Source organism: Melozone crissalis, unplaced genomic scaffold, assembly GCF_028551555.1.
Source record: "Melozone crissalis strain CALT ecotype California unplaced genomic scaffold, PUWL_Pcris_2 ptg000004l_1, whole genome shotgun sequence".
Taxonomy (NCBI): domain Eukaryota; kingdom Metazoa; phylum Chordata; class Aves; order Passeriformes; family Passerellidae; genus Melozone; species Melozone crissalis.
In genome coordinates, this window is record NW_026535782.1 from 42177064 (window position 1) to 42313452 (window position 136389).

Sequence of the window (136389 nt, forward strand, 5' to 3'; positions counted from 1 at the left end):
TAATTATCTTGTCTGAAAAGAAAAAATGATGATCTCCCAGCTTTTATCTGTCTCTTGACAATTTTAGCTCTGTTGCAAGAGGCCCAAAAGAGGAAGGAGAAGGAATTAGCCCAGGAGGCAGGAATGGTAGGAGAACAAGTGACACAAGAGGCAGTGCTTCATTTTTGTCACCACCAGCAGTGACAGAAAAGGAAAATATAAATGATCACTGCAGCTTTGTCTTCCCAAGCCCAAAGGCAGCTTCCCTGCCCCCAGCACTGCTCTGTCAGGCAAAGGACAGCCAGGAGGTCGGATTCACTGCTGAACCTGGAAGAGATTAACACGGTGCTGTTCTCCCCTGATCTCAGGGCAGAGCTTGGTGCTACAGGCAGGGAAGAGGACTCCTGAGCTGGCAGGGGCAGGAGAGTGCCCAGATTCCTCCCCCACTCTTTTCCTTCTCAAGCAGCTGGAAAGCAAATTCTCCTTTCAGCAGGCAGCGAGAAGCAAGAACGTTTCAAGCACACACCAGCCACAAGCACCACATGAAAAATCAGACTCATGAGCCACTCTGCAAGACAAGGATGGCCACTGATGGAAAACCAGGCATCACACCCAGCAGCTGGGGCTTTGCACAGGAGAAGTTCTTTCCCTTGGTATTATCCTGGAGCTTGCTGCTTCTCCATCCTTGTTAATTTCAGACGAATGCAGCCCTAGAGCTCCCTGAAAACTCTTTAAGCCCTGGTTTAGAGGCAACCCATGTTTCGCTAGCAGGGTGCAGAGACAACAGAGGTTTTGTAGCAAGCCCAGAGCCAAGAAAAACCTCAAAACAAACAGACATTATACAAGCATAAAGCTATGGAGGGCGGGAGGGAGGTGATTTTCTCCGTGGGGGATGGAGGCTGGTGCTACAGGAGCTGTTTGCAAACTCATGATTCATCCCCCACGGCATCACTTTCTCCTTCTTTACACTCCTGTTGACATGCAAACATGAGCTGTTGCCACTCCCACACAATGAGAACTGTGTCCAGCTCTGGAACCCCCAGCTCAGGAAGGACTTTGAGGTGCTGGGGCATGGCCAGAGGAGGGCAAGGGAGCTGCTGGATGGTGTGGAGCACAAATCCCATGAGGAGCAGCTGAGAGAGCTGGGGTTGCTCAGCCTGGAGAGGAGGAGGCTCAGGCACCTGATCACTCCCCAGCTCCCTGAAGGAGGCTGTGGCCAAATGGGGTCAGCCTCTTCTCCAAGCAACCAGACAGGACAAGAGGACACAGTCACAAGCTGCACCAGGGAGGTTCAGGCTGGACATTGGCAGGAGTTTTTTCACAGAAAGTGATTAGACATGGGAATGGGCTGCCCAGGGAGGGGGTGGAGCCTCCTCCGTCCCTGGCGGTGTTTAAGGAAAGGCTGGAGGGGGCACTCAGTGCCATGGTGTGGCTGTCATGGCAGCGTTCCGTCACAGGCTGGACTCCATGATCTCAGAGGGCTTCCTAACCTGATTCTGTCGTTAAAAACAAAAAACAAAAAACCCAAAATTGCCCCAAATCGTTCCTTGTTCTTATATTTATCCTAGTTTTTTAAAAGAAAAAATACCTAGAACTAGGTGCCTCAGGGATTTTAAGCCAGAAAAGCACGAAGCTGCCACACGCCAGCGGGGGCCCGGGGGCGCGGCACAGCACAGGCGCTCCGCGGCCACCCCACCGCCGCCAGCGCCCCAAGGCCCCGCGCGGCGGCCGCCAGGGGGACAGCCAATCAGGCGCGCCGAGCGGCACAGCCCGTCCAATGGAGGCCGAGGGGGCGGGACTTCCCGCGCCGGTTGCTATGACAAGCGCGGCCCTTCCTTAGCAACGGCGCTGGGCCGCGGCGGCCGCGCAGGTGAGGCCGCGCCCGCAGCTCCGCGGGCCCGCTCGGGGCCGCTGGCCCAGCTCTGCCTCCGCGGGGACGAGGGCGGCTGGGCCGCTTCGGACCTGCGGTCTGCTCGGGCCGCGTTCCGCTGCCTCGCACCCTCGGACTGTGGCCGCGGGCACGCCCCGGGCTGGGGGTGGGTATTGAGGGGCTCCCGGGGGTGGTGCCGGCCGGGCGGGCGGGGGGAGTCTGTCCGGCGGAGTTCGGGGTTTGGGTGCCACGGTGTTGGTCTGACTCGGTGCTTTAGCCAACAGCTCTGTGTACGCGGCATACATGATTGGTGTGTCGCCTGGCACCGTGCTGGTTTCGTTTTCCTTTAATATCAGCTCACCTTTGCTCCCCTGGGTAGGAGAGGAAGATGCTTTGTTGTGGGGGAAAGAGCCAGAGGGGGGACGGCGGTGAAAGGCTCTGAGTCTGTCGGTCAGTGCTGTGCCTCTGCGTTGCCCGGGGGGAGGCAGGCTGGTAATGAGGCCCTGAGGCACGTCCGGAGTTTTCCCATATGGCCCTCCCCAGCTGACACATGCTCCGCGATCTGAGGAGCAAGTGCACAAACGAGACCGAGATGTTCCTGTTAAACATTTCCGTCCAGACGAGTGCGCAGATTCTGTCCCTAAAATACTCCTACCCTCCTCTTGTCGTGTGCAGTTTGAAACTACTGCAGATAATAGTGTCCTGGGAAACCCTTTTGGAATTAATCAAGAGTGGTAGCAGCTGATACGTTGTTCTCTTGTCCTCTCCTGAAAGCTGTATCTTGGCTCGTCTCTTCCCTCAAGCTCCACTGGTGCTTCTGGGAAGTGCTGTGCTCCTCACTTATGGAAAAAGATACAGTTTAATAATTTGTTTGCATTAATAGTCTATGAGCCAAGACTCTCAGGGGGGTGTGAAGGTGCTGTTGAGGAAATGGCAAGTGAGTGAGATAGCATGATGTTCTCGTAACAGTTTCATTTGCCTTGTGTTTTAATTGAAAGCCATCTGTCTCTTGCCCGTGTTTGTTTTTATTGAACCAGTGTCCTCTAGGCCAAGAAGCGACTCCTCCTGCTGAAGAGAGGAACACAGAGCCCTGTTCCTCTCAGCTGGCTGTACCACAGCACTTTGCTGAACTCCAGGTAGCCCCTCTGCCCCTTCCTGGAGTCTCTGTGGAAGGACCATGGAAGAAGCTGAGGAGGAAAAAAAGGACGAGGCTGATTATAAAAGGCTTCACACTTTTCCTCTGATTAGGGTATGGAGGGGGATGGATTGCACATTTACCAGTGTCAGAGATGTGAAAATCTGTCTTCATTCTAACTGTCCTTCTCCTGCTGCGTAGCTGCTGTGAGAACATGTAGTGCTGGTCCTGTGGAGAGATCCTGGTTGTCACTGCTGCTTTCTCCATGTCCTTGATCTCTCCTGGGCAAATCTAATAGCTCCAGTGTTCCCCATGACAGCCAGAGGAAGCCTGGGGCAAAGTGATCCATCAAACAGATTGAGAGCACACTGCCTTTAGAGCCCTCTCTTGTCTTTTGGATGCAGCTTGCTTTTTGTCCTGGAGAAGCTGGAGCAAAAGATCTTGCTAGCCAGCCAGATAGCAGCAGCAGAAGAAGAAAAGGCTGTATAATTTAGATTTCTTTGTTACTCATATAGCAATAATTAAGGACTGTGGTGGAAACCGTGTTAGTGTGCTTTCCTTTTATCTTATAGCAGAAAAACTGGCAAATGTCTTGATTTCCTTCTTTAAGCTGTGCTTACACAGTGCTAATTTTCATGTAGGTCGAGAAGAATTCCTCACTGGCTGGAGGAATGATTCACTTACAGTGCAATAAACCTTTTCAGGTTTACTCCACCTAAGCCCCTGATAGAGCCCGTGCAGAAGTTAGAGCAGTTACTGCTGTGGTGTGTGCAGCTCTGATTGTTGTGCTCAGCTGTCTGTCTGTCTGTCTGATTGCCCCTGGCAGCACTCGGACATGCCGGAGGAGATGCGCGTGGAGACCATGGAGCTGTGTGTCACAGCCTGTGAGAAGCATGCCACCAACAACGAGGTACCAGCCACCCCAGAATGGGCACCCTGCTGGTGCTGCAGGAGCAGGGATGGGGGTGTAGGGCAGAGCAGAGTCAGGTCCTGGCATCCTGTTACTCTCGGCACTGAGCTGGGGTAGAAGGAGGCAAAGAGCTTGGCTAGATCTCAGATTCAGTTCCCTTGCTCTGCAAGATCTAGAATAGCACTTTGCAGAGATTGGTAGTGGTGCTGGCTCCCAGACCTTGCCTCCTTGCTTATCCTGCCTTCCTGGGACATGCTTCCACTCATTCATAAAATGCCCTGTGTCCTGGGGGCTTGGTTCAGAGCTGCTTGGAGTCTCTTGTTTTGGGGATGAGTACATGGAAGTCTGTTAAGTATTCCCTCTTGGCTTTAGGACCAACAATCAAGGGAATACATACCTTGCTTCATGGGCAGGGCACCTCCTGTCACTGAAAAATTTTCCTCTTGCCTTTTTTAGGATCAAGCAGGGTGTGATCTGGGAGAAGCAAGCCTTTTAAAAGCCAGCCTACTTTCAGTGTTTTGGTAATTAGCTGGAGAAAAAAAAATGGACTCCTGTAAAAATAGCTGCAGCTCAGTGACCTGAATCTGCTCTCATGGTCACCGCAACCAGTATAACTCCAGCAGCATCTGAAGCAGAGCTCTTGCTTCAGACTGTGTGAGCTACAGAAGTGATGCAGGTCTAGCTGCTGGGCTGGAGGCTGCTGAGAGCAGTTCTACCCCTGGGTTTACCTCTGGGGAGCTCCCAAGTCCTGCAGTGCAGCTGCTATACCTGTTGCCCATGGCATGAGTAGTCTTAAAGGGAGGAGAAGATTAGGGGGATGTTTGCATAAAACCTCTCTGGTTGCTTTGTCTCACCCTATGCTGTCTTCCTTAACATTCTCCAGAGCGCTGCCAAGATGATCAAAGAGACCATGGACAAGAAATTTGGGTCCTCCTGGCATGTGGTGATTGGGGAAGGTTTTGGCTTTGAGATCACTCACGAGGTGAAGAACCTGCTGTACATGTTCTTTGGTGGCAGCCTGGCCGTGTGCGTCTGGAAGTGCTCCTGACCCCTGGCCAGGTCCCAGACTTGCTTGAATACAAGAGATTTCTTCCTGCTTTTGACAAGTTTTGTATGATCTGGAGGTGGGGCTTTATTTTTAATACTTAAATGTCAAGATTTCTTTTTTTCATACTGACGTAACAGTTCTGTGGGATACATGAAGTTGGTGCGTGTGTGTGTGTATAATCTTGCTAAACTATCCTGTCTTTGCTTGTGGGATTTCTCATCTGTCTGGCTCTTTCCTTGGTGTTTGAGCTGGAGCAGGAGGGAAGTGAGGAATAGGTAATCTCACAACACACTGCACAGCAGCACTAGCAGGGGAAAGCAAAAGCAAGGAGGTGCCATCTAGCCCTATGTTTTTTTAAACTCCCCTTTATTCCACATAGTTTTCCTCTCTGCTTTCTCAACTACCATGCAGTATGGCTCTGACCAGCACCTGTCTTTCCCCTCTCTGGATGCTGCTTGTACATTCTTCCTTTCTTCTGAGATGTCTGCTCAGACCTGACAGCACCCAGGGCCTCCCTTCAGGCTGTCTGTGGAGGTGTGAGCCACAGGGAAGCAGTCCCAGCTTGCCCTTCCCTGCTGTTTTGGGAGGGTACAACAGCTGAGCTGCCTGGGTGTAGGAGGTTGCTATGCAAACTGCCCCCTCCTTTCTCACCCACAGCAACTGAGACAGCATGAAAACACAGGCGGCTGACGATGCCTGGGGAGTGGGTGAGAGCTCTTTTTAAGGCTCAGATGCCTCCCTGTCAGTTCCTGGGGGCGTTGCAAGTGCTGTGTACTTTCAGCATCTTGTTTGGAGGCTGACAGAGAAAGGAGGCTCCATGTGAAATATAACTTGGTCATCAGAAGCCTAATGTCTTTCTGGACTTGCATTCTTTTAGCCTGTTTCATTTTTGGAAGCTGTTGGTGTTGGAGGATCGAATGAGCGTAACTATGTTACATGTGTGGCGTATTTATAAAACCTGGGGAACTGTGTTTTTACAATAAAAGTTTAGTAAAATGTCTTTGCGTGCGTTTCTGTAGGCAAAGTAGTTCAAGTAACGTGGAAATGAGTAAGCCATGGTGTGGCACAGGCAGAGGCCAGCGACAGAGTTCCATCCTGCTGGTTTCCTGCGTGACTCTCATCCTCCCTGTTCAGTTCCTTTTAGCAGTGCAAGCCACCATGGTGAGGAGGGTTGCCAGCCCCGTGGTGCTGCTGGCCGTGTCCCTCTGTCCTGTTTGACAGGCAGCTGTCTAAGCAGTGGCGGCAAGGGAATGTAACTGTGTCTGCTGCCTCAACTCTGACCTGTGGAGTCTCATATTTGTAGCTTCCTTAATTTTCAGATTTCCCCTCGGAATGTTGCCAGCTGACATCTCTAGTCCATAGTTAAGTCTGAAGGATCTTTCTGCATTAATGCTGTGGTCGATCAACCTGGTCTTAAAATTCCTTTTGTTCTTTTTTCTGAACCTCAAGTGTTATGCTAGAGATGTCCTTTCTCAATTTCATTGTGTCAGGGAGTTAGGAACTGGAGTAATATGAAGACAACTAAGAATTATTTCAAATTTGGACCATCTGGACCTGGCTGGGCCAGGGTAGGTTGGTACCATGATTCCTGCCCCATGATCAGGATTGCTGTGCTGTGTGAGAGCCCAAATCCTCTCAGCTGTCTCATCGTGCAGTTGCTCTGTGTCTCTCCAGCTGGCTGCTTTTATGTGAAGATAGTGCTATTGACAACACTTCCTACAGCTGGCAGGTGGAAAAGGTTATTTCCTCTTCTGCAACTTTCTGTCTCTTCTAAATCCAGATCAACAGGTAAAGTCTTTGAAATGCCCCATGCTGGAGTGGGATGATCCCTTCAGCCATACCACGGTCACTTTAATTGTGCCTCTTTCACGCTAATGAATAATTAACTGCTCTGTGCATATGCACAGGCACACTGGTCATGGGCATCTCTGCAGGGTCGTGGTGACCTGCAGATGACCACAGGGAGCTGCTGACATCAGCACACAGTCTCTTGGACTTGCTGCCTGTTTATCTTCTTGGCCACCAGCTGATCAAAGCTGATGTCTCCGTGACCTGCATTGGCAACAAGGGAGGGGTGAGTGCTCCCCAGCCTTCTCAAAGCCTGAGTGTGCAAACAGATTGAAGTGAGCTAGGTGTGAATGTACAGCAAGTCAGCTCCCACACTGCCATTCTCACCAGGTAAGTGCAAGGTGGCTCACAGCAGAGCGGCAGGCTATTTTTATTCATAAAGGTAACAGCTTTCCTACAGGAAGTCACCTTGAGGCAAACCCTTGTTAGCTGATTTGCATTCTTGTCATTGGCATTGTACCTGAAAGCACAAGCCTCAGCCTCCCAAAATGTGGCTGTGTGTCAGAGCCCCAGCCCTGAGGCAAGTGTTCAATCAGATCCATTGTCCTGCCTGTTGCACATTGAACCATGCTTTGCTGGCCCTAGGTAAAAAATGTGTGTTAGAAAAAAGACTTTCGCCCTCTTTTTGTTGTGGAGCTGGAACATCTTTGGGCATACCTGTAATTTTCATGGGAGTAAGGTTTATGGATCAGAGATGGAATCTTGTCCTGTGTTTTCCCACAAGAGCCCCCTCTGTGGCTGATGAACCTGCTGGATCCAGTCCAAAGGAGGCCACAAAGATGATCAGGGGGCTGAAGAACCTTTGTGATGAAGACAGGCTGAGAGGGTTGGAGTTGTTCAGCCTGGAGAAGGCTCTGGAGAGCCCTTATACCAGGACCTAAAGGATGTCAACAGGAAAGCTGGAGAGGGACTTTTTGGCAGGGCCTGTTGTGATAGGACAAGGTTTAGAGGTTGTAAACTAAAAGAAGTTTGTTCTGGATTGGATATAGGGAAGGGAAGAAGTCTTTTAGAATGGGGGTGATGAAACACTGGAACAGGTTGCCTAGAGAGGTGATGGGTGCCCAGCCCCTGGAAGCTTTCAGGTTGGATGAGGCTCTGAGCAATACAATCTAGTTCAAGGTGCCCCTGGTCATTGTAAGGACTTTGGACTGGGTGACCTCTAAAGGTCCCTTCCAACCCAAACTATGATTCTATGAGGCTTTGGAGCCTCTAAGGCCTCTCTACTTTTTACTATAAAACTGCTCTCAGTTGCTGGAGGATTTTTTCCTTATGGATTTTCAGTGGAAAGCTGGGAAAGTTGGCAACAGTTTGCTTGCTATTGTTTCCCTCTCGTTTCTTGCCCCCCTGCATATTGCTGCCATTTCCTGTCAAAGCATCAGGCTGAGTCAGATGTGGAAAATGAGATGGAAAACGCAGGGTGATGGATGGGTGGCAGCCAAAATGACTCTTTCTATCCAGCCGTCCCCTAAAGCTGTGATAGCGGCTCAGAGGCTGTGCCTCATGACTTCATCCCTCCCTGCTGAGGGGAGATGGGAACATCATTATCAGCTGCCGATGAGTCCCGATTTGGAGCCAGCAGTGAAAATGTCCTCGCATGTAGGGCTCCTCCTCTGCCCCAAGGGTGACTTGAACCTGCTGGGAAGATGGAGGAAGAGCTGGAGGGGGGAGATGAGAAGAGGTGCAAATTCAGCCCTGTCTCTATGATGATGTCATGGCAACAAGTCAGGTGATCAGGGCAGACTTTGAAGGTCTCCAGCCCTTCTCCGTTGCTGCATGCTCACGTCTGACTCGCTGAAAAATCTTTCGGTTAATATTTAATGCCAGCATTCAAGTGCGAAGGGTGGCAAATGCTTCACCTAAGCCCCCTGCCTTTGCTTTGCAATGGGATGCTAAATCAGGGTGAGGAGGCAGGATTGCAAGTTTCATTATCTGGGAATGGGACTAACAGTCAGTAGGGTGGCTTCAGCCCACAGGATCCCTAGGCTCATCTGACTCCAGGACATGAGAAGGACGTTTCTGTCCCCTCCAGCCCCGTTTGGAGCTGGTTTGGGGCACTGGAATGAGGAGCGCCCTTCTCTTCAGGGCTGGCTCTGGATTAATGAAACCTGTGGCCCTGCTCCGGGAGCCGAGCCCAGCTCCTTTGATGCGATCAGTTAGTACAGGGAGTTGGTGTTTTGGTTGGTTGGTTGCTGTTTTTCTGAGCCATGACCTAATGATCCCATGTTCCAGCTACAGCCCCTCCTAGGGGCCTTCTGTCTGAAACGTATGTCCGGACTGAATCCAGCAAACTTCCCGGAGCAGGACGCTGTGTTCCTCCACGCAGGGAAGCCATCTGCTCCCCTCCACCAGCTCCTTCTGCGGGGCTTCGAGCTCGCCAGCCGGGCTGGAAGGCTCTCCTCCTCCTCGCTTGCCCCGGCTCTCCCCGGCCATGCTGCCAGCAGAAGGCAGGGGAGCGCGGGGCTGGCTGAATCTGGGGCGGCGATGGTGTCAGCCGGAGGCGGTTTCCAGGCAACTGTCGCGCCGTGGGACACGCGAGCCGGGAACACCGGGGACAGCGCGTTCCCGGCGCGCCGCCTGGGAGCGGGCCGGCACGGCACCGTGCGGAGAGGGCAGCGCAGGCAGCGCAGCAGAGCAGGGGGTCTCCAGAATAGCCCCCTGATCATCGTACCCTCCCTGGCTGGGAGCGAGCATTTCCAAGCTGGCTGCTGGTGCATCTCGCGACAAGGAAGATTTACATGATGTACGGGATTTCACATGCCTTCTGCATCTTTTGCAAGAGCAAAGAGAAAATAAACATTGTGCCAGACTGCACCACAGCCCCCAGACTTATTGCAGGTGGTCCCGTGCTTGTCTGTCCCTTATCAAAGTCATGAACCATTTTTGTGCACCAGCTCTGTGTCCCTGGGTGTCTCTGCAAAAGTGAATTTCTCGTAAAAAGAAATGCTCTTCCCTTCCACGAGCTGCCAGTCCTCCCCAACACTTGGTGGGTCCCACTGCCCCTCTGTGCCAACGCCCAAAGCAGTATCCTCACTCCTACTTGTCTGCCTCCCCTGCCTGCTTTAGAGGCCCTGGGAACATCCTTGCCTCTGAAACTCACCTGGCAGCCCTTCCTTACACTGCCAGCCCAGCATTTCCCCTTGCAGCAATGTTGATACTCACATCCCCTCCATTTCATCCAGTTTGAGTGAGTTTTGAAAGGGGGCTTGAGTACAACTGATTTTCAAAGGATGAGGGAGGGTGATAAAATTGATATGGCCAAGCAATGGGAAAAAAATTCTGTATTCTGAGAGTGCAGTTGTGATGAACATAGAGAATGGGACTACATAGTGCTTGGCAGGGTGTGTGCTGCAGAGGGACAGAACCGTTTTAATGCCCTGTATTCAAAGAAATGTTCTGCAGCCCTGTACAGGTGACAGCACAGAAAGACAGGACAGTGGGGAGTCATCTGCAGCCATTGCTGTCCCTGAGCCAGCATTGCAGCTATTGATTTGGAACTTGCCCCATTCACTCTAACCTTGGCAGTGCCAGCTCGACCCTTATCAGCACTGATAAACTCTGCCACAACCTCCTGTCCCATCCTGGTGGTGTCACACTGTGAGGTGCCGTGGTGACAGACCTTTCCTGCCACTCTGCCCATGCACCAGTTGGTCTTTTGTTGGGATGCTCTGAATCCAAGAAACCTCTCTCCTATTTTTGCACAGAGGCTGCAGCCACACCAACATTTTTAACCTTGTGTTTGTGTCCATCCTTGCTGAGTGTTTTGTGTGAGGAAGGATGCGGTGGCGGCTGCAAATGTTTCTCCAGAGGAAACTTAAAATCAGCTTTCTCTTTCTTCTGTTCTCGGCCCTTCTCGTGCACCTGCTGGTGGATTTTGCTCTCCCCACAACCCACAGGTCCTGTGGCTGCAATACTAAAGCATCAAAAGCTGTGGGTGTCCCGTCAGGCAGCCCCATGCCGGCGGGCCTCAAAAAGCTGAGCCTGCGGATCCTTCAGGATTTCAGCGGAAGCAACGGCTCCTTGGAGAAAAGTTCCCAGCCAGAGAGAGCGGGGCTGCACGCAAGGGCTGGAGAGCCAGGGGTCCAGCAGCATGGAGAGGCGAATGCAGGGTGGTCCAAGGGATCAAAGCTGGCAGCACTCTTCGAGCATCCTCTTTACAACATCCCAGTCCCAGAGGTGACAGAGAAGGACAAGCTGTTTGTCGTCAACCCCATGGAGAGGTTCAGCCTGCACAGCAGTGGGAGTGACGAATGGTGAGGAGCAAACTCAGCCCTAGCTTGCATTTGGGGGATATGTGGGTTTCAGGGAACAAGCAGCAGGGACCAAACTACCAAAGTAGTTCCCTTCTGTAGATCAACTTACTTCCTACCCTAGAGAGGCCCCCCTTACTGTGCATGCTCTTCTCATATCTCAAATCCTCTCCTAGCCCTGATTTTTTGGGCTACTACCCATAAGCTTGTAGCACACAGCAAAGCTGAAGGAGACTCTTGAATTATTCATTGCATTACGGATATCTCTTAGGTAATCTCTCAGCTCCTTCCCTTCCCCAATGCAGACTAGTCCTTAGTATCTCTCTTTGTATACGAGGAAGGCCCCACTCCAGATTTCTAACAAGTTTTATCCTCCTCTCTTGGGATATTGGAGATGCAAAGCTTGCAATTTAGATTATCTCCAACCATGAGACCATTCCTGTCCTGCATTTTGCAGGATATTACCTGACCTTGTTAGGCTCGGCCATATGGTGAGCTCACTGCCGACAGCTGTCTATTTTTATCTTTGGACTACTAACCTCTAATTAGAAGGGAAGATATTAAAAGCTTTAGCATAGTAACACATAGCTTCCTTACAGAAAGCACACCTTCCAAAAGTGGTGCCTGCTAGAACTGGGAGAGAATAAAAGCTGGCTTAAGAGCTGGTTTCCAGAAATGGGCATTTGCCTTATCTCCGAGGACCGCCTTGGGTCTGGTTTGATGAAATCAGTGCACAGTCTGTGTTTCCCTAGAGAGAAACATGGATTTGGGTTATAGATACCTTGGGCTAGCTGTCCCATTGAGTGCCAGTGTGTGCTAGCACAGAGATGGGGCAGACACCCCCCGGGGCTCCCTTGAATGCCAGCAAACTGCAAATTTCCAGGATGCACAGAGGCAGGGATAGTGCTAACCCAAACGTATCCCCCTGGGGAAACCCACCAAAGGGGAATGGGCTGTTGAGGATGGGAGTTCGGGTCAGTGCTGGGGATGGCTGGGAAGCCCATGCTTCTCCACCCCTGTTCAGCGTACACACATGTGTCCCCAGGAAGCACATGAAGGAATGTAGCAGACTGTACTCCTGGGAGCCAATCCCTTAGGGAAAAACAATGAGATGATCTGTCCCACTAGGGAAATAAATGCATGGATGAAGGAAACAGGATCAACCCAGGGATTTTCCATGGGGGATGGAGGGAAGACACTGTGTCCAATCCAGCCATGCTGGTGGTTCTTGCTGGCCACCAACTTTGGGTGGGATCTACCAGATGCCAAGTGCCCCATGAAGGCCATATGGGGCAGGAGGTTCTGCCACCATGAAACCTGGAACCAATCCAGGGCTTGCTCTGGCCTTTCTCCCCACCTCACTCTCCCTGTACTGGCTCCCAGGAAGGGCCCGGGGACATGGGAGCCATCCTGTCCCAACTAAAACTGTCATTGTTGTTGGGCTGGTGGTGGCTGTCGGGCTGCAGGGTCAGCAGCAGTAAAGCCGAGGCGCTCCTCCCGACAGGGAAGACAGCCTACGACACCTACCCCACGTGGCTCAAATTCCACATCGGCATCAACCGCTATGAGCTGTACCCCCGCCGGGACCCCTTGCTGCCCGCTCTGCTCCGGGATCTGGCCACGCAGAGGATCGTCAGCTCAGGTACCACCTCTGCACCTGCACCTGCCCCACCCCTGCCCGCCCCTGCCCCCTGCCTGCTGCCCGCTCCCTCACCCCCGTGTGCCTCCTTCCAGTCCAGAAGTCCGGCGGGACCCAGCTCAAGCTCATCATGACGTTCCCAAACTATGGGCAGGCCCTCTTCAAGCCCATGAAGTGAGTAGAGCCTGGGACAACCCTATACCGCGCCCACACGGTCCTGTTAGGTAGCGAGAAGTGGTCAGAAGGGACCATGGAGGGAGAAATGGAGAAATGCTTCATGTGCTGCCTCGCTTCAGCACCTCCGTCCCAAAACTGAGGCGAGCAGAATGGTCCCGTTTCCCTTGCCTTCCCTGGCGGAGCTTGCTGCAAACTGGATGCAGCTTGTGATGGGGTAGTGACCTCCAGTGGTGGAAAGAAGAAGGTGGTCCATGAGGACCATCCAGGAGCCTCCAGTCTGTGAGGGCTTCCCCACCCCTTGAGTTGGGAGCCTGGATAGGGGGCTTGGAGCCACCCACCCATCAGGAAATGACTGGAGGAGACTGGGTTTGGCTGTGTCTCCAGTGTCACAAGGGAACACAAGGTGGTTTGGAACTAATCCCATGCTTGGAGTGACCCCACCCATGATGATTGCCCCCACTGTCCCCTCTCTTTCCAGGCAGACCCGGGACCAGGAGACCCCCATTGATTTCTTCTACTTCTCAGACTTTGAGCGGCACAATGCAGAGATTGCAGCCTTCCACCTGGACAGGTGAGCATAAGCTTTGCATCCAAGCCTCCAGAGAAACTCCTCCTTCATCCCACCTCTTGATCCTCGGGTGTGAGGGACACCTGTGTCTCCTGTCAGTTTTAGTAACTTGCTGTTATTGAACCAGCTGAGGTCAGTAAGAAATAGTTCCAAGTTCTGTGTTTCAGGATTCTGGATTTCCGGCGAATCCCCCCGGTTTCTGGCCGTTTGGTCAACATAACAAAGGAAATTCAGGATATCACCACAGACAAGAAACTGGCCAAGACTTTCTTCATCTCCCCAGGTGAGCTTTCATGCTCTCTGTCCTCTCCTGTGGCCACCTGGATGGAGCTCACCTGGTGCTGGCTGCTGCTGCCCTGGCTCCCCGGCACTCAGACAAATTATCCTACTGGAGACTGTTCCAGCTCCCACAGGTGCCCTGCCAGAGGCCTTTGCTCCTCACAGCCTCCCTTGCCATTGCTTTGCTGGTGGCACATGGCCAGAGTGCACGGAGCATCCTTCCCTGGCTGTTTGCTGGACCGCTCTGCCCAGGGGTGCCTTCCTCCTCTTTGTCAACCTTTGTTTTGTCCCCTGGCCAGCGGGAAACGTCTGCTTCTACGGGGAGTGCTCCTACTACTGCTCCACGGAGCACGCCCTCTGCGGCAAACCGGACTGGCTGGAGGGCTCCATGGCTGCCCTGCTCCCCGACAAGACCCTAGCCAAGCGCCGCTCCTGGCGCAGCCCCTGGCGCCGCTCCTACCACAAGAGCAAGAAGGCTGAGTGAGATGGGGCATGGGGGGTGTGGGGACGTGGGCCAGCAGAGCCATGGGTGGGACGGGGCTTCTCCACAGCCACTGTCATGGCCCCATTGCCCTCCCTGGCCTCTGCCACCAGGTGGGAGCTGAACCCCAACTACTGCGCTCAGGTGCGAGAGACGCCGCCCTATGACAGGGGCCATCGCCTCCTCGACCTCATCGACATGGCAATCCTCGATTTCCTCATGGGTGAGCCCCTCTGTGCCTCTGCTGAGGGCTCTGGAGGTCCCTCAGGACCTAGAGGCCCAAATGGCTCTGTGTCCCGTGGTACTGTGCCCTGCGAGATTTTTTGGCCAGGCTGCAGTGAGCTGCAGTGTCACTCACAACGAGAGCACAGGGCTGTGCCACTAGGGCATTTCCCAGGCAGAAATTGAAGGTCAAGAGACTCCAGGGAGATTCCAGCTGAATACCCTGGACATGAGAAGCACCTTCCAAGATGCTCTCACATGCAGTCCCTGGAGAGCCAGAGGTGGAGATGATGCTGCCCAAGGCTCTTGCCACTTCTCCTGTCCCTGGGCCGTTTCTTCCTCCCTGTGCTGTCCCCTCACCAGCATCTGACTGGGAGAGTTTCCCATCTCCTCATTCCTGACCACCCAGCCATGCCTTTGCCATTACTTCTGCTCCATTTGCCACTGTTGTCCCTCTGTGGGGCTGCTGGGATGAGAAGGGGAGGCCGTGGGGTCTCTGCTCATCTCCCCTGCACGGCCATGGCCACCAGATGGACAAGTTAGAGGTGCCTCCAACCCTTTTCCCTGGGCTCTGGGTTTCACTCTCACACCAGAGGAGTGTTCCGTGTCTTTGCTCCCATCTTCCAGCACACAACCTGATGCCAAATTTGTTGCCCTGCCACAGGCAACATGGACCGGCACCACTATGAGACCTTTGAGAAATTTGGGAATGACACTTTCCTGCTCCACCTGGACAACGGTCGCGGGTAAAGCTGGGGAGTAGGGGGGAGCAATCACAGCAAAGGGGTGGGGGAGACCTCCAGTCTTGCCAAAATGCCACCCTGACACATCCTTATGGGCTTCTCCCCCCGCCCAGCTTCGGCACACACTCCCGCGATGAACCGTCCATCCTGGCCCCTCTCCAGCAATGCTGCAGGTAAGGGGCTGCCCCCAGCCCGGATCTGCTGCTGGGGAGGGGCTCCTCCTGTTGAGAGCTCTCCCTCCTCATCTCCGGCAGCATCAAGAAGTCGACTTACCTGCGGCTGCAGCTGCTGGCCACCGAGCCCTACCGGCTGAGTGACGTGCTGCGGGAGGCGCTGGCCGCCGACCCGCTGGCCCCCGTCCTGGCTGAGCCCCACCTGCAGGCGCTGGACCGGCGCCTGGGGAAGGTGCTGCTGGCCGTGCGACACTGCCTGGCCAGGGCAGCCCACCAAGAAAAGGTGCTGGTGGATGATGTGGGGTCGTGGATGTGACGGGGGCTGGATACTGTGCTGGATTGGGCTGTTGTGGTGTGCTGCCCAGGGCGATGTGGGGATCGATGTGCAGCTCTGATTCTGTGCAGCCTCAGCTTTTGGTGGTGCTGGAGGTGGTGGCGTGATGAACCAGGAAAGCAGGTTGTAAGGATAGGTGGGACAGGGAGGGAATTTAAATAAAAAGGTTGGCCTAGTGGAGAAGACACGGGCTGTGATCTTCCCCACCGAGGCTGCTTTCCCAGCCCTGGCCTGTCCTTGCATGCCTGGACGTGTCACTTCAGCCCTCCAAAGCCTTTTAGGAAAGAGTAGGGATTTTTGCTGCATTTCCCCAGCAAGAACTGCCAAACTGGAACAGCTGGCCCCACCCCTTCTGCCCCACCCCCAGCACAGTGATGCCCTGGTAACCCCCAAAAAGAGAGCTGACACTCCCCGCTGATGCTGTGGGGAAAATGAGACAGAAGCTCCCAGCTACACACCACTTATCTTTGCCCCAGTCTTCCCACACCCACTCAAAAACTGCCATGGCTCTGACATCACCACCTCCTCCACAAGACCAGGGATGCAGCAAGGACAAACCCCACTCCCCTGAGAAGATCTTCCCAAATCCCCCAGGAACCGCCACCGACTCCCTTCACACCCAAAAAAGTGGCTCCTGAGGAGGGCATGGGTTGACCTGGGGCTGTGCACCCTACTTAGTGCCTGGTGGCTCAGCACCCAGCTTATCCCCTGAGCCTCCTGGGGGGTTAATCCACGCCAGGTTACGTCAGCTGCAGCAGGCGCCGTTGTGACAGCCACTGCCAGCGTTCCCAGGTTGGGACACGGCATTGCCATCTGCATGGCCAGAGATAAAGGTGGCACTGGGGAGGAGAGATGTCCTCTGTCCCAGCCAGACACTTGCAAAGGGATGGGAAGCCACGGGAGAGGGTGAAAAAGGGCAGCTGGCACAGTGGGAGATGGAGCTGGAAAAGCTAGGCAGAGATTTTGGCAGGAACAAAAAATGGGCTCAAAAGGCAGGGGAAAAAAAAGAAAAGGGAGACAAAGAGGATCTGTCTGCGTTACACAACGGGGCCAGGGACTCTGAATCGGGGTTTGTTGCGGTGTGCCCCCCCAGTGCTGACAGCACGTCCTCCTGCCACTGCCCTAGCTGGTGCCCCAAAGCTCAGCACACGGAGGAAAAGGTTTCAGGGTTGTTTTGCAATAGGTTACTTCCCTTCTGCCAGCTTCGTAGTTTTTTAACTCTTTCTATAAATACCTTTATGCTCCATATCCAAGCCCAGGGGGGACCATTCCTGCCCACAGAAATAGTCTGAACATCCGCGTCCACACACAGGTGGCCAGTTGCCCCGACTCTCAGAGCTCCCCAAGGCAAATCTTTTTCCGAGGCGCCGTCAGATTTGAAACGCGAGGTGTCTGGGGAGGGGGGGCTGTTTTTTCCAGCCGGCTGAGTTTGCACAAGGTCCGTTCAAGGTCCCATGGGAGCAGCCCGGTTTGGCTCGCACGCCGCTGACGAGGCTGCCCAGCCGCCCGTGGGGCAGAGCGGCGGCAGCGGGGTGTCTGCGGCCCGGGGAGCAGCAGAGCACGCCCGCCCAGTCGGGGCGGCCGGGGCACACGGGTATCGAGCGGGGCTGCCCATGCCCCAGGGATAGGTTCGGCCGTGTACCGGGACGGGTGGTGCGTGGGGTGCGGGGATTTCTCACCCCACCGGCACCAGCAAAGCAGCCACCCCAGAAAAGCCCAAACGGGGCTGGGGTGCAGCCCTGCACCCGGGAGCTCCCATTTTGGGCTGGCATCACCCACGCCCTTGGCTGGCAGCGTGGGCTGGGCACGGCGGAGGAGACCCAGGGCTGAGGTGTTTGGGGACCAGGTCCCAGTGGGCAGCAGAGTGCGGATGGGCCCTCATCATCGCCCCCCACAAATGATGAAAATAAATGAAATTAAAAGAATATGCCTGTGGCGGTGATAATAATAAATAGCAATAGCGATGATGATAAAGAAGAGGTCCCCAGAGGCCGGGGGAGCGGTGGCTGCTCCCCTCTCGGCGGCGGGCGGGGCGGGGCGGCGGAGGGGGTGTCCGGGGGGAGGGCGGGAGGCGGGTGCCGCCTTCCCCCGCAAAACAAAAGGGAGCGGCGGCGGCGGCGGCGAGAGCGGCCGGGAAGGACGGAGCGGATCGTTCCCCGCTGCGCGGCACTGGCGGTGCGTTTGCGAGGGGAACGCCGGGGCAGAGGCGGGGGCTTGCGGGCGGGCCGGCTCCCGTACTGGGCCTCGGGGGATAATGTGTGGGGCCGGGGGCGCCGAGGGGCCGGGGGCAGCCGCTCCACGCGCGGGAAAGGAGGCGAGGGGGTTTTTCGGCCTGTACGGGGGCGGCTCCATCCCGGGACACCCCACAGCTCGGGACGGCGTTCGGTGTGGGCCGGGTCCCCTGCCTCAGGGGCGGGGTCCCCGCCAGTGGGATCCCGCCGGGTGCGTCCCTCCGGGACCCTGGCACTGACACTTGCCTCTCCCGCCCGCCCTCTCCCCGCCCCCAGGTGAGCCGAGCTCCCCTCCTGCCGCCGCCATGTCCCGCCGCAGCCAGCGCCTTGTCACCAGCCGCTATTATCCCGGGGACGAAGATGCCACGACCAGCGGCAGCAGCACATCTCTGCTGGGTGGGACACAGCTCCCCTTCAAGGAGACCACGGGCAGGTTAGTGGGGGGCACGAGTGGGGGCTTCCCCCTGCCCAGATCTGACACGGGCGGGGCATTCCATCCCACACCAGGGACCGGGCACCTTCCTGCGTGGGCTGTGGGGATGGCTCGCAAAAGGAGCGTGACGGCGAGGCCGGCGCGCTCCGGCATGGCCGCCTCGGCACTGTGGCACTGGCCGTGCCCCTGCCCCGGCCAGAGCCCCGCGCTCCCGGCGCAGGCTCCTCTGCGTTCCCGGGCCCGGCACGGGAGCCCGCCGTGGGTGGCCGGGTGCCAGCCCCAGCTGCAGCTGGATGGCGACAGGGAGGAGGAGGGAGGGAGGAGGGAGGTGCGCTGCGAGTGCCGGCCGGAAAACCGCAGCGGTGCGAGCGGAAGCGATGCCCGGGACGGGCGGGAGGCCTCTGCAAAGCAGAGGTTGCAGCCTCCGAAAGCTGCCGCCATCCGGTGTGGAGGGAAGCGATGCTGGTTGAGGGATTGGGGTGAATTCCCCTTTTCCCCCCATGAGTGCACTGTGAACCCCCCCCACCTTGTAAGCACACCTGTGATGAGCCTGTTCTCGCCTCCCGCAGGACGATCAGGAGGAAATCGAGTAGCACCAAGCGCCTCTCTCCCGGCCCCAGCACCCAAACCTCCTACTATAGCGAGTCCATGATGAGCGAGTCCTACCTGGGGGGCAGCCGGGGCCTTGCTGCCCTGGGCAGCTCCATGCTGGATGATGACCTGGACAGCAGCACGTACTGGGGTGAGCCCTCCCGCTCTCCTAGGGCAGCTCGGGACCTCCCTGGACACTGGAGAGTGTTGGGGCAACTGCCCAGGCTGGCTGGCTGGGTTGCCCCTTGTGGAAGTGATGGTGGGTGATTTCTCAGTGGAACTCTGTGTTTTGGGGCAGGTGGAGAGCTCTCCACCAGGAGGAGAAGAGGCACAGGGGACACCGAGTCCAGTAAGATCAATGGGGTGCTGGAGAGCAAGACGTACGACACCTACACGTCTTCATCTGGGTACTCCTCGGAGGACGACTACGCTGGTAGGGATGCACTAGTCTGTCTGTAGTGGCAGGAATGCAGGGGAGGCATCCCCAGGGGAACCAGCCCAGGGCCTGGCTGTACCCAGTGTGCTGCCAGTCCCCTCTAGATGCCGCCCCCAGTGCAAAGCCTTTGCTGTGGGCAATGCACTGAGATGCTGTCTGCATTGGTGACTTGCTGCTTCCTTTCCAGGTCACTATTACTCAGGCCAGAGTAGCTCCGGGTCAGGTCTGAGAACTGCAGCCTCACGGGTGGGCTCCTTCCTCTGGCAGGTGTTCACCTCCCCAGGTGAGTGGAGGGCTGGCAGGGGCACTTCTAGCAGCAGTGTTCCTGCCAGTCAGCATCTCTACTCTCCAGCTGCTGTGTGTGCCATCCCTTGTTTGGGTGGAGGGGTTTTATCCCCTTGTGGTGCCACCCGTGGGCATGGAGGGGACATCTGTCAGGACTCCTCCTGAGGCTTGTTTTCTCTCCTGGCAGTTTGGTTCATGGGGTGGCTGTTCTCGGGGCTGGCAGGGGCCTGGCGCCGCCTCACCGGCACAGCTTCCCACCTGGACAGCGTCCCCTTCTCCAGGTGAGTGTGCTGGGGGGGACACCAGCATGGGGGAAGCATGGGGAAAACCTGCAGGACCCTGGAAAGGGGAGGCACCTTGGGGGTGGTGGGTGTCTTTGCTTTGCCCCTGGCCCCCATCCAAAGGTGATGGAAGGTGGCTGCAGTCCTAAGGCACCTCTCTTTTCTCCATGCTCCAGGCGCTACCCACGTCTGAAGAGGTCCCTGCTGCTGCTGCTGCTCCTCCTGCTCCTCGCTGCTGCCGCCTACGGTGAGCCACCTCCCTGATGTGCTGCCCTGAGATCTGGGGCAGTGCAGAGCCTCCCACTGCCATGGCCGGGGGATGGGCTGGCCTGGAGCTCAGTGCTCATGGCTTCTGGTAACCTGCTCCATCTGCATCCCCGTGCCAGTGTCTCCTGGTAGTCCCTGGAGATGCTGATGGCTGAGCCTCTGCATGTCCACCCTGTCCACTACTGTGGCCCGTTGCCAGCCTGTGGTTTTGACCATCTCATCCTTCTGTGCTCAGGAGCTTGGTACTTCTACCCGTACGGGCTGTCGACACTCAGCCTGCATTCCTTCCCGTGGTGGGGAGCTGGAAAGCTTTCCTCCTCCTCCTCTGACCTTCCTGGGGCAGGGGACCTGACCACGCTGGACCAGGTAAGCAAAGGCACGATGGTGGCCCAGGTGGGATGAGTGCCTTGCAGGGAGAGCTGGGACAGTATGATCCATGGCTCAACAATTGCTTCCAGGGTGTGAGGAATGGTGGAGAACCGGGCAGATGATGGCTTCACACTGGCTCCCCCAGCTTGTGGCCATCTCACTCTTGGGGTGTCCCTGGGATGGAGCAGGGGGACCATCTGCCTTCTCATGGGAAGCAACAGATTAATAAGATGCCACTGACCCTGGAGAATGGGTGGTCAGGGTCCCCTTTCCCAGGGGTCCTGTGGAGCAGGCACTTTCCTGAGGGGCTGCATCACACCCTGCTTCTGTAACTGCAGGGGGGACACCGACTCCTGGCTCGCTTCCAGGCGCTGGAGAAGCGCTTTGAGGCACTGGAGGCCGAGCTGTCGCGGTGGGAGCTGCGTCGTGGGGCGGCAGCAGTGACAGCAGGGGGAGAGCCCCCCCCGGGGGACATCCTTGCGCTGCTGGAGGGGCTGGTGAGCCGCCGGGACGCGGGGCTGAAGGAGCACCTCCGCTCCGACATGGCCAACCAGCTCCAGGTGGGTGACACGGGCACTGCAGGGAGACGGGCGTGGGCAGGACCTGGCTCTGATATTCCACCCTGTTCCCCATCCTTCAGGGCGAGCTGGATGTGCTCCGGGCCCAGGTGCAGAGGGATTTGGACGGGCGCCTGGGCAAGATGGCACAAGCTTCCCGGGTAAGCGGAGGAGGGTGTGGTGGTACCTGGACAGGACACCCTCAGCAGTGGTGTCACAGGTCTCACCCCTTCCCTTTTCCTGGCAGGAGATGGAGGCACGCTTGCTGGAGCTGAACTCGGAGTGGCAGAGGTAACACTGGCTGTGGGGCAGGCAGGTGGTTGGGTGAATTCCCCTCAGCCAGGCTCAGGAGGGATTTGCAGGCCTGGCTGGGGGCAAAGGAGAGATCAAGAGGCGTAGTCTGGGGGGGAAAGGAAAGGAGGATACGTAAGTGGGTGTCTGTGGGAGCCAGCACTGTGCCCTTCTGGCCAAAATGGCCAGTGGTATCCTAGGGTGCATTAGGAAGGGCACTGTCAGTAGGTTGAGGGAGGTTTATCTTGTCCCTCTATCCAGCCCTGGTGAGGCCATCTCTGCTGTGCTGTGTCCAGTTCTGGGCTCCTCAGTCGTACAAGGGAGCCATGGAGCTCCTGGAGTGGGTCCAGCAGAGAGCCACGGGGATGATGGAGGGACTGGGGAATCTCTCTTAGGGGGAAAGGCTGAAGGAGCTGTTCAACCTTGAGAAGAGACAACTGAGAGGGGACCTCATCAGTGTCAGTGACAGAAGGGAGAGTGACAAGAGGTTGGAGCCAGGCTCTTCTCAGTGTGCCAAGCAGTAGGACAAGAGTCAATGGGCAGAAACTGATGCACAGGAAGTTCCACCTGAATATGAGGAAGAACTTCTTTACTGTGCAGTGACCACACACTGGAGCAGATTACCCAGAGAGGTTGTGGAGTCTCCCTCACTGGAGATAGTCCAGAACTGTCTGGATGCAATCCTGTGCCATGTGCTCTGGGCTGACCCTGCTAGAGCAGGGAGGTTGGACAAATGACCCACTGTGCTCTGTTCCAGCCTGACCCATCCTGCCATTCTGTGGCTGGCAGCAGGGCCCCAAGAGCAATGGCAGCAATGACCTTGTCACTGCCACTCTGCATCACTGCCGGTGTGGTCCCTCAGCTGAGGGGTGAGCTGAGGATGCTTTCCCATGGGATGCAGTAGAAGAGGTCACTGCCACTGGGATTAAAACTGGGTCTGGAGATGGGGTTGAGCATAGGTGGTATGGAATGAACCTCTTCCCCCAGTTTGCAGAGGGGAACTGGGGCTATTGGCACAAGGTTTTGTTACCTTTCTCTTGGCACAGCTCGGTGCAGGAGAGCCTGCGAGGGACCTTCCAGCAGGAGGTGGGCAAGCTGGAGCAGGAGGTGGCAGTGCTGAGGAGGGAGCTGGCAAGCCTCAAGTCAGACCAGGAAGTGATGGGGAAGCACGTGAAGGGGATACTGGAGCAGCTGAAGACCGTGCGGGCAGATGTGAGTCCCCCATCCCCAGCCTGTTTGGCAGAAAGGCAGGCAGGGTCCCTGCTCCAGGCTGAGCTCTCTCTGCACTGTTCCAGGTGGAAGCACAGTTCCCAGTGTGGATCAGTAGGTTCCTGTCACAGTCCCAGCAGGATGGTGCTGCTGCCTTCATCCTCCAGCGGGAAGACTTGCAAGCAGAGCTCCGGGCTCTGGAGCAAAAGATCCTTGCAAAAGTCCTGGAGGACCGGAGACTGTCAGCACGGGATGCTCAGGCTGGCATTGGAGTGGCCCTGCGGCAAGGAGGGGCTGCAGGAGTGACAGAGGAGGTGAGTACTGGCCTGACCCCCAGGGACATGAGGTGACCATGGGGTTGGGGTCTGTGCCCCCTTTGTGTGTGCAGGGGGCTGGCATGTGTGCCTGGCAGATGGCAGAGGCGTTGGGATAGCCCCCACAGCTGGGATATTGATCCTGGGCTCACAGGATGCAAGAGCACCCTTGAAACTCCTTCTCTGCCACTCCCTTCTCAGTTTGCTTGCTTTGTGCTCTGGAAGGGGTCACAGGTGCTGATACCTGCAGCCCTGCAAGGCTCTTACTTGTCGCTGTTCTGTTGAGGATGGGTGAATAAAGGGACACGACTCCTGTGTCTTCTCAGAAGGGAAGAGCCAAGTTCATTAGAAACAACAAATTGTTTTTATAGAGAGTTATGATAAAGGTGGACACCTGATTGGTCCTTAGTTAATATCCCTCACACCCTTGGATAATTAGGAACAGCACCCTTCTTGTAAACATCTTACAATTAGCCAGTTCAAAACACCAACTGCAGGATTGTTTTAATTCTTTCTCTGAACTTTCTCAAAACTTCTCAGAGGAATGTCTGGGAAAGTTTATCTGACTTTCTTCTCTGACCAATTCTCAGCATTCACACTTTCTGTCTTAAAATCCAAGCTTCTGCTCATGCATCCTTCACCCAGAACGTCGGAGAGGTGCCATCAAGGCTTCCATGGGTGGAGCATCTTGCTTATCCCCATTCTTCAGCAGTTCTGCAGAGTTGTTTGCTGCAAAGCATTTCAGCAGAATGACACCAAGGGGAAAAAATGAGCCTGCTTGCTTTGGAAACAGTTGCTGGCAATTCCCTGTGGAGGTAGTGGATGGGAGGGATCAAGCTGGGATTAGCAGTCCCCATAGTCTGTGTGAGCTTTATGCACTCCATAAAGTTTAGACCCAAAGTGGTGCTGCAGGCTCCTAGCTCCTTAGGCTGGCTTTGGCTTCAGATGGATGCTCCAGCCACCTCCTCCTTTTCTGGACAGGGAGAGCTCCCATCAGTGCTGTGGGACAGGGCAGGAGGGACGAGCAGATGATTCTGGGTGGTCTGTCAGGTTGAGGCTGGTGCTACATCTCCTCCCTCTGGGCCAGCCCCTCCTGGGGACAGGCGAGTGCAGCGTGCCTGGGTGCTGCCCCTTCACTGCACAGCTCCTCTCCCCTGGGGTATTTTTAGCAACCTCTAACGAGGCTTCCCAGCCAAATGCACGTTCTCTTATTTTTGCCACGGTGATTCATCCCCTGGCTGTTCTGTCCCGTGGCTGTTTTGCGGGAAGGTCCTCGCACCCTCTGTCCCTGCAGGGGCAGGCGGGTGGGGGGCAGGATGCCTGCCCCAGTTTGTCACCCTCCTGTGCTCTCTGCTCCCACTGCAGCAAGTGCATCTCATCGTGGGCCAGGCCCTGAAGCGCTACAGCGAGGACCGGGTGGGGATGGTTGACTATGCCCTCGAGTCAGCAGGTAGGTGGTCAGGAGGAGCCAGCTGTCCTGGGGAGGTGACCAGAGGGGCTGGCCTGCAGCTCACCTGCTGGCATCCCCTCATTCCAGGGGCCAGTGTCATCAACACTCGCTGCTCGGAGACCTACGAGATGCGGACGGCGCTGCTGAGCTTGTTTGGCATCCCCCTGTGGTACCACTCGCAGTCCCCCCGTGCCATCCTGCAGGTGGGCGCTGACTGGGGGGCTGGGCTGCTGCTCCTGGGGCTTTTATTGGGCTCTGGCTGTTGCTCCAAGCCAGCAGCCAGGCTGGTGGGAGAAGAATGACTCTGATGGTGGTAACATTGCTGGCGTCTCCCTTCCATGCTCGTAGCCAGACGTCAACCCTGGGAACTGCTGGGCGTTTCGTGGCTCCGAGGGCTTTGCTGTCATCCGCCTCTCCGGCGTTATCCGCCCCACGGCCGTGACGCTGGAGCACATCCCGAAAGCCCTCTCGCCGCAGGGAACCATCCCCAGTGCCCCCAAGGACTTTGCTGTCTACGTGAGTGCCCTCACCCACACCTGAGGGGGGCGGGGGGAGCACAGGGGGAGGGTGCTGGAAGGGATGGCTAACAAACCCCATCCCTGGCTGTGGGGTGCTCTGGGGGGTTGGTCTTACCCTGAAGAAGAGGAAGAAGCAATGCTGGTGGGGAGAGGGGCAGCACTGAGTTTCAGAAACAGTTTGGGGGGGACAAAGGGGCTTGAGTAGGTGTAACTTTTGGTCTTCCCCCCTTCATCCTTCCCCACTGGTCCCTGTTCCCATTTGTCTATTTTGACCTGGAAGAGCAGGAGCGGGGGCCGAGCACGCTTGTCTCTCCCTCTCCCTCTTCTGCCCTGGATGTGTGCATCACCTCTGGTCTCCCTCTCTGATGACCCCTGGTTCTCCCTTTCTGCCTCCCTGCCCTTCCATAGGGCTTAAAGGAAGAAAGAGAGGAGGAGGGCCTTCTCCTTGGACAGTTCACCTACAACCACGATGGAGACCCCATCCAAACATTTTACTTGGAGGTAAATGCCTTGCCCCTGGACTGCCTGACCCCTGAGAAGAAAATGGGGCCTCTGGGGTCTCTGAGCCGCAGAGAGCCCTCAAGGTCTCGGGTTTTTCTTTTCCCTCCTCCCCAAGGGTGACTCCATGGGCACATACCAGCTGGTGGAGCTGCGGGTGCTGAGCAACTGGGGCCACCCCGAGTACACGTGCATCTACCGCTTCCGCGTGCACGGGGAGCCGGCGCTCTGACCCCGGCCCGGCTGGATGAGGACGCTGCCGGGCTGGCAGCAGGAGGGGACGTGGCTGCTTCACTGCTTCGCACCTAGAAACCCTGGCACGTGCCAGCAGCCGCCCCAGGAAGCTCTCCCCTGGCGGGAGGAGAAGAGCTGGTGTTGAAGGGGTGAGGCTTTCACTCTTCCAAGGACCGGGGTGGTGAGGCAAGAGCATCCCACGTGGGTCCTAGCGCAGCCTGGCTCGTTTTCAGTGCATATGGGACATTTTAACTTTTTCAGCTAACTTTGTATCGGGTTTGCGCTGCCCCTCTTCCCTGTTGTCCCACTCCTTTCTAGCATGGCCAGGGCTTGGGAAAGGGGTGTGTCATTTTGTGATGTGCTTCATGCGGGCTTGGGTGCAGGAGATGGGAGTGTGGGACCACTCGGTGCCTGACTCGGTGCTGCCACAGTAGGTGGGAGCCACTGATTATGGCCACCAAGTCCCCTCCACACAGGGTCACTTCTCTTGCCTTGGTGTTGGTTTGGGTAAAGATCTCCAGCCCTCCAATGCTGGGCTGACAGAGAGGAAATAAGACAGTATTAATGAAGTATTAACATAAAACTAATGGTTTGGGGCAGCGGGAGGAGAGGAGCGTGGCACACATTGGTGGCAGAGCCCACCTTGGTGCTGCCATCCATCCATCCAAGCCCTCCTGCTGACAGTAGCTGAGTTGGGTCTTGCTGAAGCTGTTGGCCTCCCTGGCTGGCTGCCTCCCCAGTGTTAAGCTTGGTGATGCTACTGAAAATTCCTGTTGCCTGCTTTTCCTTTGGGGTTTGTTCTGATATTTTTTTTTAAAGAGGGGTGGGGAGGGGAACTATTTTCCAGTTGGGGTGTTGGGGTTGTTTTTTTTGTGTGGGGGGGTGTTTGTAGTAACAAAGGGAAAAAATACTTTTTCCATGCAATTTTTACTTAACCAGAGAATGTTACATGGTGCCACTTGGATGAGTGGCTTAGATGTCGAGAGGGCTAGAGCTTTGTTTAGTAGAATAGCATACACAGTAGGATAAGCTAGAATAAGATGAGCAGAGCTGTTTAAAATATGGGCCTCACGTTGTTGGTGGCTTGGTAGCTAGACTTGGAAGCTGGGGTTCTGTGTGCACTTGCTGCTGGTGGGGTGCTGGAGGCATTCCTGCCCTCCCTGCTCTGGATGTGCTCTGAGACTGCAATGTGTGGCCGTGGCCTCTTGCCCGTGGCTGCATCTGTGTATACTTGACTGTAGGCAGCAGTGGAGCTGCTGCCCCAGGGCTCTGCAGGGCTGCTGGGGGGGGGACAGGGCCATTGCCAGCATGCAGAGCCACCTCCCCCTGCAGGGCTCCCTCAGCTCTCGGGGCCTCCATGGCAGATGGCTGTGCAGGCTGACCTCCTTTCTCCTGAAGGGCTCCCTTTTCCTCCTACCTCTCCTTACTGGCATTGCACTGTTCTCTGGGCCCTGGCTGTGGGAGGACTGGGCTGGAGCAGGAGGGGGAGTTCTCTCTGCAGTGGGCATGTAAATCTTGCCTGTAGTGTTGGGATGGGTGGAGGCACAGCAGAGCTTTGCAGGAAGGATGCACAGGGACCTTCCCCAGGCTGAGGGGTGCTAGGGCCATCTGGCCCCTCCACCTCCTGGCCTGCATCACACAGCTTGGCTTATGTTCTTGGGTGGTGTTAACAGCCTCCAGGTTTGTGTTGTGTTTCATTGAAAGAAAAGCTTAAGGGCTCGTGGTCAGTGTTTCAGCCCTGCCCACTGCTGGTACCATCCTTCCCCTGACACTGTGAGAGCATCATGTATTGATTCCCCCTCTGGTGGTCTGTGCTTGAAGCACTGTAGGCATAGAGGAGGGGCTGAAGAAGTGTCTCAGCATCCCCTGATGGGCATCAGGCAGAGCTGCTGAGCCCCGTGCCAGCCTGGGAGGGTGAGGGTGGTGGCAGCACATCCCTTCTGCAGGGCTCTCTTTGCTCCAAGCTCAGAGGGCACAGTTCTGTCTCCAGCAGGTTAAAATTACCCTGTGGAGCCTCTTGCAGAGCTGGGAGGCCCTGCTGCAGGGAGAAAGCTGACCTGCAGCCAGAGCCAGGGACTATAAATTCTCTCCTATATTGAGCTTAGTCTTAATTCTTGGCAGCCACAGCCAAAGTTATTTTAAACTTGTCTACAGCTGCCCGCTTGCCTTGGAGTCCTGTCCATGAGTGCACTGAGCACATGGAGCTGTGCTTTTATGAATGCCTAGACCTGTTCTGGGCTTGGCAGACCAGCTCCTGTATTTATTTGAATCATAAAGAGAAAGCAGAGCAGAAGCTCTCCCTTTTGTCACCTTTCTCTGGCTCCTGGAGCAAAGCTATAACCATGAGCCTGGGAAAACCCCTTTTCCTATGTTCCTTCTGGATCCCTGGTCTCTGGCTTGGACTGCAAGAACAGACAAGGTCTTTGCCCAAGAACAAAATGATTTTGTGGTAAATTAGGCATGCTGATGAGAGGCAGGAAAGGTGACCTCTTCCCCTGAAAATGGAGTTGTAGTGGGATCTCTGCTCCTTCCATGTGGGTGTTAACTGCTGTGTCTGGGTTAGGGAGCATTTGGCTTTACAATGCAAGCTTGCCCTGTCCTTTGGACGTGAAAATCTTTGCTGTTCGAAGTAAAACTCCCTGGAGCCACCAGTGAGAGGCTCCTCCTGGGGCTTCATGCTCTTTTCTAGCTGGTTTTAGAGGCCTCACCATGCCATCTGTGTGAGGATCCCCAGGAACATATGCTGAGGCTCCATGTGGGTTTTCAGCCCCCAAATTCAGCATCAGTGCTGGGCTGCAGCCCAAGCTCCTGTGCCAAGTGCCAGAAGCCACTGGCTCTCGAGATTGTAGCTTGCAGCATTTCTGCAGCACTGCCCAGAGCTGCCAAAGAAGAGGGCACAGAAAACTGCTGCTTGAGCATGTGCTTCTCTGCCCAGGGGTGTTTAATCCTAGGGCTGATGCTGAAGATGAGCCTGGTGAGGCAGGAGAAATGCAGAACAGCTGTGGGTGCAGAGTTCTCTTATTTACTCCATTTCCCTCCTCTATTCTCCCTCCTTCTCAGTTTGCCCTACACACGTGTTATGAATTAGCCCTGCAGAAACAGATGGTTACAGACAGGAGTTTGTGTTTGATGCTGTAGCCTGTTGCAAATGCTGCACTGTTTTGTTCCTTTTATTTTTTATCAACAGATTGTAATTTATGCCTATGCAAGAAAAACAAAAAGACCAAGACATAAATTATATCAAAACTGCCCATAGTGGTTTGGATGTTTTGTAACTGAATCTGCTGTTGGGAATGATGCACAGCTAGTAGATAGACAAAAGCTATTCCTGGAGCTCTTCTTCTACATAGTTTTATGGCAAATCCTTATTTTCCAGCCTGATGTACTAACTCTAGGGCCATCAACAAAGTCATCACCTTGTCATTGAGCAGGCTTGAGGATGCAAAAACTGCTTGAAACAATGCTGAGAACAAGACTTTCTCCTAAAAGCTCCAATTCCTTGGGACTAAAAACTTCTACTAGACTTAAGTCTGTGATATCATGGCTGTCCTCATTCTGCAGTCACCTCCCAAAGCCTTCCCATCCTCTGCCTTACCGTGAGCAGAGCCCAGCTGGCCCCCAGGAGCAGCAAGGGAGGCTGGGTTAGCAGGGAGAAAGCCTGACACAAAGCCCAATTCAGGGGATCTGCTTCTCTTTTCCTTCACATGGGCTGTTAACTACTCATCAGCTACAAAGCAAGCTGAAAGGAAATACTTCATTTTCCTTAGTGTGAGGAAGTTAACTTGGTGCATAAAAAAGGCTGAAAAATGGGAAACTGAACTGGCTTGAGGAGGGTCACAACCTTGCCTGCCTAACCTGGGCTTGGAGGAAGGTTTATGGTGAGGAATACCCATGCAGCTTCTCCCAGAAGGCCACGCTAGGGCCAGGCTTGCTCTCTGCTGGCCCGGGACCAGCCCTCTCCAGGAGGAGAAGGGCTGTGTGCGCCTCAGCTCTGGCTACCACAGCCCAACACTGACCTGTGAAAGGGCTGTGCAGAGCAGAAAATGCCTTTGTGACCCTCTGAGCTCAACTGAGTAGAAAGAAAAAGGCTCCTTGCAAACCCTGGAGAGTCCCACTGTATTTGCAGAAAGAAGCGAGGTGCATGTCCCAGGAAGCACAGGTAGGCAGGCACTGCAAGTGCTGTGCTAATGCTGCATCTTTTAGCAGAGTTTCTCTCGTGGGGCTGGCCCCAAGTGATTTGCTAGAGCTGCTCTTCACACCCACTCACATCTCACACAGCACAGCTCACACCACACCCGTGTTCTCATTTTACCACTCTGCCACTGAGGTGCACTTCATTTTGGCTGGAGTAAAACCTGTCAGGGCTGTGCAGGTTTTGGGCAGCTCTCCTGTGCTGTGCCATGCCCTGCCCTGCTGTCACCATGAGCACAGCCTCCTCTTGTAGCCAGCAAAAGAATCTGGAGCCAGGCAAACCTGCTTCCTCGGGATTTCAGCCTGGTTTTCCAGAGGGACAAAAATCAAGAAGACAAGACAAATCAAGACTTTTACTTGGAACAAACTTTTTTAAAATTTATTTTATAGATCACACCAGCCTGAGTGATCTGTAAATGCTGGTCACAAAAGAGAGATCACACCACCTCCTTTGCACAAATTGAAGTGAACCTTCTTTCAGTCTCGGCAGTCTCCTTGATTTGGAGCACAAGGAATGGAGAAAGAGAAAACCGCCTGGAGCTCCCTGCTCCCTTCAGAAGCAGAGGGCAGTGAAATCAGATGCAGTTTGATGCTGCTACAGGGCCAGAAGACAAACAAGCCAGGCCCTGGTGCCCTGCTTAGCCACACCTCACACCCCCTCACAATGCGGGTGCTATTAGTGTTGTAGCCGCCTATAGTTCCTCCCTCGCCAGGAGAGTGCTGGTATTTAGGCACATAGCTTGGAAAAGGACTGTCTGACCTCCCCTTCCACCCACTGCAGTCTCTAAGGCAAAGGATCCTGCTCTCCAAACCACCTTTCTTGCCTCTCCCGTGCCGCTTAATGCTCTTGGAGTGCTGGTGTTGGCAGCGGGAGATGCGCTCTGCCACTCAGCCCGCCTGGAAGCCCACCCCGAGCCACAAGGTGAGCTGCAATGAACTCCACACAGGTGACACAGAGTGAGGAACAGGAACAACCTGCTCTAAGGAGGGACAGAAACTTTGCAGTCTCTCTCTGATTAAAATAAAAGTCCTTCATTGGAGGAGGAAGCCCTCGGAGAAACCGAGCCTGACCGTGCCTGCTGGGGGGAGCCATGATTTGCTGAGGATGCCACCTCCTCCTCAAAATGCTACCACGCTCCCAGAGCTCACCACAAGCTGGCAGAGGATAATTCCTGTCCTCACCAGAGCCAAGGGAGGAGGTAGGGTTAGAAGAAAAGAGATCAAAATAAGCAGGGAATCAATCACTTGAAAAACTCATTAAATGGTTAAAGAAACCATTCTAACAGTAATTCGTAAACTGTGCTTGCAGGGCCTTCTTGGAGAAGCCAGAATTTCTCATTAAGAAAAATAAAATCTTTTTAAAAATTCAGTGAAAATCAGAAAAATTACCATGTACTTCCAACCTTGAAAGCACTTCTATAAATTTGGTACCAATTTGTCACTGCCCTCTTTGGCCAAGAGGGGAGAAGACAAATCCTACTTCTGCCATGGCAAAGTTTGGCCAGTGAGTTCCAAAAAGGTTTTGGAAATCTTGGAGTAAACAAAATGAAGGAAAGGTCATGTTAGCCTGGTGTCTCTGTTCCAAAGGTATCTTACCACCTGTGAGCTCTGTCCGCCCAGGTGAGAAGGCTTTCTCTGGCTCAAGGACGGACTGAGTGCTCCTGCACTGTTCTTAATACTGTCAGTGGAGCTGCTGCAGCCTTGGGAGGCAGGGAAGATTTGCTCCAATGTGCACTGAACAAACACTGGGAAAAGCAGCACAATGGGAAGGGGAACTGGGTGGGTAAATATCTGCCCATTTCACTCTGTTGCTAGTTAAAATTTTAAGTGCTTTCAACATTATTTGAGAATATTGAGCATAGGATCCCTGAACTTAAAATCAACAACTGCTTTCCAATTTGTTTCCCTCTTAGATCTCCAACTAAGGAACTTTCTCACCATCTCCTTCAAACTTCAGTCATTACAACATTAAATTAAATCCACTTGGAAATAGTTTAAGAGGGAGGGAATCCAAAACATATTTGGCACAAGGCCACAGTGGTGATGAAACGATGCTCCATGGAGCCATCCTAAATAACCTGTTTTAACCTTTGCAAGGCTGAAATTACTGGCATCTGATAACCCCTGGATCTGAGACAGCAAATAGGGGAGAGCAGCAAGTCCTGTGGACAGAAAGGGGTGAGGGAGGAGGGAGGCAACTAACTGGCTCTTTGCAGCTCTATCCAGACTCCCCTCTCATCTTCATGCACACAAAATATAATAAAAACTAATAAGAATAAAAACTAAGCCCATGATGTACAAAAATGTGTCGACAGGGGGAGGAGGAAGGTGTCAGTTACTCAGTTCTCTGTCTTATCACCTTCATTAGCTTATAAATTATGCTCCTCTCCATCGCTTCCTGCAGGGAGGAGGGACGATTCTTCTGCAGCCAATCAGCTGGGATGGGTTTTGGTTTACGCTGCTCTGGATCTTTTGGATAAGAAATGAAGGGATGGGGAGGAATTCTTCAGAGAGAGGAGGAATAAGAAATTCAGCAGCCACTGGCAGGAGTCACACAGGCTCCCTGAGATTTCACTTTATGGCGCTGACCCCCACGTCGACGGCCTCCTCCTCCAACTTTTGACTGGAAAACAAGACTGACTTTAGTGCAAAGCAACCCCTCAGCTGGGATATCAACACAGCAGGAATTCAGATGGATCACACACACATTCAGACAGTGGCAGGGCAGTTGTGACTGAACAGCTTTCTACCACTGCAAGAAGGAGATAAGGCAGGAGGGAGACAGACACACCATGAGGGAAGGAGGAGAGACAGATGCACCAGGAAGTTTTGCCCCTCAAGCTGGGAAGACTTTGATTTCCCAAAATTCTAAATGCTTCACTCCCATGAGAGCCAGCAAGTGCCATGGGGCTCAGCATACAGGAAATCAAGGCCTCAGGCTCCCTTGACTTTGTACAGAATTGAAGGAGAGCCCCCCACCCCCTACCATGGCTGTCTACCTGACTTTTCCCAACCTCAGCAAACCCACTGTTTCTCTCTGAGCAGCCAAATACCTTATTGCCCTCACGGCTGTGGGGCTCTTCATCCAGGGCAGGCTGAGGGGACGCAGCAAGGAGAGAGAGGAAGACATAAGCAAGAACAAAAGCAACTCAGAGTCTCAGGGGGAGGGATGAAACAAAGAGCAAGCCGGGATCACTACTTACAACCACAGTGACGCTACAGAAAGACGAGGATGAGGTGAGGACTGGGGTAAAGCCCCAGGCATATGCAGAGGGAGGGAACCCCTGCTAGGGGCCCCTTTTGATAAGCAGTCTGGCTCAAGAGGGTGAGATTTGACCATGGCAACTAATCTAGCTAGAAATAAGTAGGGGAACACCCTGTCACTTGACAGAGTGGGTTCCTGAACCCTTCACTTCCTGAGGAAGTACCCTCCAAGGAAAGGACCTTTCTTCTATCAGTAATAAAGCTGATCAGTAGGCCTGCAGTGAGAATTGAGTTTTCATTCCTTTCAGGCCAGGTAAAAGAATAGGTATCCTCCAGGGACAAGCTGAACTGAAGTTCTAACCAACAAAACAACCTGGACACATTTCTCTAAAGAGAAATTTAAAGCCTTTCCTTCTTCTTGGATGTCCCCTCCTTATTTTTCAACAGGACAGATGACCTGTACCTAATACTTAGGTTGTAATTTCTCTAGTGTAGGGATATTCTACCTCTCATTCAGACATCGAAGACTTGTTCTGTGACTGGTTGTTATGTGTTTCACTAGTTCAGCTACTGGGTATACAGAGACACTTCTTCACTGTGCACATGGTCAAAGCAGTGAAACACGTTGCCAAGGGACATTGTACAGTCTTCCTCCCTGGGAGGTTTTAAAGACATGACTGGATAAAACCCTGAGCAACCTGGTCTGACCTCACAGCTAATCCCATTTAGAGCAGGAGGTTAGACTAGACACTTCCTGAGTCCAACCTGAACTGTCCCAGTACCCTGAGCTGCTGTCTGCTGGAAGGTCAGCCCTGGAGTCATCCAGACATCAGAGAATTATGATTCTTGCTGTGAGACTACTTATATTTCTATTTGTTCCTGTGGCAAGGTGAGTTCAAGGTATGAGGGGATAATACTTCTGCTTTAGAGTACCCTTCCTCCAACAGATGAAACCATGACACAAACAGCTAAGACAGAGATGGTATTTTCCTCACTTACCAATGGTTGCAGGGCAGTCGGTGTTAGTGGTGCTGCAGCTGTTGAGGGGGCCTCATCCCCAGCTGCTGGGCCTCCAGCTGCCATCCCAGCGGCAGGAACACCATCCTCTCGTTTCGTAACAGCTCCCTTCTTTGTTGACTGCATCTTGATCTGCTGTGGCTTGGAGTTCATTGGTGAGTTATTGGTGGTCTGGAGTAGCTGCAAATTGCAAATTGCCAAACTCAGCATTAAAATAGCCAGGATGATTTGGCAAGGTTCAATGCTGCTTTTTAACAAAAAGCCTCTAGAGAATTTGTAAAAATAACCACAAAGATGCAGCAGCAGCTGTTCAAAGAAACCTAGACCTCTGATCTTCCACCCTTGGAAAGGGCCACTTGGCTGAGGTGACACTCCAGCCTCCACAACATGACTCAAATGGAGCAGCTACAAGATGTCAGAAAGAGACTGAGCCTTAAGAACCAGCAGCATATGGCTCAGCCTCTCCCTTTACCTTCCCTCATTCACGCCAGCTAAAGACCCACCACATGACAAAGCACATCGGTCATCCTCGACCCACATCCGGCCTGATGCTTGTGGTTGAAGCACAACCTCTTCTCTCAATCTTCCAGAGCTATCTGGATTCTCCTGCTGGCTTCTGAGTGCAAGAAGTCACTAATGGGCAGAAGCAGGTGGGACTGGCAGCCCTTACCTTAGTGATGGTACCCACGGCTTTGGTGCGGCCTTCCCGGAAGACGAGGCGCTGGTCTATGTGTAAATACTCCGGGGTTTTGATGAAGCGGAAGTGCACGGTGGCCTTGTCCCCTGTGCGCAGGCAGTCCTTGTCCATGCTGAGAATCGTGGCTGTCTGACGGATGCTGCCACAATGCACTGTCAATGTAAAGCACACGGGCTTTCAGCAGCCAGGCCCATTAGTGGAAGCAGCTTCAGAGACACATCTGAGGCAGCTCCTCACCCTACAGCAAAGACTGTATGGGTCACGCAGCTGCCTCTGTTCCATCCCCAAAAAGAACACGCACATCAGCTGCCTTCAAATCCTGCCTTTCCTGAAGCGCCCTCAACAGAATCCAACACACCACGCAGCTGGGCTGGAGGACAGCACACAAAATGAGCATCAGCACTTTCCATCGGCACTTGAAAGTGGAGAATCTTTGCACCATGGAGATACAGCACAGGTAGGCTCCAGATACATTTGAGAGTACACATCTCCTTTTCACCTTATAGCCACCCCACTCTCCTTTGTAAGCACCCTTCCCTCTCCCTTCCACAATGCTGGGAAAGGCAAAACAAGGAACTATGGCATATATTCAGCTTGACAGAGACAGCAGGAGCAAAATTGTCTTAGGCTAGATCAGATACAAAATGCTACCACTGGGAAACAAAGACAATCCAACACTGACACACGTACCCATGGCCTGGTATCGTGGGCTGATGGTGGTGGGGTGGTGGAGCACCAGAATCTCTGCTTCAAACTCCCACGACGCTTGTGGATTCAGGCGGGGTGACACCATCACCATGCCTTTCCGGATGGAAGAACGCTTGATCTGAAAAGCAGAGACACAAAAAGCCTTAGCATGATTCTCTGGGGAAGAAGTCTGCTGCTCTGCCTGACTGCATCCAGCAGAATCCTAAGGGATTTCACAGATACTACCTCATGCCCAGTAAAAGGCAAAGCAAGAGCTGCAGAACTCTGAATGTTATGTATAGGATACTATACATAACTGTATTGTAACTGTATGTTATGTTATGTATAGGATATCATGTAAAGGTCGCAAAAATCAAATTCAGCTGAAGTTTATAAGGAAGCTTTAGAGTACTGGAAATGCTGGACACTTGGCACATTTACCTCACTGATCCTTTAAAAGCAAAACCTACATCCTGGTTGCACATTATCCAAGGAAATGATCTCTCCTAAATCATGATGTCTGTTAATATAACATGATAAGCCTGAACACATGAAGTATGGTGTAGGTTAAACTATATCCCCTTAAAATCAGTGAAGATTGACAGAAACCTTTTGCAAGATGAGTCATATAAAATTTTGCTGATTTTTAAATCCCAAATCATGCAGCTGACCCTACAAGCCAAGAGGAGTAGTGTAAATACACTGTGCAGGCTACTAATGCAGTTCCAGCACAAAAGGAGACTTTTCTTGAAATTCCTCCACTTTCTTAGATATGTCCAACATCATTATCTAGTGGCATTGCTAACCCCTGGCAGCTGCTAGGAGGAAAAACCAGGATGTGGAACCACAGAGGTTCTGTGGGATTCCATTCCACTGCAACATGAGGCAGCTGATGTTTGCAGAAACAGCCTTACTGCAGCTGATCTTCTAGAACAGTCTAAAATTAGGAGGGCAGTTCCTGTTCTGGGGGTCTGGAGGAGATCACCTCACCTTCTTCAAGGCAAAGGAGGCAGTCTGGCCTCCCCGCACCTCCTTGACAGGCATCCTCTTGCGGTGGATGGACTTGACAGCAATGGGGAGGAAGTTGCCAAGGGGATCTGGCCCCAGCAGCAGGGTGTCATTTAGCTTGATTAGGCCTCTCAGCGTCGTCCCAGAGACAACTGTTCCTACACCCTATGCCAAAAAAGAAAAAAAAGTAATTGTGGTTACTCTACTAGGCCAGCAGAAGAGCTCTAAAACTCTCCTCTCTAGAGAAGATCCCTGCTTCAGCCCAAAAAAGGGAACACAATATTCTTCCAAACACCAGGATCCTTACCGGGACAGAGTAAGTATCATCTATCTGGAATTCTGCTGGCTCTTCTTCCCTGTAACTGGTCCGTGGAGACAAGAGATTAAGAAACATCTTCAGCAAATCTAGATTCTCCCCAGTAACATTTGAAATCTGGAAAATTGGGCACATCCTGTAAAGGAAAATTGATGAAAATGGAGTTAGTTCACTTTCCTACCTGGCTTTCCACATGTAGGGAGACATCCAAAATCTTGGGACTAATTCAATATACTGTGCTAGGAAGGGAGAGCCTGGCAAGCAGTCAGATGCACAACATCCCATGTTTGAAAACCTGCAACATTGCCTCTGCCTTCCAATGACATTTGGGAAAAGGTGTAAGGTTCTGAAAAAGGGACTGAAGGAAGCCAAATGCCCTGCTGTCTTCTGCAGACTGCCCAGAAGCAGCCTCTCATTTCTGCCTCAGAGAGGGGAACACAAGCAGGTCAACCTCAAAATCAACACACTCTTATGGAACACACTCCACATGGCAAATGCAACCTTCACACATCTAGACAATGGGACTCTCTGAATCTCCTCACCCAGTCTCCACATAGGATTGAAAGAGAATCATTCTCCTCTACTCCAGTTACCTCTCTGAGCTGAAGTTGGAGGCTGTTACAATGACATCATCCTTGCTCTGAACCAGCACGGGAATCTTCCTGCACCCTGGGGACTTCAGCAGTCGCTGTAACAGCTTCAGGGTTTCTTAAAGGGTGAAATGAATATTGTTAGGGCAGCATCTCCCCTCTTTACAAATCACCTTTGTGGGGTCTCTCCCCACAGGGAGACAGGTGCTCTGGCCACAGATAAGACAGGAGAAGATGGCTGAAGGTGAGACTGTGAGTTTGCTGCAGCCCAGGTAGGATTTAGGAGCCATTCCATCTTCTATTTCATGCCAGCTAGCCCTCGGCCAAGCGACGCCACACATGAACAGACAGACAAGTTTGCAGTGCTGTGAAGGAGACGTTTTTGTAGCTGTCTGTTAGTAGCTTTAAGCAGTTACAGGGTATTTCCTCTTTCTAGAAAGGATTTTTCATAGTGTATTAATTGAAAATCACGACTCAGTCACAGAAATATTTGAGAATATGCTAATTGCAAATCAATTTTGACCAAACAAATCTCAATACATTTTCCCTGGCAGTCAACTTGCCATAGGAGGCTGGAGAAGCATGAAAGAGGTAAAGATTATCATCACAGACTAGGACAATGTGGGTGGACCAAATTCAGAAATCTGTGTTTTGGGACAAATCTCATGGCTCCCAATTTTCAGCTTTTGCCTCTTTTTAACTTATTTTCTAAGCCTCATATCCAGCAGCCAGCAGGGGCATTACCTGATGCACTAGTATCAACCTCCTACAAAGTGCCTGACAATAAATAAAGAAAAACCAGAAAAAGGTACTAAGGGCTTAAAAGAGCAAACCATTTATGTTCTACAACTGTCATCCAATTAGATAGGTTTTTGTAAACAAATGATTGCCTATGGGAAAGTAATGTTTTGGATACAGAAATACAAACATCTAATCAGGCCATCTGCTCTTCACAGACATACTTGAGTCAAATCTTGAGTCTATTTACTTTAAACAGAGCATGCCACAGGAGTAGCTTCTCCCAAGAGCAGCTCTTCTCTCCTCACGCTGAGCCAAAGGTTCTCCTTCCTTCCCAGTTATTATCTTATGGTCAGGCCTTACATTTCTTTTGCCAAATATCTATTATAGAGATAAACAGATTATCTTCTGATCACATGCATCTATTTGCCTGAAACATATTTAGGATTTTTATAATAATGCACTGAACTACAGATAGTACCAGGAGCATTCACTTCTCTGATTCTTAGGACTGATTATCAAAAAAACCCATTGCTCCAATTAACCACAGCACGTTTCTGAAGGCATGAGAAATGCTTAAAGAGAATTTTAAAAGTGAGAATAGGTAACAGCCTACAAAAAGCATCATGCATGGGTTAATGGGATACTGCTGGGGTTAGAGTTGCTTCTTTAATTCTGCTGAGAAAAAAATCACTAGCCCATGCTACTTATTGCCATCCCTGCTTGTGTCTAGTCCTGCCTCACAGTCTGCATATGTAGCTGCTTTAAACCATGATTTATTAAGGGTTGGTTGATTGTTCAGACAAGAGGAAGGAGCTGCTGTAGTTATGCCAGCATACCTGAGAAGTGCCCAGGTGAGCAGGAGGTAACAAGCAGCTGTCCATTCACCAACAGCAGGGGGAGATCAAGTGCAATCACAGCTTAAGATCACACTCGAACTGTGGGCAGGGAGGAAAGCAGCTTTCAAAAGAACTTCCAGACTTTCCCTCCAGGTTTAAATATCCAGAGAGAAAGCAAAGCCCAAACCCCAACTGTATGCTGCTCTTCTTAGAGCTCAATTAGGCAAAACCTTGTAGCAAACACTTTTGGGCTGCTAAGTTGAGTCCCCAGCATGGGTAAGTTTGACATGGTGAGTGTAAGTCAACCACCTGCAAAATGAGCAAGGGAAAAGGACAGATTTCTGGAAGGTGTTTAGAATGCAGTCAGAACCAGATTAGGCAGCTCTCTTCCAGCAGTAATTGCTGAACCCAAGCAGAGGACAGCAACACACAGAGGTCAGAAACAGCCCTGGAGAGAGCCTGTAAGACTCACCTTGCAGGATGTTGGCAGGGCACATGTCAATCTTGGTCACCACAACAAAGACAGGAACGTTAAGTGCAAGCGCCAGGCCTAAGTGCTCCTTAGTCATTCCAACAATCCCAGCATTACTCCCAACCTATACCAGGGATATAAAATACAGGGATGTCAATGTTCCTGCTGCAGTAAGCTGGATTACCAAGAAGGCCTTGTGTCACACATGCAGTAGACTGTGGTTAAGTTACAGATGTGCCACTGGGGCCATATGACCAGACTCAGCTCATCTCAGATGTTGCTGGACACTGGTAGAGGACTGACTCATTTCTCCTCAGTTTTAAAATTCAGAAATCCTTCCATTTTCAAGAATCACCTTGGGCCTGTCTGGGACTGACAGTTCTGGGGCACTTGCCTCACAGTACAGGACAGATAGCCACAGAGGCTTCTGCTCTCCTGTGAGATGCTGCCTCCCTCCAAAACCCACAGGCACTTTGCAACAGGAAAGAAGTCGAGGCTGTTAAAGCTGTGAACAGCCCCACTCCAGCTGGTATGGTCCATCTTTCTGGCTACCTACCATAAGCATGCAGAAGTCAGGCAAGTGGCCGGTCATGCCAAAGACTGTGGTTTTCAGGTATTTTTCGTGACCAGCCAGGTCAATGAAAGTAATGACCTTGGTGGATTTCTCACAGATCTTTGTCCATTCCAAGCTGCCACCGTGGCTGTCAGGTTTGTTCACCACGTTGCCCTCGCTGTCGAAGCCCAGAATGTCGTTGCCCACGCTGCTGGTGCGGCCTGACTCGATCTCGTGCTTGTGGCGGAAGAGCTTCTGCCGAGCAAAGCCCCGGCCGTTGTCTAACTCGCCGTGAGTCAACACACCCAGCAAGGTGCTCTTCCCTGCGTCCACATTGCCAACTACTGCTACCCTGCAGGGGAAAGGAGAAGCAGCCTGGTAAAATATGGTACCTGAACAAATGAACAAGTGAGCCAAAAAACCCAAACATCACTGCTCCTGCAAATAACTGGCTTTTGCTCCCTATCCTTCAAACAGGGATTAAAAAATGTTAGAGCCCCACAAGCAGAGCAGAGATTCTTTTACAGTTATTAACTAACAGCAGAGATCCCAGACTCTGGGGACTGGGATGTGGAAGATTGTGGAAACACTGTCACGGGTATCCATAACAGTCAACTGAATGTGACGTTGCTTGATGCCACACAGAGTCTCTATTCCAACTCCTTGTCTCTGCAGTCCAACATAAACAGTGTGGCAATTCAAAAGGAAGACTAAATCCCAACTTGGTCTAGAATACCTCTGCCTTTCTCACATTTCTTATGTTGCAACAGCACCAAGCGCTAAGAAGAGCGCAAAAATTAAAATCGTTGTTCCCAGAAAAGGATAAGCTAAAAAAAAAGTGAAATATTTTAGGAGAAAGCCATGTCCTACAGCAAGTTCCTTCTTTGATCAATGTGGCTATTATGGCTGTTGGCAAATGTTGGAAATCCTCTCCATCTAGGTCTGGGCAGACTCTCAAGTCATGTTACATAAGCTAGTATAAGTCCATTAAAATGTGACTTGGATCATCACAGTCTTGGAACAGAACCGGATCCTTTGTCAAAAGTATTGTGTTCCAGCAGTGTGCATATATACACACATACATACCAGCCACATGTGCACACGTCCTCTGGCAACCCAGCACACTAAAAGATGCCCCCACCTGTGAGGTTGTCACCCAGAGAGCCAGCCAGCTGTCACCCAGCCCTCTGCTGAACACAGGCAAATTTCCACCAACAGTTTGCTCACAAAAGAGACAGCAACAACAACAAAAAGGCAATTTCATCAGCAAGGAGTGGTCAAGCTCGACTCCCTTTGTTGGGTAGCTCCAACACCCAGACCTGAAGCGGCGTTGCTGGCTCAGCAGCACGCACTGCTCACAGGGTAAAAATGCAGCTGAGCTGCTGACTAACCCTGTCTCCACCCGGCTCCTCACCTGACCTCCAGGAAGTCGTTGTCACCCACACGTTTCCGAACCAGGTAGTCGCGCACCTTGCCCCCGGCCTCCTGGTGCTCCCTCAGGAGGATCACGTCTGCCTCGATCTGCTCGGCCATGCTCTTCAACGTGGCATAGGACGCCTCCATGTCTGCCTCGCTCAGCCCGTACTCAGTCCCATCTGGTGTGGTGTGGGGGAGACAAAGGCAGGCAGTGAGCACCACCTTGCAACAGGCACAGCATTGTTATCCTGCCTGCGACCTGCACACCCATCGGGATTTATGTGTGGACCGGAGGTGTCAGCCATGTACACAGAATAAACACCCTTGGCCCAAAATAAAAAGGGATGGTCTTCACTCTGAGTCCTAAATGACACTAGAAAACCACCATCTTTAATCTAGAGGAGCTTTCTTCACAATCTTTACAAGCAAATATGTAGGAATTGGCAACAAAGACACATTTCCGTCGAATTCCCTTACTTCACCTGCTGAAGGTACTTTGTGTCCTTCAGTCAGATAAAGTATCTCCTCTCACATTGCAAGAAGAGGTAAAGCATTAACAAAAGGAAAGCTCTGAGTGAAGCATCACCACAATTAGCCAGTAAATGTGGCACTGCTTCCTCTGAGCAGCTCACCCAAGCAAAAGAGCTGACAGACCATGCCAGTGGTAACTATCTAGACAGGGTCAAGGAGATCACTATCTCTTTCCCAATCCAGCTGTGAAGGTGCACAGATTTGACCCCAAGATCTCCTCTGTGGGTAAAAAAAGCCCACAAAGCAACAAACAAAGGTGAAGAGCCACACTGCACCCGGATGACCAAAGTTATTGCCATGTGTACATGTTCACATGCATGGCTGACTCATCGGCTGGTAAGCAGGAACTGCAGTTTGCATGAACTTATCAGCATTTTAATTACTGCCCAGCTCTAAAACCAGCTGAGTTACTGGGCAATTTCCAACCTGGCTCATAAGCTGGCTGAGACTGAGGAAAACTAAAACAAGCCTTGGGTTATAGAAGGGGAACGAGAAGTAGGGGTCAGGAGATAGCAAAACCCAGGGGAGAAAGGGAAAGGTCACTACTGCTGAACTAATAATCTTCCTATGGCAGTCTTCAATTGCTTCTCAGTCAGCTGAGCTGGGTATCTGGGATGATCAAAATCACACATGCTGAAAGGGAATGAGAAGGAGTGACAGTGGCAGGGATACCAAGATCCTTTCTCTGTTGAAAATATCCCCATCTTCCTCGACTACACTGCAACCCAAAATGAAGTCAGAAGTTTAACCGCATGTTTTAAGAAACAAACGCCTATTTCTAAGTGAATCACTGCAACAACTACCAGCTAACATTCTCACAAGGTATCCTAGTAAAGAAAGCAGGTACTAGCCTGACTAGCTAGATCTCCACTGCAGATGTGCTTATCCTCAACACCAAGGATATAGTCTACAAGTGGGAAGCTTGCTTGAAGGCAAGAGAATAATCCCTGCCTGCATGAACGCTGGCCATCTAATTCTGGCTTCTCCTCTGTGTTGGCTGCTTCACAAAACTCCATGAAAACCCAAAAAGCACACAGTTCTGGGGTTACACTCCCTCTGTCCATTATTTCAGCCAATCCTGGCAGAGTTTCATACTCCTCCTCAAGCACAGCAAATGTCTGATCATGACAACCTCAAATTCAGTAGATATCCAGTGTTCTTGAAACATGTCTTTTGCCTTATGATAACCATACTCAATTATTTGATATTCAGAAATTTCTATTTCAAAGCAAGGGCATGCTTTGCCCTTTACCAGCATTTACCAGCATCAGATGCAAATACTGGAATTGTCAAAAAGAACAAAAATGTAATCCATGCTAACTGCTAAAATCTGCAAAGGCAAATGACTTGCAGTCACACGCAAATAAATGTGACAGTAAAGGTCTCATGCTGAGCAAAGGAAAACCTTTCCCTCCATAGCAGACACATACTACCACAGAAAGTCAACAGCATATATTTTGGCTATGTGAAGTATCTATCATAAATTCCTGTGGGGTAAAAATATGTTATTTCCAGCAGAGCAGTGAACAAAATCAGACAGAACAAAACCTTCACAGACATTGAGGACATCTGTACTAAAGCTGTTATTATAATTTTAGATTCTTTGTCTTTTCCTGGTGTGCTCAGAGAAGATATGCATTATTTCCAAAAAAGAACTTGCATAATTTTATAAAAAAAATATAATTAGCTCCACTACATGAGACAGTTGTCGGCAGGGACAAAACAAAAAAATCTGTCCCACATATTCTGCTATATTTTATGAACATTTTCAAGTCATTCTGGAAAAGTAAGCATTAACTTCAGCGGCAGTGTAGTTAGATGAACCAGGTTTTTCTTATAATTTTAATAATTTTTTGTTGTTTTGCTGGGGAAGCTATACTCACCTGATCCTTGTCCAATGACATAGATGGTCTCCCCACATCCCTCATCAATCCTTTCTGACATCTGCTGGAGCAAACTGTCATACTGCTCTGAAGTTGGACTCACCATCACCAGCTGGAAAAAAAGATTGAATATCTATTTGCAGATGTCAGGCAAACAATTTCTAAACCAGCTTCAGTTACAAGCACAATCAATCTATGTGCTTTATTGAAAGAGAAGGACTCTTTTCCCAGGACCGCTTTGTGGTGGTTTGGTTTTGTTTTTTAAACCAGTTTTGCTGACAGCTACTTCCTTGTGACACTGCATAAGGTTGTTTGTCTGAGCTCAGAGTTCATTTATGCAGGAAAATACACTTCAAAGCAAGTAAGAACACCAAGCATCTCATTTTGATGTAACCAATGTTTAAAAGCCACATTTAAGTGAACACTCCAATGTGTTTTCATTCAAGGAAAACAGAAAGGGGAGCAGATATTTTCTCCACAGAAATTCCCTAGCTGGGTACCACAATCTCTGCTGCAAAGAGTGCTGCTGCTCCCCTGAAGCATGACTGGACAGCCAGAGAAAGCCAACCAGACCTCACTGCAGAGAACACGTGGGAACCAAAATCCAGAGCATCTTTTAAGTCTTTCACACATTTAATGTCCCCTTCTGTTTTCTGAGGGGGCAGAAGGAAAGGAGAGAACACAAATAAGCATTATTTTCAGATTTTAGGTACTTTACACAATGGTGCTGAGGGGCAGACATGCAAAAGCAATTTGTATGAGCACATCTGGAGGTTTCAGCAGTGGAGAGCTGCAGTTTTGTAGGCCAGCAGCTGTACTACCAACAAACTTTGACTGCAGCTATTGCAATAATCAAACTTCTTTTGCCCTTCCCTGCAGGAACATCAAGGGAATGAAAAAATAAAACAGAAACAAAGCAGGAAATGAGGACAAGAGAGTGCTTCAGGAATGATTTTTCCTAGAATGGAAGAGCACCATTTCTGGGAGAAACCTGCACTGCTCACACAGTACAGCAGAGGACACTTGCAGAGAGCAGCCACAATGGTGGCATGGCAGTGACAGACCAAGGAGACCTCCATCAGCCACTCTACCTGCTCTCTGGCTGCCTCCATGGTTACAAATCTGTTGCTGGCTGAGCATCCCAGTGCAGCAGCCTGATAGCTGTGGCAATTGATACAGATTTCTGTGAAAAAGGCACTTTTAGTAAGTTATTAAAGGCTGACACCCACCAAGAGCCCTAAGGGTAGGCACACCTGTGCCAACACTCAGTGACATCCACAGCTGTCCCTACATACACGTCCCAAAAATCACACCCAGAAAGAACTTCCCTTCACTATGCACTGAGACTGAAAGCTGTGCTAAATTAGATGTTTGCCTAAAACATATGGTTTAGAGCAGTTGACAATAACATCCTCAAGTCTGCCCAACATGCCCTAACACAGCCTGACTTGCTTAGCACAGTTAACACAATGTGTTTTCAAGGAGAAACTGCCTTTACTACCACTATTACACACTTGATGAAGGCTTTTTTGGAAATATAAAATGTGAGGGAACCCAACCCCTCACAAATAATGTTGACGCAGATTTCCAAAACCATAGTGACAATGCTTGGAGACTGAAGCACAGACAGCAGGTGCTGGTCAGAAGGTTTAAGGCTGCCAAAGCAACTTTTTCCACAGATGTTAAGGGTCCCTGACAGCTGGGATGTGTGTGCAAGGGCCAGACAGCTACAAGAGATACAACCACCTTCACGTGCCCCTTTTGGACACATGCCCTACCTAAGCCTTTCAACTACTTGGCGTGGTCTGCAAAGTGTACCAAAGCACTCTGCTCAGCAAGGTCACAGTCCTTCTATTTCATGCTATAAAAGAATGAGTTTTACTTTTATTAAATTTTCTTTCAGTTCTGTTTTCCTTTTAGTTTCATTTTCTTCTTGAGGGAAACCACTGGATGTGAATGCACTGAGAGTGAAATCAGCGACTGTTGAGAGGCTCAGTCCGGGCAGGAAGGGAAGGCTGTGTTTTGATGTGTAGGGCTCCTTTCGCCCTGCAAGTACTTGCAGGAATACCTGGATGCACAGCAGACAATCTCACTCTTTAGGCCAGTGCACTAGCACAAGCCAGGGACTCAGAAAGATCTATTAAACAGGCTATAACACACACAAAGATCAATAAAATAGCTGGGGCCACCAGAGCAGGGCAAACTAACTTCAGTTTCTTCAAGTCTCATCACCAGCTTTGTTCTTCTGAGTGCAAGTGCTTCAGCAGTGTGAGCAGGCTGTAGCAAGTACCAAGGCACTCAGCAGCTCATTGTACCCTTTCCTCTGCCAGGCAGGAGGGCTGGGGCCTCAAACAGCACAGGCTCACTGATACCAGCCCACAACACTGCTCCCCCACACTGCTGCCTTCACTGCCACACAAAAGGGCTCCTGAAGGGTGTTCCAAAGTTCACTCCGCAGCCCATGAAGTTCACAGCTTGTATGACACAGCAGGACACCAAGAGAAGTATCTGGAGATAAACCAGCAGCTTTCATGGATCACACCTTCCAATGGCACCCAGCATTTCTGACAACTATTTCTGCAGTCACAGCCCCAGCCAGCTGGGTGGTTTCCTGGGTCACTGCAAGACGTGATGTGCTGTTTTGAAGATCTCTTTAGCTTCCTGGATGGAGAAAGCCTGTCCTCTGTCATCTCCTTGGTCGAAGAGAAGCCCTCCATTTTGGTTCCTCTGCTTTTTTTTTGCTTTTCACCTCAGAGCAACCCCTCCATGCCTGCACTATGAATGCATGTTTTGAAGAGGCTTTCACAAAGTCAAAAATGTCCACTTTTGTTCTTTCCACTTTGTCAGGCACTGAGCAGTTATCAGTGGGAGCCATGCAGGTCTAGCAACCTCAGGTTTCCTATAGGGCAAAAAAATGACAACCAGTTATTGTTTTATGCTTAAGACAGCAGAAGGAAACATCTCACAAGTTCAAAATGCCATCTCTCAAATCCCTTCCCAGTCTCTGGGGAGAGGTGGCTTTGCCTGCCTCCATGAGGCAGACAGACTGTAAGTATTAGGGGCAAACCCTATGTTTGGCACACAGTGCTGCCCTTTACTGGAAAAACAGAGCCTGTCATTTTGCATGGCTGGGAAGCCACCAGCAGCCATCAAGGAGCTGGGGGAAAGGCACCTTCTGCAGTGTCATATTTTGTTTTCTATGCCCTGTAGTCATACATTGTTCAGGTGCCATTATGCTCTGTTGTCAATGTAGATCTACAGTAAGTATCAGCTTCACTAATAGCCCTGTGTGCTATGGTTTTTGACCTGAAAGTTGATTGCTGCTGCAGTGTGCTGGCACTGAAGGGAAAACAAACACCCATTAAGATCAACATGGTAATGAATTTGTGCTGATGAACAGAACTGTTTCCCTGACCAGCTGACAAGGTGCACTTGATAACAGAATCCCAAAGCGTTCCTCTCTAAAAAGAGCTCACCTTACACACACCTGGGAAAGGACCAGGGAAAAGTATTAACACAGCCAGGTCAGAAGGACCAGGACAGAACTAGCAACTATCAAACAAACTGTTTGCAGTGGGAGTCCCCATTTTAAGTAGGGACTGGAGTGGAACAATTCAACTGGGAGGACAGAAAAGACTGGGGGGGCAGTCAGGTTAGCTACTGCATTCTCACCATATGGGATTGCTGCTTTGAGCACACAGTGGGAGATTAACTCAGAAAGATGGAGCAGAGTTCACAGTTTCAGCTCTCATCCAAGGAGGGGATGAATGAAAAGTCCAGGGAAAAGACAGCAGATGCACAATGCTGTCTGGAAAAGTTAATTATAATAAGGGTCAAAAAAATGCTTACCTACCACTTCCACAGCACCTCCAGATTTCTAGGAATGGAAGACAGACTGACACCACAAATGGGAGTTTGTGGGAGAAAAGCACTCTTCTCTCTTTGCTGGAGTTTTGGTCAGGTTCCTGGCTGTCAAGAATCAGTGATGCAGTCCTTGGCATCCTCCTTGGCTCTCTTCCACAGCAGTCACGTCCAAGACAAAGCACAGATCAATATTGGCATCCTGTATAAAAATCTTGTCCAGCTCATTAAGGCACGATCAATAGATACTACAGGTTTGATTTCTGCTCTTTACTATCTTACAAGACATCTTTGCAACATTTGTTTTAATACAGTACCATACTGTAAAATAGCCATTAAAAACAAAAAGGTTGCCATGTCCACAGACACAATTCCTCTTTCCTTCTCTGTGCATAGAGGGCAACAAAGTCCAGGACTCTGGAACAACTTATGCTGGAAGCATGAAGAGGAGGGATGACAGAAAACTAGGAGGAAATAACAGCTATGCTGACTTCTGGATCACATAATTACAAGTGGATCAAATGAAGTTTTCAGGAGACTTTAGAGTGGGAGATAGCACCACAGTACACCAAACCCGTGGCAGCAAAAGGCATACATTTAAAGAGATCAGCCAACTGGGAAAAAAAATAGAAGACAAGGACAGAAGGCAACTAAGTCTGTGGCAAGTTCTGGCACACACATATTACTACAATGTACCTTCCTGCAGGATGGAAGCGAGAATGGTTCTGACAGAAATAATACTACCACACAGTTTTGTCACTAGGATCCTAGAAAGGAGCTGCACAAGGTGAACAAGCCTTTTCTGCGTTGACTTAACCCTGTTTGCAAGATCAAAGCACCCTTGTCACTGGGCTCTTGCGCTCAAAAGTTACAAGCCCTGACCTCCTTTTAAGATTGTGGAGAAAGTCCCAGGAACTAGTACAACTGGCAGCAGAGATAACTACAGAGACCCAGCGCGGAGAGCAAACGTCAGCGGGACGTAGCAGCAGCTGACAGCTCCAAACCCGGCGCTTCCTGAGGCTGCTACCCCGGCTGCGGGCTGGCGTTCCCCCCGAGCAGCCCGGGCGGGGAAGGCGCAGGGCGGAGCAGCCTGCCAGCCCCGTCCAGTCCCGGCCGGGGTACGGGACAACTTTGCTGCGCCTCTCCCGACCGCCTCCACACGGCACCCCTGGCTCTGCCGCCCGCCCAGGTGATGCTGGGGCCGGCGGAGCGCTCAGGGGAGCCTCCCGTCCGGGCGGAGGCAGGCGGGCCCCCGCCTCTCGCTCTCCTGCGAGGGGTGCGGGGGAGCGGTCAGGCTCGGGGGCAGCCTCCGCGCACGGCCGACCGGCAGGGAGGAGAGCGGCGGGGGCCTGGCGGGGTGATGGCGCTCGCCGCCGCCCGCCCCCCCGCCGGGCCTACCTTACTGGTGAGGTCGATCTCGGGCTCGCCGTTGAGCGCCTCGCCGTCCTCGCCGTCGAAGGCTGCGCGGAGGGGACAGGCGGCCGCCGCCACGCGAGGCCGGCCACCCGGGGAGCCGGGCTCCGGGGCGAACATACAGGCCGGCACCGGGGACCCCCCGGGAACCGGGGATCTGCTCCGCTCCGCCGCCGCCATCTTCCCTTCCCTGCCCGGCTCTCCGCCCCGGCACCGCCCCCGGGCCCGCCAAGGCGGCGCCCGCCAATCACCGGCGGCGCAGCGGCTAAATTTGCATGTTGCCATGACGACAGTGGGTGGAGTAGTGGTTATTCATGAGGAGAGGCCACACCCCCTCCAAGCGCGCGAAGCCAATGGGAGACGCACTGCCAGCTCGGCTTGTTTTCTACACATACACACGCACAACAGAGCCCTCTCGACGTGTACGGGGTCCGCTGTCCAATAGGAGATCTGGGCTTCCTGACAAACAACCTCGGTAGCCAATCGAATAAGGGATCCCAAAGGCGTGGGTGGGACTAAGTGCGGTAACAGAGCCCGCCCTGGTGGGAGGGCATTCTCTCGGGCTAGCCAATGAGAAAGAAGAGATTTTTTATTGATAACTATGTCAGCCAATGGAACAGGGTGGGAGTGCGCCTGGTGTTCCTGCAGTCCGCGGGACAGCCTGTCCCGGCGCGTCGTGCCGCCAGCTCCCGGGGTTCGCAAGGGACCCCGCCGCCCCTACTGCCTCGGGCTCCCTACAGAAAACCCCTACGCCTGCTGGCCATGCGAGGCCACAGTGTTCAGACGGCCGGCGGGGGCCTCCGGGCAGGACGCCAGCGCCAAGGAGGAAACCCCTGTGGCTGAGGGACTCTGCGGACGGGCAGGTGACCCCTGCAGAGCGGCGGGGAAAGCCGCCTGTCCTGCTCCTCCGCCTAGCCACACGCACGCTTGTGGCACCACCGCCACAGGCGCCAACCTGTGGCACAGAACGAAGCCGGAGGGAATTTACGTTTGTTTATTCAGAGACTGCTTTCGTTTCTGTCCCGGCTCGTTCTGCCGCTGACGTCGAGGGGGCGGGGCCGACGTCGGCGCGTGCGGGGGGCGGGGGGGCGCGCGCGTGTGTGCGTGCGTGCGCGCGCGAGAGTGGCGCGAGCGGGGCTCGGCGCGCGCGTGCGCCGGCGCGGGGCGGCCCTGGGGGCCGAGCGGGCGGTGAGGAGCCGTCGGCGGGACCCGACCGGCCTGGCCTGGCCCGGCCCGGCCCGGCGGGACCCCTGCAACCCTCCCGAGGGCAAGGGCGGGCGCCTCGGCCCAGCGGCGAGCCCCGAAGGGCTGGGTGGGGGTTAGACTGGGGCCTCTCCTCAGCGCGGTGGGCTGCGGGGGTCGCTGGGCCTCGGCCGTGGGAAGCGGCTCCCGCCTGGGGTGCTGTTGCTGTTGTTGTTGTTTTGGTGGTGGTGGTTGTGAGGGCGTCGGGCGGGGAGGGGCGGGGTGGAGAGGTGCGAGGCAGGCCCTGGGGCTGGTCCCGCCTGCCCTACCCTCGCTCCCCCGGGCTTGGGGCTGCCTCTGGTTGCTAACGGAGACTTCCCTTTGTCGGAGCGCAGGGTGACCTGTGAGGAGTCGCCTTCCCCGCAGCCCGGACTTGGGCTTCTCGTGGCCTAGCAAGAAGTGGTTTCCTTTCCCGAGCTGTTGGCATCTTCCTGCCGGGATTCAGTCGTTCCCAAAGGAATGGAGGAATGCAGCTGATAAGTGCTTAACCACCCTGTGCTCCTATAGGCAGTACCCGGTGCTGGCTTCATCTTCTTCCCTTTGGCACTTTGGGGTTGGGCCTCTCCTGTTACCTGGTCTGGGTACTTTTTTTAGTGGCACTGTAGACCAAAGGAGATGGAAGAAAAGGAACGATGTGATAAATTCCAGCTGGTACCTTGAGACTAAGGAGAATTATATATTTTGACATTTTAATTTTTTTTTTCTGTGGAGGAAAGGGAAATACTACATTTTATGGGGTATGGGAGGAGGGAGGTTGCAGATCTTCATGTGGTTTTTAAAACCAGCTGTCAGAGGCAATTACTGAGTAAACTGAAACACAAGAGGAGGATTCGTAAGCTGGAAGCACCTCTAGCCCACAAAAGAAAGGGGCAGTGGGCTGCTGTTGTGACTGTGGGGGCAGAAACTTCGGCCTCCTTCATTTTTCACCACCTACTCCCCATCCACCCATCGAGAAAATGAGCTGTGTGCCATGGAAAGGTGACAAGACCAAATCGGAATCGCCAGAGCCATCCCAGCAGCCGCCACAGCACATTTACCACGAGAAGCAACGCAGGGAGCTGTGTGCCCTCCATGCCCTCAACAATGTCTTCCAGGACAGCAACGCCTTCACTAGGGAAACCCTGCAGGAGATTTTCCAGAGGTAGGCTGCTCTCTGTACTGGCAGTAGCTTCCCCTTGTCCTCAGCTGATTGCAGGGATTTTTGGGTGTTGTCTGGGGGGAAGTAGAAAGAAAAGGAGGAATTCAGACTGTGCCACTGCTTTGAACTGAATGTATCTTGGTTTTTTAACCCCAGACTTTTTTTTTTTTTTTGTCCCTCCATGCAGAAATTCTTTCTCATTTTACTTGTTTCTTAACCTGTTCTGGCTGCCAGCTATGGGTCCAAGGGTTTTATTGTAGATGCTGTCATGGTTGGAGTGTTATCTTCCTCTCTACTCACCTTAGTGCCTCTTCTACCTGTCTTCCATAATTTTGCCCCTCACTTGTGTAGATAAGTTACCTAGATTTAATAATGGATTTGGGGATTGCCTTGGGGGAATGAAGGCAGCAGAAATGGCTTACTGACTTAGTATTGCAACATTTGTAAGTTTTTTAGAAATTAGGAGTTTTGCCAAATGAGTGATTCTTATTCAAGAGGTTCAGTGAAGTTCTTCAAATATTTTGGGTTTTTTTTTTCCATGCAGCAAGATTCTCTGTACTCTCTCAAACTGGCTTTAATTTCAGTAGCTGGATGCCTGTTTCCTGTGGCATTGCTAAATGTTTCCCAGGAGCTTCAGATAATTAATTAAAGTAGGTTTGAGTTTTACAGGGATGAATATAAATCATTAACGTGGCCTGTGCAATAGCTCATATTTTGCTCAGTGTTTTGATGCTTTATGGAAATTCTCCTGTGTGAACCCTTATGAGTTCTGGTGACCTACTGCTGGTGAATCTGTGATGATAAAGGAAATGATGGAAAGGGGCTGTCCTCTGATAGTCAGCCTGCAGATGTTGTAAACATGGTGTAAGTTTTGGTTGAATACCTGTTACCAGCAGCTGCCAGCACCTTGTGTTTGTGAGGAGCAGGAGATCCCACCCCACGGCAGTCATGGTACCCTGTGCTGATGACAGGGAGCTGTGGCCCTGTTGCAGCTCCCCTGAAAACTGGCAGTTTTATGAAACTGGTGCTTGACTCATCAAACTCATGCCTGTGTTTGGCAGAGGATGTGGTGAAGGACAATAACAAGTATCAGATTGAAATGCTATTTATTGTAGTGTTGCAGCTAAAACTCCTGCTGGTGGAGTGGAGCTGGTCCATGGCAGGCTCAAGGCACTCTTTGTCCAGCATAAACACACTGTGGTTTTGTTCCAGAGCAGCAATTGTCAGAATCTTACTCACAGCTGGATTGCTCTTGGCCTGAAGCAAACAAAGGCAGTTCATGTGGTAGAAGGAGTGTGATGATCTAATTAATTGGCTTTCATTGCATTTGGTGAGACAGAATTAGTGTGCAGCATGAAACCTCTCAGAAAAAGACTGGATATTAATCTTGTTGGACCTCTTTCCCTGGAAGGGAGAGTTTGTCTTTTATTCCAACCTGGAGTTGTTCCATCCTAATATTCAGATCAAGATACACAGATTGATTCAGCCCCATGGTAGTATGGAAATACACATGGATATTCCTCTTGGAAATGGATGAGCTATAAGTTATACAAAAGAATTGCCACTGCCTTTCTGTTTCTGTTGGGTGGCTACTTGTGTGTAGCTCTTTGACTTGCCTTTAAGAAGTGTGAATTTAGTTGCCCTTTTTATGTCACTTGTCTTTTCCTGTGTCTACTCACATTCTATGTATTGATAAAGGTAGGATGAATATTTTTAATAACCTGCAAAAATGTTGAGGTCTGATTTTTAAACCTGGTGTTGATAAGGTAACAAAATCACAAATAAACTTAAGCTCTCTGGCTTTTACCACATTCCTTGGAGAATGATTGAACCACATTGCTTAATCATTAGCTTCCCTTTTGCTGCATCCTATTGTGTAAGGCCAGGGTAGTCTGATGATTATCGTCTCAAGCATGTGCTGAAACTTGGTCTGGACACCCCTCTGATTGTGCAGTCTTTCCCTCTTCTTTCCTCTAAAACAAGAAATACATTTTTGATGTTCCTCTGGCTTTTGTTGCAGAAAGTATGATTGCATGTTCCAAGTGTTGCATGGAGATACAAATAAATCTCTTCGCTTCACTGGAGTCTGCATATTGGGACCTGATTAAGAAAGACAACTGCAGGAATCTTGGAGCCCCTTGTGTTAAGACAACATGTTGATGAAAGTTTCTGATAGAAAGATCAGGAGGATTATTTACCTGGATTTCTGTCCAGCTTTGTCAGTCTTCCTCAGCTCAGTGGCTAGATAAAAAATACCAAAACAACAGTTTAATTCCTTTACTGGTCAGAATCCTTCAGCTGATGATTGTGTACCCTGCTTAGGTATGTGTGGGTCAAGATGTTGAGGTGGTTTTTAGGGCAAGTTTGCTCACACATGCCAGTTTCTTGTTGCCCGTGCTGGTCACCTCATCACATTTCTGGGGCTCTGGAAGTTATGTGAAGGAACAAAGATAAGTGTGTTCTTTCAGCTCTTGAATAAACTTGTCTGGAAAGTGGAGCCATGAGAGGGTGCTTCTGCAGCCCAAAGGGCTCTCTGGATTGTAAGGTTTTCTTTGCTTGTGGGGATTAGGAGAGTTGGTAGGTTGAAGCAGTGATCTTGAGGAATTAGGCGTAGCCAAGTGATCTTCCTTTATAGAGATGCTGGAAGAGCTGTGACAAGCTGCAGGTTCTATCTCTGTGATTAGTAAAATACACCCTAAAATACACCCCATGGTGGATATTAACAGCTTTTCCTCTTAGCATGGTATTGTGGACTCCTCTCCCTTCTGTAGCGAGCATGCTTACCAGACTGTTCTGCTGCAGACTGCTCCACTGCGGAAAAACTTCCAGCTGAAAACAAAACCAAAACAAAGGCTGCCTGCCTCCAGCCTCTCTAGCCTTGGTTGCTCTGAAACTCTCTACTCAGTCCACTGCTTTCTTGTCAAATGCCTTATGCTGTCAGGGTGTCACTGAACACTGGGAAGTGAACTCTCCACAGCTGGATAAGTAAGAAAGCTGAGATGCTTCATTCAGCGTGCTGGGTGCTTGGGGATCGCTCCACCTAACGTGTGCACCCAGCAGTGTACTAGTCATACAACCAGACCAGGTTATATGCATGAAACCAGTACATATGCACTGCATTTCTACTGCAGGTGCATTGTATTTCCTGAATACATGCATGTATGTTAATTGTTTCCATGGATTTATTTGGATATCAGTAGGGCTCTTTTGAGAGTCTTTGGTGGTCATTTGGGAACATCGCATTCCCCAAGTTTTCCATTTTGGTTCTGGATCTTCTAATGAATCGTTTCACCTTGAGATTATCTCAAGTATGTTGTCAGGTCACGATGCACTTCTCTTATCGTTCTTTGCCCTGGCATTCTATCTTTGTGCTCAAAACTAAGACATCTGCTAGTACATCCCAGTGGCTGATATAGGTAAATAAGGAAGCACTAGCTGATACAAGACTGTTAGTCACAGATGTAGGGAGTTAACATAAAACCACATTAATCTCTGGAATTTGTACAAGGTACTGTATGGTACAAAACTAAGCATTAATCACAGATATGGGGATCAAACACTATTGTGCTAAAGTTAAAAATAATTTTCCACATCTTCCATCACTGCTGCATGGACACCTTTGTAAAGAAATATAATTTGTTGGGTAAGAAGGGCAGGAATGAAGAAGGGCTGAAGGATTTCCAGTGATGAAATATGCCTGCAGAATATTCAGTGTAGTAAAATCTGAACGAAAAATGTGCAGAAAACATTAAGATTTTTGAGGAGGCAGGTAAAATACAGATGTTTGGATGATATGAAATCTGAACTTTGCACTAGCAGAATTAATAGAGTCCTTATCAATGGAAAGATCAACTCATCACAACAGAACTCATCTGAGGCTTGACTTTCTTTGGATTGGCGTTATGTGACGTTGTTGTTCTCTGCTCCCAGCTTCCCCCGTGCTTGCTTTTTCTGCTGTCATCTTCATAATAGTACACCCTGTTGTTTTCCCTCCTTACAAAATTTCTTAGGCAGAGGGGGGGAACATAAAACCATAAAAGTGGCTAACAGGCTTTTTTGCCACATCTCCATGTTGTGTCTCACATCCATTATCTGAACTTGTGCAAAGGCTGTTACATATTTTTGGCATGTAACCTCATAGCAGCCCACAGCTTCCTCACAGGAGGAGGTGGAGGGGCAGGCATTGGTCTCTCCTCTCTGGTGACCAGTAACAGGACCTGAAGGAGTGGCATGAGGCACTGTCAGAGGAGGTTTGGTTTGGATATTAGGAGAAGGTTCTTCACCCAGAGGGCAGTTGGGCACTGGAACAAGCTCGCCGGGGAAGTGGTCACAGCACCAAGCCTGACAGAGTTGAAGAGGAGTTAGGACTGAATGAATGCTGTCAAGCACATGGTGTGATCCTTGGGGCTGTCCAACATGCTGTTGGATCCTTTCCAACTCAGGATATTCTGCAGTTGTATGAAAGTGATGGCCTGTGGTTCTGCATTTTTAGATGCTGCAGTAATGCAAGTGATGTCTAAGCAAACTTACAGGTTGAGGCTGAAGAGATTTGTTTGCATCAGGATTATCTGTTTAGTTACCTACAGCAACAGATATTTTTTTACCATCTAGCAACCACAACAGTTTTGGAAAGCTCCCAACCCCAAGTATCTTCACAGCTTTGTGTCTGAATACTTCTTTCATTTTCCAGTGGAGGAGGAGGAAGAATAACCTTTCCTGCAGCCAACCTTCCATGCCTCTTTTTCTCATCCGGTCTTCAGGACTGCTGTTGACTATTGGACTCTTGAAATTGTAATAGCTGCTGTCCTGAATTGCAAACTAGTATTTACTCTGACTGTAAATTGAGGAAAAATCGTAATTGAAGCATCCTTCAGAAGTACCAGTTCAAGGGATCAGGGAAAAAGAGCTTTGTGATTTCTTTTGCATCAAAGGCAGGATTTTTGGAGGCTTTGTACATCAGAGTTATTCTTAATGCATCACTTAGTTTCCTCAGCCCGTTTGATGAGGGATAAGGGGGGCACGGAATAGTTTGTGTTTAAACACAAAACCCCTGGAAATGGACTTCAAGTTATATAGCAGGTTGTGGAATACAGGTTCAACAAACATCTGCTAAGCAGTCTCCTCTTCTGTTTGCAGGCTGTCTCCAAACACCATGGTGACCCCCCACAAGAAGAGCATGCTGGGGAATGGGAACTATGATGTGAACGTGATTATGGCAGCACTTCAGACCAAAGGCTACGAGGCGGTTTGGTGGGATAAGCGCAGGTACTGAGAGGCTCTGTCATTCTGGAGGTGGCTGCTCTTTGTAAAACTGACAAAGAGATTGAAGTGAAAGCACCAGAACATAATCTGGTTGATGTTGTGCGCTCTTTCAGGGATGTTAACGCCATTGCCCTGTCTAACGTGATGGGCTTCATCATGAACCTGCCCTCCAGCCTTTGCTGGGGCCCCTTGAAGCTCCCCCTCAAGCGACAGCATTGGATCTGTGTCCGGGAGGTGGGAGGCACCTACTACAACCTCGACTCCAAGCTCAAGGTGCCCGAGTGGATTGGAGGTGAAAGTGAGCTCAGGTAGGATTTCCTCTAATCCGTCCCTGTTGGAGGGAAGAAGTCTGTCCTTAAACAGTTGGTGATTGAAACATGTATGGCTGACTTGCAATTGTAAACATTTGAGAGTAATAAGGTTCTTCTGCCTCCACTTGGATTTATGCCCTGTTTGTGTAAAGCCAGGGAAATGCTTTTGGCAGTGATGTCTCTATCAGCTCAGGAGAGCTTGACTTGGCCTCTTACGTGTCTGGCTCTGTCTGTGGCAAAGGTAGAGGCCTTCTCTGGTATTAGTGGGGGACATCTGCTACAGGATGTGCTGTGCCCTGCTCCCTCCTCAAACATGACAGTATCAGCATTCTTTGCCTATTTAGTAACAATCTGCATGTCTGCAGCAAAAGGCTTTCCAGACTAAAAGTGCAGCCTTACCCCTGAGAGCAGTAAGAGCTGTTTGTTAGGAATCACTTTTCCTATGTAAGCATACACTGCCCTTCTGGCTTGGCTCCCCTTCCCTCTTCAATCTTAACACAAGAAGGTCATTGTAAATACTTTGTAAAATTTCACCTGCGCTTGATTGCTGTTTAGCTTCCATTCCATCATGCCATAAATCCTACTAACAGCTTTGCTTCCTTGACTGGTCTTGTTCTGAGATAGGGACTGGGGATTGCACATGTGCAGTGTTTGCAGAGCCAGCCGTGCCACTGAAGTTTTGGTAAATTTCTGGGGTAAAGTAAGTCTTGTGAAACTACTGTGCAGAGGTTCTGGTGGATTTTATCCTAGGTGTATCGTTCTTCAGCAATAAATTAGGCCTTTCTCTACTTGGAGTTTTGGAAATCTGGACCAAAAGATATTGGAGGAAATGTTGATTTTTCATATTTATTGGAAGTAATCCAAGTTTGGTATTAGAAAAAGCTTATGTGCAGAAAAGGGCTAAAAAACCATGTCAAATGACCAAGTGGTACACTGCTGTTAAGGACATCTGTGTGATGGGGTGTTCTTTTTTTAGAATAAAAAGATCATTTTTCTCCCAGATTTGTTGGAATTATTTAAAGTTAAGATGGGATTCTTGATCTTGAAAATATGAAGAAACTAAATTTGGTTTTAATTCTGTTTTTCTTCCCTTGGGAAATAATAAAGTAGCATCTATATAGACTTATCTCTGTTGAGGTTAAGATAATATTTAATTGTTGTTGTAGATGATGAAGTTCTACATTCAGTAGCCCTTGTTTCTATTTCTCTTTATGATAGGAAATTTTTGAAACACCAGCTGAGAGGAAAGAACTGTGAACTCCTATTGGTGGTGCCAGAGGAGGTGGAAGCACATCAGACCTGGAGAGCTGACGTGTGACCTGGGCCAGCTCTGTCCTCCCACTACAGTTCTTCCCCTTCACCAAACTCCTGATGTCCTAAAACCTGGATAATGGGTGCCCCAACTCTCTTCGTCTGGAATTTCCTTTGTTAGGCTCTTCTCTTCCTTCCTTGGTGCAATAGGGCAATGGCAGAGGACATTGGGGTGGTGGGTGGGGAAGAACTGAGGGCAGAGCAGAGGAAACTGGAAGCCAATCACTTTAATTGCAAGGTGGATGAGCTGCAGTGCCCTCTGGCCAGCTGGGAGGCATCGCACTCTTGAAAAACTGGGCTGGGGAGAAAGAGTGCCTGGAAACCCTGGGCTTCCATTTCCCCACGTGGTTGAAGGCTGTGTGTGGTGGGACACTGCTCCCTCCAGGGCTTGTCAGGAAGGAGCAGGCACCGAGCACGCTGCCGCCTCTTCACAGTTCTCTCCCTCCAAAACAAATTGTTGTGAAGACATTTGCAATTCCTAAGGGTCTCTCAGGACACTCAGAACACTAGGAATGGTACGGTGCTCAGCACGACCCTCTGCTTCTTAGGGCTGGTTTGTGCCAGGAATTAAGAAACAATAATAAAACCAGAGTCATCTTCCAAGAAATTCTTCGGGTAGCTAGAGGATTCTTCCCCAGGGTCTCCAAGGATTTATGTATGTGGTGAGTGGTTGTTTGGCAGTATGTGTCTGGCTAAGGTGACATGGAAACAGCAAGCACAGGATGACTGAGGAGTATCAAGTTTCTGGACTGGAGAGAAGCCACAGTCTGCTTGGGTTTCTTTGTGCTATGGTGGGGGGTTTTTTTCACTATTTTTTAACATTTATTTTGGTTTTCTGCATGGTCACCCAGTAGTTTAGGAGCTCCTTGGAGAGAGGAATAAAGCTGAAGAGGTTTTCAAAGAAATTAATTCCCTTTTATTTTCCACTCTCCAGAAGTCCAGCCCACAGTCACAGATGTAATGTGAAATGAAAGAGGTCAAGTTATAAAGTAAAAATGGGCTGAGGAGGGAAGCCTTTATAGCAGTCAGTTTTCCTCATTTATTGCTACCATCTGCTGGTCTGGGAGCTGCAGAGGGTCCACCAGAACTTCCAGGCATTGGAGACACCCTGGCTTGGTAGTTGAACCAACCTCTCCTTTAGCATTGGCCAACAAACATTCCGTTAATGGGTGAATTGCTTTTTTCTGCCTTCCATGGGGAAGAGAAACTAGACATGGAGACACTGAGGAATCTCCACCGGCTGTTTCCCAGTCACCCAGGAGAGCTGTAGCTCAGCCATGCCTTCCGTGGCAGGAGGAGGAAATGCTGAATCTGGAACTCCCTTGGTTGTGTTTAGCACTTCCTGGCTGAGCTGCTGGTTGCTTCCATCTTTACACGTCTTGGTTGAACAGCAACCTCTGGCACCTGATGGAGCTCGAAGGATCCTGTTCCATCATGCAGGAAACTCTCATTACTGATGTTTGAGCTGGTGAAAGGAGGGATTGTAATGACCTTTTCTCAGTTATTTTTCTCTTCAGAGCTCTGCAAATGCATGAGCAGGTGCTCGAACCTCAGAGACGACCAAAATGGCACCGTCCCAACAGAGAACAGAGGCCACATGACGACAGGACGACGGTGTTTGCTGACCCCCGGACATCTGGCAAGCACTTCTGCAGTCCTTTGAGCACAGCCTCCCACAGTCAAGGGCAAATGGCTCTTACATTTTAAAAAGTCCTATTTCGTAACACATTCCAATGACCAATACCAGCTGGCAGAGTTTTTAAACACTTTCCAGGCAGGATGTTCAGCCTGCAGGCATTCTGCTCCTGACTTGAAGCCATTTCTTCAAGAGGGGAAAATATAAATCTCAACAGCAACATTTTCTATGCTGATTGAAGTTGCACTTTGGAGAAAAACCCTGTTTGCATGGAAACTGCAAGCCAATGGATCAGTGCACAATATGCAAAGATGTTTTGAAATACTTTGGGGCTGCTTTCCTCTCCTTGTATGTCAGCTGCTTTCCCGGGGGAGAAACAGTGTGATCCAGCTGCTCAGGTAAAGGGAAAGTGTGTGATCACATCCCTGTGGGAGGTGAGGCTGCTGTGCCCGGGGGTGGGTGAGCTGGTCCAGTCCCACTGCTCGGGAGCGGGGAAGCCCCTCTTTGTTTTCTTGCTTGTTTGGTTTTGTTAGAGCCTTGTCTTGGGTTTGTTTACAGAGATGTATTTTGTTTAACCAAATATTAAAAATGGAAAAAAAAAAGTTTCCATATAAATGTCCTATCACTTCTGTATGTTCAATTGAATTGTTCTGTAACAAAGTATGTAAAGGATAAATAAATTTTTTTCTTTGGTTATAAAACCACCACGTTTCTGTGCATTAAGAACCTTGAACACTGGACACTGGTGCTGAGGTAGGATCACCTCCCAGAATTCCCTTAAGCCAAACATGGCTTCCCCACCCCTCTGAAGGTGACAAGGCCACATCTGTTCCTTCCACACTGCCAGGCTGTGCATGAAATGGAGAGATCCCTACCCAGAAATCCCCCAGCAGCTCTGAAAGAACTGAGCCTCCCTCAAGGACATCTATTAAAACCACACTGCTCAGGTTGGATTTATTTAATATTCCATACAAAAAAATACGCAGCTGATGTCTGTTCTACTTTATGAGGCAGAGAATCTGCGTGGATGTGATCGTCTCAAACCTGGCCTGCTGCTCCCTCGGTTCTCACACTCACACAGCTGCAGTGAAAGTGTTTCTGCAGACGCATCTTCCCAAAGAGTATTTTCCATGGGGTATTGATTGCCACCGGCACCCCTCCTTCCTCTGCTGGGAAAGTCACACTTCCTGCCACCACTGTCCTTCAGCTCCAAATCAGGCAGGAAAGCACTTGTTGTGTCTGCCTGCTGCATTTCAAAGCCTGACCTGTGCCCCAGGGTGTTTTGTGGGGGCAAGAAGCTGGCAGAGGAGCTTCCCCCGGTCCAAGTCTGTAACTGGTTATGGCATAGTGATTGAATAAAAGGAAATACTCATGATTTCTAAAGGAGAGGGGGATGCAGACAGGAGCCATCATCAGGTCCATAGGGGGGCTTCCCTCCCTCGTTATGAACAGGTCAATGTCCCAAAGGATAACCAAAAATAAAAAGAAAAAATGCCCTGGCCCAACAAATCAACAGTTCAATATATCATAATCGCAAGGTCTTCCCACTTGATATGAATCCAACTCAGCTTCCACAAATTAGATTTTTCCCGACAGCGGAGGCAGGGCCCCTGGCATTCCCCCTGAGAGCCCTGTGTTGGGTCCGAGGAGGATCTGCAAAGAAAACCATTCATTAAGGAGTTTCAAGGACACAAGATGTCTTGCCATGCTGTCCCCCCTCCCACAGGTATTGGTAGCACTTTGCAGCACCAGCCCCAGGCCTGCTGCAACAGCCAAGGTCAGTGCCCAACCACAGCCCCTACCGCAGCCCCTCACAGCAAGTTTTAGCTGGTAAAAACCAGGTTGGGCTTGCCAGGCATTGCCACCACTGGGAATCAGCAGGATTGTCCAATGAGAACACCCAGTCAGGGAATCTGGTGGGATGAGTGAGGCCACAGCATACAACAGAGTGCACCTTTCTGCCCCAGCACTGCTCACAGCGGGAGGTGCACGCACTCCCGGCCAACTCTGCAGGGCCGGGACAGACGGCTGGGCCTTCCTGCCTCACCTGTCGCTGCTGCAGCTGCTGCTGTTGCTCCATCTGCAGTTTTTCGGTTTCAAAGACGACAGGAAGAACCAGAATCATGAAGGAGGTGGTCCCAATCCACAGAGCTGCCCTAGAGAATCTATCAAGGATAAAGAACCCTAGGAATCAGTTCTTATTGGCACAATCCCGCGTTTCCCTTCCGTGCCTCAAACATAAGCCTGCCTCCAAATTCAACCCCGAGCTCCGGGGTGTCCCCTTATCCCCGCCCTTCCCAAGCCGCCCATAAACAAAGCCCGTGATTCTGCCGCTCCCCGCAGGCCCCGCACTGCGCTACCAGCGCCCAAAGCCGCAGCGAAGGCCGGCAGAGCCGCCCGCGCCCCAGCTCTGCCCGCCGGGCCCGCTCCGAGGGGCTCCGGCCCGGCCCGCCGCCCCCTCACCTGTACATCTTCTGCGCTACCGTCAGCGACAGGTCGAACGTAGCCCCGGCCGCCGACCGGACGCTCTCGGGGAACATCTCCGTGAGTCCCCACAGCCGCTCCGCCAGCGTCTCGTCCAGCTGCGGGCGGCACCAACCATGTCAGGCCCTGCCGCACGGCCCTGCGCGCCCCGCGGGGTCACCGCGCCCGCCCGGCCTTCCCCGCCGCCTGCCCCGATACCTCTTCGTCGTCCTCCTCCTCCTCGTCGAGCTCATCCTCCAGCTCCTCGGCCTTGCCCGCGCCGCCCTTGGGCAGCAGCTCCTCCGGGGACAGGGACGCCGCGGCCGCCATCGCCACCAGACAGGACGGAAGGAGCGGCGGCCGGAGCGCCGCCGGAAGCGCGGCCGCCCTCCCGCCACCCAGCCCGGGCCGGGCAGCGGCCCCTGGCGGCCCGGAGGAGCAGCGGCCACCCCCCGCCCCGGTCCCCGCAGCACAGCGCGACGCGTTACAAACACCCTCAGAAACGGGTTTTAATTGCAAGGTTTTATAACAAATATGCAAAACTCTCGAGAACGGGCAACTCCAGCATCCTGCTCGCCCAAGGCAGACGGTGAGGTTTGTACAAGCACCCGCGGGCTCCCCGCGCTGGGGGAGAGGCAGGGGTCTCCCCGCTTCGGAGAGCAGAGAAGGCGAGCAGGAGCCCTCACGGAGACGGATCGGCCCCACCGCCGACTGTCCGGCTGCCTCAGAGAGGAGGGTACCTGTGCTGGGCTGCGCTGAGCAATGTAGCAAGGTAAAGTGCTCTGAGGAAAATCGTGTTAATTAACAGCGCTGTGGTGCCAAACCAGCCATTAGCAGTACCCATGGCACCACACAGCGCTGGTTGTTTCTCGGCACTCGTGGTCCCGTGAAACAAAGTACCTCACACAGTACCAACATGCCTGGGAGGCCCGAGCCAGCCCCAGCATCCCGTGGGCCAAGACCCAGAATGAGCCTGGCCATCTCTTGTTCACTTCTTCCTCCGGCTGTGCTGCTTCAGCTCCTCCAGCTCCTTCTCCATGAGGTGGGACTCGGCAGTGGTCTCAGAGAGCTGGAACGCACAGCAAACAACAACAGGACAGAGTTAAAAGCTGGTGAGGCTTTTCCAAATTCACCGTACAACCAAGATTTACAGCCACAAGCCACGTCCTGCAGGAGGCAATTTGTTCCTGTTGAGCAAGGGGGAAGCTGCCATGTCATGTTTCACTGAGATTGCCTGGAAAACCTGAAGAGCAGATAGTGCTTCTGCTGAGTGTTCCAGCCACAAAAGCCATTTTCCAGTTTTAAAACACGTGAAGGGTAAGGAAATAAAATATTTGTTTAGAATGACATAAAGGCTAAATCACTTATTAACTGCGAATAGATGTGTGTTCTATTTCCCTGAATGTCTCTCCAGATTTTAAGCATGAAACCTGCGATCTCTGGGTAAGGCTGAATTTCGGTTTATTTACTGGAAATTCTTTCATCACAGTTTTACACATAGGATAGATGTCTTTCCCCTCATGACAGCAGATGGAAGCTTTAATCTTCTGTGACCAGAAACAGTGGCTGTAACTCAGTTTCATAGTTAGGGAAGAGAATAGAGTGGCAAGAAAAATGCCATACTCTGTGCAGAAAGGGAAACAGGAGACAGCAGGGACTTCTGTCTCTCACAGTGTTCACAACAAGCTCTGATGTGGGGGGAACCTTCCCCTCTTTCCACAGAGGGGATCAGGCTTTACTCCCACTTTAGTCACTATGCCATTACACCCGTGTTGCACAACAGAGTAAAGCAGAAAGTGGGGTGCACTGAGAGCAGCCTTCTTCAGGGAACCCAGCACCCTTTGCCCGGGCATCCCCACTGCTATGGGCAGGCAGGAGCTGGGGAAAGCTCACCATGTCCAGCAGAATGTCCACTTTCAGCCGAAGTAGGTTGTTTTCTTCCTCGAGCTGCTGGTTTCGTTTGCGCAAGCGCTGCAGTTCCCTGCGATCCCCCAGGAAGCCTCCTGATTCTTGGAGGAAAGAAGGAGGTCAAAATACAGATTGTCAGCCAACCATGGCTACTTCAGACCAGACAAGCTGGGCTGTACTCTACCTGAAACCCAGTGGCCATTTTCAAACTTCAGGCTCTGGCCAGCAAGGTTCATTGTGGGGGTGCCGTATTCCAGGCCCAGCTCAACCTCACGGGTGGATCTATCCAGCTGCAGAGAGATCACACTCAGAGTTTCACAGAATTCCAGAGCCACCCCCTGATCTCCCATTTCTTAGTGACTGGCATTCCAGTGGAAGATGCTGATCCAAATGGCCCCTGGAACCTTTGGGCATGTACTCCTTTGGTCACGTACTGCTGCAGTAGAGGACTGGTTCCTCTCACTGCCATCCCTGCACTTCTCCCACCTACACACTCATCCATCTCCCTGCATTTGGAGACCACAGGTGGGAATTTTTTAGCGACACAGTTCTGGGCTGCAGGTGTGGTGATGATTCTTCCCTGAGCTATTCCATTTCTAGCTTCATGTACAGTCACAGTGACCAGGAATGGTGCTGCACTGCAGGAAAAAAGCAGCACAGTTGGAATAATAGAATATATTGACGTGGAATGAACCCACAAGGATCATTGAGCCAACTCCTGGCCCCGCAGAGAACTGTCCACAAGAGCTGCACCGTGTGCCTGAGAGTATTGTTCTAACACTTCCTGAACTGTCAGGCTTGGTGCTGTGACCACTGCCTTTGGAAGTCTATTCCAGAGCCCAACCACTCACTGGGTGAAGAACTTTTTCCTGCCCCAGAAGCAGCTGGGAGCCCTTGTAAGGGTTATGGCACTGACAGCAGGAGGCACCCACCCCTGGCAGCAAGACATGGCTCCTGCAGCAAACCGCAGGTGCGGGCACTCACCAGGTGCAGGTTGGACAGCGAGGCCCATTTCCGGGGGGGGGTCTTCTTTGGGCTGAAGGAGTTCCCAAAGAGAGGCATTGCACGCTGCTGGCCAGGCCTACGGCGGGCTCCTGAAGGAGCGGGAGAGACACAACAGCTCTGAAGCTGTGGGCCAAGAGCAGTGATGTTCTCCCCAGGCATGTTCTCCCCAGGCAGAACCCCTCATTCTCTGCAGTGAGCTTCTCCCCAGGCAGAGCCCCCAGCTCTCAGGGCAAGACAGCGATGTGGGGGGGTCCGGGCCGCCACCCCGCCACGGCCGCCGGGCAGCACGGGCCCTCCGCGGCCACGTCCCTCGCACCTCCACCGCCACGTGACCGAGCCGGGCGGGGGGCGGAGGACGACGGTGCGCGGTGTCCCCCCCCCCGCCCGGCCGGTACCCCCAGTACCGCGCGGCGCGGCACCTCGGGGGGGGCACGGGCCGTACCACCCCACGGGCACGCCGAGCGGCTGGAAGGGGAGCCCCGCGGGGTGCTGTTCCCCGCACGGGCCACCACCGGGATGCTCCTTTGTTCTGCTTTCCCTCCCGGCATCTCACTGGTGAAAGCAGCGGGCTCGGCAAGAGCGGAGCCGATGAAGAATGCCCCCCAGCCCCCATCCCCCCCGCGCCGCAGTGGTAGGGTCAGCCCCGCGGTGCGGGGGCGGTTGGGCCGGGCTGTTCCATCGAGCTTCGCCTTAATTGGAGGGGGGGGGAGGGGCGGGGGGCGCACCTCTCCGTCGGGCCGCGGCCGCTCCCGGCGCTCGCGTCCGCCGCCGGTGGGATCCGCCGCGTGTCCCGGGAGCGGTTTGCGGCCGCCGCGTTGCCGGGGCGATGGGATCCGCGGCTCCGCTCCGCCTCCCGTGCTGGAGGCAGACGGGGGCGGAGTGCCGGGCAGCGGCCTCGGGGGTCGGCCCTGCTCACTGGGGCAAGCTAGTGCCGTGCTGACGGCGCTTTCCTTAACACCTTCCCTAAAATGCTCGAATCCCTGGAAGAGTTGTTAAAAATGTTTTTATGGGGATTGTTTGTTTATTCGCCCAGCTAAATAACTGAACGCCATTAGGCAGAGAACCCTCCCTTGCTTGGGAGCGTTGGAGAAGAAGTGGAGGAGGTCTGGCGTTCTGGACTGCGCGGGTTCAGGGGATGATGGATGAGGAGCTGGAGAGGGCAGAATAGTACAGAATCACAGAAATCACAGAATCAGTTCGGTTGGAAAAGATCTCTGAGATCATCAAGTCCTGTCTTTGGCCGAACACCACCATCATGTGAACGTGACCGTGACACTAAGTGCCATGTCCAGTCTTTTCTCAAACGCCTCCGGGGACAGTCACTCCACAGCAGCAGCAGCTCCTCACACGCCTCCCTTTGAAGCAGTCCCAGCAGCCTGATTTTCTGTGCACGTTGCAAAGCCCTCCCTTTCAGCACATGATGGAATAAATTTAGATTCCTTGTGTTACTTGCTGGCTTGTATTCCATGGGAGGTGGCAGTGGCAGTTGGTTTGGATATTTTGAATGAATGGCATGGGTATGTGACATATATCACCAGCACTTTTTATGTTACAGAGGCAAAATGCCACTCCTAAACTATAAAGTAATTCTCCAATATGTTAGAATAGCAATCTGAAGTTACTTGCTTCATTGTTAAAAAAGCTTATGTTGAGCTTCCTGGGGCCTTCCTGAAAAATTTTGGATTAATGAGGTACTCAGATGCTGACTTTAGTTAAAAGGGAACAATAAAGACAAGAAGAAAAAAAAAAAAAACGGGGCAAGGAGATGAAAGAAGAAAAGAAGAGAATCACCAACATTTTTATTTGGTTTGTACATGTATTAGTACTCCAGGAAAAAAAAAATTATCTAACAGACTTTCATTCCCAGAGTGCTTAATTGGCACCCTGCCTTAAGTGAACCAGAAAATTGCTCACTTGGAATGAGAATTGGAAAAATAGCACAGTTAAATCCAGTGACTTGAGAGAAGAAAAATTTCTGGTGCTGCTGTATCTTTTGGTAGTCCGGCTAACCAATATCTGGTTCTTGCAGGACACATACTATAAAAACAGTTGCTTTCAGACCCAGTATAGCAGAGTCTGTGCACTGGAAAGCTGTGATTTTTGCAATAAGAGAAGTGATTATAATGGGGTAGGGGGGGAAGTCAACACCCTTAATAGTGGAATAAAAACTCACTGTTCAGAGCAAGGCCTTTGTGAAGTAGCTGTGGCTTCTATCACCATTTAATACCCACACGAGTGTGCATATATTGGGTAAGAAAGATGAAAGGAAGGTCCAGATAAATGAAGGCAAGAACTTTGGAAGAAAAGCTGAGAGCATGTAGAATTACAATTTTAAAATGAGAACAAAAAGGCAGCTCACCTGGGTGTTTATATGAGCCAAAGACCATACAGGAAAGTAAGGGACTGAGCTCAGTTTGGTCGGGGTGGTTTTTTCAGTAATATTCACCTTCCTAGAACAAACCTGTATGTTTCAGCACAGCTGTTGCTTGAGGTCTCCTTGTGCTGAGCAGGATGAGTGTTGTAGAAATACACTGTAATTATTATAAAACTACACTGTCTCATGCATTTGGGGTCACAGAGTGACTCTCTTACTGCCTCTTTCTGTGGAGCAGAGACTTGGAAAAAGCCAGGCAGCCCATCCCCACTGCCTTGGCATGGGAGGTGAATGTTTCCTCCTGTGCCTGGTTGCTGTGCCCACAGTGAAGAATCCCTGTGTGAATGGTCTCAGAGTTGGTAGAACTGGTCAACAAGAGTTCAGAAATCTTCCCCTGGAGACTAAGAGAAGGAGGTTCAGTGTCTTGATTTCTGCTGTGATTTGCTTCAGGAATCTTTCTTTTTCTGCACGGTTTGACAAAATTTCATTTCTCACCAGACTCCATTTCCTTGAAAAATGCTACGGAATTTCCTCACTACACCAACCTCCCAGAGTATTTTGGCAGCAGCTTTTCATCATTGTTTCTCCACCTACATCAGGTAGATACCAAGACAAGAACTGGCTGTTGCTGTTTCTAGCATTGTCTCTCAGTATATTGCAAATACATACATACATATATATTTATATATAGTTTGACATATGATTCTCAGCTATGTTAAGAGCATTATGGTGCAGTAGTTGCATCCTGTTCCTGTTCCTGTCACTCTGTGGGGAAAAAACACCTAGCACACACACTTTCTCCAGGACAATAACTCCAGAGATCACTTAGGAACTGCAAAAGCCTGTTAAATGGTGAAGAACCTGTATGTTACAGTCCTTGTGTAAGGAAGCTGCCTATGTTCCCAGGAGGACATCTTGGAGAACACTGGTGGAAGGCTGAGAGATTGACAGGATGGAGATAGGGCTGTAGCACATGGCAGTGTGGAAATTTTGGAATAGGTCCAAGCTGTTCTTGGTAGCCTAATTTGGAGCATCTTCTTCAGCTTTTTTGGCTCAAAAGTGATAGAGAATCTATAGCTTAGATGTTCTCAGAGCTGCCTTTAACTCCATAGTGTGTCACTTGCTTTTTCTAATATATGCTGCAGGATTGTTATTGTTCTCTGTTACATCAATATTTACAGAGGAACCCCATTGACTTGTGAATTCAGTGGACTTACTCTAGGCTTACTCTCAGTATTTATTTTAGTTACTGTATTGAAAGTTGCTACACTGCCTGGTTGTTGCAGATAGGTAAGGCTTTATAAAGCCTTGCCTATCCTGAGTTAAAAATCTGTAAACTAAAATTTTTTGCATATTGAAATTAATTCCCCGCCCAATTAAATTTTTCAGCACTGAGGTAATTCTTGTCTCAATGCTGTGCAGTTAAAGATGTCCCTTCTTTTAGAATCCTAAATACCTCACCTATATTTTGTTGTCAAAGCCGACACTTCTTTTTCTCTCTCTGTTTCTTTATTCCATTATAGTTAACTCAGGAGATAAAAGAACAGCCGTTTCTCTGCTTGGTTAAGAAACGTGCTCTCCTCCCGACTGTCTCAGATTCCACCACCAGGAGGCCCTCATTCCAGTGCTTATAGCTAGGCAAAGAAAACAAAAGCAGTGAAGTGGAGAAACCCATCCTCACAAAAGTAATCTGAAATTAATGCTTATCCTAGAAATTGAGATTTTCAGAGTACTGTGAAAGCATCTATTAATTATTTATTGCAAATATCCTAATATCCAACTATCATGGATGCTGTGACTTTTGGAGATAATGGAGTGTCTGTCACAGGTGGTACCTTTCATTGGTACCAAGAGCTGAGTGATAGCCAGGAAAGTTCATGCCTCTGTCTTCTGGATGGATCTCAGTAACCTAAAAATAATAAAATACAGTAAAGCCAAGTTATATTTCTCATCCCTCGTGTGTGCCTTCTATCAGCTAACAAATATGCCTTCACCTACTTTGCCTCTGCCTTCTCTCTTTTAGCTACTTACTTATTCACAGGTTCTTAATTCTCTTTCACTTTTCACAGCTAGCTTTTATAGTGTCCTAAAAGTTCTAAATATCTGCACTAACACTCTTTCTAATTGTTCTATTTTGCTAAACAGACCTTTAAAGACAGGAGGAAGGAGAAATGTTTTTATCCTTATTGTTTTACCAAATCATGTACTTCTTCCCTACTGGCTTTTCAAAGCTGCAGTCATTGCCTTGGCTGAAATGTAGACTTTGTTATTCAAAAGAACACTGTGTACATGGTCTCTGGACTAAAAAAGTATGTGGAGTTGTCATTATTTTTTCCTTAAACCCCATTTATTTTTCTCTTCACTGCTGAGTCAAGCCTTGTCTTGCTTGTTTCCCACAGTCATGTTTCAGTACTGATGAGTCCAAGACACAGCTTTGCAATGCAATTTCAGAATGGATGATAGGTGAGAACAGTTTTGCTCCTGTCAGGAAATGCAGCTCCTGCAAGCTGTAAGTTACCCTCAGTTGCCCTTGTCTTTCAAACTCAGTTCCTGCCCCCCTTCCCTGAATTCACACATACATACAACATGTTTACATTTGTGTACTTTGGCCTCTCTAATATGGTCTAACGTGGAAAACATATATCCTCTGCTCTAAGAAGAAAAAAAAGGGTAAATTAAGCCATGCATGAAATATGCAAAGTTCCCAGGCCTCTGAGAAGGTTTTCCAGTCATTGCTCACCATTCTGGCCACACTGTTCACTTGAAGGAGTTTACACAAATACACAGGCAGTTGAGCCACTCACATGCTCTGGAGAGAATCCTTTGCTTCCTGACAGAGTTTGCCATGAGAGTGTCCTTGGTGACAGGGAGAACAAAGGTTCAGGGAGCACGTGCAGCCCACAAAGCAGTGAAAGCTTGTGTTAAGCTTTATTTCACTCTGTTCCTGTTACCTGGCTACTCTTTGCTTGCTTCCACATCTGTATTTCATTTTTTTTCTTGCCTCTTACTTTCACAGTCATCTGTTTCCATGGCTCACTTAAGATGTCCTTTCCAGGAAATGAGGAAATTGAAGCCTCCAGTCTGTACATTCCTGATGAGCAGATTCAGGAAAAGGGAATACCAGGGAAAGGGCCTCGAGCATCTCTCTGTGTGGGTTGGTGTTTGGTGCTGCTGTAACCCTTCACCACTGGCAGCTGCTGGAGACAAGATGTTTGGCCTTTGGACTGTGCTGCTGTGATGTTTATAAGGGAGAGCAAACAGGGCCTGGATTCTAAATTCCCTGCCATAGGTGGTTTCATCTCAGGCCTCAGAAGAGCATCAGCTGTGCTTTGCCTGTACAAACAAGCACACTTGTGTATCATGGACTGCATCAGGAGATTCTGTGAAGCTCAGTGTGTATAGCATGTTATGAAGGTGGGAGAGAAGTGCTAAGTATTCTTTCCTCTTCCATGTTCTTCCACCATTCCTTCTATACCTTCACTTAGACACTCCAAAAAGCTCCAAGAAGCTACACTAACTGGGACTATTCCCAGCTGGAACCAGAAAAGTTCCAGATGAACAAATTGCTGTCACCAAAGAGAGTCATAAGAACACTGAGGTAAGCATTCTCCCTAGACCCTGCTAATCAAAATAAGAATTTTGTATCCAACCTGGGTGGTCTTTTTTCCACCCAGGATGCCCTGAAGTATTGGTTTTACTCTGCACTAATTTTTGTGTTATAAAGATATGCCTGTGGACGGCCTCTTATCAAATGCAAAAATTGGAAGTAATGTGGCCTTTAGATGATGTGGAGCCTGCAACAACATGACAATGGACTGTGTGGCCCAGAAAGTCCTTTTGGGCATCTGTTGCCAGCTTGAATGTAGATGACATTGCTTTTCAGGCTTTTGAGGAATGCAGATGACAGCTCACCAATGGTCTGCACTACTCCAGGATGCCAATTTAGAAGCCATTCCTATGAGACCTGTGAAAGCAAGGTACAGGAGTATTTACAGCAATAAATGGGAGATCAGGTTAGTTTTGGTTTCCTGTTCTGTGTTGTTCCCTGGGGTAGCAAGGGCTGCAAATATGAGACATATTAGGACGAGGCAGAAGGGATCTTGGAGGTAACAACTGTCATACAAGTAGCTGCACGGGATCAAGTATGTTCAGCAGCACTAAAGCTCATTGGTTCACAAGGTAAAGTGAACCCTGAAAGTACAAATTTTGAATTTGCATTAAATGCCCAAGCAAAATGAGCCATAATGGAGGGTGCTTTCTCTCAGAAACTGAAAATAAAACATAAACCAAGTATTGGATTCTAAACTTAGGAACGGTGGTTTTTGTTCTGCCTTCCTTCCCCAGATTCCTTCAAGATGACAAGCAGTTCAGAGAAGACTGGTAAGACTGGTAGGAATGCAGGATAAAAATATATTCACAAATATGTGCGGCCAGCAAGTGGATGTGTCACAGAAGCTCAGGCTTTCATTAAAAGTATTCATTGCTCTTAAGGAAGCTTTCCTTGTCTGACCATCCAGAAGCCAGTCTGTCAGTCACCCTGGGATTGAAGCCCTTCCTCACCAGGCAGCTCCAGTGACCCAGCAGGGCCTCCTTTGACTCCCTACATTCCCACACTCCCACAGTCAGACCAGGTTTCCTTACTGCCTTGAGCTGGGATATCCCTTAGAGTCTCAGACATCTGGATCTTTAAAATAATTTAACCATGGGGCAGCAAAAAAATAGCAGCTCAATTTGGGTGCCTCCAAGAAGGGACCCCAAAGAAAGCCCTGGGGTTTTATGCCCTCCCAATCTGTGTGTGACAAAGTCCTGGCTCTTCCCGCTGAGTCCTCGGCTCCTGCTGTGTCTCAGTGTCCGGTCACCTGGCTGTGCCACAGGTCCTGTGCCCTGTGCTGTGCCAAGGGTCAGCACCAGTTCCTGGCCTCCTGCCTGGGGCTCTCCCAGCCCGGAGCCCAAGCTGCGGCTGGCACTGCAGCTGCACACCGAGCTGCCAGCACTGAATGTGTTCCTCAGCACTCTGCATCTTGTCACTATAACTGAAAAGGTTGTCAGTTTGGGTTTGTTGGATTTTTGGTTTTGTTTTTTTTGTTTGTTTGTTTGTTTTTGTTTTGTTTTGGGTTTTTTTGATCAATTTGTCAAATGACATGAACCATTCAGAAAGATTTTCTTGAAGTTCTCAGCAGATGTTCTATCACCCTCATTTCAAACACAATGCCCACAAGCACCTTTTGCACTTTCTGTGCTCTTCAGGGATTCTTATTTGTTGCAGGTCATCATTCCCCAGGCAACATTCACTGCTTATATTTTACTCACTAGCCAAGATCCAAGATACAGCAGACATTTCCTTTAGAAAAAAAAGTAAGGGAAGAATGTGGTACAGGGAAAATGATACTTAACTTTGACTTTCACACCCAGTGTTTAAATATTGTAAAGAATCTAATCTTTTTAATGGGAGGGAAGGCATGTCACATTTAGAAACTGGTTCCTAGCTCACACATCTGTGTAATTGATTCATTTTGGAAATAAAAGCAAATGAAAATCTGAGTCTCTGAAGATTTAAATCTTGTCACTCTGAAAGAAAGGGAAATTGTTTTCATGGGTCAGCAGACAAGCTGTTCTCACAATTCATTCATTCATTTACAGTTGAAGTAATGTGCTACTTCAGTTCCAAGATTAAACAACTGGTAGTGATAACTTGTTGCCAGGGATCATGTTAAGGATGTCAAGCCTGGTGTAGAACACGGCCAAGCTTGTAATCTAAACTGGGACAGGTGAGCCAGTGTGCAGTGGGCTGCAAAAAAGGATAATCTGCCAGTAAAAAATGGGGACTGCAGTATCCAAAACAAATGTCTTAATCTGGTCTTTAGTCACCTAGGTAGGTAGTGACACTTTCCAAAATGCTGCAATAATAAGCACTTATTTTGCAGTCAATGGGAACTGCAGTTCCCATTGTACTAAAATTTAACTACTTAATTATGAGCCCTTGATTTAATTCCAGGTTTGATATCTTGAGACCTGAATAATCTGGATGATGGAGTATAATGCAACAGCATGACCACTGTAGCTAGGTAGAAGTAGCAAATTGCTTTCAAATATCTAATAGAAAGCCACAGGAATTTTTGACATGTTTTTGGTTAATGTTTTAGGAAAAAGGAAAAATGCTTATTTATCACACAAAAAAGGGAAAAGCTCTAAGCACAGGGAGAAGAGAGAGCAAGGCAGAAGGAAAAAAAGCAATTTGGGCAAAGCAGCATGGAAGAAAGTATGAGCAGTAGAAGGAATGGTAGTGGTAAATGCACACAGGCTGCATTGAACCAGAGGCTGGGAACACTGAAACTAATACAGAAGCCTATGAGGATATTCAAAGCTGGTGTTCATAGAGTCAAACATTTTACTTCACTACAAATGCTTCAGAACTAAGCTGAATTATATTGCTCTTAAATTGAAGTTAAGAACAATGCTTATATTGTTAAACACTTAGGGAATTTTCCTGTACTGTACATTGAAGCAGGGAGGGGAGATGGGGTGAGAAGGAGCAGGTCATCAGTCACAAGTCTGTCTGCTCTGTTTAAATCCAGAGCCCTGGAAAACAAGCTGGTAGGAGGGCAAGCTCTTCTCCTTAAAATCTGAAATTAGGTATAGTAAACATTGTCTTTTATATTTACTCATGCTGCCAATGACTTCTCTCAGTGTAGCACACAATTTACTCAGTTTTCAACTTGCTGACTTCTACATATTTTTGTAATGAAAGTTTGTGCTGCCACATGTCTGTCAACAAGTGGAAACAAAATCTTTGGCTTCTCTTGACCAAGCTGAACTGAGTTTTGTTTATTTTTTTCTTTTAATAGTCACTATTGGACCAATGCTAATGGAATCCAGGTCACATTTTATTTTTTTGAATCCCTGTCCTTGTTTATGTTTAAGTACCATCGCAGTGACACTGCCATGCTGCCAGCCACATTCCTCTTGCCACAGGCAGGGCATTGCCATTACAGCATGTTAGAAAAAGCCCTTTAACTGGTGCTGCTTTGTCACTGTGGAGTGACAAGGGAGAAAGATACTTCACTAAGGAATTATGCAGGGAGTGGAATTTGGGAAAAACTAGTTTGCTAATAAAACTGGCTAAGAAAAATACAGTAACCATGAGATGCTAGTGTCATTTTCTATCCAGGCCGGCAGACTGAAACACACAAGTGTGTTGTGATTTGTTAATTTTGTGAAAGCAGTTTATGGAGTTGTCGCAGACATCTTTTCATGAAAATACTTTCCTTAGGATTTTTTCCTCCTGAGAAGCTGAGAGGCCTCAAGAACAAAATGTAAACAATGGTTATCTGCTGCTGTGGAATGCAACAGGTGGATCCATAATTGGTCTCATGTGGATGTTTGGAATTAATGGCCAATCACAGCCCAGCTGGCTCAGACTCTCTGTCCGAGCCACAAACCTTTGTTATTCATTCCTTTCTATTCTTAGCTTAGCTAGCATTCTGAGGAAGCTTTTTCTTCTATTCTTTCAGTATAGTTTTAATGTAATACATATCATAAAATAATAAATCAAGGCTTCAGAAATATGGAATCAAGGCTTCAGAAATATGGAGTCAGATCCTTGTCTCTTCCTTCAACATAAGACCCCTGTGAGCACTGTCACAGGGAGTCAGTAAATCTTGAAGGAAGAAATATTCCAAACTCACTTCTGTTGGAGACAGCTGTCTCGGCTGTGAGCTTTATGGAATAATTCCATCAGTTGCTTTTCACTAGGTAAGGACATTCCCTGATGTCATAGCTATTTTGCAAGACTACAATTGCCTTCTATGACCCTGAAATTTCTCCTGCCATTCCAACAGGAGAGGATGCTTTTATTCCTTTTCCCATGCCTGCAGTGTGGTACTGCTAGCACTAGTGTTGCTGTATTTTGCCCTAGAGATAGCTATGTTTCACTTGGGGATGGGCCAGATTTTTAAAGGGGATGCATGAGAATTAAGACCTTAATCCTAACAATATGGTAAATTACTGAAATTTTGTCTGGCCTTCATTTCTCTTGAAGGAACTGAGACATGGACAAGCTTCTAACAAGTACCATCCTCATCAAACAAGCAAATCTTCTAAGTCCAAACAAGTAAAATATAAGCCAGTGACTTTTTCAGCTGTATAATGGGGAAGAAAAGGTTGAACACTATTTGTTTTTCTAAGAATTTTCTGGCTTGTTGTTGTGAAGACCTCTACTATGCTATGATACATGCTCCCCATATGTGAACCAGGAGAGCGTGTATCCACAGATGGGTATGTGTTTGTCAATCCCAGACAGCTGGAGCCCATCAAAACTGCTTTTGTGTGTGTGTGTGTCTGTGTGTGTGTGTCTGTGTGTGTGTGTGTGTTCCTTTATGTGCCTATATAGTACAAACAGTTTCCTTAGGTTTTGGATTCACTGACATGCTAAGCACATAGAATCTGGACTGCTAATATTTAGTATTTCAGACCCCCACACCCAAGATGCAAACCTTGAAAAGGATAAGAAGGAAAGCATTTGGAAGCAGTCTCAACATATGTTTGAAACTAGAGGACTAAAAACAGCACCTCATCCTAGAGAGGTGAGGCAGTGTTTGAGAAGGATAGGCCATGATGTCGTAGATTGAGTTAATTTTTCTCCCTCCTGCTGACATAGCTGATTTGTTGGCACCCATATACACCCTGTCATACAAAAAAATTTCTTAAGGGCAGTTGCTCATGTAAAGGCAGTGTGGAAGTGGGATTGCTTTGCACATTTTAGTGTTGCTTTTTTGTCAGTTTTCCTCACAGGTCCTGCCCCTAAGCCAGTAAGGTCCACACCCATTACCACTTAAACCTTTTTGTCTTCTTGAGAAGAATGGGTGAGAAGATATTACTCATCTCTTTGGAAGCAGGTCCCCTACCCTTTCAAATATACTTGAATTCCTCCTGAAGAGATAGCCAGGAATGTCCTTCACCCAGACAATTCAGAATCCTGAGCTGATCTGCAGATGCTTTTACTTTAGAAAACATTCTTCAAGACCACTCAGTCATTTCTAACAAATGCCCGGGATGAAAGATGGTTGTTGTTCTCTTCAGCTTCTTCTCTCCAGTTTTCTTTTGCTGCATCAGCAGCATGTGATAGCTGAGGCTGGGCTACTGTGGCTGGTCAGTTAGGAACATCTCATGATTGCAGTTCTGAATACTGAATAAAATTTTGAAATTAAATATTTGAGTGTCTTATAACTTCCTTCTTGTTTGATGCTCATTGCCCAAAGGACAGAGGTCATGTGTAAACTCTGGTCTCAGAAACTCTGACCTATTCCTCTGTCTTGGATTGCCTGAGACTGACTGTTAGAACAGGAAGCGTTGCCTTAATAATCCAGTGGAAGAACAACAGTGGAGGACAGACAAAATAGGAAGAAAGACTGCAGTAGAAAGTACTGGGGTATATTGAACCCCTGTGGGAGTTGTTAATGAGTAGGAGTTGTGCAGCAGCACAGAGTTTCAGAAACACAGATATGTCACTTATAATCACCAATTCAGCAAAAACATGAGAAGGAGAGATTAACAGCTTTTTTTTTTTCAGATATGGACAGAGAAGTGTTTAATAATGAACTCACTTCCAGTAAGACTGGTAAAGAAACCATGGTAATCCATGGAAAGGAGAACAATGGCTTAAAAAAGAATAATCAGGCTAATGAATCTCTGAAGTTTAAAGGTTTGAGATTGAAGAAAATTATTAGCCAGATCATTACTGAAAAATAAGGCCCTATTGTAGCAAAATCAAGGAAAGCAATATTTTAAAGCAAATTACAGTTCCTAAGACCTTTAAATATTATTCTAATGTAAAAATAACTGTATGATGATGTACTCAATGCCTATCCAAGTTTTGAGGTTTGAAAAACAAACTGCTTATGATCTTTTGTGGCCAATAGCCTGACAAACATATGGAATACAAATGAAGCATGATTGGGGTTTTTATCTATCGTTTACATACAAACTCAATTGGAAGCAGCAGGCAAAGCCAAGAGTAAAAAACTGGCCAAAGGAGGAGCATGTTCAGTTCTGCAGCATGGTTGGTTTAAAAGGAAAGCTGATACCAACTGAGAGGCTAAGATGGAAAACCTGAGCTTTTCCATACTGATAAGGAATGTGCAAAGACTGTAAAATTTATTAGTTTTTCAAGCACAGGCTCTTCAAAATTTGTTTTTTTTTTTTTTTTTTAATGAAGAAATGTCTCAAATACCAGTGCTGAATTTCTTCCAAACGTGAATTTAAAAATGTTTTTCCTGTAATACATAATTTTTTTATGTGACCAGTGAAATCTGCCACGACCTAGAAATTTAAATTTTTCTATCAGCTGCACTTTAAATACATTCTTCTTTCTGAATCATGCTAATGACAATGTTGTCCTGAGTACAAAACAGAGCAGTGTACTCAAAGTTATTATTCACCCTACTTGACAACAGAAGCACTCAGCTTCTTTGAGCTGGAATGCATTAAAGGGAAGAAAAAAACATTCAATGAATTACGCTTTTTTCAGCTGTAACACTGAAAACTCTGCTGTCCTATGTTTGGTGCATAAAGCTGCTTTGCTTCATGTATTTTTTCAGACTAATTTTCAGTGCTAATGTGTGAATAAGTTAAAGAAGCATTGACTCTTTTGGCCATAACAGTTAAGACAGTATTTGCAGTACTTCCAACTTTGTTTGCATTAGAAGTCAGAATCTCTCTGTGAAGAATACACACACAGAGGCCTATGTTCTGCAGCACTGAAACATTTTCTTGTTTTAACTCTCTTTCTCATGAGTTATTGCAGTTAAATCAAGTTTTCTGACTCAGCTTCCTGCAACAAATACTTGTTGCTTCTCTCTCCCTTTTTATTAGGCACCAAAGTTTTCAGCCAGACAAATTCTACCCCCTGTATCTGCATTCAGTCCCAGAGAAATCCCTCTGTCTACAGGAACGGTGACAGGTCACCAAATGGTAAAACTGATCCAACACCATGCCAAGGCAGTCTTTCCCTGTCTCTCTCCCTCAACTCCCAGGTGCCTGATTCCATTTTTCCTTTTTTACTGTTCAGATAAGTACCAGAGGGAATGCAAATAGGAGAAAAGCAAATCATAATGCCTTGCTGGGTTAAGGCTAAGCTCAGGCTCACTCTGAGAGCTGGAACATGGGACATTAGTAAGGGCAGTGCAGGAGCCTGGCCATGCTCTGTACTCTGATCAGTCCCCTGGTGCCAGGGACTGGCCATGTGATGTACTTCATTCCCTTAGGGAATGGCTTCCCATTTAATCTGTGAGCAGAGGATTGGTTAGTCAATTCTTCTGGTTTACTTAGCAAAATGAAGATATTCACCCATGGACTTTAACCAGGGCTGTGACTGAGCTTTGATTCAATGCAAGCTTGTCAGAGGCATTGTCACCAAATCTGAAGATTGATAAGAGTTTCATATCAAATAAATTTTATTATTGCTTTCTTCATCCTACTTTTATCTGATCTTGGAGGTAATTCAAATGAACAAAGGTGTATGCAATTGCAATTACTACTCCCATATGTGGGCAGTCTTATTTCATAATTAGTCTGTTACTTCTGTTTATCATAAAGTTAATATTAAGCTGAAGTAGAACAAGGTGCAGTTATTCCAGAACAAAAATCTATGTATGTGGAGTTAGTAAAGAGCAGTTATTTTGGAATTTGCAACAGCTGTTTAGAAAGCTCTCACAGATTAAAAAAAGACCTGCACTTCCCAAAGTACACATTTCATGATTCAGAGTAATATATTTTACCAACTGCATTTCGGTTTTTTTTCAATAGCGATTAAAATAGAGATTCTTTTTTTTTTTTTTGTGCAGAAACTGATAAAACTGTAAAAGGTTGCAGCACCAGTTGCTCAAACAGAAAGAAGTGTTAAAAATGAGAAAGCTGCTTTAAAAAGAAATGTTTTTAAAATTATCTATTAGGTTAAGTTAGAAATGTGCTCAAAGGGTTAGGGTAGTGGCTAGGGTTAGGTTTAGGGTTGAGAGAGTCAAAGAGCCTACAGCTCCAGGAACACGGGGGCTGGAAAAGGTGATCCTGGCAGGGCCTCAACTTTGCTGCACCTACACCTACCAGCACCACACTACATCTGATTTTACGGCATGTAGTGCTTATTATGAATGTTACTTTTTTTTCCCTTTTCTTTTTTTCTCTTTGTTACCCCTAAATCCAGCTTCAGCTCAGCTTTTCTTTGGCTGCTCACTGGTGAGATGTTCACAGCCATCAGGCCAGCCCTGCCAAGCCTGTGCCTTGCCTGCTGCCTTTATATCCCTGTGTTCCTCAGCAAATCGCGTGCCCCCATTCCTCAAGGCTTCTGCTATTGCTCCACGCCTGCATTTCTCTGCACTGCATCACTGTGCTAGTCATAAGTCTCTTTTTCTACGCAGAATAACTGTTTGTTACTTTTGTTTATATCAAACGATGGTTGTACCACACACAGATAAACAGAAGTAAAACAAATTAGCCACAGACCTGGTTAATTATGGAAACTGCTGTCACAGCTAACCAAGGAAAAAATGCAGAAGGGTCAAGAGAAGTTCAAAGCAAACAAACCTGACAAATCTCAGTCCTGAGGCCTTGCACATTCAGTACAAAGCTTATGGCAAATTACTGAGAGTGGCAATATCATATTCCAGGGTTGCATGTTTCAGCTCCAAAGGTCATGAGCAGATAAGAGCAAGCTGCACACACTATGACATAATCCATCATGTTTGGGCATTTTTTTCAAACTGGTTATGCTGGCATTTTTTTCTCTTTTGGGGTAGAGGAAAGCATGCAAGAATTAGATCTCTGTTACCTAAACTTTTAAAAGTAGAAGTTAGTTCAAATATTGCATATTTTTTACAGATAAAATTGCATGGCACAGTTAAGGGTAGCCAACAAGGGTAATGGCAAGGATAGGCAAGGACTGAAATTGTCCCATTCTTTCTCAAAAGATAAAAGAAAATCCACAGCCTCCCTAGCCAAATGGACATCAGAATCTGCTTTGAGATAGATAATCTCTTGATGTCTCTTTCAGTACTATTGTTCTCTATTACTAGTTTGTATTTTTATCTAAAATAAAAAATTCCTTGTGCATTATCAAAATAGACAGTTTTTCTTATCTCCTTTGTCTTTTTGATAGATCACATGTGATATACTGATGTATGTCTCCATAAATCCTCTAACTCGGTTTAGGTTTTGCAAGGACTGTAAGTGGTCTTGTTTCCAGGTTTTTTGCTTTTTAAAAAATATTTTTTATTTTATCATCTCATTCTTAGTTATATGTATAAAGAAATTCTAATTTCACAATCACCTATAAAAATAGTGAATCCTGTGGGGCTTGGACTGCCATAATTTACTGTGTTTGTACAGTTGACATACAGATTATTTATTTCTCACTTAGAAAAATATCCATTCCTGAATTCTCTAGTTGGTATTTTGCTATTACTGTTACCTTCTTTTCCAGTCACATACAATCTGTTGTGTTCCTGACTTGACCTGACATCTCTTTAGTATCAGTGGGCACAGCCTTCTAATTCATCATTTCCTTCATAGCTGCAATGCTGCACCGTGGTCTAGACAGGACATCTTGATAGACAGAAGGGAGGTCTCTAATCCTATAATACATCCTTAGTGATTAACTCAAAATAAATTAGAGGTAGCAAAATCTATATTTTAATGTGTCTTTTTAATGCAGGATCACTCCCAATACTGTAGCATTGAATACTTTTGTCAAGGCTTAGCCTAAGGATCTCAAGACTACGATGGAGCCATAACTCAGTCCCCCAGTACTGTCTCTATTCCTTCCAGTGATTCCATTTTAACAGGGCTCTCCTGTTACTTCAGTCTGAATTTCAAAGCTTGGCTGATCTGATATTTTGCCACTCCTACCCTGAGACCCATTGTATGCACAGAGCTTTTGCAGCTCATCTTAGCTCTGACCAGAGATGGAAAACAAAACCCCAACAACAACAAAACCCCTCATGATTTCCCTATTGCAACTATGGATGAAGTTTGTGAGGATGAAAAGAAAAAATCAGCTGGATACTTAGTATTTTATGGTAATGGTTTGACTTGGTTCTTGTCCAAACAGGTACAAGATCTCGAGTGAGAGGAAATGCATATCACAGTGGTGTGTCTCATTCCAGTGCGTCCCTCGGGGATGGAGATGCATTGGTCAGCAGCAGAACCTGCAAAATGGAAGAAGATGGAGGGATGCATCTACAGTATGGGCTCATTTAGTGTACAACACCAGGTGGAAGCCAAATGAGCAATTAATGATCACACAATGTTTTGAAGGTGCAGAATGTAATTTATTGCCCAAAGTAGCTCTTTGGAGTGGGAAATGGTCTTAAGATTCTGTGCATTCATTGACCTTTCTGAGAACCATTTCACAAACTAAAAGGATAATGAAGGGAAGGCTGTTTACAGAGTGAGGTATTTTCTGCTGCAGAGCCACTCAGCATCACCAGAAGGGTCATCCTCTTCATTCTGTTCTGGAATAAAAACGTACTTTGTGAAGGAATTCACCTTTAAAGGGCTGTCTGCCTAAGTGCTCTTCTGGAATAACTCTTGTGGAATAATGCGGTTTTCAAAAGCTGTGCCAGCCGCTTCCTCTGTACAGACAAAGCCTTGGGCTTCTAGGATTGGACTTTTTGGTACTTAGAGAAATTGCTCGATGTTTCAAATGGAGACCCTGCGAGCACTCCCGTGGTGTGCTGATGATGGCACAGGGCCCTGGGTTTCGTTGCTTGTTTTCTGACTTGGCTAAGAAATGGCTTGGGAAAGGTGCCCTTAACCTCCCCCAGGCAGAGGGTGGGGAAGTTTTCACAAGCCCCTTGGAACAGGCTGAGATGCTGCTCCAATCCCTTCTGCCATTCCAAGCCCACACAAGGGGCAGCCAGGAACTCCTGCTGCTCGCAGGAGATGCGATGTCTCCTTGACATGCAGTCCCGTACCAACTGTGCCACCAGAGGCGAGCTAAAACGGGCGATTGCTTTCCAAATACTGCCTCCAAGAAGCCTGCAGATGTCTCACACAAGTGTTCATATCCTAAAAAGCACCTTTTCCATCCTTTTAAAATGGCAGATTAAGTCATGTGTATGACTCAGGCTCATTTTCTTGTCCTGTGACTCCAGGCAAGTCACTTCTCTTCCAGCTCCCTGACAGGTTTTGGCCATCCAATCCAAAACCGCCGTGTGTGCCTTGTTGAGGAAGATGCGTGAGCGGCACCCTGGAAAAACAAAAGGCAGAGCTGTGTTGAGCTAAATGCCTTCCAAACCAACGCGGTGTTAACTAATGCTGCCTTTCCCAGCTGTGGAGCGAGGGCAATGCGATAGATATTCCGGACAGACAGAGATTACAGTGGCCGATAAACCACGGGCGATGGACTGACTGAAGACGGAGACTGAGGCGTCTTCCAGCGCGGGGCGGGGGAGGGAAGGGCCCGCGCCGCCCTCATGGCGCCCCAGGGCCCCGCCCCGCGCCGCCGGCGGGAAGGCGGCCGGGCCGTACCCTCAGGAGGAGCGAGGCGGGCGGCCGTGGCGGGCTCGGCGCCTCCGCCCCGGGTACTGCACCCACCTTCTCCCCGGGAGCTGCCCGGGCATGAGCTGGGGATTTAATTACTGTTCTAATTTTGATGGGGAATTACGGTGCTTTGCGGGGGAAGGGAGATTCAGCGGTCCCTCGCCCTTTGGGAACAGAAATGTACATCTCATGAGGAGGCAGCTGGCAAAGAAAAGCCGAATAAATCTGTGTGTTGTTGACGATTAATCAGTTATTTTGCTCTGAGGCAACAGATGTGAGGTCGCGCCGTGAGGTTCCTTGGGGCAGGTTGGATCGGCCCCGGCCCGGGGAGCCGAGCTGTGCCGCCACTTTCTGCCAGCCCAAGGCCAGGGGGAATTGCGGGGTCCCTGTCACGCCAGCAGGCTGGAAGGACACCGCGGTATCCTGGTCTTGCTCACCTGCCCTTGGGTACTTGAGGTGGCACAAGATTGTTGGTGGTTTTTCATGGATTTGCTCTGCTGTCTCAGACTTTCACCCTTTTATCTGCTTCACTGCAGGCAGTGGTGACTGGAATCCTTCAGGTGTGCCAACACACACCAGCAGCAGGACAACGCTAAGCAGGAGGATTTTTTTCGTACCTAAAGCTTTTAATAGGGTGAGGTATAATTTCTCCATTTTCCCTAATAGCCTGCAGGAAGGCGCAGGTCTGGGTCTGCCTGCGTCTGCTGTGCGATGCCAAATGCCTAAGGATGGGGAGTAGAACAATCCCATAACCTGCTCAGTGGGGGTTGAAGGGCAGAATTATGTGCATTTTGTGAGGATGTTTCTAATGAAGAAGGAGATTGTAATATAGTTTTAATGCCTCTTGCACTACCTGTTTTTCTTCCTTCGGTATTTGAAGCTAGGGAATTTTTCAAATCTCCCAGAGTATCTTTTAATTAGTGTTTTGCTGTAATTATGCGAGGGCATGATTTGTCACTCCATAATTGTCAGAGTTCTGAAACAGAAATTAAATATACCATGACACTATCAGAAACAACTGATTTTATAAGAATGTTTCCATTAAATGCTAACAGAATAAGATAATTCTGAAATTCTGATATCCTGTTCCTTTCTTACCCAGCCTCTATATACACAAAATTCTTGCAAGCAAATTAGTATCCATTTACAAGGTGAAAAAAAGGCCTTTTGCAGATATTTAGCCTAAACTATCCCAACCTTTGTTAGACATAGCCCATCTTATAGTTTGTGGATTTTGTTAACAAATGAGCAAATAAATATATGCACACATTTTGGTGTGGTGGTCTACAAAACTTTTGATCATCCAGAGCTAGAACACCCAAGTATAAGCTCACAATTTAAACAGAAGCAATTTAACCCATTTACAAAGCCACAAAAATGATAGAGTAGTTTGGTTATATGATCATGTTTCTAAGGAACTACTTTGTATTCACTATTCTTGCATTCATAAAATTTAAGGAGGTCACACTTTGCTCATTTAACCACAGCGTCACTAAGTGCCTATTCCAGTTCTAGGCATTGCTTAGAGCAAGTCACATAGAGAGGGCAGTGAAACTGTGCTGGAGTGCAGACATGGCAAGTTAACAATGAAAAAACATGAAATGAGCTCTCTGTATATAGGTTTTCACAATAAAAGTTCCAGGTTTTTATTACCCTTCTTTTGTTCTCTCCATGCAAACATACTCCTTACAACCATTACCTGCACATGTTCAGCATTTATTGGTCATTTTGAACCTCAGCAAGAACTTCAAAACAAATACGGCTTTAAAAATCTGCTCTCAAGATACATCACTAAGAAGTTTTAGCCTTCCCAGTACTGTTTTGTGTGTTTTCTGTCACATAAAGATGGAGAGGCTGAGCTGTTTCATTGCCTTGCCATTGCCCATTCTGTCTGCAACTATTTTGACTTTTGGTATAAAAACACAGACTGCCTTTAGCATTCTTACCAGAATAAATTCCACTAGTGCTAATTCATTTTAAATGTTCCCACCTCCAAAACTCATCTCTGACCCAAGATTCTCACAAGGGAATGAGATCTCTTTTCCAAATACCTATGAAGCCCTTTCTAGCCGAACTGGTTTGTCTGAATGTAAAGCCATAGATTTTCTCCTTTTGGCCTGGTAGGTTAGATAACGAAGAGTTGGAAGCAGAATCCAAATTTAAATCCATATATGATGTCATACTGACATGTTTCTGTAGGTCAAGGACTTCTTAAAAGTCCTTTTACAGACATGTACTCATTTATTGCCTCCTCATGACTCTCTTTGTTTGCATTTCTCGCTAGTGATCAATACTTTATTGCGTGCTCTTTCACGATGAAGGCCATGGAGGATCAAGTAGTCCAAGAAGAACCAGGATACCAGGATGATGAGGTAAATTTGTTATTGATTGAAAACTATATGCAGCAAATGTTCAAAGGTATTTTGAGAGTCTTAAGAAACCCACAGAGGGACAGGAGGTCCCCAAAAACCATCAGGGAGTTCAATGCATTTAAAATTTTGTTCCAGTCTACTACCAAGAAAATCTCATTCCCCATGTCCCTGTACAGCCTGGCTCTTCAAGTAATTTTCATTAACCTTTCAAAAGCTGTGCATGGTTTTTAATGGGATTATCATTATTTCATCATATTTTACACTTCTATATTAAATCCAAGGGGACTATCAGTTAATTTTCTGCTTCTGAAGAATGATCATCAGCATGAAAAGTGTGAGAAATTATGGTAGAAAAGCTGCAATTATGATGGTGCTAACACAAGTTTTATTAGCACAGCAGAGGATTAATTGCCTGTGAAGATACACTTTATGGAGAAGATGATAGGAAACATGGAGGCCTTTTTGGCTCACTATGGCTTTGCTTATTTCAGTTGTCCAACAACTTATGTATTATTTGTGAAAAGTCAATAAATGTTTACAAATCTGAAACATATTGAGATACATGTAATAACAAGAAAAAGCAACATCTATTTTTTTTTCTGCTATTTTGTTTAGGAGTCCTTTTTTCAGGATATTGACCTGCTGCAGAAGCATGGAATTGTAAGTATTAGCAATCACTTGATCACACAGAATTGTCCCTCAAAAGCTACTGTAAGATTGTTTCCAAAATTGTATACACATTGATGCAAATAACTGAAATTCCTCCTTGCTGTAAGTTCTAACTCAGTCAGTGGAGACAAATTTTGCCTTTGGTGATAAGACAGATTTTTAGAAAATCTCATTCACATCAGATTCCTAAATAAAGTGTCAAGATACTCAAAGTATTTAGCACCTAGCACTCTTGAAAAACCAACTGCTTGCTAATTTATTTGAAAACTGTGTGATAGATTATTTCCTGTTCCTGCCAATCTTTGTAATTACTCCTGCATTTTTGGTGCCTGTGAAATTACACTGTGACAATTGTTACTACACTATTTTCAGCATGCTAGCACAGGGGGTAGAGTAGGAGTGTGGAAAATATTAGTAGCTAGAGAAATAAGTGGTTAGTTTTCTTCATCAAATGTGAATTTCTATCATTGCTATCATCATCACATAAACATCAGCTGTTTATTTTAATTGCAATTATTATATGTTTATCTAGGAGACTGGCTCATGGATTGGAATCCTGTTATAATCAGAGTTATATAAGCCGAATAAAAAGTTGGATTTGTGTGAAGTAATGTGAGATTCAATAAAAGTGACTACAGACAGATAAAGATGGGAAGGACGTATCACAGTGACTCATCATTAGTCAGCACTGCAGTTACTGTGCTGACCTGTCAGCAGTGCAATTGTTGGCAATTTTTTTTATTAGCAGTTCACTGGCAGTTTTAAAGATAGTTCTGGAGAAGGATCACATGGTTGGGAGTTCAAACAATGGGTCAACATAGGAAAAATAAACAAATTATTGCTTAAAAAATGTAGCAAGTTGATCAGAGTGTGACCTGAGCTGGAAGGGAGCTGTACTACCCTATCAGTATGCAACAAGGCATGCCATTCACTGAAGGATACAAATGGATGAAGGTTTGAAAACTAAGAATAACGACTTAGGCTGTTCTTCTGGGGTTGTAAATGTTTTCTGCTCCTTTCCATCAATTTTTTTCTTTCTTGCAAGTTGTTATTCCCACACCTCAGAGGAAGTTTTTGGTCTCAGCTGTGCCACCTAAAAGCTCTGTGCAAACATAGGATGACTGCTATATGTTCACTTCATTTACCTGGAGAAACAATTTTTGTGGGTTTAGAATTTTTTTTCAAGGAGTAGAGAGAAAAATATTTACTGGATATGCCAGTGTGCCCAGAAAGAGAATCAGAATTAGAACAACTGAGACTGTGATTTGGTGATCCAAAGTGTTTGGTAGGATTTAAGGTGCTGTTACCCCTCAGCCTCTGCTGAGTGTCACACATGTATCACAGGATGAGAAACAAGCTTTGAAATAAACATGACTAATTTCTCACACAACCCCCCCTCCCTTCTTATGCTCAATGTACCCACACACTCTAAATAAATAGATTATATGTCCAGTTCATAGGTTTTTTTCAAAGAAAAATCTTGAACAGAAATGGCAAATTGATGTATTATCCCACACCTTTCACATAGTATGTTTTCTTGTGAGTAATCTGTTCTTGCTTTTACATTTCCAGTGATGTCAGAGTCATAAAATGAGGTGAAGGAAGGTAAAATATGTCAGTAGGGTGCTGTCTGAAGTTGTGCTGTTCCCAATTTATGAAAAAGGAGTAGCTCACTCCAGCCCAAAGTGTCCCTCAGATCTGCAGGACACGTGTTTTAAACTGGACATGCTGAAACAGCACAGCAGTTAGACTCAGTTTCCAGTGATCCTTGTGAATCAGCTCCCAACTCTCCACCACCAGATTATCTGGTTTACAGATTATCTGTGCTGAGGGACCAGGGACAGACTGTGTTATAGGGTGTCCAAGGTCCACACTATCTGAAACAATTCTGTACTGTTTCTTTACTATCAGCATTGATCTAGAAAAACTGACACTGAAAGGGGAGGAGTAAATACCCAGACATCTTTCTCTCAAAACCACCAGAAGCTGCTCTCTGCACCATGATCCCTCACACCAATATTACTCAAAATTTAGTTTTGTTGCTGTCACAAGCTACACAATGAAGAGTTTACTGTAAATCTGTTTCTTTCCTGGCGAAAACACAGGCATATGAACATAAACTTAAAATATTTCGCTAAGGTTTATTTCACCCTCTAGTTGTTAACTGTCCTGAGTACTCACAGAAGGGAAATTTCTTTGCAGAATGTAGCAGATATTAAAAAGCTGAAGGCAGTTGGGATTTGCACAATCAAAGGAATCCAGATGACCACAAGGAGGGCACTGTGCAACGTGAAGGGGCTCTCAGAGGCCAAAGTGGACAAGATTAAAGAAGCAGCAAACAAGCTTGTTGTAAGCCAGTCACTTTCCTGAGAGTTTGAACTTATGCTGGCCTCTCCAAAATGCTGTCCAAGATTTCTCTTAGCAGATTTCCCACTGCCTCATCAAAATAATTTTGAAAATTATTCTGCCTGTTACTCTAAGGCATAATACTTTATACTCCACAACAACCAGATGAATGCTGTGGTGTTTTTTATACCCAACCCACGGGCATGAGGCAAGGGGGAAAAGAAGATATTTGGGTGGGATATTGCACTTTCAACTTCAGGTTAAAGCTAAAATAAACCTCTCATGTTCTCTTTGGTCTTCCCTAGGAACCAGGCTTCCTCACTGCCTTTGAGTACAGTGAAAAACGGAAGATGGTATTTCATATTTCCACTGGCAGCCAAGAATTTGAGTAAGCTTATCTTTTATATCCTCCCTTCATCCAAATGTTCCCAATAATCATCTTAATTGTCTTTAATGAGATACAGAAAAATAAAGGAATAAATATTCAGCTAGGACACATAGATTCCCCTTGCATTTGGAGTTAGTGCTGCCCTAAAGAAGTCTACATCAGTAAGCACCAAAACCAACTCCTTTTCTGAGATGAAACTGGACTTTGTACAGTCACTGTAAATAAATATTTGGCATCTAGAAATCTTGACTGTATAATTTTTTGCCTATCAAAATAATCTGCAGGTTTGAGGTCAAAATTGCAAGTCTTCAAGTCCTCCCTTGAGATATTTTCATGGAATGTTATTTTCAAATATTATTTTCAATATTATTTTCTCTTCTTTCTTTCCAGTAATAATTTGTATAGATCTTTCCTTGCACACAAAAAGGGAGGTAAAGACAGAGTTAATTTTTTATGAATCAATGATCATTTAGTACCCTGCACTTAATGCATCAAGTGAGGGGCTTCTTTGGGGCAGAAATTACTTTCCTTAAAGCAGTAAAAATGTCTCTGTTTTATTTTCATCTTGTGATTTTTTTGACCATAACTTCTCTCTTTCTGTAGTAAGCTTCTGGGTGGTGGAATTGAAAGCATGGCAATCACTGAGGCCTTTGGAGGTGAGAGAACCACATTAAACGAGTATTACCAAACAAAGAATTGCAACTTAATTTAGATTTTAATTCAACTTGGATTACTTCTATCAAGTTTCCCACATTGTAGTTATAAAGATGAGTATCTGCATGTGTGAAAGAAATAATCCACTTCTCTTTATGTTTTCCCATTTTTCCTCTTCATTTGCTTGCAGACTAAGTTTGAGCTGAGTAATCATTACTGGGCATGCTGATTCAGCACAACATAGCATTACTAAGACTATTACTAACATGCCAGAGTTCTCCCTGATGCAGTGTAACAAAATTGCCACAAAAGGTATTTTAGTTATGCACACTTAAGGTACACTGCACTTTATATAGATTTTGAAATTACAATTAAGCTACTGTTACAGTACACCTAATTAGTTGGTGCTTGACACTTCAGCAACAAGCGTTCATAAAACAAAGTACTATTCCCATTAGAAGACAAACTGGGGGCTAATGTGTTTTGGTAGAATGAGATTAACAAACTTGTAAGCTTCTCCTTGATCATTTTACTGGAAATGAAACTGGGCTAGGTTAATGGAATCAACCATTTCTTTCCCACCCCGCCCCCCCATTATCACTTTTCCACAGGTGCCATATGGTTTTAACTTCCACACACAAGAGAATGACTTCAGCAGTCAAGCACGATCAAATTAAAGCACTTCAGATTTTGCTTTTCATGTAACACATTTCTCCTGCACAGAATATGATTTAGAAATTGAGGTTAAATGATTTTAACAGGTAGAGATTGAGGTGAATTTTGTAAGTAGGAGTTTCTAACTGCAGTAATTCCTGAATCTGTCAAACTTGGAAAAAGAAACCCTGACTCTTTTTTTCCCTTCTCTTTATTTAACAGAGTTCCGGACAGGCAAAACCCAGCTATCTCACACTCTTTGTGGTAGGTATAACACCTTAAAATAGAACAATGTTTCTTCTCAGTGAATCCATTGTTTACCACTGTATCAGAATTAAACACATAGAGAAAAGTCAGAATCTTTTATTTTTACAAATACAGTTAAACAGACCTTGGTGACTCTTACCTCCATAAACCGTGTTTGAGTAGAGAATTCATACAAATTGTTACTTTTTAATACTGCCCACATCCATGAAGGTTTTGCCATAAGGAGAGGAAGTTAATAGGCTGTCTTAGATAAACCAATGAAACACACCATCTGGAAAAGCAGAGCACAAATATGTGTCACATGGGGCATTGCTCAGAAAAGGGCAGAGGCAAATTTTTTTCCTCAGCAATTCTTTGACTGTCCTGGTTTCAAGAGGTTTTGCTGAATATGGCATTCTGAAAGGGCACTGGAAGGGTACTACTGGCTGTCAGTGACTGGATAAACAGACTTTGGCAGCCACCATATTTGGGCAGTGCCAAAAACAGCAGGACGCTGATTTCCCAGAGATATCTCTCAATGTGTAAACAGAAGTAAACAGTAACTTACATAACTGTTAATGCTGCTGGAATTACCAGACACTGGGTAGGCAATTTCTATTAAATTAACCCCCTATATTCTAAAGTGAAATATGGCATGTTCTGGAAAAACAAGGCCTCTTCTGGTTAGTACAGCGTAATGGTTAGCAGAGTCATACCCTTTTGCATGAATGATTACAACTGGATTGAGTATTTTAGCTTATTCATTCCAAAGAGACTAAATCCACAATCAGCAACTATTTGCATATCAGGAAAAACTCATATCCAAAGAATTTTTGATCATAGGAGCTACAGCTGGAAAAAGTGCCTACTAAGTCAATAGAATTAATTTGGGCAGAGGATTAAGAGGAGACTTTGTGTGTAAGAACTCACTAATAATATCCCTAATACACAGATTTAGTGATGGTACTGAGTAAAACAGTTTTGACACCATTAATTAAATCTCATCTGATCTGCATTCAAGAAAAGTGGGTTGAGCTTATTCTCAAGATGGCAGTAAGACAAGATACTCCTGATTTTCACATTGATTAAAACTGACAGTTCTTTGTGATATGGATAAACAGTTGTATTTTATTTAAAAAATAATGATAGATGGAGTAAGAAAATATTTTTCCTGCTTTTTCATTTTAATCTTGTATGCTTCTCTGTAGTGACAGCTCAGCTCCCAGGACCAAATGGCTACACAGGTGGAAAGATTATCTTCATTGATACTGAAAACACTTTGTATCTTTTTGACTGTTAAAAGCTCCAGGTGTGATGAACTGGAAAGTTAATGCATTTTAATTAGTCATAAGGAAGCTTCATACATGTAAAACATGAGGGGCACAGAAATCATGGATAGCACAGAGTGTAGTGGCCCACAAGGAAGTGAGATTTTCTTTTGTCATTTGATGTAATCCAACCTGAAAAAATTAGTTAGGAATTGGATTTTATTTTAACTGGGTTTTTTTTTGTTTGTTTGTTTTTGGGGGTTTTGTGTTTTTGCAATCTAGTAGGCCTCCTACAGGTTATAGCAGCTTTTCTCTTCAAGATAAATTTATCTAAGTACTAAACACTATTTTTAACACTTCACATTTGCAGTAGACTGTGTATAAACAGGTTTTGCTAAATTCCTAGAGCACAGATATGCATATGTCAACCCCCTCGCCTCAAACCCTAAACACAAAACAATTACCATCGTGAGCCCTAAACTATCTTTAGGGTACGTGGGACAGCCTGAAGACAAAAAGTCAGTCTTCTCTAGGACTAAAATAAATATTCTTCTTTTTTTTCCCTCCATAGTCCTATTTTGGAATGGAGTTTATTATTTTCAGAGCATGGTTTGCACTAGGAGAAACCCTTAACTCTGACTCATGCCAGCCGACCGGATCGCCTGCGTGACATTGCGGATCGCTTCAATGTGGACCACGAGGCAGTGCTTGACAACGTGCTCTATGCACGTGCATATACCAGTAAGACCATTTCTGCAATTGGCATGATAGCTAGGCTTTTCTCCTCTCAGTTTTTTCTCTCTCTCTTTCCATTTTAATAGTTCTCAGTTCATTAACACTTCTCAGTTTACTAACAGCTCAACACACTCTCTATCACACGACACCGCTTTAAAACTTCAAGAAATTTTGAAATAAGACTTCTTTAAGAATGCAATATAAACATAAATGATTAAAACATTTTCTGTGTGTCATTTAATTCAAATTAAATTAAAATGTATATATTAATTTTCAGTTCTTAACAAAAAGCTGTCTTCATGCAGAGTGAAGATTTTCACAAAGAAGTTTTGTGAGATGGGTGAGAAAAAACTGGAACCTGCTAAGTAGATTGTTACTGGGCACTGGATTTAAAACTGCTGGCAATGAACAAATAACCAGTGCAGACATTTAAAGTGGAATTTTGAAGTTCAGGCTTTGTTCTTTCCGAGTTCTTTCTGGTCCTAATTTTTCTTGGTAACTGCTTCCCACTAGGTGAGCATCAGATGGAATTGCTTGACTATGTAGCAGCCAAGTTCCATGAGGAAGCTGGTATCTTCAAGTTATTGGTACAAGACTTCTGTATGCTTACTGTTCTCAGAATAAGTGTTCCTGTTTTCTTTCACTATATTTACTTACCCAGCATGATTACAATGCAGATCATTGACTCCATAATGGCACTTTTCCGTGTGGATTTCAGTGGTCGCGGAGAGTTGGCCGAACGACAACAGAAACTGGCTCAGATGTTGTCAAGACTCCAAAAAATATCAGAAGGTATGGGAAACATGGCAAGATTTGGAAAACATGGGCTGAAGTCACTACCAGTAGCTGTTGGTAGCACAACCACTTCGTAGTCCAGGTATATTATCAATCAGGCTCTAGCCCAGGGATCTTTCCTCACTTTACACCTCTGTCACTTACCAAAAAGAGCAAACTGATAATATATTATTTCAAGATGATAGATTGAGAAAACTTATGGACTTTCCAACATTTAGAGTTTTTCTAGAAATACTTTCAGGCCCTAAATGAGATAAGAAGTTGTAGAACTGGACAAATACTCACTAATTGTCTTCCCCAAATTTCAACAAAAAAAAGACAGAGAAAAGAGGATGAAGGCATAGAGAATTAAAAAGCCATGCCTCTTGCCACTTTCTCAGTACTTTGCAATGCTTTGAGGGATGATGACAGGATGAATGGAGTTCTTTCTCTTTGGAATGTCTCAGAAATGTTGATGAGGAATGAATAAATGCTTTTTTCCTGAAGTGGGAAAAAAAAAAAGGCAAACAGAAAAAGGGAAGGAGAGGGAACTTAGGGCAGGGAGCCAACAGAGAATAGATGGGAACTGAGAAAGACTTGTTCACTGGAATTGTGAAAAGGACTCATTTTTGGTGTATAACAGCTGAAGCTGTGCAAGAGCAAATCTAGGCTGTGTCCTGATTAACTGCAACCATCAGTCATAAAGAATATTTTCTTCTCATTCATTTGAAATTTGAAATGCTTCAGCAGAAACCTTGCTTTTACCATGCATGAGAGAATATTTTGGAACTCTAATTGGAAGAAGTCTACCTTCTTTGCAATGTCTTCTCTTGCAGAATATAATGTGGCTGTGTTTGTGACCAACCAGATGACTGCTGACCCAGGAGCAACTATGACGTAAGATACTTCTTCTCTCTCTTTTAAAAAAATTCCTGTATTTTGTATTATGTATTTAACATAAATGAGAACTGAGATTGTGAGGTGCAAGAGGCACTGAAATGAAAGATCAGATTGGTCACTGTTCCCTGTGGTATTAGGAATTCCTACGTAAATTACCTCTGGAAGTTTCTCTCAGTTTTTGGAATGAGCTTTTTTATGTTTATCTGCTGCCTGCTGTGGTGGTGTGATTTTACCGTGACTTAAACAAAGAAAATGAGCTGTAAAAATATTGAAAAAGCACCACATTTTCCTCTGGAGCAGCTTATATGTGATATTTAAGGTGTGTATTTCTTGAGCCTCTTGAATTTAATGGCAGGAAAATGATGCCAGCATTGAACATTTGAGACAAGTGTGCAAAAGTCGGGTTTCTAATGTATTTCCCTATTGATAATTCGTTACTGAGTTGAATACGGCTCAGTCTGACAGTTAATCACGGTATTAACCTCTGGAATTTGCACAGTGAATCACCACAATTTTCTTGCTAATTCAGCTTTCAGGCAGACCCAAAAAAGCCCATCGGGGGCCACATCCTTGCTCATGCTTCAACTACCAGGATCAGTCTGAGGAAAGGGAGAGGGGAGCTGCGTATTGCAAAGATCTACGACAGGTAAACAGGAGGGAAGGTGACAAATTTCAAGGTATTGAAACTTTCTGGATGGTACACTGGGAGAAAATCTGAAAGGACAAACTAATTAACAGATTAAACGACTAATTAAAGTTGTCTTGCACATTGCATACATTAAATAACATCATCTTTCATCATAAATCCTACTCGATGCTCAGCTCTTAATGAAAACCATCAAATACTTTGGTAGGACTGGTGGTCCTTTGGCAGGAAAATTCTGGACATATTAAATTCCTGAGTTTTCCTGACACAACAATTTCACATTTTCTGATCCTGATGATATCAATCACGTTCTACAGTTTGCACATAGGTATAAAGGCACTGAGGTATTCCAGGTTGCTCACACCCACAATATCACAACATTCTGGAGACTCTTTCACAACTGCATTTTACATGGAGAAACCCACAAGTTTCTTGTTTCTTTTTCTCCCAGCCCTGAGATGCCTGAAAATGAAGCCACATTTGCAATAACTGCTGGAGGGATTGGGGATGCCAAAGAATAGGTAAAAAAATGATGTAAATGTACAGCTAAAAACCAGCTGGGCAGTTGGGATGAAGATTTGTGAAAGGTCGACAACTACCTGGCTGCATTTCTAGCTTTTGGGAGATATTTAAGGTATTTTGGGAGAAAATAGGATGGACTTTGTACAGTTCAGTTTTACTGAACTAAAATTTTGGTCATTTAGGATTTTTGTTTTTCAATAGAACTTTTAGCACACAAAGATTTAAGCCATTAGATTGTGAGTTGTTCTTAGAATCCTTTTCCTATCTTTTGTGAAAATCAAACCTGTCCTTTCACATGGGAGTGAATATACTCTTTCTTAATTTATTTCAAAGAGAGTGTCTAAGTGGTAGAATTTAACAGTGTGAAATGCAACAGAACTGGAATAAACTCAGTTATAAAATTGACATATATAGATGGAAAAGGCAGTGGGAGGAACAACAGCTCAAGAACTTGACGGATTTTCATGTACTGTAGAGGAACAAGTAGTTTTAAGAATACGTTTTTAAACATTTTTATCTTGACTAGATAATGTTCATGTTTTTATTTAGCATTTTCTACTTTTTGGACAGAATGTTTGAAACCTGTTCTTATTAAAGTTAAAAATAAAGACTGTGAATTAGAACAGAAGTCTGACTATGTTTGGGTGCTTTGAATAAAACTCCCCTCTCAAAAATCTCATTGATCTTTCATGAGAAAAATAATCTGGGTGCAACCCAATACCTTAAAACCTTTTTTCTAGTTCTCTAAAGAAACTTGATATAATTGACTTGTCATTCCTCTAGTATAAGTAAGACTATTAAATATTACTTTAAGTAATATTAAATATTGTTACTATAAAAAAAAAATAAAACAAATCCTGGGGCTAGATAGGAGGGGCTGGCACCAGCACTTATACCAAGGAAAAGGCACTTGGGATTCAGCTTGCTGAGGGAGCAGCCAGCACAGGCACAGCTCTGAACTAGCAGGAGGTGTAGGTCACAGGGGGCAAAAGAAGAAGCTGGGAATACAGAGAGAAACAGGGCATTGGGGCCAAAATAACAGTTCCTTTTACAATATCTCCAATGCTCATGGAATTGCTCGTTTAAAATAAATTAAACAATACATACACACACATGGATATAATGGGGAAGTCTTACTTTGTCCTCTGGTAATTACAATGAGTCTAATTTTGGGATCTGGTCGAAGAACTCGTCTTCACTGGAAAAAGAATTTTTTTGTTTAGGTTACCAAATGCATGTAAGATGACATCAAATAAAAAGGCAGCAATGACCAGAAATTCATGGAAGAGAAGCTTGACATTTTAGCCAGGCTTTTCCTTGTGACAGACCTAGAGGGCTTGCCTTCTTTAAGTGGTTTCTTAATAGATAGTTGATGTTTTTCCTGAAGTAAAGCACTATTTTTCACGGTGGAGAAAAGACTAGAGAGCTGAAGGCTGGGAAGCCAGTTCATCTGAGAGAGCCAGGAATGGATCAGCCATTGTCATTTAATGCACTGTCCAGTCCTTTGCACGTGCCAGGCTTTCCCACACTGGGCATTTGTATCCAGTGGCCAAGTACCCAGTGCCAGTGAGAGTGTGCAGTGTCACTTGACTCCCTGCCACCCACTTGAAAGACCCAGGTTTCTTACAGAAACATTCTTCCATTTTATTTTAAGCACTCGGATTGCTTTTTGCTTTCTCACACATGTGATACATACATACATATATATATATATATATATATATATATATATATGTGTGTGTGTGTGTATATATATATAGCATGTGAAGCTAAAATGGTAATTTGCATGTTGTTCTAGGCTGGTATTTTTATCCAAGGGCCAGAAAGTAAAGGGGACCCGCTTTCCCTTCTGCCAGTATAACCAGTGTTTGATAACCTGACAGCCCAGAAATTACTGCTGATAGCGATAACACGGTGTGGGCCAGGGCTGTGTTTGGCTGATCTAACCCCACCATCCACGGGACACGGCTCTTTGTGCCAGGACACACTGACCTGGCGATAGCACATACACGGCACAAAAGGATTTATGGTCTGTGCCACGTAATCCCCTCGTGGATGATTCTGCCTTTCAGCGAGGAGCCTCTGGCTCGCGGGGAATTCTCTCCCGGCCTGCTGGCGCTCAGGCGACAGCAAACATCATGGCCGCTGTCACTCTGCTCCTGCCCCCGCTAATCTGACAGGGAATAACCTCGGCCCGCTGGAGCCGCCACAGAGGTCCAAAGGGCCGCTCCTGCTCCGGCCCAGCGTCCCGTTATTGTTCCGCCATCGTCCCATCACCGTGTCCTCAGCCGCGCCGCCACCTTGGCGGAGCCCGTAGGCGAGCAGGCGACGGGCCGTATTCTTCAAACCGTCTGCGAATCCAGCGTAACCCTCCCGCCCGGTACGCACGGTCCGCGTAAGAATGTTACGCCATGCACACCGGGCTCTACGCCAGCCTGAGTTACGCACCTTGCGTACGCCGTGCGCTTACGTAACGTGCGCCTCGGCCCAGGTATTCCCTGCCCTGCAGAAGGGGTTACGAGAGCGCTCCTTGCGCAGCTGACTTTGGGGAATAGCGTTACTCCTCCCCTCCGCCTTCCTCACGCAGGGCCCCGGCTCTAAGTAAAGAACGTTACGCACTTTTCGTAGCCCGCCTGCTACTCCACTGGGCGGTGTTTCGCCGAGAGCGCTTAGTGCGTAGTTGAGCTCCGTGAATAGGCGTAGTGCTTCGGAAGGCCGCAGTTTGCGCAGCGCCGGGCTGCCCGTAACGTAAGCGGAGCGGGCCGGGGCGGCGGCGGCCATTTTGTGCCGGGAGCACGGAGGAAGAAGACGCTGGTGTCTCCACACTACCCGGGCCCTGGAGCCGACCGAGAGCCCCGCCGTTCCGGCCGCTGACGCCCAGCGGGTCTCGGACCCACAGACCACCTCTTCTCCTTTTGTGTCCCAGCAAAGAGGCGAGGTGGCGCAAAGCGAGGCCTCCGAGGCGCAGCCGCCCCTGGCTGGACCCTCTCCCCGTACCCCCAGCCCCTCGCCGTCCCCACGGCCGGCGTTCCGGTGCCTCTCACCCACCCCTCCGGGGGCGATGAGAGGCTTCGGGGACCGGGGCCGCGACCGAGACCGCGGCGGGTAAGGGGGAGGGGGGGTCGGCGTGGCGGGGGGCGGTGGGGAAGCCGAACGCTTGCGTTGGGGGCGGGGGAAGGCCGCGGGGTTGGGGGGCGTGTGTTGGAGTGGCGGTGCTGGGGGAGCCAAAGTCCCGTCTGTGGAGATTTCCCCCCATAGATTCTCGTGTGGGGGCGGGGGTAGTTGGAGGCTTATCGGTTTTGGGTGTTTTGTGGGGTTTTAAATTTTTTTTTAAATTTAGCTTTTGCACCGTTCATGTGTTACTAATTCTGAGCCTTGCGTGAAATTTTAAGGCCTGCATCCACCCTGCCCCCTTAATTATTTTCTGCCAGCCTCTTTATTTACCCCGCGAGACCCGTGGCACCCTCCCCGCTGCAAGCCACGGAGGTGTCGGTGGCCCTGGCAGGGCTCGTTGTCCTCCTGTCTGTCCTTCTGGTTGTCATTGCTCCTTCTGGACTTACTGGAAAGATGGCAGAGGGGGGAAGATCTCTCTCTGCTGCGCTCCCAGGCTTACCGTGATAGGAAATGGGATTGGAAACGCTGCCTTGCGGGGGGCTTGGGCACTCGGGAGGGTGAGCAGTGAACCGTGGTGCTGGACCACGCTTGCCCAGCTTGCGTAGTGCTACAGAAATTGTTTGTCTGGTTCTGTCAAGGCCTAGTGCTTGATACTCTTGAATGTGTTATTTAAAGGAGGTTTGGCTTGCAAAAGGCTTTTGCAGGTTTGGTTTGATGTGCTTTTTTTCTTTCGACAATGACAGCAGTAAATACAGTGGCGTTATACTGCGTGACTAGATTGAGTCTCGAGGTTTTTAAGCGTTGAAAGTGCCAGGTCATTTTAAAGAGAAAGTTAAAACAATTTCTGAGAGTGGCATTTTCAGATCATGAGTAGCTCTCAAGGATTAGCAAAAAACATAGTGTGATTTCTGCTATATGGTAAGCTAGATATCAATTAATGAGTCTTCTCTCCCCTGGGAGATTAAAGAATATTTTGCTATACATTGCCATGCACTTTGCACTTTGACATTCAGTTTCTTGTTGTCTGTGGAGGGAGATAGTTGTGCCATTGCTTTATCTTTCACCCACATTTAACATTCCGAAATTAAAAGATACTTTCATTTTTTTTTTTTTTCACAGAGAGGAGGGTTCTGGTGTTTTTCTGCTAAGAGATTTCCAGCTCAGTTTAACACAAGGACATTGGAGTAAGCGCTTTGGCAAGTCTGAGATAGATCAGACCACAGCTGGTTTTGGAGTTTAGTGAGTGAGTTTAAGCATGCAGATTTATATAGAGTTACTTAAAAGAGCACCGGCCAAAGCGTTTCCACAACACTTGATGTGCCTTAAAATTAGTGTTATTTCATTTTCTGTAAAGTCTTTAATTATAGTGGATGCTTCTCTTTTAGATCAGGGCTTTTGAGGAGTAAAAAAAGTGCCCACATGCGTCTTTGTGAAGTTTGTGGACATTTGCATGATTTTTTTTTTTTTTTGCACATTACCCTGGAAGCTTTAGTGCATTCAGTTTGCTACATACATCCTTTTAAGGTGTGAAAATGTTTGTAACCACTAACAACTATCTTACTTCATGAATAACCTGTGTAAAATATTGGGCCACCCAGTGTGCTGGTTCAGCACCTATTGAAACTTTATCACCACTTCTTTTGTAGCCTAATCACATAAAAGGGTTCTAGTTTTCTCTGTCAGGAACGAGCTCTAGGTGACTTCTTAGGATGGAAAATTGTCATGTTTTGCTCTGGAATGTATCAGATTTACTCAGTTCTGTCCCAGAAGTGATGGCACCAGTAGTATTAGGGAAGAATATTCTGAGCCAGCCTGAATTTACCTTTGAAAAAGAAGGCTCTTGGCAAGCCAGGGAAATAATAGATGTAAGCCAGTTTAATTTGAGTTGGAATCTCATTTTACTTGGAGTCAGAATGTGAAGTGTCAGTTACTGCCGGTTGAGCAGCTGAACCCCACAGAGGCAGCAGCATTCGAGGGCTGCTGTAGGGCTCCTTCCTGTCAGGTCAGTGTGTAAGAGTGGAGAACTGAAACTATGTGCCTTCTGTGTAGTATATGTCATTTTCTCCCTCTGGATAGCTTTGGGGCAGGTATTCACAGTGCCAGCTGTTGCAGTGTCCAGCCTTTCAGGCAGCCCTGTCCTGTGTTTCCTTTTCTAAGGGAACTCATCAATCCTTGAACCTCTGGTGGACTTGAGTGAGGTTATGGGTTTTGTAGGAACTGCTTGGGTACTCTCATTTTAGACATTTTGACCTCAGTTTAGCATGATAGGTTACAAACATCATCAGTAAAGGTGAATGTCCCTGTAGATTAAAGTCTGTGTCTTTTTTTTTCCTTTGTCCTGAAAGGAAGCATAATGCTTAAGTGCATTTTTGAAGTTGTGTTTCACAGTCTTTTCCATAAGAGAAAACTTGATGACTCTGCAAGCTCTCTGGAGGATCTGATAGACACACAGATGAGAAAATAAGGGATATTTATAGGAAAAGGAAGAAGCCTAATGCACAGTTGCAACACAGCAGACTTTTTAAAACTAACTTAGCAGGTTTTAAGTTCAGTTATATCTACCATATACTTGGCCTTTCCAACAATTTTACCACTTCTTCCTGTTAAAATTTTGATTTGAGCTCTGTTTCTTTGGTCTCTTAGTCACTATAATTTATAGTTTCCATTGGGAAGTGATTTAAAGAAGAAATGTACTTAATGTTTGAGCAGGTAGTGTTGTACTTAAGATAATTCAGAATTTTTTTTCAGCTGTTGTTTATTTTTTGGTAGCTCTTCTACCCCTTATTTCCTCCACAAGTTACTCCATAGCAATGTTGCTTAGAGATTTTTGTTGCTTTCAGTTTTTTTCATTACCAGTTTTTTGTTTACTAGTGGACTACCTGGGTAGGGTGCAGACACTTTGGTTTTGCTGTCTAAAAGTTGTTTGAAATGGGCATGTCTCATGAATTCATGTTTTTGCATAAAGCTGTACCTTTAGCACAAAAATGGACTTGATAGCATTTTGAAAAGTTCTTCCTGCTGAGTTTGTAGGATATTGCTGAAAGTGCTGTACCTTTTTTTTGGGGTGTGTTATTTTAAAGTGCAATTCATGATATTTACAGTAAATAAACATATGGTTTTTAGTTACTCTTACAGCTTACTGCCAGAAGCTCGTGTTTTGACTATTTCATTAGCCAGTCATTAAGGTTAGTTCTTACCTTCTGAAATGTATCTGTAATTAACTGGATAAAGAAAACTTAGAGAGAAAGAGCAATTACTTTTGAATTGTTCTGCTAGAACAGAATTTTTTTTGTGAACATGAGCTTTTTACTCTCTTCAGTCTTCATCACAATGCATTTCAGAGAGGGTATGATTTTTCCCAGGTTATTTTTTTCCTGTTAGGCTGTGTTTTAAAAATAAGAGTTTTTTTTAAATGTAGATTACAGAATTACAGATGGACTTGCCGGCTTGGCTGGGCTTGTTTACTTTCTATTCTTCAGTCTGCAGTTTTTCATTTGAGGCATACTTCTTGATAGGAAGGGAGAGAAGATATGGAGGGGGGGATAGTGAAATAGCTGTCTAGTGTAAAACTAACCTTGAGAGACAGAGAAGGAATTTGCAAGGAGAGATTTTTCTCATCCCTTTTATGTAACCATATTGGAAGTGCACTGTCAGTTTCAGGACAAATGCTGTGGGTGTACAGCAGCCATGTCCTAGAGGCAGGAGCTTTACAGGGGTGATTTTCAATAACATGGTTTTATGTTCAGAACCAACCCAAAGCAGGTTTGTTATTTCAAGAAGTTTTACACCATCATACTGGTTGGAGGGAGGTGACTTGCTGGAATATTGTGCTCATATGTCAGCTTGGGGAAAACACAAATGGTTAAGAAAATTCCAGAATAATTCTAGAATAGTTTTTAAGTACTGGTGGTATTTTTTTTAAGTAACTAACATTCACATTCACAGGTTTGGAGCGAGTCGTGGAGGTCCTCTCCCTCCAAAGAAATTTGGTAATCCAGGGGAACGTTTGCGTAAGAAAAAATGGGATTTGAATGAACTGCCCAAGTTTGAGAAGAATTTTTATGTGGAACATCCAGAAGTGGCCAGGCTTACTCCAGTAAGTGCTGTGTTGTCTACAGCAGAAAATGTCACAAGCTGAAAAACTTGTCCTAGGAAGTCTGGGACAGCATGTAAAATAGAGCTGGCTCTTCATTGAGCTTGTTTGGCATGTGTACTCTGCTGGAAACTGGTTCTAGTTGCCTTTGCTACTTAACATTAGCAAAAGATAGGCTTCTTTTCTTGGTTCCTTTTATATGAGATAGTTTATGTTTTGTCATTTGTAATGCATCTTTTTTATAATGCTTGTCTGGTCTGGTGATGTGTCAGTGGAGATAAAACTTAGAGAATTACAGTCCTGGAGAAGCCCTGGAAAAATGTAAGATAATGAACTAGAAGTGACAAAAATACATGAAAAAGGTTTGAAAGTAATATTTTGTCATAAGAGTAATTTGAGCTGAAAGAGGCCTTGGGGGCATCTCCAGTCTAATCATCTGCTTAGAGCAGCACTGAGGGTAGAACTAGAGCAGGTTGCTTAGTGCCTTGTCCTTTTGAGTTTGAATATCCCCAGAGATGAGGAGAATTTATATCCTCTCTGGGTGGCTGTCTCAGGGCTTAATGTTTCTCCTGGGAACATCTTTCCTCTAGTGACCCATCAAGTAGTTAAAGTAGCAGTTAAAGGTCACTGTTAGCCCAATCTTTCCCAAGCTAAACAAATCCAGTGCTCCCAGTATGTCTTCATATGGCCTGTAGTGTAGCCTCCAGCTTTCCCCCACAATTGGACGTGCCCTGTTAAAACCATGTCCTTCTCACACAGGGGGCTCAAAGCCAGGTGCAGTACTCTGTGTTCACTCTGTAGATAAGAAATCTTCCTTTCCTGCTGGACTTGAGTCTAGTCTTCTACTCTCTATGCAATGTATTTTTATAATTAGAAATTAAAGATTTTGTTCTTAACGTGCAGCAACAAACAAACAAAATGTCATTATCTGATTGCATAGACTTACAAATCCCTGTGTGAAAAATGTATATGGCATAAAGAAATGGAAGGGGGTATTAACTTCCTGAAGATACCACAACTTGAGCTACTGAACCATGGTTTGCATCAGCTGCTGTAGCTGCCTTTGGCTTAGCCAGCTAAAAGGATTTTCATGTTTTCCCCAGAAGTTATTTTCTTTTTTTGCCTTTTTATTCAAGCTCAAGGGATTCTCAGAAATACTGAATCTATTGCTTTGGATAAAGTGCATATTTGGTATTCTTGTGTCTCTAATGATTTCTAATAAGCATCACAATAAGGTCATGAATTGTCAGAAGAATGTTGCAAAGGGCTGTTGGACTTGCAAGATAACCTAGACAAAAATAAAACACTTCTTCTAATCCTGAAATTGTGCTTGTCTACACATTTCAGAAATATTACAAGAAGTTCCTTATAAGAATGTTGAGGTCCTAGGGTATCATTATGATGATGTCAGAGCTTCTTTCATTATCTGAAACATTCCAAGCAACATTTGAGTTGCAGGTCATCCAGCAAGAACTCAGACTAAGTATTTATCTGCCTCTGGAATGTGTTAATTGAAGGAGAAGGACTGCCTGGCCTTCTGTTCATGGGATATTAGGACCTATTTAGTTAGCTTAATTCCAGGCACTGTCACGTAAAGCATATTTCTTATCCTCTCTTTCTAATAATTTCTCAAGCTGTTGGTCATTTCTGGCTTCTGGAAAAAGTGCAATTCCTAAAAATATTCTTTTAACATACCTTTCATTTAGAAGGGTTGGTTGTAAGAAGAGATTGACATTTGTCCTTCTAGGCTCTGTAGAGAGCTCGTACCTCTGAATATTAGAGAATCAAAAAAAAAGTCTTGAGTACAATAACTCAGACTTGAAGTCTTTAGGAAAGCGGTCTTTTCTAGATCTCTGTTTGAATTTAGTTCTCTAACAAAGCTGTTATCCAGAGGTGAGAAGATAGTAGTTAGAAACATGCACTTTGGTGTCACTGCTGATATCTGACTTTTTTTTCTTTTTTCATAAATAGTATGAAGTTGAAGAGTTGCGCAGGAAGAAGGAGATAACAATTCGGGGCATGGAGGGCTGCCCCAAGCCGGTATTTGCCTTCCACCAGTGTAGCTTTCCACGTAAGTACTTTTGCCATCTTCAACATCATGAAGATTGCTCAGAAAATACCTAAACAGTTGCTGATTCTGTTCTCTAAAAGGTTCTCCAAAGCCTCAGTTATCCTTTATAAAGTTTATTCTTTTCTTGAATTCTGAAGAGTATGTGATGGATGCCTTGATGGACCAGAACTTCACCGAGCCCACTCCGATCCAGTGCCAAGGCTTTCCGCTAGCCCTCAGTGGCCGTGACATGGTGGGCATTGCACAGACCGGCTCTGGGAAGACACTAGCAGTGCGTATCTTTCCCTTTCATTTCTTCAGCTAGCTTTCCTGCTTACTTGGGAGAAATTACCTGTGAGTTAGCTTTTGGGCTTCCCAGTACTAGCAGTGGGATGATTACATTTTTGAAGCTTCTTGTATTGCATTATGGGGGACACTTGAGTTTCAGCTCAGCTGCAAGCCTGTTGTATTCACAGGTGTGTGTTTTGTGCATCTTCCTGTTTGGATGCTTAGTTCTCTTTGGTCTATGCTTACATTATGATTTGGAAAACAGGATGTTCTCTTTAGCACACTTGTTTGATAAACTACACAGGTTAAAATAAAAAAATGGTTGAATTTAAGCACAGACATTGGCTTTAACTGCAGCGTTAAAAAGTTTTTTTTATCCTTTATGAAAAACATTGGCTAAGATAATGATTACTCAATTCTGCTAACTTTACACTCCAAGTTTAAGTGAGCCTTCCTTTCAGAGGTGCTGAGCAGCCAATTTTTGTGCTCATGCCAAAGTGGATGCAGTTGGTCAGCAGGTCTGAAAATCTTCTGTTCTGCTTGGTAAATGCAGGTATTTGGTTTTGCAGAATCACAAGAAAATACTGTTTTCTTCTGTTTTAGTACTTGTTGCCTGCAATTGTTCACATCAACCACCAGCCATATTTGGAGAGAGGGGATGGCCCAATTGTAAGTGCTTGTATGATTCTCTTCCTTTTTGTATGTGTGGCATGACATTGTTAATGAGATGGTGCTTTATTTAATTGATGTATTAGAATAGTAGTTTTTCCTATCCTGTTCCTATCAGAATAGGAATTTTTACTATCACAATGTGAGCATCTCACTCAGTTCAAATTCTGTGCAAATGCTGACGTAGTCTAAAGATGTTTAAATGTTTTAACTAATAAAGAGCAGATGGTCCAGCTTTGCTTATGGTTTTATGTTAGGGATGTGGATGCAGCTTGACTCTTCCTGAATCATTTCCTTTTGCAGTGTCTGGTTCTGGCACCTACTAGAGAGTTGGCCCAGCAAGTGCAGCAGGTGGCTGATGATTATGGCAAATGTTCAAGGCTGAAGAGTACCTGCATATATGGAGGAGCACCCAAAGGCCCCCAGATCAGAGATTTAGAAAGAGGTAATTTTAAAATGGGTGCTTACAGTTTCTGGAGGAAGTGGTATTGTAAAATCTCTGTAAAAATAAAACTTCTCAAAACCTGTCTGGAAGGGGGTGAGGGTGAATGAATGCCTCATTTTCCAGTTGCAGTGATAGTTCATGAGGTAGTTCTATTTGCTGTACAGTGACTTGGATATTACGTTTTCTTTTTGTTTGCTCTTTGAACATTCTACTTGTGAAGATCATCAGCATGTAGAAGGGGAAATGGAAAACTTCACAGAAAGAAAAACAGGCTGTTTTAAGGAAATGCAATACCAGCGTGTTTAAGGAAAGATTTTTCTTAACGCAGATTTCAAGTTTTCTGCCTATATTCATTCAAATAATCAAATTTTGTTTCTGAATATATAGATGCTTCTTTGGACAGCAGTGAGTGGTTTTGCTTTGGTCAGGTTTTGTTGTTTGTTTTTTTAAATTGTTCTTAAGCACTATGTACCCTGTAAGCAACCACTCTAATATGGTAGTGCTTTAGTGATCTTTAATTTCAATTCAGCAATGTGCTGATGGCTTTCATCTTCACCAGATATAAAATGTAATGGAGTTATGTGAAAAGATGGAAGAATTGTTATCAAGGCAGATACACAAACAGATCTATTCAAGAAATCAGAAAATTTGGCTTGCCACTGCAGTTCACAGGGTCCTTATTGCAAACTGCAGTAGTGGGAGAAAAGCATGCGCGGTGGAAGTCTGTGGGATACCTCTGTTCAAGAAAAGAGTTGCTTTCCAGCTCAAGCCCAGCATCTTCAGTGGCAGAGTCCAAGGTTTCATGAAGAGTCCTTGGGAGGATCAGCATGCTGGGTTTCTGCACACCTTTCTGGAGTGCTGTAAAATAGATATTCTACTTAAGAAGAAAATCCTTTTCATTCCTCTTCTTCCTGAAACTTAACCTTCTGTGGACATTTCAGTGACACTGGAATACTCACCTGTAAAATTTGGGAATTGGTGGAAACCAGGTCTTTCTTTTAAGGAATGTGTAAATTACCCAACTTGGTGTTAGTTAGGAATATTTGAACTCTCTTCTTACCCCACAAATGTTGGCAAGACGGCTGTCTCTCACTGTTGGTGCATAATTGCTCAGTAGTAAAGTCCATGCTTTGCCTTTATATATTAAAAAAAAAAAAGTTAAGGTAATTCGACCCATACAGCAAGAAGAGCACTTCAAGTTTGAAAATGACACCTCTCTAGACTGTGTAAATCTGGATGAAGGTGGTTCAGGCTTGAGTAGAAGCTTACTTAATTTCTGATTTTTGGACAGCTCTTCACAGGTATTCTCTGGTAGTAATCTTTTAGTTTCTGTACTGCATTTATTATTCTAATGGCACTGTAACAGTAATTTTGGAATGGAAAACATTAAACAGAACTAGGGCTTCTACTGAAGTGACTCAGTCTTGGGTACGAATGAGGGTGGTGCTTTTTTTTTTAAAACAATTTTGCTTTGGAAGGTGATTCATTCTGACTAAAAATACCAGTTGACATTCAAATGAAGAGCCTTACTCTTTTTCCTTATTCTCTTCTGAAGGTGTGGAGATCTGCATTGCTACACCAGGTCGCCTGATTGACTTCCTTGAGGCTGGGAAGACCAACCTTCGTCGCTGTACATATCTGGTGTTGGATGAAGCTGACAGAATGTTGGACATGGGATTTGAGCCACAAATTCGTAAAATTGTTGACCAGATAAGAGTGCGTGATCCTTTTAGAAGGACAGTCTCCTTTGTTTTGCTGTTTGAAATGTAGTACTATAAACAGATCTGTTTTCCCTTTTCCTTAGCCTGACCGCCAGACTCTGATGTGGAGTGCCACCTGGCCTAAAGAAGTGCGCCAGCTTGCTGAGGACTTCCTGCAGGACTATGTTCAGATCAATGTGGGAAACTTGGAGCTGAGTGCCAACCACAATATCCTGCAGATAGTGGATGTGTGCATGGAAAGCGAGAAAGACCATAAGTAAGCTGGTGTTCCCACCATTTTGCTTTCTTTGGTTGTCCTTCAAAGTCTGCAATGCTTTGTGAGCCTTCTAGGAATTCTAAATAGTGAAGTTACTTGTACTGCTATTTAACCTTTGAGTGTTACAAAGTAAGTCAGTCCTGTAATTAACTATTTTCTTGTGTATATTTTGAGCATACCTCTGTAAACCAGCAGAAACTCTGTGTGATAATGACTGACTTATACAGATGTGTGTTGTGTATGTCCTCAATGTCTCTTGGGAGAGAGATCCTATATTCTGGTATGTGTGGCTGAACATCTTGGCTCTCATGTCTGTTTTAGACTGATACAGCTGATGGAAGAAATCATGGCAGAGAAGGAAAACAAGACTATCATCTTTGTGGAGACAAAGAGGCGATGTGATGATCTCACTCGAAGGATGCGCAGAGATGGGTGATTAGCTTCTCCCCTTCCTCCACTTTTTTCCTAGTGGGAAACAAAAATTGTAATCAAAAGCAGTAAGATTTAAATGTTTGTGATGCTCTTTTTGGGAGCCACTTACCCATTATTTTCTGGGCTGAATTTAGTCATTGTTTCTCAAAAGATTCCGCTTCATATAAGCATTAGTACAAGAGAGAGTGTTTCTAAGTGGTGCAGCTTTTTTAGTGTGTCAGAAGCCTGATATGCTGATGGAGGCTGTGTCAATACAGCAAATGTGATTTTGTTTAAATGGTTGTTTATGTAGGTAGTGGGTTTACAGTACACATGCTGGGTGGCTAGAGGCCAGAGAACAAAATATTTTTCAAATCTTACAGTTTTTCCCTTTTAAACAAAATGCCAATAAAGCTTCCTGTTTCCTTCAATGTATGTACTTTCTATCTATACTAATGTACATCTCTGTTTGGCAGTTGGCCAGCTATGTGTATCCATGGAGACAAGAGTCAGCCAGAAAGAGATTGGGTGCTTAATGGTGAGTCCATCACTGACAGGAGAATAACTTGGGCTACTGTACTTAATTTACCTAGACATGTTTTTCTCTGGTCTGGATTTTTTTTTTTGGTGGCTTTTTTTTTTTTTTTTTGGTTCATTGTTTTATTTTGGTTTTTCTTTGTTTGGTTGGGGTTTTTTGGTTTTTTAATTGGTTTGGTTTGTTTTGGTTTTTATCTCTAGACCAAATAGACACCTGTAAAAGGACTTCTCTTACCTTTGTGCTCTTAATTTCAGTACTTGTTCCTTTTTTTTTGTTTGTTTGTTTGTTTTGATAAACAAGTGGGAAAATTTCTTAACACAGCTGGATTTTGAAAAATTGGTGAGGCATTATGTCCTGACTTGTGGGTGTTTCTGGAATTGACCCACCTTATCTATCTTCTGGAAAATGAGCATTTAATGTAAATCAAATTCAGGTAACTTTATCATTTTGGAAAATCTTATTTCATAGCATGCTTTGTTTTACAGAGTTTCGTTCTGGAAAGGCTCCTATCCTCATTGCTACCGACGTTGCATCTCGTGGGCTAGGTTTGTACACATAGACCACTCTTGCCTACTGCTGCATATTTTTCTTCTTTGGACTGAAAAACGTTTCTTAAAAAAAAAAAAAAAATCAAAGCGTGATTTTCCCCCACATGTGAAATACGTTTTTTAACATTAATCTTTTTTTTTTCTTTCATATTCAAAGTCTCTTCCTGCTCCTAATGAACAGGCTTTGGTCTGCAGCAAGGCCTAGGCATGACCAATCGATCGCCAAGAGGGAGAAGAGACGTCCAATTATGCAACCCAACCCTTCCACCACACTCACTTCTTCCCCAAATCCAGCTTTTGTTGCTGGATGCTAGGGATGGATTGCTCTCAGTTCAGAGCGTGTCAGATAAAGTTCAAGTAGGAAGCTGTGGGAGAGCATTTCGACAGCAAATAGCGAATATTCTCCCCGTATGGCACACCACAGATTTGAACATACCAACCCCAGTACACGCATGTTTACCCTGCAGATGTATTCACATCTGAGAAAGCACTGCTCCAGATCTTTGCTCTTGACATGTAACCTTCCCTCCTCCTCTGTGTTCCTTCTAGGCAGGACCACTGAGATGATATGTGGCCATTAACATCTTGTTACCCAGATGTGTAATTGAATCAAAATCGCACAGCTGTGTTCTGGTGGCATGAAAATGATCTGTCTGGATGCATCAGTTGTGCCCCCTTTTGTAATAAGCATATTTGTGTTGTGAAACACCATGTGCTGAGCACAGTCCTTATGCGTCTACCCACCCTAGAAGAGGAGGATGGCTGCTGAAGTGCTCTGAGTTTAATAACAGATGTTGAATACTCTGCCCACCCTGAGTGTGGTAGACGATAAACTACTTGAGAGTCAATGTCTCATTGTAGTAAATTCTAGACAAAATGACTGCAAATGGGTGGAGATTTAACTCAGAGAATCTAGTTTGTTAAAAGCCTCAGTTACCTGAGCTCTCTTTGTATGCTGAAAGGGTGGCTGTGCTGTGCATCATATGGTCACTTTAATACAGGCAGACCATTAACAGACTTGGCAGCCTTTGTTCACACAACCTTCACCCCTCCTTCCCCTCCCCCCTCAAAAAATGTCCAGCACTTCCTCAGGAAGTGATTATATGGACTTCAGTCTCTGCCCTCTAGGGTCATGTCTGGACCTGTGCAGTTAGAGCTTGGGCCTGTTGGGAGAAGGGACTGAGGCCTGAAACCAGTTTATATGAAAGAGAGCTGCTTTGTCTAGCAGCATTTTTTAAACAGGCTTGCTATGTGCTGGTAGCTTCTTTGTGCATCTTGCCTAGACATTTAAAACAGCCTCAACCCCCTCAAAAAAAAAAAATCAACAAAAACCAACACTCCCCCAAAACTACTCAATTGGATAACACTTCAGAAAACAGTCTCCTCACTTCCCATCGTCCACTTCACCCAAGCTAAGGGGGAAAGGTATCAGAGTCTGTTTCTTGTTACTGAACAACATCTCTACTTGTTTTGGGGCCCTGAGTTTGCTGCTTAAAGTAAGTCACTTAACTGGCAAACTTCTGGACGACTTCCTCCAAGATCCTGGAAAGTGAAGGCTTCTACCTAAATAACATAAAACAGGGGCGCGCGCCTTTTGGCTGAGTCACCAGGGCTTTCCCTCTTCCTAATGGAACATTGGTTTCAAAAAAGCTTCTTGCAGGTAAGTTCTGAGTCCCGTAACTTCTTTGTGATAATTCCCTGGAGTGAGGTCCTCTCTCTGCACTGATTTTTTTTTTTTTTTTTTTTTTTTTTTTTTTTTTTTTTTTTGTTCAGTCTATTAAACTAAAAACACTGAATTTGATTTGTTTTGTTTTGTTTAACAGAAGCTTTGATATCAGCTGCAGATAATTCTCAGTGCAGGGGTGGGGATACATCTACAATGATGGTCTAAACAGCTCTGTAGACTAGCATGTTTGCTAGTTTATATCTGTCCCGTTTAATAACTGGAGACTGTGCCATAGCGTGTTCTGATGGTCTGACAAAGGGAATGTTTCCCAGGTAGCTGTCAAAAATGATTTACAGTCTCCATTCCTGATCCTGCTACATTATTTTCTAAAAGTGCAGGAGGATTGCAAGTGTGCACAAACACTTTGGAGCACGCTAGACTGGAGAAGCTGAGTCTTGTGCACGCTCTGGTCTTCAGCAAGCTGCGTGCTCTACCAGGACCACTTTCTAGTCTGGAAAACACCCTTGCATCTTCCTCTTCCTGCCATCCCATTCTTTCTGCTCCTCCCCAGTCAAGTCAGTTCTCTCTGCATTGGTAGCTACACTTCCTTGTGCTTTCTGACAGGAAAGCACATCCTTGTATCCTCTCTGGTAATTCAAGTCACTTGCTACTGGATGTGCAAAACGGAACTGGCTGAGGACCATGTAGCCTGGAGCTTGTCAGTCTAGCTACACCCTGGCTGTGAAGATGCAATCTGTCACACGTACTCCTCTCTATTCTCCACTTTCCCTTTTTAATAAAACTGTTGCATCAAGGACCCTAGCTGGAGACTCGCGCAGCCCCCTGTGAAACCTGCCTTCTCACTCCCTTTTTTTGGTGTGATTCAGGACTTTGGAGTCAGCAAAGACTGAGGAGCCCCCCCTTTGCTGTAATAAGAAACAGACATAAAGTCCCCCTCTTGTCACAACAACCCACAATGTTTTTATTTTTCCTACAACCCCTTTGAAATTGATGCAGTCTGGGCAATAGATGCAGTCTGACCCTTTGGATGTAATTTTTGTATCTTCATTTTTTTGACAATTGCCCCTAAGAGCCCCAAATAGGGGACAAAAAGCGTTGGAGGACCTGAAAGTTTTACCTGAGCCCAGGTTCTCCGGCGCTTCCCAACCAAAAGGGGCTACAGAGAAGCGTCTAAGCCAGCTCACAGAGCGAGCGTGTGTGGGGACTTCTCGCTGCCACGGACCCTTGATGCATGCTCCCCGCGCTCCAGTGGTCCCGTGTCAGAGGGCGGAGTTTTCGAAAGGAGGCCGCCAAAAATAAAAGGCAAAGAGACGGGATCGGCTGCAGCGGTTTCCCACAGGAGGAGGGAGTGTGCATCGGTCTGGTAACAAACAGAGAATGTTTCTCTCTTTAAAACAAAACAAAAAGAGGAAAGGAAATCACAAAAATCTGTGTTTTATCTTGGATATTTTCAGAATATTCTTGTTAAAATGCAGATTTTAAAATTTTTTTTTTATGAGCTGTTAGGGCTCTTACTGTAGGATGGTGCATTTGAAAATACTGTATAATATAGCAAATAGGTGCTTTTGGTACTTAAGGTGCTTTCACTGAAGCACTGCACTAACATTTACTTGGTTTCTGTCACATAAGTTTACAAAGTCTTGTCTGAGAACTTAAAATTTGGAACCCATAAATTTTAAAACTGTTTTGCGTACAAAGCCATTTTGATAATTTTATTTCCTGCTTCCATATGAACTGGAAGTAGGGAATTGCTTACGGAACTCTGATTGTCCAAATTGTGCAAGCTTGCCAGAACTGGACAGAGCAGCACAGCAATGTTAGTGCAATGCGTTCTAGTGATAACTACAAAGCTGAGTTAAGATACTTTAGTTCTGAATAATTTTTAATGAGTTGACTGAATAAAACTAATGTAATTTGAATGCCTAAAGCTTTAGGTTAGGGGAGTTAGTTCACTGTATTTTATTAGTACTGTAAAAGTAAATATTTTTAAGACTGTCTTTTATTTCATGTTGCCGAGCGGAAGGTAAGTGATCTCATTACTGCTATTTTTTGTTAGACTTCTCCCAACAGAGTAAAAGCTTTACGGTGGCAGTTCTGCCCTTCCTCCACCCCAGTTTGCTCTGTCTGATGGTGACATTTTCACTTTACAGATTGTGTTAAAAAGAAATACGAAATTCAGTTAACTTATTCACAAACAGCAGCGTCTTTGACAGAAGAAGACAGAGAAATGCATTCCGGGGAGGATGACTTTGAGTGCAGGCAAAGCTGCTTTAAAATTGCCATTCTTTTTCAGGACACTGACCTTTGTTCCTGATGATCTTAAATTTCAGTCTTCTACTCTTTTGGGATGAGTCTGTCTTGTATTTATTCCGTGCCATTACTAACTTTGTATTTTTTTTTCTTATTACTGTCACCTGCATTCGTGCTCCCCACCTTTCGTTGGCACGTCCTCTCTTCTTCTCCCCTTTCCTCAACCCCACCCTTTCACTGTGCTTCGCTCCTGGGCACTTCACAAGACGTGGAAGATGTTAAATTTGTGATAAACTACGACTATCCGAACAGCTCCGAAGATTACGTGCACCGTATTGGCCGTACCGCGCGTAGTACCAACAAAGGTACTGCCTACACCTTCTTCACACCAGGAAACCTGAAACAAGCCAGGGAGCTTATCAAAGTCTTGGAAGAAGCCAATCAAGCCATCAATCCAAAGCTGATGCAGCTTGTGGACCACAGAGGAGGAGGAGGTGGTGGTGGAGGTAATGGCACAAGGGAGAAGGGCTACACAGGGGATACATTCCCCATTTTGAGGGAGGGAATGTTAAGAGGGTAGGGAAGTACTAAGTACGGGACTGAGATAACACAGTAGAAATAAGGCTGTTCTGTACTTGAGGTCCCAACACTTGATGTAGAATAGTACTTTGGTCCCAAGAGGGAGGCAGTCCCTGTTTTACCTTAGCTGTAGAATTTTTTTCCCTCATTAGGTCATCAGGGAGCTGATTTTGCTTGAAGTAATTACTTCCTCACGGCTCCTGCTAAGGACAGGCAACAAGGTGCATGTCCAAAATTGAAATCAGTAAAGAAATACACTGAATTTCAGGAGCTGACACACTTTTTCTTCCCATTCCCTGAAGGAATAAGAAGTTTCCTTATACTTCCAAATTAGTCCTGAATGTCTTCTGTTTCTTTGTCTCCAAGCACATACATAAAGAACCCTTATTGAACTTCATGTTTACACCTTGAACAGAATAAGGAGGCCTGTGCACAGCTGTGCAGAGAAGTTACAGTCAGTCAGAAGAAAGTGCTCCTTGGGAGCAAAATTGGAGATGTAGAAGGGGGAGAAAGGGTGGCCTAAGTGTACCAGAGATCATTGTTTAAGACTTGTTCATGGCACTAAATCTTAATGTATCCATCGCCAGGAGGTCGTTCTCGTTACCGAACGAGCAGTTCGGTAAACAACCCTAACCTGATGTACCAGGAGGAGTGTGACAGGAGGCTCCGGGGAGTGAAAGAGGGCCGCAGAGACTCAGGTGGCTTCAGAGACCGTGAGCGTGGTGAAAGTTTTGCCAACGGAGCCAACAAGACCTATGGCAGTGCCTACGGGAGCCCAAATTCTGCTTTTGGGGCAGCACAGAGCCAGTATGGTTACACTCAAGGGAGCTATGGAGCAGCTGCCTATGGCACGAGTGGCTATGGCACTGCAGAGTACAGTGCTAGTGGCTATGGTGCCAGCACCACAGCTGCCACGGCTGGGAGAACCTCACAGAGCACTACCCAACAGCAGTATGCAGGGATGGTGGGGCGCTCGGGCCAGCAGCCACAGCCGCTCATGTCACAACAGTTTCCGCAGCCCCCTGCCACTAACGTCATGGGCTATATGGGACAGACTGCCACCTACCAGTACCCACCCCCTCCCCCGCCCCCGCCCCCCTCCCGCAAATGAAACCTCTTGCTGGTGACCAGTGTAGACCTCTTACATTTAAAGGAACCTTTTCTTTCTCTTCTTTCCCATTGTGATGTCTCTCATGCAGGTTAGACTTAGAATTCACTATCCAAATCCCTTGAGCCTATCAAAAATGGCCCCCAGCCCACATCAATGACCCTGTCCTCTTTTTTTTTTTCTTTTTTTTTTTTTTTTAAGATATATGTATAGTTGACTGGAAAATTTATTATTTTTGTCTTGCATGTTGAGGAATTTGGAAATCTTATTTTTTCTAAAAGAAAAGGGTATAAGGCAGATAGGCTCCAGCTGGATCACCTTGGTGTCTAAGGTTTGTGGGAAAATTTGCTTTTGAGGGAAAGAAGTTTCTATTCTCTAACACATTAACTTAATTTCAGGAAGTATAAAGAGAGATAGGAAACTCTGGGGGAGCCAAAAAGCACTTCATTTAAAATATAAATGCAAGGGAGAAATGCTCACTTCTCCTAATCCTTTTTTTTTTTTTTTTTAATAGCTCACTAGTACTGCTTGTAGTCTTACTGTAGGTGATTTTCTATAGGAAAACTCTTCTCATTTGTCTGAGCTGGGTCGTGTTCAGAGTAAAGCCTTGGATATATTATTGACAATTTCTGTAGTTCTGGAAGCTCCATTTTCTGCTACTGTAACAGCCTGCAGTAGGGAGCTTGGGTTTAATGTCAGAGACCAACCTGTCTTGCATTCACCACCTGAAAACCATCTACCCACAGTTGCTGTGGGTACCACTGCTGAAATGTTCAGCTAAGTAAGTTCTTTCCCTACAGTTGTTAAATTGCAGCATCGCAAATGCGTGGAGCCTGATTATCATTAAATTGGTTACTGCTCTCAAATTTCTGTTTGGTTTATTGAAAGAAGTCTTCCTTGAGAGCTAGAAATTATGCAGAACTGAAACAATGAACAGTGTTATTTTGTTTGTCTGTCCTTCACAAACAAACTCCCTTTTGCCATGGGGAATGTTCTGAGTGCCGCTACGCTCGATAAAATGTGACAGAGTTTTCCACACTTAAATTTCAGAGGTTTGAATAGGGTGGGCTGGGGGAGGGCGGGGGGAGGAACGTAGGAGGAGATTGCCTGGGGTCTCCTTTTCATGAGGTAAGCAGTGAGCTGGTTAGTGCATCTTGATTCTGAAGCTTTGTTTCTTTTGTACCTTGCACTGACTATCGCTTTCTCTGGCTTTTGAGTGCATTTCCCTGCTCCACTGGTCCCTTTGGGCTGAGCTCTTGCAGGTAGGTAGTATTTTAGAAAATGTTAGAGAAGAGTGAAATTTTAGTACATACGTAAATAAAACTTGTTTATTTTACAGGCTAAGGTGGGTGTGAGGGGGGTTTCCCCCTTTAGTAAAGCATGTTGTTGACTTGTTATTTCTAATACCAGACGGTTCAGAGACAGTAGATGATAACAGGAGTTGGCTGCTCTTGGTCTGATAAGATGACAAAAGGATGGATCCATCTCCTGGTTTGAGGCACACTCTTTGCATTAGGAGAGTGCAGGGGGCTTGTGGGTTTTTTCTGTTGGCGTTCTTGCATATAGATGAACAAGGCAGCCCACTCCTTCTGTAGCAGAGTGGAACTTCTTATAGCCCTGAAAAAGAGCTTGTTTATACAGAAATTATTTCTTTTAACATTTAATTTCTTCCCAGAGTAAAATTTTGGGGGATGGATGTGCTTTTTTTTTTTTCCTTTTTTTTTTTTTTTTTTTTTTTGTGCAGCACACAGGTAGGTTGCTGACAGGGAGAAAGGAGATTCCTTCCAGAACCTCAGTTCCCTGGTTCCATTTTATATTTCCAGTGCATGGGCAGGAAGTTCCTTTGCTTGTTTTAAGTGAAAGCCAGAAATATTTTGTTTATCCAGGCACTGACTGATAGGTCTTTGGCCTCCCTCGCAAGCAAAGTAGAGGTTTTTTTTGGAGTAGAATGCAGAAATGCATTTGAGGGATGTAGGAGTAGGACATCTCACTGACTGGCTTGAAAAAGGGTCTCTGGAACCGCCAAAGCTGCCTTATAGTCCGTTACAGCTTTCACTTTTGGGGTGACTTGTGCATGTGTAAACATCAATGCCAAGTCTTGCAGTGCTTTGTTGCCATTGAGGTCAGCTGAAGTCCAGGGTCTCGGTTCAGTTCAGAGTGTCAACCAGACCGCTGAATGCACTGTGGCATGTGCTGCCCCTGTCCCACCTGGTGCTCTCTGCTCTGCTCCATGTACCAGCTGGAGGGCCCTTGTTGATAAAGCATTAGCATCTAGTGTTGTTTGCATTGTTTTCAATCTGTAAAAAGTTCGTGGGGGTGTCAGATAATCTGAGCTGGGTGTCTCCTCCCCTCCCACTTCCTGAAGCAATTTACTGTTTGGATTTCTCTGAACAATGGAAGAGTTACTAGCTTTGTGTGGGATCAGCATCTTGTTTCACACACCTGCTGGTCTCTGAACACATTCCTGTTGTATTAATGAAGACTTGAATTGAGAGATTCATAGATCTGTGGTGTTGAGGCACAGGATACTAAGAGCTATGTTACTATTCTTAGTTGGTAAACTGTCCTTTTGATACCATCTTGTTTTCTTTTGTAGGTATAAATAAAAACACTGTTGTCAATAAATTGTGAACTTTGTCTTTATTTTTGGAATGTAAAGCTGTCTTGGTCCCTGTTCTTCCCAGTTCCTAGAAGTCAAATTCAAGGAGGTGGAAACACTTCTTGGCAACTGCCTGAACTGTAATTGAAATTGTCCCTGTTTGTAGAACATAAGGAAACTGAAAATAAGTGAGTAGGGAGGATGTTTGAATACTTGTGGAATTAGAAGATTCCTGTTATTCAAAGGCAACGTGTTTTTCTTAAATGTTACAGGGCCTGAATAGAGAGAGGGTCAGGCAGAATTAATTTTCAAGAGGGTACTAATTCATACAGAGTTAAAGTAACAGTTTGTAGCATCTGCTGTGTCAGACATGGCAACCTGTGAAATGGGTCAGTTAAGTTAGCATACTTTAATAAAGTGTGTTACATGTTCCCTTTACCATGGGCACTTGCTGAAGGACTAGTGAGAGTGACATTTTCCCTTGTGCTGCCTCAGGGTCAGGGTGGAGGTGTGTTTTGAGAGTAGCTGGGAGACAAGAAATTGCACTACTTCAGTATTGGCCAGTATTGGCCAGCACTAGCACCAAATTCAAGTGAGAAGAAATTAAACAATGGAGGGGAAGAGTCTGATGGATGAAAGGCATTCCAAGCCCTGTCCTCCTGGCACTGGGTTGAAACTCTGCTGAGCCATCCATTAGTCAAAAAGGGCCAGAGAAGGAAAGCTGTGATCTTAAACAGCTTCATCTTTGGAATTTCTTGCACTGCCTGTGGGATGTCTTCAAACAGGCATGGGAAGGCTTAGCTTCTTTCCTTTTAGGACTGCAAAGAGAAAGACAAGGTAATGAGTAAATTTAATGAAATTCAACTGTTTTATTTCTTCCACAATTTTATGTTTTCTGACTTGCAATTTAGAGTGCCAGATAGTGGGGTGCCGGGTTTGCAGACTGCCAATGGGAGAGAACCACTATGAAATGCTGCTAAGAGGGAGAAGCACAACCTGTTTATCCTCCTTTGTGCTAAAGGAAAAGGTTCTTTTTTGACTTGCATGGTTACTTGTTCTCATGGATGGACCATCTTAAACATTTTTCTTGATGATGTGCTATTCCTAGTGCTTTCCTTTTGATACAGAGCGTGGCCTGAATCAATGTCTGTGGCCCGATCCCTGCTGAGCCCCTCCCAGCCCATCTGAGCTGAACCTTGGGATGGCAGGGATGCCTCTGGGAAATGCCAGAGACCCCTAGGCTTAGATGGGGTGGCTGGATTGGGGACTGTCCTGGGTGTGCAGTGGTCAGAGGTGCAGAGTGGCTGTGCCTGGCCCAGGGTGGTACTGGGGTGGGCTCTGGGGCTGTGTCTGTTGGGTGCCAAAGGGCAGGGCTGTGATGTGCTGAGGATGCACCGCAAGGGAGGGCCTGATGGACCGGGCGAGGCTGGAGGAACTGTGCCAGGGTGCAGAGCTGGAGGCCTTGTGAAGGTCAGCAAAGCCAGTGCACATCCTGCCCTGGGGTGGAACAACCCCAGGCACCAGTTTGTGCTGGGGGCTGCCCAGCTGGAAAGCGGCTTGCCAGAAAAGGCCTTGGTGTGCTGGTGGACACCAAGTTGAACACAAGCCATCAGTGTGCCCTCGTGGTGAAGCAAAGAGCCTCTGGAGCTGCATTGCCAGCAGCATGAGCAGGGAGTTCTTCCTCTCCACTGAGCCTTGGGAGGCCACAGCTGGAGTGGTGGGCTCAGCTCTGGGCTCAGAACAAGAGATGGGGAGTCAAGAAGGGCCCCAAGAGCATCTTGATGTAGGAGCACAGGCTGTGAGCTGAGACTGTTCAGCGTTGAGAAGGCTGAGGGGCCCCTTACCCATGTGCACAGGTGTGGGATGGGAGGAGTGGACAGGCCCAGACTCTGAGTGGTGCCTAGTGACTGAGCAATGGACAACGAGAAATTCCACTTAAACATCTGAAAATAGTATTTTATAGTGAGAGTGGCCAGACAGTGGCACAGATTGCCCAGAGAGGCTTCACCCTGGAGATAGTCAAACTCTTACTGGACAAGACCCTGAAAAATGTGGGCAGGGGCATGGATTAGGTGATTTTCCCCCCTCCACCCTGACTGCCCACACCCTTGGCCATTGTGTGAAATACACGATCTTTAGGAAGCTGAAAGCCTCCTCAGGATATCTTTCATGTCCTTGTGTTAAACAGAAGGGAGCTCATCTAGTTTTGAAAACAAGATAAAAAGAAGTAGCTTTCTATAAAAATCCCTTTGCAGTGCTTTGGTATAGGCTCAGAAGTCTTACTAAATCCATTTCTTTATATAACATATTTTTGCTTTCTTTTTTCATCATTGCTGCCCTTTTTTCTGAGCTCTTCAGTGTTAGAAATGTTTTGAAAAGTTTGGTTTTTTGAAAGAATGTAAGAGATGCAACCTACTAAAATATTGCTGGCTCTCATAATGATTGCAAAGTATTTGCATGTCTTCAGACACCGTTTCTCTCCCATGATCCAGAGCATTTGTGTAAAAGAAAAGAGAAAAAAAGCAATTTTTTCCCTGCTGTGATGTCCCATTTACAAATGTTTTTTCTTCTGCCTCTTGTATCATCTAAATTTTGCAGTTCTGCCACTAGCAGTGTGAGACTGGAAGCCAGCAGTTGTGTTTTTTCCCCCTTTTGTTCCACCATCACAGCTACAAAGGGTATGGATTTCTCACAAAATACAGGACACATCAATTGAGCAGAGCTAAAATGGGAATTCGTTTAGAAAAGAAAAAAAAAGGAATTGACGTGGAGCACCTTAATGGCAGTTTTAGAAGGTATTTTTCTGGCTACAAAAATATTTAATGACAGAAGGAAGTCTTAATCTGCCAAGGCCAGCCACCTGCTCAGTGCTCCTGTCACCTTTCTATCAGCAGGTGTATTGCATGAAGCTACCAAATATCCACCCCTTGAAATTTCAAACGAGGGCTGCCATTACTGCTTTTGGCAGACTTGTTGGGGAAAGTGAAGAAGGAGGAAAACGGTTATTCCCTTGGCTAATTTAATCTAATTCCATCCTTCTCAACAGAAAAGTGTTTTGAAGTGTCCTTCAGCCTCACAAACCACAGCATGTTCTATCAGGATTTATGCCCTTGGTGCACTTCTAAGCTCTGGTGGCCATTTACCTAAGCATGGCACTGAAATGGAAGGGGCATCTGATTTTGTAAAAGAGGAATGTCTTGTCTGTGCAGGTGCCCATCTTCCTACAGAATCAGTTCTTCACAATCAAGAACTTGATCTTCTCTATCAAAGGAAAAGAAGGTTTAACAATATCTCCGTATGTCTGCAGTTGCTTTCTCAGGTACATTGTCTGCCTGCAGCTATTTTTTCCCCCTCAAAGTTTTTTTTGGTTTTGGTTTTTTTTCTTGTGTGATTCATAATCTTTCAAAATATATGTAGAATTGAATGTACTTCAGTTGTTAACTTCTGAGGGGAGGTTAAACCAGGCTTAACTCTGATTTAATTCTTGCTGTGTTTCACACACACATCCAGAGCCTTGCGAGCAGTGATGCCCACTCTCTGTCAATAGATACGTTTTCTAAACTGGACTTGAGGGGCACAATATTTACCACAAACGCAGCAAGAAATAAAGTCCTGTAAGGATTAACACATGGCAAGCTGCAGCTCCACCTATACTGCAAGAATGAATGAACTTTTCAGTATTACAGCAACCTACCTTTGGTGACGTAGAGATAGAAGAAGTCGCAGTAGAAGATGGTTTGTACCACCCCGGAGACAACAGCGATCTGGTCGTAGAAATTCTCTGTGTGGTAGCGCCAGACCCAGTTGGCAATGTAGAGGGCACGGTAGAGGCCCAGGAAGAAAAGGTAGTGTGTCGTGATGGTCTCTGCTTCCCCTGTCTTGCTGATCATGAAGAGCTGAGGAAGGATAGCCACGGACTCCAGGTAGATGGAGAAGGTCCAGAGTATCTGTGAGGTGCAAAATGAAGGCAGTGGGGAGTCAGTGCTGGTTAGTATGTGTTAAGACCTGAAGCTTTTCATTTGGCAAATCACTGATGTGTGAGGGGGATGAGTAGTGCTGCTGAAGTTGGGGAAAATGAGCTCGCTGTGCTGGGAGTGAGAGGAGACAGCGCTGAGCTGCTCTATAGATGGTACTGTCTTCAAGGCCTGCCAACTTTGCCTTTCCTGCCTGCTTTTGCTGTTAAAAATCTTGGCTATTCAACATGCTGCTCACTCTGCTGCCTGGTGTAAGGCTGCTGCTGCTTCCTTTCCCTTTTCCTGCCTCGGCTTTTCCTTACCTCCAAGGGGGTGAAGCTGTGGTTCTCCAGAAATGACAGGCCTGTGACAGGGACCAGCAGGAACTCGAGGCGGAAGGAATCGTTCTCACTGTCAAACGTTTTCCGGAATTTCACGTAGATCATATACACGGTGACGTAGGCACAAATCAAAAAAATGACCTGTGGGAGAGAAGGGAGATGGCAAGACCTTACCTGCAATTGCACTTTCTGTGCTTAAAGAGAGGCTCACTTTCCCAGATGTCAAGATAGTGGTGAATGCTTTGGCTGTGTTGCCTTACAGATTGACTTCTGCTGGAGATATTCCAGTGGCCAGGTAAAGCTTGCCACACCATGGGAATCTCATGTTTGAGTCCCTCTGGGGCACTCTGAAGAGGTTGGCTCGGTGGCAGCTTTATGTTAGTGCTCCTGCTGTACAAGGACACCCAGGCTGGGTTCATGGCATCTTGTTCTGGTTTTAGTGGTACTAAATATGGCTCAGCTCACTCACTGACTATGGCAAGGGATTTTTGGTCAATGGAGGGAGAGTGGCACCAAAGGAAGCATCCTTATCCACCCTTCCTGGCTGAAAAACTCAGTGACAGTGTATGCTCACCCCCCCAGGAAAACACAGCGAGCTGAGGGGAGCTTCTCCTGCTGCACTGCCCTCTCCTTACCTTCATCACGGTGTTGTAGACAGAGATGAAATTCGTGAACAGGTCCAGATAGCGGGTTGTGAAGACAAGGGCAAAAAGTATCTGGCTCTTCCCAGAGATTCCTGCATGGCAGGGAGATGAAGGGAAAGTAAAGCAGATGAAGGGAAGGGTCTGTGGGGTGGTGGCTTCCCCTTACACCTCCTTTGGAAGCATTGATGTGTGTGTTGTTTTGTGAGCCAGGGCTGGTGTGTGGGTGCTGAGGTAGCTCTACCCCCGAGTGGCCAGAGTCTCCCAAGCAACAGGGCAGGCTCCTGCTGATGCCCCCGAGTGCTGCCTGTAGGAGCTGGTGCTCAGTGGGCACGTTCACCACTTCGGCCAGTTCAATGCTTGCTGTTGTCAAAAGGCCTTTCTCTTGCCTCCCTTCCCCCTTTGCCTGCCCACCTCAGCAGGGGACTGTGTGATGGGACATCTGCCACAGGAGGGAGGAGCTGCAGGACCAGCCCCGGGGCACTGATGGAACTTGGCCACTGCTGGCAGAGAGATGCAGTCGGGCCCACCCACTCCTGTACCTGTGATAATGGCCACAGCCCCAGCAGCCCAACCCCAAAATCTCATGAGAAGTGAACTATGAGCAAAACTCTCCTGCAGGAAGCTGCTGTCCTGATTTCCTCGCCCTGGGATGGGGCAGCCTCTGGCACCTGCCCACCGCTGGCAGAACCTCCGACCTAAAGCAGCTTCCTCTCCAGGTTGTTGGTGTTGGTGCTGCCACAACATCTTGCTCTCCTTTTCCACCTCCCTCCAGCCTTGCCGCCCTCTCCTTTGCCTCGCTGTCCTGAGACCATCACCTGCCTGAGGCTGTGCGCCTTGCCACATCACATCCTTCCAGCACAGCCCTCTCCTGGCCGGGAGACCTCCCAGAGAAAGAGGATGGCTTCCCTCAGAGCCCACGGGGGAGGGCTGCCAGCTCCTATGGGCTATCACTGGCCTTCCCAGCTCCCATTTTGTTGTACCCTTCACCGAACTGCCCTCCGAGAAGGGCCACCCTCCTTCCCTGGGACATGGGAGCACTCACCAGCGCAGGACTTGGACTTCACAATCTTCAGCAGGAGAATAATGATGGCCAACAAGTGGGAGACATCCCCCAGGATGCGGAAGATGTTCATGGTGCCGGGGGACTCCTCTGGCGTGGAGGGAGTGGGGCTCTTTCTGCAGGCAGGGAGGGCGAGGGCGGGAAGTTTTTCTCCGCCGAGCCTCGACTGAATGAAAGATTTCCTTCGGCTCAACTTTCCTTTTTCCCTGAGCACGGAGCCCTTCCTCGTCGCAGCACAAAGTTCAGTCTCCCCTGCACCGTGGCTGCAGATGCCTTTCCCCTGCCAGGCTGGATGTCTCCCTTGTTTACTTTTGCACCGGGGTGGATTCTGGCTCTCCCAGCGCAGGGCCTTCCTCTCTGCGCCTTGGGCTGAAGTTGGAGTTTGTGTCCCGGAGCGCTCTCCAGGCAGAGCAGCCCCGAAGCAGCGCTGGGTGATGGTGACGTGGCTCCTGGCTGGCCGGGGAGGAGAGAGAGGAGGAGGCAGAGGCGGGAATAACCGCGCTACTTTTCCCTTTCTCTTTTTTTCCCTTCCTCTTTTTTCTTCCCCTGCTTGTCTCAAGTTACACACGGAAGTGTGGTTAAAGGGGAAAAGGCAGAGGGAGCAGGATTCCCATCCTCTGGCCTTGAGGACACACCCTCCGGCCAGAGGAGGGCCAGGCTTTCCAGGGATATTCGCCACGGGCGCAGTAACCTCTGTCCTGCTTCCGTCGGCTGCCTTCTGCTCCCTGCCCTGCCCGGCCCCATCCCACCGGCAGCACCTTCTCACCAGCGCTCTGCCTTGGCTCCTGCAGCCAAAGAAGTGGAGAGATATTTGAATTATCCAGCCATTGATAACGGCTCTTCCACAGCTGCTCATGGACAGCCATTCCCTGGTGTCTGCCCCACCAGGCACCCCTTCCTTCAGGTGCCCTGTCTGGAGCAGTGTGGATCCCCGAGCACAGAAAAGATCCTCCCAAGGGCTGGTTTGAAACAAACTTCACTGAAAATATTAATCCTGGATTCCTTCAAGAGGGTTACAAATAACGTGGGGAATGTGTTGGGTGAAAGAAGCACGTGGTTGCTGCTACGTGGTTTTATAGAATTCACAGAAAGGAGCTCAGCAGTGGCTGTAAAAAGTTTTAATACATTTGAAAATATATGAAGCTGAGTGACCAGCTTGTTTTGGATGAACCTTGTCCTCGAAGCAGCAGCTCCGCAGGGAGATCTCATGGCAGCAGCAGGGGGACCTCTGCATCAAGATCCAACAATTGGATAGTCAATATCTAATCACTAATTTAAAGTTGCTTTAGAACAACCTAATAGAAGTAGTAATTTGTCTCCTTGCCCCTGAGCAAATCACACCTGTGGGTGTGATCATGGATGTGGGTCTGATTTGGTTTCTCTTGGATTGTGTGGTCCTGCCAGCTCCTGTCCCAAAGCTGGCTCTGGCTGCTGCCCTCCCTGTCCCCAGCCACGACATGTGGCCATCCCCTACACATCTCTCTCTGTCCTTATGGGCTTGCTTGGAGTAACATCCTTAACAACCAAAGGGTAAAAATATTATTCCTGGTGAATTCCGAGATAATTAACAAGCCTATTAGCATCACTGCTCCCTTTCTGAATATATTTGCATACATTTCCTCCCTGCCCATTAGGTTGGCGGTTGTGTTTTCCCTCTCTGATGCTCCAGCACCTGCATCACAGGGCTTTTCCAGATGGATTCACAGGCCAGGAAAACACCTGCTCAGCCCCACGAAACTGGAGACAGCCCTGTCTGTTCCCAGCCAGGGCACTGAGGCAGGGATTACTGTAGTGAGACAAGGGTGGGTTAGGGCAAAGGAGACGCCTGGCAAAGGGCAGGGACTGCCTGAACTGGGTTTCCAGACATCAGAGTGGAGCAGCCTGGCATTTCAGCAGGGCTTCACAAGGCCGTGGGGGTGCTGGTGGAAGTCAAGCCCCAGCCCTGGTGGCTCTGCAGGCCCTTTTGCAGGTGGGCTCCATCCATGGAGCAGGGATGGGGGGCAGGAACAGATTTGGGGTCCTCTCTTCCAAGAGATCCCCTTCCAATCCCCTGGTGTGCAATGCCAGAAAGTCCTCGCCTTTATCTTGTCCCTGCACTCCTCTTTGCAGCTTCTTGTCCCAGCCAAGGGAAGAAGCCCCTGCAGAGGGGTGGCAAAGGTTTGTTCTCCTCATCTTGTACCTTCCCAAGAAGAACTGATGGGCCCAGCTCCCAGCATTACCTCCTGCTCTGGCACCAGGAGCCCCCAGCTGAGGTGACCATTACAGGAAGTTCATGGGAGCAGCCCGATGAAGCTCACCCAGCTGGAACAGGGTGGTGGGGCTGGGCTATCCCCATGGAACACCATCCCTGTGCGGCTCATGAGGGCCACAGCAAAGCTGCTGCAGGGCAAGGGACACTCAGGCTCTCAGAGAAGAAAAAATTGGCACATGGAGTGGGACCAAGTAAAAATAAACCTTGCCTCCTCCCGCCCTGCCACCATGCAAAGCGCCTTGCGCCGGGTGTCTCCCTGCCTCCCAAAATAATGCCGGGTGCTGCCACCACCCCGCATGGTGATGCTCTCTCCATGCCTCCCGTTTCCATGGTGACCACAAGGAATGTCGCCAGGGTGACAAGGAGGCAAGTGAGCTGGGATTTGATATTAAAAATGAGATTTTGGGGTTGTTGGGTTTATTTTTCTCCCCCCTTCCCCCCAACCCCTCCTCCCTCAGTTCTATTTTTGGGGTTTCCCTCTCTGCCTCAGCTGGTCTGGAAGGCTCCTCCTGCAGAGCCCCTGGGCCAGGCAGCAGCAGCTTCATCCAGGCCCTTCTCCACCTCTGCCTGTCAGGTGATGGCTATGGGATGAGAAGAGGGACAGAGGGCATTTCCTTATCACTAAAACATTTGTTTCCTTCTATCAGGAAGGATTCTCTGGTTTTGCCCCTGGTGGTGCTCCAGGTGTCTCCTTCCATTTCTACTGCAGGATGTATCTGAGGCTGCATCCAGACTCCTGGGAGAGTGGGCAGCCTCAGGGATTTGTCTAAGAGAGGGAAATGATTCTGCATTCCCAGAGGGGCTGGGGAACATGGTGGGGTTGAGCACCACGGGTCACCTCTGTGTCTCACCATCTCTGCCCCCATGAGCAGGTCAGGTTGGCTGGGCAGCTCTGGAACACTGGGGATGAGATGGGATGGTTGGTAGAAGATCACAGAGGGAGCATGGCAGGCGCTAAGGAGCCCAAAACTTTGTTCTCTGGTTTAAACTCCCAAAGCCAGACCTGCTCAGCGCAGAGAGGCTTGAGGGTTTGTGCTGGCTTAGCTGGTGTCACAGCAGTGCAGGACCAATGGTGTCCAAGTAGGGCCTGCTGGCGTAGAGGCAGCTCTTCTCTTCATGCCCAGGCAGGAGAAGGGGCAGGCAGTGTTTGCTCCCCTTCCCAGGAGCTCTTGCTTTCCACTGCACCCATCTCTCCATCCATCTCCAGCCATCCCAGTCTCCCTCTCTCTCTCTCTCTCCATTCTTCCCTCCATCTTTTCAACCACCCTTCACTCCTCCTCTCCATTCATCCCTCCAAAGGTTCCTCTGTCCATCTCTATGACTCTTTCCCTCGTTTCATCCATCCCTTTATCCATCCCTCGTCCCACCCCTCCATCCCTCCATCCCTCGGTCCCCCCAGCGGCTCTGGGAAAGGTTGGCGGAGTGGGGCTATTTTTGGGAGCGTCTCCCTGGCAACGGCTGCCACCACCGTCTGTGGTGGCTTTTACATAGGTGCTAAAATATTCCACACTTCTTATTAAAGACGGTGCTGGTGGAGACGGGCGGGGGCGGCGAGTGTGAGCCACCCCGCTGCTGGGGCCGGCGGCCATGGGGCGGTCAGGCCACAGAACTTGGGGGGCACAAGGACACCAAGGGGCCCGTGACGTCCGCAGTGTGGCGTCCCCACGCCCCTCTCGCTGGCTCTGGAGGTGCCACGTGTCTCTTGGCAGTGCCAAGCTGCCACACCATGCACAAGGTGCAGCTATCCATCCTCCTGCCACAAGGGCAGAGGGAAATGTGGTGAGGCCTTGGGGGCAGCCGGCAATGAGGAGCAAAAGGCAGAGAGGGTGAAAAACCCGACCTGAAGCTGAGGTGGCCACAGGGCACTTGATGGCTTTGCCTGCTGTGGGAAGGAGCAAGATGTCTCAGCTCCATCTTCATCCCTTCGCCACAGGAAGAGGAAAGGCCTGTCGTGGTGCCAGAGGGATGGTACACTCTGCCAAAGAGCAGCTGGGCAGATACTGGTCAGATACAGAGCAGATACAGCTCTTGGGAAGCAGCCCCACAACAGGCCCTAGGGACAGAGCTTTTGGGAAAGTAAGCCCTCTGAACCTGAAAGAGTTGGGATGGCTGCAGAGGGGATGGACAGGCTGGCCCTGCTCCATCCAGGTGCAGCAGCTCCCCAGGAGCAGCAGGGAGCAGCCGTGGGTGCACTGGGGTGAACTGACCCATTCAGGGGGCTGACGTGCCCTGGTTTTGGGGGCAAGCTGTGCTCACCACGCCAGTGTTCACTGGTACTGGCAGGGCACAGCAGGCTCCACAACGTGTTGTGCAGGGGTCATCCCATGTGCCACATCTTGGGAGGATTTTGGGAGGGAGGGTCACGGTCCTTGCAGGATTGGGGCTCACAGGAGATTAAAAAAAAATGAGGTTTAAAAATCTTTTTTTAACTTATCAGCGCAGGCCTTAACACTGGGGACAGCATATGAGACACCAAGAGGGAAGCCATGTCCTCAAAGATGCTGTCCTGGAGCAGGGCTGTCCAGGACCCTGTGCCTACGGCCACTGTTTGTGTGGTCAGGGGCCTCTTCAGCCTCTGTCTTTGCTGCAGCAGAGTCCCCTCCTTCTCTCCTTGTCACCAAGAAGGGACCTCCTTAAAGCCCCTGGGGTGCTGCTGGCCGTGGAGACCCAAAGGAGGTTTCTTGGACAGGTTTCCCGGGATGGCTGTGCGTTATCCTGGAGCTCTGTGTCCAGGTCCCTCCGTGTCCAGCTCCTGTCCCAGCATTGCTCATCCCGGCAGGAAATCACCTGCTCTGTAGAGTGGGGAGGCAATGCCCCACAGCAAACACTCTGCACCAGCTGGGAGAGCCTGGTCCTTCCTCAGGGCGAGGTGTCAGCCCAGCACCCCGAATCCAGGTGGGAAAGGACCCCCTGACGGTAGTTATTTAATCTCAGTGCGGCAGCCCAGGAGGAGGATCCACCTCCTCGGGGGCACCTGGCTGCCCCAGCATCCCTTTCCCGCTGCCGACGGCTGCTCTGTCTCCCCCATGGCGGCTCCGCAGCTCTGAGCTCACATGCGAGGATGGGCTAAAGTAGGGAAAGCTGCTGGATCCTACCACGGAGTTACTGACTTCTCAGCTACCGACTGCATAGCAATCAGCGAGGGGGAGAGGCAGCCGGGGAAAGGGAGCGGAGCGCACCGGGAGGGAGAGTGTCAGGGAGAGGGGGGATCTGGGGACTGGAGCAGGGGGGCAGCGAGGGGCACGGGCACATCATGCCAGAGAAGGAGGGAGCCAGGCAGGAGGGGGAGACCTAAACCCGTCGCTGAGCCACGAAGGCACATCAGCACTCCGTGGGATGGACGCTCCTGGGAGCAAAAAAATTCTGAGAGGCAGAGGCAGAAGGAGAGCGCTGGCGTGGGCAGGGCAGAGTTAGGAGAGGAGCAGGTCGCAGCGGAGAAGTAGCTCTTCGGAGGGGAAAAAAATAAACCTGGGCTGGAGGCGAGCGAGGACTGCAGAGAGACTTCCCTGATTCCTGCGGTCCGGCTGAGGCGTTTCATGGTGAGATGGAGAGAGCGGCCGCTTTCCCGTTCCCCTGATGCTGGCTCGGCGCGGCTGGAGCCGGCGGCAGCCCTCGGCAGGACCCGGGTAAGAGGCGGTGCCGGGCGCGCTGCTCTCCTCTCCGGCGGGAGAGCGGGAAGGGCTTTTCTCCCTTAGGAAAATAATGTATTGTTTCATTTGCGTTCGCTCGGAGGAACAGCTATAAATATAACTTGGGGAGAGATGCGTGGCTTCGTGCGAGCGCGCCAGTGAATAATAAAGTTGCCTGGTGTGCATGGCGTATGCACGCACGGCTCCCGGGGCGGCCGCGGGCCGAGGGGCAGGGGTGGCTCCTGCCTCGAAACCTCCCCGACTTCCCTCCCCGCCCCCTTGCCGCCCTGGCTTCGGTCCCTTTGCAGGGAACTTCTTCATTTCTCCAGTTCCCCGGGTTTTCTTAGTGTCTTCTAGCCCTGGGCTGGGTCTTGCTCACCTTTTGCTTCTCCTGCTCTGTGGATTCTTCTCTGCGCTGGTCCTGGCCAGTTCACACAGAGGGAGGCAGCTGGAGGCCTGCTCTCCAAGCCCTCAGGTGCAAATGGGGCTGAAGTGGATGTGTTTGTTCTCCTGCTGCCTGTGGAGCTTTTTGGGCTCCAGATTTGCCCCCCTTTCCCTTGCCTTCCACCTCTCCTAGTCCCAGCATGGCTCATCGTGCCAGTGGTGGTCCAACACCCCCCAGACAGGCACGGTGCAAAGGGTCTTCTGGCTGGTGGCTTTGGGTGAAGGAGCTCAGGAGGAAACCATGAGCAAACTACCAGAGGAACTCTGCCTGTGCTTCCTGATGGCAAGATCGGCTTCCCCACCGGGGCAGGAGTGGGCAGTCAGGTTTGCATGGTGCTGGCAGATCACCTCGGGCATCCCTGGCCCCTCAGCCCCCACGGCCCTCCCTCCTGGGCACATAGCCTGGAGTCATCCAAATCCTTCTGGGAAGAGCCTGGAGTTTCCCATCCCTGCTGCCCAGCCCTGGCCCCATCGATGGATGGCACAGCACACAGCACCTCTGGGGCCTCTCCCTTCTCCCCTGCCTCCCCTTGGGGGTGCTGTGAGGGGCAGACGGTGCGCACGGGAACGCGTGGCAGAGGTGACGTAGCTCCAAGGTTACCTCCATCCCTGCTCTGTGCCCTCCTTGGCTCCTTGGGAGGAGCATCCACAGGAGGTGGGCGGTGTGGAGAGGAGCCCAGGGCTTGGGGTTACGCGGAGCCTGGGAGGGATCAGGCAGGTGCATGGGCAGAGACGTGGGAATGTGCCCCATCTCCATTCGCCACCAGAAGTGGCACCCACAGAAGCCTGAGACACCCCGGCGGTGTTTGCAGCCACTGAAAATGACAATCGATACAGGACAAATACGTGCCTTAGGGGGAAGCGTGAACCTGCTGGGGACGGGGAGTGGTGGGGAGAGGACAAATGGGGAGGATGGCCCAAGGAAGGATAAGCTGGAGAGGGCTGATAGGGAGGAAAGTGGGTTCCCTCTCCTCCACCTTTTTTTCTTCCATCTCTCCCTGTTTGGGTGCTAAGAACAAGTGCCCCGACGTGTGGTGCTGGCAGTGATCCTTGTCCCTTGCAGCCCCCCGCCATGGTTTGCAAGGAAAACCGGAAAGCCAGGAGGTGGCTGGGGAGGGATGTAGTTTCCTGGCAGGACCGGTCCCCCCGGCCCCTCCAGCCTCTCGGCCACCCCAGGCTCAGCCATCGGCCACGCCCGGGAAGCAGCCGCATCCCTGGGGCGGTGTCGGTGGCGGGAGGGCGCGGTGATGGACACCTGTGCCCGCTGACACCGGTGCGCAGCAGTTGATGTCCCTGTGCCCTGGGCACGCCCCGCTGCTGCCCTGGGCCGGCTCAGCCCGGCAGCGCGGGCCGCGATCGATGGATGGATGCTGGCGTCTCAGCGATCGATCCTTACTCATGCACGCGGCTCCCAGCCTCCCGCTGGCGCTCGCTTTTCTGTGAATGGCACGGGCTGAGCGAGGCCGTCTGCGCCTGCCTCGCAACGCCGCGAAACTGAGTCAGGCTGGATTCCTGCTCCCTGACGTCGCTGCTCCTGTGCCCCTCACCGGGGCCGAGGGGCCGCACGGGAACCCCCAGAGGCACCGGCTGTCCTCGCCAGACAAGATGGTTTTAACGGTGATGGCTGGGATTGGAGCCCCTTCTTGGGAGAGACGCTGATTCCCTGGCAGTGGGGAGCTTGGGACAGGCAAGGGCCGCCTTTGAGCTGGTTCTCGCCCTCAGAGCCCTGAGGGTCGTTCTGCAGCACTGAAGGTGGTGCCGTGGCACAGGCTGCTGAGGGATGGGAGCTGGCTGCAATGTGACCCTGTTCCCGCGGCCCCAGAGATCCATGCACCTCCGTGCCTGTCCTCCTGGGAGCCTGGCAGCAGGCAGCTTGCTCCAGGGGCAGTTCTGGCATTCACCCGCTGGTTTGTCTGGGGAGGAGATGCCCACCATCTCCTGGCACCGGCATGCTGGCCCAGCAGCCCCACCGCTGCCCTCGCTGGAGATCGGACGCCGGAGGGAGGAGAACAAGGCGCTCTCCAGCCCGGCGCCTCCCCACGCCGCCAGCCAGGGGCTCCTGCCGCCACCCTGCCCACGCCCCTGCCACCATGGCAGTGGGTCTGCTCCTCACAATCTGGACGGCTGTTTTATTTCTATGGCAACATTTCTCCTGAAACACTTCAGAAGGAGCCTGGTGCTGTTCGGTAATGAGGGGAGCAGCGTCCCCCATTCTGTCCCCTGCAAAAGGCTCAGAGAAACGACCCTGACACATCTCCCCACCTCCTTCCCTCCCTGGCAAGCAGTACCAGCACTGGTACAAAGAGCTGCTGGCCTGGTCCCAGCTGCCTCTCTGCCGCCTGCTCTCCTTTCCCTGCCTTCAGCTTGGCTCTCCCCTCTGCTCTCGCCGGCTCCCTTTCTGCCGGCAGCCTGCTAAAGCACCCGCGCAGGCTGACCAGCCGAAAGGAGCCTCAGAGCAGGTGGATGTGGAAAGTGACTCTGCTCTAGAGGAGGGCAGAGCCCCGGGAGAGCCGTATAGATCGGCCCCGCCAGCAGCGCGGTGAGTGCGGGGCTGAAGGGCACCGGGGATCCCAGGGGCCGGGCAGGCCGGCGCTCACCCCTGGCAAAAGCTCGATGGCATTATGAAGAGGCGGTGCCTGCCACGGGACCAGACACAGCGGCCCCACAACTCCTCTCCTCTCCTCTCCCGCTCGCGTTGCTCCCAGCCCCAAGAAGCAGCCTCGTGTCCGGGCGGAGGTGAGCAGGCAGAAGTCGCGGGCAGCGCCAGCAGGCGACAGGCAGGTGAGCGGGCAGGATCCCGGCGGGAGCCGCTGTCGCAGCCCGGAGGAGCAGGGCTGTGACAGCCACCCGTGGCCATGGCGGGGGGGTATCGCTGTCCTGGCAGCGTGCAGATGCAGCCGCCGTGTCCCCCGAGCACCGCACCGCTCTGCCCCGGAGATGGCAGCCCCTCCCTGTGGGACAGCCGGGGGTAGGGAGCGGGCAATGTGCTCCGTACGGCGTGAGCTGGGCAGCGCTTGGGCTTGACACCCTCCAGACGTGCTTGTTGATCCTGACCGATCAAGCCGCAGGAATAGAAGTCAGCAAACCTGTAGTGAAATACCTGATCCTCTCTCTGTAGGAATGCGGTTTTGCAGCTTACCTGGGATGCTCCCTGTGCTCCGTTTCTGGTGCCTAGCAGGCACGACTGAAAGGGGAGCAGCTGGGGCCCTTTCAGGAGGCTTCTGGCTCTGCCCAGCTCCCTGTTAGCCCAGCGACAAGGGGGTGAAGGGAGATGCTTTTCCCTGCCGCTGATGGGTTAGTGCTCAGCAGCCAGGCCAGGCTGGGAACTCGGCTGTCGTGCAGCAGCTGGGCGCAGAGAAGTGGCTGCAGCCACTCTCGATCAGGGGCTCGGTGCAGAGCAGGCTGGTTATTGCTCATCCTTGCTGCTGTCACTGTTGTTATCATCATTCATAAACCATTTGCAGGCACCTGCCTTGCTGGGTGCTTGGTAGTCACCGGCGGTCCATCCCTGCCCTGTCAAGAGTGCAACTGCAGCAGGCAGGCAGATGATGTAAGCCACTCTTGGTCCCCTTTTCCTGCACACCGATAATTATCCTTGTCCCCTGAGTAGCCAAAAGCCATCAAGACATCCCACATGGGCAGGCACTTTGCGCTGAAGAGATGCTGAAGGGATACTGCTGGGAATGGCCTTACATCAGGGCTCCCACAGGGCAGGACGCCCAGGGAAGGGAGTTCCAGGGATGCAGGCATTAGTGAAGACACCCTTTGCACTGTGCACTTGTGCTGGGAAGCTGGAGGAGGTGACCTGAGTGCACTGCATCTGCCTGGGATGTGGGGACCTCAGGGACACCCCAGAGCCTTCAGTTTTTCAGCTCCTGCAGGTTTTGCACCAGTCTTTTGGGGTCTAGTTTTGGCGGCAGATTGCTGGGGGTATGTCAGCCCGTGCGTTTCCTCGGGAGCAGGTGGGATGCAGTCTGCACCCTGGCTGCTACAAAAGCTCGGTTCCTTTTTGGCCAAGAACACTACCCCGGGAAGGCCGGGGCCCTTCTGAGCATTTAATTTTTCCTGTGATGCCAGCTACAGAGAATAACACCCACCTTCCTCACTCAGCAAGAAAAAGCAGGGGCTTCTCCCCAGCTGCCACTCCAGCAGCATCCTCTCCTTACAATCCCGCTCAGTCCAGCCCCCAGCCCCGGTGTGGTGTACCCCAGCCCCATTTTGGCCAGAGAGGGGTGGGTGAATGCCGGTGCCAGTCCCAGCAACCCCACCACGGGGCATCCCCCACCTGGTCTGGGATCCTGGGGGCAGGCAGCAGCTCTCGCAGCGCCATTGTCTGGACGGTGCAGCCGCAGCAGGGATCGCTGGGGCGGTGTGGGAGCAGGCGGGAGGTGATGCTGTCACCTTTCTGTGCCTCTTCCTGACTTTGTCATCCTGGGGACCTTTGTGTGGTTCCCATTTTTATCTGTTTTTTCTCCCTCTCACTCTTTCTCTCCTTCTCTCTTCGCTTTCTTTTCTCCCCCTCCCATCAGCATGTGGGTTGATCACTGCTCAAACTTTTAATTCAGATGGTAATTGGAATAATAATACGGGCAGAATCCTTCTGGCTCCGTTGCTGCAGCTGGCTTCAGGGAGCTATGAATAGCTCTGAGTCACACACTGAGATGGTTTAACTTCAAATCATTTTGTTTTGTTTTCATATTACCCATCCTCAGGCTCCAGAGCTTCACAGGGGGAAAAAATATCCCCCCTTCTCACTCCACTCCAAAATATAAACCGGGCAGAGGCACATGAATAAAATCCTCTTTTGGAGAGGGAAACTGGTCAGCGGATCATGCCTTGAGGGGCAGATGGGGACTGTTGGCACCTGATCTATTTATAATTATTGAACGAAAAGGCAGAAGTGTGTATATAAAAATGGTATAGAGTTGATTACAGCTTCCTCCCCTCACCTTCCATATGTCAGTTGCCTTTTTAATATGGTAAAACTCTCCTGCACGGTGGCTGTGCCTCGGCGTGTGCCCGTGCAGCCCCTGCCCTGCCGGCACGGAGCAGCGAGAGCTCGGCCGCTGCCTCGTGTGGCAGGACAGCCCCACGGCACAGAGCTGCCCCCGAGCCCCAGCACGAACCCTGGCAATATTCCTGAGGAGCAGGAGAAGAGATGGAGTTACAAAGAGGATGGAGAGGACACACTGAGCGCTGTGGGTCTGCAAGGCTCTGCTGAAAGGCAGAGAGGTCCCTCCTCAGCTGCGGGTGTTTCCGCCCCGGCTCCCCGAGAGGCGAGAAGTTGGTCTGCCGTGCTGTCAGCGTGCCGAGCTGGCAGCCGGGGCTCTGGATGTGCTCCCGAGCCGGCCGGGGGCAGGGACAAAGGCACAAAGCGGAGCGCGACCAGCGGCTGCGGCATTGACCACAGACAGGAGAGGAGCATTTGCCAGACAACTCCCGATAAAGCAAAGACTAAGAGTGTAAAAATACCCTGGGATTTTTCCATCGTTGTCGCTCACAGTGTATGTCCCAGAGCACCAGATATGGTTGTTATAAAAAGAGAAGTGGGGGAGTGCTTTAGCGTGGACTTTTCTGTTCTGTTTCATGAGACTCTTCCATTGCAAATTTAAGGAAGGATTGACAATATATGATCTACTCTGGCAGGGGCTGGAGAAAGACTGGGACGTGCGAGGCACTGCACTGTGTACAGGGGATGGAGCAATGGAGGTGTTGCCCCGGCACCAAGCACCCTGACCTCATTGTGCTGCAGATCCCTTGGAAAGGGACAGCAGCAGTGCAGCCCCACGTGCCTGCTCGGGGCCAGAGCAGAACTGGGGTGGCAGCGTGGGCTGGTGCGATGGCTTGTGCTGCTGGAGCACGGTGTCACACGGGAAGGAGGAGATGACTGCAGCACCGTGGTGGTGTCCCTGGCATTGCTCAATCTAAGACACAGGAGGGCTTGGGAAAGAGGGAAGGGTAGCACATGCTTTGGGGCTGGAGGCCCATCTGGCTGGCTCTTTCAGTGCTGCAAGGCAGTGGCAGTGACATCCGTGCTGCAGCAGCTTTCAAAAGTGCTGGGGGGCTTCTGCAGGCCATGAAATTCATGGGTGTTCATGTGCACCCAGGACAGGCAGCAGAGGGGTGGGGAGGCTCCTGTCCACGCTGCAGCCTCCTGCCTAGCCTCTTTTCCTGCTGCACCCACCAGCTTTGTTTCATACCACTCCACAGGAATTGCCATTCACTCTGCAGCTTCCTCCTTCACATGTGGGTCTCAGGAGGCAGAGCAAGCTCCAAGAAATGCCCTCAGGCGTGCTCTGGATTCGTGTCTCTGTCCTCAGCCA

General features: G+C 48.2%; 11 protein-coding genes across 16 annotated transcripts in view; 7 read left to right on the forward strand and 4 right to left on the reverse strand.

Moving 5' to 3' along the window:
• Window positions 1-1767: 1767 nt before the first annotated feature.
• DNAL4 (dynein axonemal light chain 4) lies at window positions 1768-5942 on the forward strand. 2 transcript variants are annotated; one of them, XM_054275097.1, is made up of 4 exons: window positions 1768-1849; window positions 2887-3098; window positions 3811-3894; window positions 4778-5942. In XM_054275097.1, the coding sequence occupies exons 2-4, from the start codon at window positions 3027-3029 to the stop codon at window positions 4940-4942; spliced, it is 321 nt and encodes a 106-aa protein (XP_054131072.1). In that variant the 5' UTR covers window positions 1768-1849; window positions 2887-3026; the 3' UTR covers window positions 4943-5942. The 2 variants fall into 2 exon arrangements, with proteins under 2 accessions (XP_054131072.1, XP_054131062.1); XM_054275087.1 differs by lacking the exon at window positions 1768-1849 and adding an exon at window positions 1879-2015.
• Window positions 5943-10564: 4622 nt separating this feature from the next.
• On the forward strand, window positions 10565-15635 carry LOC128938015 (extracellular serine/threonine protein kinase FAM20C-like). The gene is made up of 10 exons (XM_054277948.1): window positions 10565-11040; window positions 12504-12679; window positions 12772-12850; window positions 13332-13424; window positions 13589-13704; window positions 14000-14180; window positions 14295-14404; window positions 15068-15149; window positions 15260-15319; window positions 15401-15635. Exons 1-10 carry the CDS (start codon window positions 10565-10567, stop codon window positions 15633-15635), a joined length of 1608 nt encoding a protein of 535 aa, XP_054133923.1.
• Window positions 15636-18165: 2530 nt separating this feature from the next.
• Window positions 18166-26470, forward strand: SUN2 (Sad1 and UNC84 domain containing 2). Its single transcript, XM_054273275.1, has 17 exons — window positions 18166-18317; window positions 18887-19059; window positions 19207-19341; window positions 19532-19627; window positions 19817-19910; window positions 20087-20157; window positions 20413-20543; window positions 20885-21106; window positions 21187-21264; window positions 21351-21394; window positions 22441-22606; window positions 22690-22917; window positions 24283-24367; window positions 24455-24570; window positions 24716-24883; window positions 25294-25386; window positions 25502-26470. The coding sequence occupies exons 1-17, from the start codon at window positions 18190-18192 to the stop codon at window positions 25613-25615; spliced, it is 2142 nt and encodes a 713-aa protein (XP_054129250.1). The 5' UTR covers window positions 18166-18189; the 3' UTR covers window positions 25616-26470.
• A 3624-nt stretch (window positions 26471-30094) lies between these two features.
• Window positions 30095-49213, reverse strand: GTPBP1 (GTP binding protein 1). 4 transcript variants are annotated; one of them, XM_054274513.1, is made up of 13 exons: window positions 49019-49213; window positions 43760-43871; window positions 41344-41524; window positions 39933-40281; window positions 39377-39500; window positions 37331-37445; window positions 36729-36873; window positions 36404-36586; window positions 35417-35552; window positions 34700-34878; window positions 34012-34209; window positions 32862-32903; window positions 30095-32431 (listed from the first exon to the last, which is right to left on the reverse strand). In XM_054274513.1, exons 1-13 carry the CDS (start codon window positions 49211-49213, stop codon window positions 32339-32341), a joined length of 2052 nt encoding a protein of 683 aa, XP_054130488.1. In that variant the 3' UTR covers window positions 30095-32338. The 4 variants fall into 4 exon arrangements, with proteins under 4 accessions (XP_054130488.1, XP_054130496.1, XP_054130506.1 ...); XM_054274531.1 differs by lacking the exon at window positions 49019-49213 and adding an exon at window positions 45538-46178 and having other exon boundaries at window positions 30098-32431; XM_054274521.1 differs by lacking the exon at window positions 32862-32903 and having other exon boundaries at window positions 30096-32431.
• Window positions 49214-50203: 990 nt separating this feature from the next.
• Window positions 50204-60268, forward strand: JOSD1 (Josephin domain containing 1). Its single transcript, XM_054276448.1, has 5 exons — window positions 50204-50221; window positions 50611-51416; window positions 56550-56678; window positions 56789-56983; window positions 58205-60268. The coding sequence occupies exons 2-5, from the start codon at window positions 51232-51234 to the stop codon at window positions 58302-58304; spliced, it is 609 nt and encodes a 202-aa protein (XP_054132423.1). The 5' UTR covers window positions 50204-50221; window positions 50611-51231; the 3' UTR covers window positions 58305-60268.
• Window positions 60269-60857: 589 nt separating this feature from the next.
• On the reverse strand, window positions 60858-62769 carry TOMM22 (translocase of outer mitochondrial membrane 22). Its single transcript, XM_054276457.1, has 4 exons — window positions 62616-62769; window positions 62397-62515; window positions 61981-62098; window positions 60858-61586 (listed from the first exon to the last, which is right to left on the reverse strand). Exons 1-4 carry the CDS (start codon window positions 62724-62726, stop codon window positions 61512-61514), a joined length of 423 nt encoding a protein of 140 aa, XP_054132432.1. The 5' UTR covers window positions 62727-62769; the 3' UTR covers window positions 60858-61511.
• A 367-nt stretch (window positions 62770-63136) lies between these two features.
• CBY1 (chibby family member 1, beta catenin antagonist) lies at window positions 63137-66349 on the reverse strand. 2 transcript variants are annotated; one of them, XM_054276179.1, is made up of 5 exons: window positions 66035-66349; window positions 65289-65398; window positions 64489-64594; window positions 64290-64405; window positions 63137-63465 (listed from the first exon to the last, which is right to left on the reverse strand). In XM_054276179.1, the coding sequence occupies exons 2-5, from the start codon at window positions 65364-65366 to the stop codon at window positions 63385-63387; spliced, it is 381 nt and encodes a 126-aa protein (XP_054132154.1). In that variant the 5' UTR covers window positions 65367-65398; window positions 66035-66349; the 3' UTR covers window positions 63137-63384. The 2 variants fall into 2 exon arrangements, with proteins under 2 accessions (XP_054132154.1, XP_054132145.1); XM_054276170.1 differs by lacking the exon at window positions 66035-66349 and adding an exon at window positions 65752-65914.
• Window positions 66350-83760: 17411 nt separating this feature from the next.
• On the forward strand, window positions 83761-95995 carry DMC1 (DNA meiotic recombinase 1). Its single transcript, XM_054276515.1, has 14 exons — window positions 83761-83848; window positions 85499-85586; window positions 86202-86246; window positions 88458-88604; window positions 88907-88989; window positions 89593-89645; window positions 90520-90561; window positions 91752-91824; window positions 92461-92552; window positions 93060-93133; window positions 93224-93338; window positions 94157-94217; window positions 94750-94866; window positions 95318-95995. Exons 2-14 carry the CDS (start codon window positions 85530-85532, stop codon window positions 95385-95387), a joined length of 1029 nt encoding a protein of 342 aa, XP_054132490.1. The 5' UTR covers window positions 83761-83848; window positions 85499-85529; the 3' UTR covers window positions 95388-95995.
• A 2157-nt stretch (window positions 95996-98152) lies between these two features.
• DDX17 (DEAD-box helicase 17) lies at window positions 98153-117283 on the forward strand. Its single transcript, XM_054272599.1, has 13 exons — window positions 98153-98493; window positions 102448-102598; window positions 104567-104666; window positions 104804-104937; window positions 105537-105602; window positions 105906-106047; window positions 107603-107763; window positions 107852-108024; window positions 108346-108456; window positions 108912-108973; window positions 109459-109518; window positions 113725-113964; window positions 114625-117283. The coding sequence occupies exons 1-13, from the start codon at window positions 98450-98452 to the stop codon at window positions 115146-115148; spliced, it is 1968 nt and encodes a 655-aa protein (XP_054128574.1). The 5' UTR covers window positions 98153-98449; the 3' UTR covers window positions 115149-117283.
• Window positions 117284-118300: 1017 nt separating this feature from the next.
• Window positions 118301-123815, reverse strand: KDELR3 (KDEL endoplasmic reticulum protein retention receptor 3). Its single transcript, XM_054278338.1, has 5 exons — window positions 123725-123815; window positions 122674-122774; window positions 122021-122179; window positions 121439-121691; window positions 118301-118562 (listed from the first exon to the last, which is right to left on the reverse strand). The coding sequence occupies exons 1-5, from the start codon at window positions 123813-123815 to the stop codon at window positions 118522-118524; spliced, it is 645 nt and encodes a 214-aa protein (XP_054134313.1). The 3' UTR covers window positions 118301-118521.
• A 5427-nt stretch (window positions 123816-129242) lies between these two features.
• The window catches only part of KCNJ4 (potassium inwardly rectifying channel subfamily J member 4), a 16152-nt gene continuing 9005 nt past the window's right edge, over window positions 129243-136389 (forward strand). Inside the window, exon 1 of the mRNA XM_054273466.1 lies at window positions 129243-129619. The gene's annotated coding sequence lies outside the window, so the exon portion shown is untranslated. The remainder of the gene's footprint in view (window positions 129620-136389) is intronic.

Coding starts and splice junctions, on each gene's coding strand:
- CBY1 (XM_054276170.1), bottom strand. CDS start 65,857: ATGCCGGGAGGGAAAGCAGAACAAAGGAGCATCCCGGTGGTGGCCCGT. Junction 64,406..64,488: donor AAATGGCCACTGGGTTTCAG/GTAGAGTACAGC, acceptor CTTTCCTCCAAG/AATCAGGAGGCTTCCTGGGG. Junction 63,466..64,289: donor TGGACATTCTGCTGGACATG/GTGAGCTTTCCC, acceptor TGTGCGTTCCAG/CTCTCTGAGACCACTGCCGA.
- LOC128938015 (XM_054277948.1), top strand. CDS start 10,565: ATGCGGTGGCGGCTGCAAATGTTTCTCCAGAGGAAACTTAAAATCAGC. Junction 11,041..12,503: donor AGCAGTGGGAGTGACGAATG/GTGAGGAGCAAA, acceptor GTCGGGCTGCAG/GGTCAGCAGCAGTAAAGCCG. Junction 15,320..15,400: donor CCTCTCCAGCAATGCTGCAG/GTAAGGGGCTGC, acceptor CATCTCCGGCAG/CATCAAGAAGTCGACTTACC.
- DNAL4 (XM_054275097.1), top strand. CDS start 3,027: ATGGAAGAAGCTGAGGAGGAAAAAAAGGACGAGGCTGATTATAAAAGG. Junction 3,099..3,810: donor ACACTTTTCCTCTGATTAGG/GTATGGAGGGGG, acceptor TGCCCCTGGCAG/CACTCGGACATGCCGGAGGA. Junction 3,895..4,777: donor AGCATGCCACCAACAACGAG/GTACCAGCCACC, acceptor AACATTCTCCAG/AGCGCTGCCAAGATGATCAA.
- DDX17 (XM_054272599.1), top strand. CDS start 98,450: ATGAGAGGCTTCGGGGACCGGGGCCGCGACCGAGACCGCGGCGG. Junction 104,938..105,536: donor GCTCTGGGAAGACACTAGCA/GTGCGTATCTTT, acceptor CTTCTGTTTTAG/TACTTGTTGCCTGCAATTGT. Junction 107,764..107,851: donor AAATTGTTGACCAGATAAGA/GTGCGTGATCCT, acceptor CCTTTTCCTTAG/CCTGACCGCCAGACTCTGAT.
- DMC1 (XM_054276515.1), top strand. CDS start 85,530: ATGAAGGCCATGGAGGATCAAGTAGTCCAAGAAGAACCAGGATACCAG. Junction 86,247..88,457: donor TGCTGCAGAAGCATGGAATT/GTAAGTATTAGC, acceptor ATTTCTTTGCAG/AATGTAGCAGATATTAAAAA. Junction 91,825..92,460: donor ATTGATACTGAAAACACTTT/GTATCTTTTTGA, acceptor GACTCATGCCAG/CCGACCGGATCGCCTGCGTG.
- JOSD1 (XM_054276448.1), top strand. CDS start 51,232: ATGAGCTGTGTGCCATGGAAAGGTGACAAGACCAAATCGGAATCGCCA. Junction 51,417..56,549: donor CTGCAGGAGATTTTCCAGAG/GTAGGCTGCTCT, acceptor TTCTGTTTGCAG/GCTGTCTCCAAACACCATGG. Junction 56,984..58,204: donor GGAGGTGAAAGTGAGCTCAG/GTAGGATTTCCT, acceptor TCTTTATGATAG/GAAATTTTTGAAACACCAGC.
- SUN2 (XM_054273275.1), top strand. CDS start 18,190: ATGTCCCGCCGCAGCCAGCGCCTTGTCACCAGCCGCTATTATCCCGGG. Junction 21,265..21,350: donor AGATGGCACAAGCTTCCCGG/GTAAGCGGAGGA, acceptor TTTTCCTGGCAG/GAGATGGAGGCACGCTTGCT. Junction 22,607..22,689: donor TGAAGACCGTGCGGGCAGAT/GTGAGTCCCCCA, acceptor GCACTGTTCCAG/GTGGAAGCACAGTTCCCAGT.
- GTPBP1 (XM_054274504.1), bottom strand. CDS start 49,213: ATGGCGGCGGCGGAGCGGAGCAGATCCCCGGTTCCCGGGGGGTCCCCG. Junction 37,446..39,376: donor CCCTGCCAACATCCTGCAAG/GTGAGTCTTACA, acceptor TCACCCTTTAAG/AAACCCTGAAGCTGTTACAG. Junction 36,874..37,330: donor TCCAACTTCAGCTCAGAGAG/GTAACTGGAGTA, acceptor TTTCCTTTACAG/GATGTGCCCAATTTTCCAGA.
- TOMM22 (XM_054276457.1), bottom strand. CDS start 62,726: ATGGCGGCCGCGGCGTCCCTGTCCCCGGAGGAGCTGCTGCCCAAGGGC. Junction 62,516..62,615: donor AGGAGGAGGACGACGAAGAG/GTATCGGGGCAG, acceptor TGCCGCCCGCAG/CTGGACGAGACGCTGGCGGA. Junction 62,099..62,396: donor GTAGCGCAGAAGATGTACAG/GTGAGGGGGCGG, acceptor TATCCTTGATAG/ATTCTCTAGGGCAGCTCTGT.
- KDELR3 (XM_054278338.1), bottom strand. CDS start 123,815: ATGAACATCTTCCGCATCCTGGGGGATGTCTCCCACTTGTTGGCCATC. Junction 122,775..123,724: donor GAAGTCCAAGTCCTGCGCTG/GTGAGTGCTCCC, acceptor CCTGCCATGCAG/GAATCTCTGGGAAGAGCCAG. Junction 121,692..122,020: donor ACAGCTTCACCCCCTTGGAG/GTAAGGAAAAGC, acceptor TGCACCTCACAG/ATACTCTGGACCTTCTCCAT.